The sequence below is a fragment of the Magnolia sinica genome, chromosome 8 (genome assembly GCF_029962835.1).
Source record: "Magnolia sinica isolate HGM2019 chromosome 8, MsV1, whole genome shotgun sequence".
In the NCBI taxonomy this organism is placed as follows: Eukaryota; Viridiplantae; Streptophyta; class Magnoliopsida; order Magnoliales; family Magnoliaceae; genus Magnolia; species Magnolia sinica.
The window spans coordinates 90,783,988-90,928,166 of record NC_080580.1 but is presented as its reverse complement, the minus strand read 5'-3'; the positions used below and the strand labels follow the sequence as shown (position 1 = coordinate 90,928,166).

Genomic DNA, 144,179 nt, shown 5'->3' with positions numbered 1-144,179 from the left:
ATTACGATTGAAGTCATTTTTTTACATATTAATCATGTCACAATCATATGTCTACCTGTCACGCCTCGAAAATCGACACCATATTACGGAGACTCTTATCCCGAGTTCCCAGGTGTAAACCTAGCAAAAATGCATGTGGGCGAGTTTTCGTGTGCCCACATAGTCTGATTAATGTTCACCCATGATTAATAGTTATACTAGTTTTAAATAAACAACATCTAAAGTTAGACAAAGATAACTATACACATAAATATATGACTAATATTCAAAATGTACAATCATGAAAGTGGTGTCCGTCCAAATAAAGATTATACAAGGCATAATATACATACCAAAAATGTTTGAAGTGTAAAGTTTTTAGTTTTGGCCCGATCCTGCAAAACATAACAGCGGTGGTGAAAGTCGATCTAAGCCTACCCGTCTGAAATCTCAATGGTACCCATATCGATAATATTGTCTGGTTGGTGTTTTAAAATACCGTCCTATATGGGAGTGAGTAGCTGACTCTATGATTCCATTAGTTATAAGTTATACATATTATTGACTCAATTAGCGTAACGTATTATTGACTCAGTCAATGTAGGTAATGATAAATAGGAAATCAACTTTCTAATTTCTCTTGATAAATGCATGAATGAGATTATGAAATGGTGTATGCGCCCTACAATCCAACATTCCCTCAATAGCGACTTCAATACCTATTTCATAAATGCCAACACTTTCTCAGTATATGATTCTAATACTAAATCGTAATATCTTATTATAGTGCAATGCGATTGATATGTATGATTAGTCGTGTGATTATTAATTTAAGTTCATATATCAGAGTGAGGAAGCTAGGATACCGATGTTATATCACAAGTCCTTATCCGATATCACGTGGCTTGTTGTGATACGTAGTGGCTCCTCACCAGTATTACTTGATCCAATTTTACGTATCATTCGTTATATCTCACAAATCAATAATTTCAAATGTACGTCATGATGCTCAGAGGTATGAGGATCAATCCGATAAGGATCGTAAGCCAAACACCGAGTATGATTACTCAGTTCAGATGTGCGTGCTTGACACATGAAACCAAATTGCTATAAAGGAAATGACTCATCACCCGATTCCATTCACACCCGGTGTAACGCCCTGAAATTCGGGGGTCGAGCATAACTCAGCTCCCGAGTTCGAACAACAATCTATTACGTTCATCAGTGCTTATTGGTCGCTACAGGGAGGCTCGTTACTCAATATTTTACTAACATGGTGGGCTTGTCACCTGATGTTTTACCTATATGGTAAGTATGTCACCCGAGCGTAGGCCGATAGCTTCGACACGGTGTCTCATACCATCATGTCCGGCTCATGAGTCTTTGTAGGATCGTATTATACTAACGATTATGAATAGACTCATCTATTGAGAACATGGTATCTTAATTCAATTTGATTGAGTCATACATTGTGAACATACATGATTATAACTTGTTAGACTAAATAAATTAGCTTTAGAGAAAATTAGCACAATCAGCATTCGGTGCAAGCATCCGTGTAGTCTGACTACTGTCAGTCATCCGTGTTTAACCCGATTTGATTGAATAAGCCTAAGGTGGCCAGCCTAACTCGGGTCACCCTTGGTTCGGAGGATTTACTGACTAATCCAACATCTTAAGTAATTATAAACATCGTTAATGACTAATAATTCATCCGATAATCATAACAATATTTCATATGAAGCCTAAATTTAGCAACACAACCACCTAAGCATTTCATCGAACTTATGAGCATCGATAACATAACATTATCACTTGAGCATTTCATCGAACATCAATAAAACAACACAATCACTTAGTCATTTCATCGACACATGTGGGCATCAATAATATAACATGATTACTTAGGCATAGAGCTGGGCATCGGACCGAGTCGAATCGGATTCGGTCCAACCCAACTTTGCTCGAGATTTGCAGGGCCTGACCCGAACTTGATCCGATCCGGGGCCAAGTCCGGGTCATCTAACCCGAACAGATCCGAACTCCTGTTGGCCTGAATCGATCTGAGTCCGACTCGGTCAGGAAAATCGAGTCGGATCGGATTGGGTAAGACTCGATTCATTCATTTCTTTCAACGGTGTGGAAATCATTATTCTCAGTCTTCTATGGTGCGATCTACTTGATTATTAAATATACTTAAAATTTAGTATCAACCCCTAACATGATCTGAAAAAACTAATGGACAGTGTGGATAAACTAAAAAGTTTAAGATGGGCCCCACGTAGATAAAAATGTACAGCTGTATAGCTTGTTGAAGAAGCTTTACACCCACTAATAGCTTCTCCAAGAAGCTTCGTAAAGAAATCGGCTCAGTACGCTCTTATCGTATTGAGTAAACTCTGTTGGGCCTATTGTGAATTCATTTGGTTTATCCACACCGTCCATCTGTTTTTTCAGATCATTTTAAGGGTTGAGCCCAAAATTGAATCGTATCCAAAGCTCAAATGGCCCATACCACAGGAAACAGTGGAAATATTGATTTCCACCGTTGAAACCTTTCCAAAGACTCCAGTGATGTTTATTTGTCATCCAACTTGTTAGTAAGATAAAAAAGACATGGATTAAGTGAAAAAAAACATTGGCTTGATCTAAAACTTCTGTGGCCATCAAGAACTTTTCAACGGTAGACGTTAAATTCACACTGTTTCCAGTCGTGTGGTCCACTTGATCTTTGAATATGCTTCGTTTTTGGGCTAACCACTTAAAATTAACTAATAAAATGGATGGATAGAGTGTATAAAATGCATAAATGACGGTGGGCCTCACAGAGGTTACTCACGTACTGAGTTACTCAACACGCAATTAGCTACCCTTTATAAAAGTATAGGCTGTAGCTAGCATAGCTATATTATAGCTGCTATATTACGTGTCATGCGAAGACAGCACGGACGCTCCTTAAGCTCCGAGTTGTGAGAACGGTTCAAAGGAAATCAAAGTTACATGGGCCCCACAGTGATGTATTTATTATATCTGCACCGTTCATCTATTTTTAGAGATCATTTTAGAGCATTATCCAAAAAATAAATCATATCCAACGATCATCTGGACCACACCATAAATAGTGGCAGAGATAATGATTTTCACCGTTAAAAAATTTGTAAGGCCCACCATAACGTTTATTTTACATCCAATCTGTTCATAACGTCACAAGTAGCTGATTGAAAAGGAAAAAAAATCTCATAAATTCACACGTACCTGAATGAAGAGGAAAAACAAATTTGATATTGATCCAAAACTTCGGTGACCCTGAAAAGGGTTTCAATGGTAGACGTTCAATCTCTCACTAGTTTTTGCAGTGTGGTCCAGTTGATGGTTAGATCTATCTTATTTTTTGTCTCAAGCGTTAAAATGAGCTCACCAAATGGATTAACGGTTTGGATATAAAACATACCTCATGATCAGACCCACAAAAACCACTTCATACACCATTCTTCGATCGAGCAGAGCTGCGACTCTCTTTCTCCTTCCATCTTTCTCTCTTCCGTATATAGCTATAGATCATTTCTCAACATATCTCTCCAGCAGAGGAATCCAAGCTCCAAAACCTTCTTCTTGCCTTCTTCTTCAACAGAGATAAAGAGATAGATATTGAGAGAATCACAGATATAGAGATAAAGAGAGAGTTGACGGGCTAAGGTGTCCATTAGGCGGGATTTTATGGGCGCCGAACCTAAATCCTAGGCGGTAAAAGTAAAAAAAATAAAAAAAATATATATATATATATATATGTACTATAATATACGGTCCGGATCAGATCTAATCAGATCGAGTTCCGGATTGGGTCGGTTTGGAGTAGGACCTATCCGGATTCGACCCGAAAATAATTCGGATCTGTATTACGTTACCCGATCCTGACTGTTCTTGACCATCGGTTTTGTTCGAATCGGGTCGGATCGGGTCTGATCGTGCCGGATCCACTGGTTTGAGTATGAAATGCCCAGCTCTACTTAGGCATTTCATCGACACATGTGGGCATCAATAATATAATACGATTACTTAGGCATTTCATCGACACATGTGAGCATTAATAATATAACACAATTACTTAAGTATTTCATCGAACATGTGAGTATCAATAAACAAGTAATAATACATGTTGCAATCAAAATTAAAATATGGACATGTTAGCATACATCAAGCCATCTACAACAACAAATCATTAACTGAGACTATTAAGGGTCGATAAATAGCAACCTGAGAATCATGGTCCTCACATTTGCAATGATTCGCTTAACTTAGTGCCTCCAGGGTTGGAGTTTTAGGAAAAAACACTAGTTCCTAATTAAATCAAATAAAACTTAGGTAAGATTCATAAAATCTAACATGAGATAGTTTAACCGAGATGTAGGAAACATTTCTTACCTTTGACCGCGCGTAGGGTGGATTCGACAGAGGAAAATTGTTGTAGCTTGGGTTTCATCGAATAAATTCTGGTGCAAGAAAACACCAAGGACCTCACTTTCATTCTATCTTCCTCTCTCTCTTTCTCTCTCCCTTTCTCCATTTATTTCTCTCTTTCTCCCCAATTTATAGGGAAAATTCGTATGGGAGGGGGTGTGAAATGAAATGGTATTTATAGTGTCAAATAGTGTAAAATGGCTCTAATATCCATTTATTCTTTATACTAATCCTAGACGGGCTTGTTTCTAACTAGTGGGACCTACCAGGATGTCATGCCCCAAACTCGGAAACTGGGCTCACAAAATTTTCGATCGTCGAATCCAGCGCCGACAGCCTCCTTAGTACCCCATTCTCGGCTGCCAGCGCTCATTCGCCAGGTTCTGATCCTAGGATGTTACGAGGAAGATTGTCAACATCAGTTTAATTCGTAATGAGCATAACCAAAGGCATAACCCACAAACAACAACCAAAAACTCCATCACATTTCCACTACGATCAAAAACTTTACAAGTACAATGAGCATAAAGAGAAATACAATGATAATAGGCAAAAAGCTCCAAGCTGATTTGATATGCGCTCCTGCCTCAGCGCTGCTGCGATCCAATGTCACCGGCACGCAATGGTCTTGCATAAGCTTATGGAAAGCTTAGATGGTGGTGTAAGTGTCTGTGTAAGGTAGTAATACAATTATGCAGTATCAGAGTAATGCGAAATATGCTGATGAATCCATGAATGCCATTAGCCGTACTAAGGCTATGCGATGTGAGGCATGGATAATGTCAGCCATACCAAGGCCATGCGGTGCAAAATGCAACTCAAGCATGCGAATCCTCATCTAAGTCAACATATCAATACAACTCAACTCTGAAAAATCACCGGGGTCTAGTACACTCCAACCAGATTGCTGTCCCATTGCGCGCAATAAGGTGAGTGGAAGAGACCTCACTATCCGCCTACCAATATCGGGCTCGGCTCGTCGATAGCGGACCCATTCCTCGAGCTGGTCAAACTTATCCTAGTTTTGCCCCCTCCTCTCAGGCGGATAAGGCCGCACCCCCTTCCAACCGACCACGACACAGTGAAAAGTGCGGCCATCTGGTAATCACACTCTGCGCTCCTGTACCCACTCGGTCTAGACATTGGAGCAACCTCTTGGTACCATAAGGGTTTAGGGACTTTCACCCAGGGATATTTATAGCACCCCATGTAGAACACGATTTTCGATATCTAATCCTGTCAACCACGATATGCCTGTGGTGGCTACGGCCCTGATGTCGCTAGAGCGTACAGTACCATATCACACAATGCGAATGCATGAATCACACTATCCAGTCATGCAGCAATCCTGCGCATATCGTGCGCTCCTGTAGGACGACACCACCTATTCGGGAGCCCCTAAACAATCTGCCCGAAGGCATATGCTATGATTAGTCACTTCTCATATAAAGCATTCATATGATGCGCATGATCATGAATCATGGAATTATACCAAACATGTAATATGGCAATGAATTCTGTTCACAACGAAGATGGGCCTAAACGGCCTACACATTACATGTACAGGCCTATCAATGGGCCGTAGGGAGAGTCATAATGCGGACATTTAACCAACACTATACTTGCAATGTGGACGTCAAACCATCATTGCTCTCAAGACATAGCCTGTCGTAAACATCATTACATAAACCCATGTTGGGATCACACATTGCAATGGACCTTAGGTACATCCCATTGGGTCTTCAATACATCAAATGGGCCGTATCACATGGGCCGCATTAATGGGCCATACATTCATCAAATGGGTCGCATTAATGGGCCTCGCTAACGGGCCTTATGTACATTGCAATGGGCCATAACCCATGGGCCTTAGAATACATCACAATGGGCCTAATCACATGGGCCTTATGTATATCAAATGGGCCACACCAATTATACGTCACGGGATGTCGAAATTCGACAGGAAGGATCGCGGGACTCGATGGAACAGAACGGACTAGGATACGGGTCTTACAAATCTCCCCTCTTTGAAATCTACAATGAGAGCTTGGATAATCTCTAAAATCCTTCCAATAGTTGCACGTATAACATTTGTGTCACTGGACTATTATTCTATTGGGCACATGGCCCACCAATGATATCTCAAAACAATTAGATTATCAATTACATCACTATAATTACTATAATATGAAGATTAGCACCGTCTAAACATTGTCCATGTAAATCAATGGTTACAAATCGTTGGTTAGTCACTCAAACATTATCTTGTGCTTGTGGCCCATCTGAGACTTGGAATTTCATCATTTTCGGGCAAAGCATATATTTCAGCGGGCTCATTACAACAATTGCGTTAAACATTACATTCGTTCACTAGTTAGAGACATTAAAGTTGATTTAATAATTAAATTTAAACCCTTATAAATATACCATGCATAGCTACTTTTTGGATTAAAGTTGATTCTCAATCCAGGGTGCTAAACACAATAGGATGATTTCAAATCTAGGGGGTTCCAAATCCACGCTCCCAAACAGGCACTTAAGATGTTCATATCCATCATTATAACGATGACAATAATCTTGTATTTATCTTATAACTTGTTATATGGTCATATTATATATCATAACAAATATTGAAACCTGGGGACCATAATACTTTCTTATTAGTGACTAATACTAAAGAAATTCCTCATTCAATGAATGTCTTGCTTGTGTAATTCAATCAAACATGAGGCCACATGTGTTAGCGAGGGATTATATTCGGTTAACGTGTGCAATTAAGATAATGTAGGCATACTAAAGTCGTACTGTACTCAAGTTTGATTGAATGTTGTGCCCCTGCATTGAGATAAACCAATTAATACGGAACTCTTGGGATCGCTCATCTTCTCAAATACTGACAGTTACAATGATCAAATAATTTGAAATTGATAGGGATTAATCATTTTGAATGGAGTAGTCCTTTTCGAATAGATTCTTTTTACATTACATTTAAGAACCTTTTTTCATTAGTGATAATTGACTTTATTTTTCTTAATGGAACAAAAATGAATATATTTAAAACTAAAAGGGCTCAAAATGTTGATTTTATTGATTTATATATGTTGTTAAATACAATTAATAGATAAATATAAAAAAAATAGATACTTACGATCATTTATTGGACAAATAATCGAGGTAAATTGGTCAACAACATGTAACTAATGACGTTATCTTCTAAGTAAGGACTCGATTGATTAGGATCCAGCGACGGAAGGTCGTGGATATTTATATTACTCCTAGGAGTACTGTAGCGATGGCGTTGAACAATAACAATTTATGATAACCTAGGTCTCAGGTGTTTTGTAACTTGGCTTAATAAAAGTAGGGGTTTAAAAACTAACATGAAAGAGCAACGTCACATTAGCTTGAAACTCTTTATTGTGTTATCCATTTATAACTTTGGAAGGCGACAAAACCCTTGGTGGGTTTCCTTGCAGGTACATGATTCTCGACAATCATGACATATAATTGTTTTTTGATCATCCCAACTTGGCTAAAGAGATATTCACAAATCATAAACCATTTTCAAATCTCCTACTAAAATTACCATGTAGATATATATATCTTATAGGATCTGCCCCGCTAGACTCGTATTAATCCCGAATCTATTGATTCCTATCTGCTTCGATATTAATCTGATTCTCAAATCTTCATAATTGTTGCGAGAGCATCGATCGTTTTTGCAATCTCTCATTTTGGATGGACTATAAGAGAAGATATTGTCGAGCATATTTGGATTTGTGATAAAATCTCTATCTTGACGGGTCTTTTATAGCTTCGTCGAGCATGCTACCTCAATCACACATGTTATACAAATTTAAAGTTACATGTCATTAGTTGTTTTATCTTATTTACGGATATGTATTCAACTCTATGCTACTTTGCTTTTGACATGTGATGTGTTTCTAAATGAAGTAGGGTAAAAGATATCCTCAAGTGTAAGATTTCGTCATTATTAAGTGCATAATGCCAATATGTGGCTGCATTTTATTGGTCTATATAAGTGTGCCCAAAATGAGTGTGAATATGTTTGTGTACGATTGAAGTCATTTTTACATATTAATCATGACACAATCACATGTCTACCTGTCATGCCTCGAAAATTGACACCATAGTACGAAGACTCTTATCCCGAGTTTCCTAGTGTGAACCTAGCAAAAATGCATGTGGACGAGTTTCGTGTGCCCGCATAGTTTGATTAACGTTTACCCATGATTAATAGTCATAATAGTTTTAAATAAACAACATCTAAAGTTAGGCAAAGATAACTATACACATAAATATATGACTAATATTCAAAATGTATAATCATGAAAGTGATGTCCGCCCAAATAAAGATTATACAAGCCATAATATGTATACCAAAAATGTTTAAAGTGTAAAGTTTTCAGTTTTGGTCCGATCCTGCAAATCATAACAGCGGTGGTGAAAGTCGATCTAAGCCTACCTGTCTGAAATCTCGATTGTACCTATATCGATAATATTGTCTGGTTGGTGTTTTAAAATACCGTCCTAGGTGGGAGTGAGTAGCTGACTCTATAATTCCATTAGTTATAAGTTATACATATTATTGACTCAATCAGCGTAACGTATTATTAACTCAGTCAACGTAGGTAATGATAAATAGGAAATTAACAACTTCCTAAATTCTCTTGATAAATGCACAAATGAGATTATGAAATGGTGTATGCGCCCCACAATCCAACACTCCCTCACTAGCAACTTCAACACCTATTTCATAAATGCCAACACATTCTCAGTACATGATTTTAACACCAAATCGCAACATCATATTATAGTGCAATGCGATTGATGTGTATGATTAGTCATGTGATTATTAATTTAAGTTCATATAGCAGAGTGACGAAGCTAGGATACCGATGTTATATCAGGAGTCCTTATCCGATATCACGTGACTTGTTGTGATACGTAGTGGCTCCTCACCAGTATTACTTGATCCAAATTTAGGTATTATTCGTTATATCTCACAAATCAATAATTTCAAATGTACGTCATGATACTCAGAGGTATGAGGATCAATCCGATAAGGATCGTCATCCAAGCACCAAGTATGATTACTCAGTTCAGATGTGCGTGCTTGACACATGAAACCAAATTGCTATAAAAGAAATGACTCGTCACCCAATTCCATTCACACCCGGTTCATTCGAACGATAGTTTGGCACGAAACTAACGGTCAGGTATTTGACGGGGGCAGTTCGAACAACAATCTATTACGTCCATCAGTGCTCATTGGTCTCTATAGGGAGGCTCGTCACTCAATATTTTACCAACATGGTGGGCTTGTCACCTGATTTTTTACCTATGTGGTAAGTATGTCACCCGAGCATAGGTCGATAGCTTCAACACGGTGTCCCATACCATCATGCCCGGCTCATGACCCTTTGTAGGATTGTATCATATTAACGATTATGAATAGACTCATCTATTGAGAACATGGTATCCTAATTCAATTTGATTGAGTCATACATCTGAACATACATGATTAATAAGTTGTTAGACTAAATTAATTAACTTTAGAGAAAATTGGCACAATCAGTATTCGGTGCAAGCATCTGTGTAGTCCAACTACTACCAGTCATCCGTGTTTAACCCGGTTTGATTAAATAAGCCCAAGGTGGCCAGCCTAACTCGGGTCACCCTTGGTTCGGAGGATTTACTGACTAACCCAACATCACAAGTAATTATAAACATCGTTAATGACTAATAATTCATCCGATAATCATAACAATATTTCATATGAAGCATAAATTTAGCAACACAACCAACTAAGCATTTCATCGAACTTATGAGCATCGATAACATAAAACTATCACTTGAGCATTTCATCGAACATCAATAAAACAACATAATCACTTAGTCATTTCATCGACACATGTGGGTATCAATAATATAACACGATTACTTAGGCATAGAGCTGGGCATCGGACCGAGTCGGATCGGATTCGGTCCAACCTGACTCTGTTCGAGATTTGCAGGGCCTAACCCGAACCTGATCCGATCCGGGGCCGAGTCTGGGTCATCTAACCCGAACAGATCCGAACTCCTGCTGGCCTAAATCGATCCAAGTCCGACTCGACCAGGAAAACCGAGTTGGATCGGATTGGGTAAGACTCAGTTCGTTCGTTTATTTCAATGGTGGGGAAATCATTATTCTCAGTCTTCTATGGTGCGATCTACTTGATTATTAAATATACTTAAAATTTAATATCAATCCCTAACATGATTGAAAAAACTAATGGACGGTGTGGATAAACTAAAAAGTTCAAGATGGGCCCCACATAGATAAAAATGTACAGTTGTATAACTTGCTGAAGAAGCTTTACACCCGCTAATAGCTTCTCCAAGAAGCTTTGTAAAGAAATTGGCTCAGTACGCTCTTATCATACTAAGTAAACTCTGTTGGGCCTACTATGAATTCATTTGGTTTATCCACGCCGTCCATCCGTTTTTTCAGATCATTTTAGGGGTTAAGCCCAAAATTGAATCATATCCAAAACTCAAATGGCCCATACCACAGGAAACAGTGGAAGTATTGATTTCCACCATTGAAACCTTTCCAAGGACTCTAGTAATGTTTATTCGTCATCCAACCTGTTAGTAAATCAAAAAGACATGGATTAAGTGGGAAAAAAAAAACATCGGCTTGATCTAAGACTTCTGTGGCCATCAAGAACTTTTCAACGGTAGACGTTAAATTCACACTGTTTCCAGTGGTGTGGTCCACTTGATCTTTGAATATGCTTCATTTTGGGCTAACCACTTAAAATTAACTAATAAAATGGATGGACAGAGTGGATAAAATGCATAAATGACGGCAGGCCCCACAGAGTTTACTCGCGTACTGAGTTACTCAGCACGCAATCGGTACCCTTTATAAAAGTACAGGCTATAGCTAGTCTGTAGCTAGCACAACTGTATTATAGCTGCTATATTACGTGTCGTGCGAAGACAGCACGGACGCTCCTCGAGCTCCAAGTTGCGAGAAAGGTTCAAAAGAGATCAAAGTTACATGAGCCCCACAGTGATGTATTTATTATATCTACACCGTTCATCTATTTTTAAAGATCATTTTAGAACATTATCCAAAAAATAAATCATATCCAACGATCATCTTGACCACACCATAAATAGTGGCAGAGATAATGATTTTCACCATTAAAAAATTTGTAAGGCCCACCATAACGTTTATTTTACACCGAATCTGTTCATAAAGTCATAAGTAGCTGATTGAAAAGGAAAAATAAATCTCATAAATTCACACGTACCTGAATGAAGAGGAAAAACAAATTTGATATTGATCTAAAACTTCGGTGACCCTGAAAAGGGTTTCAATCGTAGACATTCAATCTCTCACTAGTTTTTGCAGTGTGGTCCAGTTGATGGTTAGATCTGTCTTATTTTTTGTCTCAAGCGTTAAAATGAGCTCGCCAAATGGATGGACGGTTTGGATATAAAACATACCTCGTGATCAAACCCACAAAAACCACTTCATACACCATTCTTCGATCGAGCAGAGCTGCGACTCTCTTTCTCCTTCCCTCTTTCTCTCTTCTGTATATACCTATAGATCATTTCTCAATATATCTCTCCAGTAGAGGAATCCAAGCTCCAAAGCCTTCTTCTTGCCTTCTTCTTCAACAGAGATAAAGAGATAGATATTGAGAGAATCACAGATATAGAGATAGAGAAAGATAGAGAGAGAGTTGACGGGCTAAGGTGTCCATTGGGCGGGATTTTTTTGGCGCCGAACCTAAATCCTACGCGGTAAAAGTAAAAAATAAAATAATATATATATACACACTAATATATACAGTCCGGATCGGGTCGGTCCGAATCGGATCCAATCGAATCGGGTTCCGGATCGGGTCGGTTCGGAACAGGACCTATCCGGATTCAACCCGAAAATAATTCGGATGTGGATTATGTTACTCGATCCTGACCGATCTTGACCATCGGTTCTGTTCGAATCGGGTCGGATCGGGCCGGATCCATTGGTTCAGGTATGAAATGCCCAGCTCTATTTAGGCATTTCATCGACACATGTGGGCATCAATAATATAATACAATTACTTAGGCATTTCATCGACACATGTGAGTATTAATAATATAACACAATTACTTAAGTATTTCATCGAACGTGTGAGTATCAAAAAACAAGTAATAATACATATTGCAATCAAAATTAAAATATGGACATGTTAACATACATCAAGCCATCTACAACAACAAATCATTAACTGAGACTATTAAGGGTCGATAAATAGCAACCTGAGAATCATGGTCATCATATTTGCAATGATTCGCCTGACTTAGTGCCTCCAGGGTTGGGGTTTTAGGAAAAAACACCAATTCCTAATTAAATCAAAGAAAACTTAGGTAAGATTCGTAAAATCTAACATAAGATAGTTTAACCGAGATGTAGGAAACATTTCTTACCTTCGATCGTGCGTAGGGTGGATTCGACAGAGGAAAATTTTTGTAGCTTGGGTTTCATCAAATAAATTCTGATGCAAGAAAACACCAAGGACCATACTTTCATTCGATCTTCCTCTCTTTCTCTTTCTCTCTCCCTTTCTTCATTTATTTCTCTTTTTCTCCCCAATTTATAGGGAAAATTCGTATGGAAATGGGTGTGAAATGAAATGGTATTTATAGTGTCAAATAGTGCAAAATGGCTCCAATATCCATTTATTCATTATACTAATCCTAGACGGGGTTGTTTCTAACCAGTGAGACCTACCAGGAGGTGTACGGGTCAATATAAGCTATGTGATAAGTTTCTCAATAGGCAATCTATGTTTGGATACAACCATCCAATGATTGGACGAGCCAATCAACTAGAAAGGCCCTAACCTAGATTGACAATCACCGAGCATTGATCGGGTTTATAATTATACGGATGTGGGCAATATAATAATCTCGATTGACGCCTTAAATCTGGTCATCATCTAATGCTCTGAAAGCCACAACTTTGACAAAAACCCGATACAAATAATTAACTTAAGTTTTTACTTAATTTCAGAAATATTAATATATCTCATGCACCGACCTTGTGAGTATAAGTTAAGCGATTCAAGACGTGATCTTAGCTCGATGTCCCGCGAAGGTCGTGAATCTCACTAAGACGAACGTCTTTTTATAGTCTCAGGTTTAGTGGCCTATTAACGACTGGTGTAGAGTGTGTTCAAAAATTCAAGGCATTTATGAAATAAAATTGGATATCGAGATTTTTTGTGCCTGACGATCAAAGTTTAGATTAGTTAAGTTCATAGTGTGATCTATTCACAATTAGCAGAAAACAATGATTCGATCATAATCACCATAAACTGTTGGTTCTTAGGTTAAATGAGTAATTAGGTCAATTTGATTTATTAATTAAGATCTGACTCCTAATCGTTTCGACTTTTGATACATATTTATTTAGTTATTACTATTTTAATTAATTAGTGATAGGTCAATTAAATTTAGACATTATATGAATAAATTAGAAGGTTAGAGTAGATGTTGAAGTGACCGGGCGAATTCATTGATTTTTCACTGTTAATTAATTGAATTTGTGAAGTTCTTTCCTATAACATCCGCATATAACATCGGGTGTTAATAGTCGGGTACAATTTAATCAAATTACATTTAAAAATTTCGAAATTCAAAATAGCAAACAATCCTGGAGTTACACCGGGTGTTAATAGTCGGGTACAATTTAATCAAATTACATTAAAAAATTTCGAAATTCAAAATAGCAAACAATCCTGGAGTTACACCACCCAGTACCTATGATTGCATGATTTATGGCCAGGATCATTGGTGTTGCATCCAGGTCACAAGCGCTGGAAAAAAGCTCTCTTGATAATTTTTCTCGCGCGATTCGCCTTATAAAGCTGTACCTCTGAATGCTGTCAGAGGTAGGGTCGACATTACAGTAAAAAAGAGGGGTAATTACGTAATTGGAGTCGACGCCTATATAGAGGGGCGGAGCCGTACAGAGAATAAAAACAGAGTTCCGTTTTCAGTTCGATTCCGCAGAAACAGAAGCCCCAGCGCAGACGGAAAGGAGAACGAAACTCTGCGAAATCGGAATTCTCCTTCTCGAATTTCTAGGGTTTTGTAGAGAAGTTACAGACAAAGGGAGGGAGGGAGGGAGAGGGAGAGAGGGAGGGAAGGATATTTGCTTTGATTTTTGAAAATGCAAGAGATTTGAGTGGAATTTCGAAGGTTTTGGAGGTACGTTTGGATGATTTTTGAGATTTTTTTCCTGCGTTTCTTGGGATTTTTCGAAGGAATTGGTGGATTATGTGAAGATGTTTTTTGTATTTCTTTGGATTTTCAAAAAAAATACGGATGGTTGATATGATTTTTGAAGAATGCGAGATATTTTTGAGGACGACCGAGATATTTGCATTTTTTGGATGATTTTTGGAGAATTTTATCAACTTTGAGGAGAACTGATTTTTTGTTGATTTAGTGAGTTTATTTTATTTTAGTAGATCATTTTCTGACTTAGAATTTCCTGGGATCTGAGGTTTTGATTAGCGAAGTATGCCAGATATTTGTTCGGATTTCAGAAGGATTTTGAGCTGTTTTGAAGATTTTTTTAGGTTTTGTTGCAGTCATGGAGGAATTTACTGATGAAATGAAAGATATATTAGAGTTTTTTTTAATCGTATTTTTAAAAATTAGATGATCTCTGCGTTATCAGACTTATATTTGTATTTGAATTGCGAAGCATTTTTCTTTAATTTCCAATGTTAGGAGAAATAAAGAGATTTTGATTTCAGGGAATTTCTAGAGTTTTTTTTTTGTTTTTTTTTATTTTATTTTTAATATTCATTATGAGTTCAAGCCTTCAATTCTTCGAAGAAAGTGAGATTTTGCTGCACATTCCTTATGAGTAGAGATTTTTTTTTTCTCCAATGCTCGAGATTCTGTGGAAATTTTTTTTTGGTGGTTTTGGAGAGATTTTGGTGATTTCTGCATATCGAATGCATTTCTTTTCATTGTATTTTCTTCTATTGAATTAATGAGTGGTAGGCTTTTTGGATGCCAGAGCTTTATCTTATTACGAAATTTCCGAATTCTTTGTAAGATCTACTTGATTTCAAAAGAAAATTTCTGCAACTTTTGGCATTCGAAATTTTTATAAAATTGATCTGGATTTTGAAGAAAATCTGGAATTTTTGTGTTCTGTTCTTTCTCTTCTTTAAAAGTGATTTTTATTTGAATTTATGAAGATCTTTCTAGTGAGTGTTGTTCTCTTTCCCATCCTTGGATTATCTAATAATTTTATGTGTTCTGTAGGAATTTGTCAATAGAAAAGGAGCAGCTACGGATCTTCGATTCCTAATGCAGCTACAGACCTCAGAGTTTCTGAAAACGCTGCGGCTTCCGTTTTAGAAAATCTCAAATTGTGGTGCTCCCTTTAATTAGAGATCTCCTTTCTGTCTCAGAAACAGATACCTCAGCAGTTGAGGTGAATGCGTAGAGGTTTCTATTTCCGGGAAATTGGGGTTTCAAGAAAAGATGGAGAGGATTTTGATGGCAGCGAGTCAGGCAGGAGGAGAATCCTTGTTGGCAACAATAAAATACGCAGTTCTACCAATTGCAAAAGTCTTCACAATGTGTTTTATGGGGTTCCTGATGGCATCTAAGTATGTTAACATCTTCCCTGCGAGTGGACGGAAGCTTCTTAATGGGGTAAGAAATCGCTGCCTGGATTATGTGATTCTCAAGTTTCTTTCCTGTCTTTATTGGCTTCAAGAAAAGTAGGAGAGAGTGAACCAAAGGAGAAGTTTCTTGATATTTTCTTATTCCTTTTTAGTATTTTGGCTGAATGTTGTAAATTGCCGGAGCATCGAAATTAATGGGTATAAATTGTCTGGCTGATTGGAAGAAATGGTCACAGTTTGTCTTGGTTATTGGATTACTACCAAGGAGAAGAATCTGATTTTTCCTTTTTTACTCCTACTTTTTATGTAAACCAATTTTTATGATAATCTGGAGTGTTAGATAATACTGAGTGCAAGAAACTTCTTTTCTGAAATTCTCTCTCTGTCCCCCCCTGCTGAATGAATACTATCAATTGTACGGATTAGTTCTCTTTCTCTAGCTTAATAAATGCCTAAAATTGTTTGGGGCTTTCGGATGATTGCTAAGTGTCTTTTTTTTTTTTTTTCATTTTTCTATTTTATTTATTTATGTTTTTGGATGAATGAATGCTTATAATTGTCTGACCTGCTCATAAAAGTTTCTTTTTCATTGGCCTTTGTATTTTTAGTCTTTCTTTTTCTTTTCCTTTGTTTTTTTCCCCTTGGCCAAATAAATGCTTTCACAGCATGGGTCATTGGACAGTAACCAAAGTATCTTTTGTAAGATAGACGATCTCAAAGAGCTTGAATATCTTTCTGTTCATTATCAATCATATTGCGTTTGCAGTATGAGTCATTGGATGCTAGCGAAATATCTTTTTGAAGATGGATGATCTCAAAGAGCTTTAAGACCTTTCAGTTCACTATCAGTCATTCTGTTTTCCATTTTCGGAGCAAACATACTGATACTGTGCGAGTGGCATCTGTGATCGACATCTGTGAAGCATTACTGGGGTATTGACTTCTTGTTGAGAATTGGAAAAATCTTCGCAGAAATTTTAGAACTTCTAGCTTTTCGATGGATTACAGACTTGCAGCCTTAGGGAAAGTGGAGTTTTTATTTTTATTTTTATTTCTGTAGAATGGCTAATGAGGAGTTTAGCTTCTCCATTTCTGTATGTGTGGTACATGACTGAGCTACAGTGGTTGTTGATATTTTTCCATGCACCTTTTCCTCTTATTCCTTTTTTGTTAATTTCAAATTAGTTGAAAATGGAATGCTCAGAGGGAAGGAGCTTGCCCAATACAACAGGCCAGTCCAGACATACTTTCTTTAGCATCAGTGTTGAGTATCTTGTTGTCTTTGCACTTTTATGTGACAACATTCCAGTTTATTTAAATGGGGGATGGGGCAGGAATTTACCCCCATCTAGAAAACTAAACGAAGAAGTTGAAACCACTCTTAGGAATTGTCAGTCAGTTTCAACTAGGTAACTTGCAGTGTGATTGCTTTCTGCTGTATCATAATTTTGGGAAGCTTGTTCCTGAGGTGAACAAGTATTTTGGTGATTTCCTTTTGTTTGTTTCCACTTTATTGGGTTCTGTTTTATGATGTTGATAACTCTTGTTTTCCTGCATCTTGCAGCTGGTCTTTTCTCTTCTTCTTCCATGTTTGATATTCTCTCAACTGGGACGAGCTGTCTCTTTACAGAAAATTGTGGAGTGGTAAGGACAAGAGCTTCTCCTTTTTCTTTTATTTATAGAACAGTAAAGTACCAGCTTGTTTTGTTGAGTCTCTTGTTATTTTTGTCAGTTATGTTGATGCCTCTTGTTCATTTCTTCGGTTAAGTTGTAAATTGCATCCTTAGGTTAAGTTGAAGGGTACAATTGCAATCCCACCAGATTTTCTTGAGTTATGTTGTAAATTGTATTTATTGATTTCCTGGGTCTCTCTCTCTCTCTCTCTGTGTGTGTGTGTGTGTGTGTGTGTAATCTTTTTTCTGAAGGTTCTAACGATGTCTTCCACTTGCAGGTGGTTTATACCGGTCAACGTTGTTATTGCCACTATAACAGGTTCCATAATAGGGTTTGTAGTTGCATCCATTGTTCGACCCCCATATCCATACTTCAAGTTTACCATTATACACATTGGAATTGGTGAGTTAATTCATTCTGAAATTTGAAGCCGCAATATCAGTCTTTTGCATTTCCAAAAAATATGATAGGCTGTTTTGATTGCTAGCCTTAACTTTGTGGTCTATACATGTTTGTTTTTTCCTTTGTTCATTACTGAAAGATCCTTCTTATTGTATACCTGGCTGTTTTTCCAAATGGATGTTTTGTATGTGAAGATCTATAAGATGTACAGCCAAATCAGCATTTGGGAATTTTGGGAAAGAGGCGATGAGTGAACTTGAACTTCTCTCTATACTTTCACCATTAAATACCAAGCTGGTTACTATCAATAGGGAAAATACCTGGAGGTGAATCCCTTGCGGGTGCAACTTTTAGTGAGATGTCCTTCAATTCCATTTTGTGATTCCCTCATTCTTATGAGGAGAATGGGGGTGAGTTCAGTTGACACCATATTTTTTGGCAATGGTTCAATGGACAATGTGCGAGCTTTCCATGACATTCTTGCACAATTTGATATTGTTTCTGGGTTGAAGGACAATCTTGGTAAAAGTAGTATCTTTGTTATCTATCTTGCTAGTGATGATCTCATATCTATTGCTGTGTGTGTTGGCTGCGGGGTGGGGAGTTTCCCATCTAAACATCTCAGTATTCCTTTGGTGCCGGGTAAGGCTGGGTCGGTGCTTGGATGGTGTTATAGAGGTCTCTAGAAGGCACGCTTCTTGGAAAAGAAGGTTTCTATCCCTTGGTGGAAAAATCACCATGGTGAAATAGTTTTGGCTAATTTCCACTCTACCTGTTATCTGCCTCAAGATGTCCAGTGGCGTTCTCAAATAGATTGGAGCTCACTCTGTGTAATGACTTATTTGGAATGACTCTGTGGAGCCCACAAATTCCATTTGCTGGCTTGGGAAAGTGTTTATAAACCAAACAGGTGTTGTGGTTTTGATACAGAGACATTTGTATTGCAAATCTTGTGTTTCTTGCAAAATGGTGGTGGATTCAAGGAGGTCCCTTTCAAGAGAGGTTCTTGTTGAGAAGAATGGGCCGGAGGAAAATGCGTGGGATGTGAGGACTGATGCTACTACTACTGGATCCTGATTTTGGCACTGTGTCTTGGGCCCGTTGTTTCTGCATAGGGCTTTCAAGGTTTAGAGTGGGTGCATGATCAAAAGTTCGTATATGGATAGACTGCCGGTGCAGCGAAGTCCCTCTAAAGATTTGTTCGCCATAGCCACTTCCAAAGATGTGCGTTCATGCTTTCAGCACAATGGTGGCAGTATAGTGTGGGGATGTTTATTTCTGGCACGACCTCAAAGACACGGAGATTGTTAGTGTTGGCCTCTATATCTATCCGTAGAGCCTGTTTTCATTCCTGAGCAGAGATTGGACAGGTGGATCTGAATCTAATTGCCAGCTTTTCTGTGAACTCATGGTGGGTTATTTGTCTGGTGTGAGGGGTTTTTCGTCTTGTCAAGAATGTGGGAAGTGGTGACACTGATGAAGATACGGGTGTTTTCGTGGACATAATGTCTTGAAAATATCTTCACTATAGACAACTTGAAGCATAGATGTATCGTGCTTCCAAATCATTGTTATGTGTTGTGAAAATGAGGAATTAGTGAATCATCACTTAATTCATTGCAAGCCTGCATAAAAAATCTGGTATGTTGTTTTTGGTAAATTTGAGCTGATCAGTTGAGTATGTATTAGGTCCCTAGTGGAGTTATTTAGCAACTGGGTGGCTGTTGGGTGGGGCTGGGTGGGAAAGTTGCTGTAGAAGATGTTGTGGTTATTTTGACGATGTGGAAAGAACATCAAGATCTTCGACAGCAAGAGTTGCCTGGTGTTGGGCTAGATTTAGAGATTTAATTGTTTTCCGTGTTTGTTTTTCATTAGGCTTTTGCCATATGAAGAAAGATTAGATTAGTTTATAATAAATCATGATTGATTCTCTTAGTTGTAGAGATTCAAATTAAGGATTCCTTTAGGATCTATAAAAGGGTGGTGGTGGTGGCGGCGTAGGAGTTAGTAATTCGAATAAATTTCTAAGTGTTGTTCTTTTTTAAGTTTTTATAAGAGAAAATGTCGATATCAATAAAAATTCTTTCCCTCTCTACTCCATTGTTCTTGTGAGCATTCTTTTTTAAATTTCTTTGCAATTTGGGTATTGAGATCTCATTGAATCGATAACCAAGTTGCATCATCTAGCAAAGTATGCAAATCCATATGTATGCGCATCAGCACGTGTTGTAAATGTGTAGTGTACCTTAATCCTTGTGTTCCAAGATGTGGACTTGAATATATGTGGGCATAACCCATAAGTTGTACCGAACAGATGATCCTGACTGATAGAGGCCAGCTAATGGACAGTTTAAATGAAAATTAGTTGACACTCCCAGATTCAACCAATGTCCAGGCATAAGTGGATAGGACCATCCAGTCCACCTCACAAAAAAGAAAATCCTATCATCTTGTTTGATATTACAAATGCACCTCCTTTTTAGTGTGTTGTATAAGAGCAGCATGACATTAAACCCATCCAATTCATTTCAATGAAACTTCCATTGCTTGAGTTTTGTATGAGATTCTATGAATCCACAAATCGGATCCATTCTTCATTGGGGATTGGATTTGCCCATTTATAGTTGCCAAGATAAAGAGGCAAATGCAAGGCATTTCATCCCATTTTTTCTGATTAAAATTGTTTCTAACCAGATTAGAAATGATTTTATACAAATAAAGGTGGAGTCACAGTACAAAGATTCCTAGAATCTCTCCTATGACTAGAACCCGATCTCAGGAAGCGAAAAAGATGTATTTTTGTTCACTCGAATTATGTAGCATACATCCCTTAAAGTTCACACATATTGCCAAGTTACAAAAACCTACTTAAATCGAAATCAGCCAAGACTATAATTAACTTACCTAAATTATCTAACATTTGCAGTAGAGACTAACCAAATACAAGGAACTAAGAGGAAAAATCCAAAGAATTCTAAAACTCTATACATACCAACCGTGGGTGTTTATACACAACAATGTGTGTGTGTGTAGGATTTATAATTTTGTATTCTCTATATGTTTTATATGTGTAAGCCTTTAAAGATATCCAAGTGGACTCGTGGACCCCCCAGTCCTACTTGGTCATGTAAATGGGCCACCTGATTGAATCCGAGGGTCCCTCAGTCCCATCAAACCATTGAATTGGTCCAGATATCTCATTACTCGTTAGACACTATCTGATCCAAATCCTTAATTTGGACAATTTGGAGACGATTCGGTATAGATCTTCAATCTGAATGGTTGGAAGGTGTGCATCTTCATTGTAGACAGTTGGATGGGCCTGATCTAGACCCTTGGATGGGCATGACTTCGGTGTGATCTTCAAACAATCACTAGTAGGATGATTCTTGTTCTCCCATTAAATGATTGGATTGTCCTCATCATTCCTTCGCACTGCCTCAATCCAAATCATTTTAGGAGTCATTTGGATGCAAGGAAGCTCACTTAAGACAGATGTCCATCCATGAGTTTAAATCATAGACAGGGGGACATAAAGATGTTGTGTTGGGACTCATGCACATGAGCAATTATGGATCTTGAGATCTTGTGTTTGGAGGACACCTCATGAGAGTCTGTTTCTTGAAGAGTACTGTAGGAGCATATATTAAGGAGGCGAACGATGGAACATGTGACAACAGCTCACACGCATTAGATCCAACACGGTATAAGTTGGTCCTCAATACGCTCTCTCTCTCATTCATCTCATAAACTGATATCACATCATCTGCAACCACATGCACCAAGGGACCTTTTACTGGACACTAATGGTTAATCTATAACAAATGCAAAATGGTGAAGGGCTTATGGCGAGCCCCTCATTGCAACCAACTGATTCTGGGAATTCATTAATCTCGCCACCAGCTCACTCACTCCTGTAATGTTTGACCTTGCATTTCTTAAATGATGTTGACATAACCTCCTAGGTCCCCTTTCCTTCTCATCACTCATCACTTAACCTCAGTAGGTACCCTATCGCATGCTTTCTTCATATCTATACAAGACATGTCGATTTTCCTCACATATCTATACTACTCCGTCAATTCTATAAAATGAGATCAAGATCTCATATGGTTCATTACTGTTTGCTAAAATGAGATGAACTCATTTTTAGGAAATTAGCACTTCCCGTAAGATTCAAGTTTACTTGTTGAGAATTTTTTAGTCCCCCCATGTTTAATATCTTTGTGTAGGGACTCTTTCTGGTAGACAATTTTACTGCAGAATTGTTTCATTATCATAGGACAATTTATTGCATGATTTGATTATTTGATGCTTTAAACTTCCACATGTCATGCTAAGCATCTATTTACTTAATGTGACTGTTTTCCCATGTAGGAAATGAATTTGTTATTATTTCATGAAAATCCATTGGCATCCTATTGTCCTTTTTTCCCCTTCTTCTCCTCGTTTTCTAATTTTTGGGCAGTTGTATTAATTTAGCTAGCTAATATGCAGTCCTTGTGGATAATTTGCATGTACCTTAAATAAAGATGTTGCGTTATTTTGAGTTTCTTCATCTTCTTTAATACAGGGAATATTGGAAATATACCTCTTGTCCTGATTGCGGCTTTATGTCGAGATAAATCCAACCCTTTCGGCGACTCAAGCAAATGTAGCGAGGATGGGAATGCGTACATCTCATTTGGCCAATGGGTAGGTTCTGAAACATGCTCAATGCAGACACCCAGGCATCCACACAGATTGAAGTTTCTCTTTTCATGTGTTTCTTTTATCTACTGCTTTACTTGTTCTTTATTAAAGGCCTACTCATTAAGATACCCAGTTTATATATTGATACTAATTATTAGGCCTTTCAGGTTTCTAGGCAGGATCATTCTTAGGTTTGAAACACTTGAGTTCTATTCGTTTCATGAACTCCCCTCTCATTCAAAGTCAGAATAACAGATTTGCAGTAGCTTTCCATGGTCTGTTGTAGCTTATTCATACATATTAACAGGGGATGTAACTTGCCATCATCTGTTGATCTCATGAAGCAAAAATTTCAAGGGTTATGATCTAGTGCAAACGTTTTCACTATAATAATAGTACAAACGAGTTTTGTCTGGCCCATTGCGATGTGTTGATGACATTGTTGATTTTAAGAGATTTGAAGAGAGAGAGAGAGAGAGAGAGAGAGAGAGAGAGAGAGAGGGCCACAAGACCTAACACACCTTTATTATATCACTAGAAACAAATATCATGCTCCAAGAGTGCACACAACTCTATGGACTCACACACCCAATACATACAGTAGGTACATAATGTAGCTTTCCTATACTCTCCCTCAAGTTGGAGCGTAGATGTTAATCATACCCAACTTGTCAGTAAGTTGTAGAAGAACATTCCGACTAAGAGACTTGAAAAGCACATTGGCCAACTGTTCCTTGGAACGAACAAACGGAGTGATAATATCCTTGTTATTAACCTTTTTGCGAATGAAGTGGCAATCAATCTCAATGTCCTTCATACGTTCATGAAACATGGGATTGCTGGCTGGCAATGTGAATGACAGCTTGATTGTTGCAGTAAAAGGGAATAAGACTCAGAGGATCATATCCAAGTTCTCGCAATAGAGTTCAAAGCCACACAATTTCACAGGTTGCATGAGCAACTGCCTTGTATTCGGCTTCAGCAGAAGATCGCTCAACAGTTGACTGCTTCCTGCTTTTCCATGTAATAAGATTGCTATCGACAAACATGCAGAAACTTCCAGCACAATCAGCATAAGAGTAGCCAACGAGGCGAAGATAACTATGTTGCTAAAACAACAATCCTTTGTTAGGAGCTGACCTAAGATATTGAAGAATTCGATATATTGTTGTTAAATGCATAGTGCGAGGGGTATGCATGAACTGACTAACAACACCCACGACATAAGATGGATCAGGCCGAGTAATAGTGAGATAAGTTAGTTGACCAACCAACCGACAGTGTCCCTAGATCAGAGAGAAGAGTGCCATCATCAGGACCGGGTTTCATAGTAGTATCTATAGGTGTGGTGGTAGGCTTGCATCCCAACATCCCCGTCTCTGAGAGAAAATCAAGAGCATATTTCCTTTAAGAGAGTTACTTCCAACTTTGATCGAGCAACCTTAATCCCAAGGAACCACGAGGAGTTCCAACATCTTTGATCTCAAATTGAGTTCAAAGGAAGGATTTAACTATCACCATCCCTTCAACATCATCTCTAGATAGCACAATATCATTGACATAGACAATCAGAACCATAATCCTTGCAGGTCGAAGACGAATAAATAGGGAATAATCAGCTTGGCTACGAATAAAACCAAAGTCTAGAAGAGCATCACCGAACTTGTCAAACTAGGCACGTGGAGACTTCACCTCATTCAACTTCTCACTGAAATAAGCAACAGGGTGCCCTTCCTGAGAGAAGTCCTCTTGAAATTTGGCTTCAACGAAGAATGGTTCAACCTGGCCTCAAAGTGTTGGGGCTATTGTTAGTTTTCCGTGCTTATTAATGGGGAAGCGTGCAGATACTTCAAATCGTCTTAGGGTTTGCGTTAGGCGGGATTCACTGTCACCTAGTCTGTTCATCCTCGTTGCCAATGCTTTCAGCCAAGGTTTCAGGCAACTTGTAGAGAGGGTTTTCTGCCAACCATTTAAGGTGCGTCAGGGTTGCCTAATCATCTCCCACCTGTTGTATGTGGATGATAACATGCTTTTCTTAAACGGTAACAATGAGTCGTTAAGGGTCATCAATGATTTTCTGAATAAATTTCAAGCGATTTTTAGCCAGAAAATTAACAAGGAGGAGCATATTTTATTGTTCAAAGAAATTTCCTTTAACATGGGCGAGAGCAAGTGAAAGAGTGCTAGCTCCCTCACGTATCTTGGAATGCCTATTTTGAATGGTAGGCTTAGAAGGGTGAGGTTTTAGCCGTTGTTAGAAAAAGTTCGAAATCGCATTGCAGGATGGAAGGGTAGGTGTCTTTCCCAAGCGAGGAAAACCATCTTGATCAGGCACGTACTTTCTAGTATTCCTATACATGCGATGGCAGCTACCCCGATCCCAGTGCAGATTCTAGAAGCTATGGAAAAAAGATTTTGCGAACTTCTTTTGGGGACAGGATGAGGGGAGAAAGAAATATCATTGGGTCTCCTGGAAGCGGATTGCCCTTGTGATGAGGGTGGGCTGGGAATTAAGAGGCTCAAAGAGGTGATGGAGAGTGTCAGGTTCAAGTTAGCTTCGGTATTGAAGTTTGGAGAAGGGGAGAGCATTTGGGCTTCTTTCATGCGAGCTAAATACAAGTTTCAGATGTATCCCAACAACGCCATCTCCTTTGCTCATGTTGCTTCCCTGCTCTAGAAAAGCATTTCTAAGTTGTTCCCAGCTCTAAAAGATCATGTTAAGTGGTTGGTTGGAAGATGGGAGACTAGCTTTTGGTCGGCGGATTGGACTGGCCTTGGTCAGCTCTCTTCTTGGTGTCTGGCCTAGATTCCACATAATCTGTCTCAACTATAGGTGAAGGATATCCTTGGTCCTGAAGGTATTCGGTCGCTAGATTCTCTCGGAGCCCTGCTGCCTCAGGTGGTTATGTACCATATCAGGGATGAAGGATTTTGCACAGGGCAGAATCAAGATGTTAGTGTGTGGACCCTAGAGCCTTCAGGGATCTTCTCAGTCCGGTCAGCTTGGTGGCTATGCAGGTCAGCGAGAATTAGGAGCTGGTCAAAATGGGTATGACATTTGACATTGCCTTCGAAGATCTCGATTTTTGTTTGGAAGCTATTGTAAGGAGCTGTTCTGGTGGACAACAAGGTGCAAGAAAAAGGTGTGCAACTAGCATCTAAGTGTTGCTGCTGCTTCGCCCAAAGTACGAGTCTGTTCATACGGTCGTACATGCATGATGGTACGGCCAGGGGTGGCCGTATGGTTATGGGGGAGTGGGTCGATGGAGGTTTGGGTCGGGTTATGCTGAGGATGTATGGGTTGGAAGAAAGATGAATACTGATGGAGGTGGGGAATGTTTGTTGATGGAGAAAGACCAGAAGAAAACTAGAAAGAAAGAAAATTGAAAAAATACTTTTTGATAGAAAAAGAATGAAAGAGAAGAATAACTTGGATTCACTCCATAGCATCACACCAAATGACTCCAAAGTCCAATCGCAGGAGGTTTTACTTCATCACAAAGTAAAGAGAAAGAGATTTATTTATTTATTATTTATTATTTCATATGCAAAATTGCTAGGGTGAAGACGTCCAACCCTTATATAGTCTCAGGAAATTATTTTTTGTCCTTGGATTATTATTATTAATTTTTTAACATAAAGATGCTCAATAAAATAAAATTTGTTTCTAACTCCATAAACTCAACAAAAAGATAAGCTAAACAAAAAATAATAAACATATAAACAACGAAATAAACTAAACAATTTCGTAGCCCACGATCAAGATGTCCAATGACGATGATCCAACAGTTAGAATGGTCTAACTAAGTAGCCCACATACATCTTCCAAGTGGACTCGTGGACCCCCCAGTCCTACTTGGTCATGTAAATGGGCCACCTGATTGAATCCGAGGGTCCCTCAGTCCCATCAAACCATTGAATTGGTCCAGATATCTCATTACTCGTTAGACACTATCTGATCCAAATCCTTAATTTGGACAATTTGGAGACGATTCGGTATAGATCTTCAATCTGAATGGTTGGAAGGTGTGCATCTTCATTGTAGACAGTTGGTCATTGTAGACAGTTGGATGGGCCTGATCTAGACCCTTGGATGGGCATGACTTGGGTGTGATCTTCAAACAATCACTAGTAGGATGATTCTTGTTCTCCCATTAAATGATTGGATTGTCCTCATCATTCCTTCGCACTGCCTCAATCCAAATCATTTTAGGAGTCATTTGGATGCAAGGAAGCTCACTTAAGACAGATGTCCATCCATGAGTTTAAATCATAGACAGGGGGACATAAAGATGTTGTGTTGGGACTCATGCACATGAGCAATTATGGATCTTGAGATCTTGTGTTTGGAGGACACCTCATGAGAGTCTGTTTCTTGAAGAGTACTGTAGGAGCATATATTAAGGAGGCGAACGATGGAACATGTGACAACAGCTCACACGCATTAGATCCAACACGGTATAAGTTGGTCCTCAATACGCTCTCTCTCTCATTCATCTCATAAACTGATATCACATCATCTGCAAACCACATGCACCAAGGGACCTTTTACTGGACACTAACGGTTAATCTATAACAAATGCAAAATGGTGAAGGGCTTATGGCGAGCCCCTCATTGCAACCAACTGATTCTGGGAATTCATTAATCTCGCCACCAGCTCACTCACTCCTGTAATGTTTGACCTTGCATTTCTTAAATGATGTTGACATAACCTCCTAGGTCCCCTTTCCTTCTCATCACTCATCACTTAACCTCAGTAGGTACCCTATCGCATGCTTTCTTCATATCTATACAAGACATGTCGATTTTCCTCACATATCTATACTACTCCGTCAATTCTATAAAATGAGATCAAGATCTCATATGGTTCATTACTGTTTGCTAAAATGAGATGAACTCATTTTTAGGAAATTAGGTCTTCCCGTAAGATTCAAGTTTACTTGTTGGGAATTTTTTAGTCCCCCCATGTTTAATATCTTTGTGTAGGGACTCTTTCTGGTAGACAATTTTACTGCAGAATTGTTTCATTATCATAGGACAATTTATTGCATGATTTGATTATTTGATGCTTTAAACTTCCACATGTCATGCTAAGCATCTATTTACTTAATGTGACTGTTTTCCCATGTAGGAAATGAATTTGTTATTATTTCATGAAAATCCATTGGCATCCTATTGTCCTTTTTTCCCCTTGTTCTCCTCGTTTTCTAATTTTTGGGCAGTTGTATTAATTTAGCTAGCTAATATGCAGTCCTTGTGGATAATTTGCATGTACCTTAAATAAAGATGTTGCGTTATTTTGAGTTTCTTCATCTTCTTTAATACAGGGAATATTGGAAATATACCTCTTGTCCTGATTGCGGCTTTATGTCGAGATAAATCCAACCCTTTCGGCGACTCAAGCAAATGTAGCGAGGATGGGAATGCGTACATCTCATTTGGCCAATGGGTAGGTTCTGAAACATGCTCAATGCAGACACCCAGGCATCCACACAGATTGAAGTTTCTCTTTTCATGTGTTTCTTTTATCTACTGCTTTACTTGTTCTTTATTAAAGGCCTACTCATTAAGATACCCAGTTTATATATTGATACTAATTATTAGGCCTTTCAGGTTTCTAGGCAGGATCATTCTTAGGTTTGAAACACTTGAGTTCTATTCGTTTCATGAACTCCCCTCTCATTCAAAGTCAGAATAACAGATTTGCAGTAGCTTTCCATGGTCTGTTGTAGCTTATTCATACATATTAACAGGGGATGTAACTTGCCATCATCTGTTGATCTCATGAAGCAAAAATTTCAAGGGTCATGATCTAGTGCAAACGTTTTCACTATAATAATAGTACAAACGAGTTTTGTCTGGCCCATTGCGATGTGTTGATGACATTGTTGATTTTAAGAGATTTGAAGTGTGAGAGAGAGAGAGAGAGAGAGAGAGAGAGAGGGCCACAAGACCTAACACACCTTTATTATATCACTAGAAACAAATATCATGCTCCAAGAGTGCACACAACTCTATGGACTCACACACCCAATACATACAGTAGGTACATAATGTAGCTTTCCTATACTCTCCCTCAAGTTGGAGCGTAGATGTTAATCATACCCAACTTGTCAGTAAGTTGTAGAAGAACATTCCGACTAAGAGACTTGAAAAGCACATTGGCCAACTGTTCCTCGGAACGAACAAACGGAGTGATAATATCCTTGTTATTAACCTTTTTGCGAATGAAGTGGCAATCAATCTCAATGTCCTTCATACGTTCATGAAACATGGGATTGCTGGCTGGCAATGTGAATGACAGCTTGATTGTTGCAGTAAAAGGGAATAAGACTCAGAGGATCATATCCAAGTTCTCGCAATAGAGTTCGAAGCCACACAATTTCACAGGTTGCATGAGCAACTGCCTTGTATTCGGCTTCAGCAGAAGATCGCTCAACAGTTGACTGCTTCCTGCTTTTCCATGTAATAAGATTGCTATCGACAAACATGCAGAAACTTCCAGCACAATCAGCATAAGAGTAGCCAAAGAGGCGAAGATAACTATGTTGCTAAAACAACAATCCTTTGTTAGGAGCTGACCTAAGATATTGAAGAATTCGATATATTGTTGTTAAATGCATAGTGCGAGGGGTATGCATGAACTGACTAACAACACCCACGACATAAGATGGATCAGGCCGAGTAATAGTGAGATAAGTTAGTTGACCAACCAACCGACAATGTCCCTAGATCAGAGAGAAGAGTGCCATCATCAGGACCGGGTTTCATAGTAGTATCTATAGGTGTGGTGGTAGGCTTGCATCCCAACATCCCCGTCTCTGAGAGAAAATCAAGAGCATATTTCCTTTAAGAGAGTTACTTCCAACTTTGATCGAGCAACCTTAATCCCAAGAAACCACGAGGAGTTCCAAGATCTTTAATCTCAAATTGAGTTCAAAGGAAGGATTTAACTATCACCATCCCTTCAACATCATCTCTAGATAGCACAATATCATTGACATAGACAATCAGAACCATAATCCTTGCAGGTCGAAGACGAATAAATAGGGAATAATCAGCTTGGCTACGAATAAAACCAAAGTCTAGAAGAGCATCACCGAACTTGTCAAACTAGGCACGTGGAGACTTCACCTCATTCAACTTCTCACTGAAATAAGCAACAGGGTGCCCTTCCTGAGAGAAGTCCTCTTGAAATTTGGCTTCAACAAAGAATGGTTCAACCTGGCCTCAAAGTGTTGGGGCTATTGTTAGTTTTCCGTGCTTATTAATGGGGAAGCGTGCAGATACTTCAAATCGTCTTAGGGTTTGCGTTAGGCGGGATTCACTGTCACCTAGTCTGTTCATCCTCGTTGCCAATGCTTTCAGCTAGGGTTTCAGACAACTTGTAGAGAGGGTTTTCTGCCAACCATTTAAGGTGCGTCAGGGTTGCCTAATCATCTCCCACCTGTTGTATGTGGATGATAACATGCTTTTCTTAAACGGTAACAGTGAGTCGTGAAGGGTCATCAATGATTTTCTGAATAAATTTCAAGCGATTTTTAGCCAGAAAATTAACGAGGAGCATATTTTATTGTTCAAAGAAATTTCCTTTATCACGGGCGAGAGCAAGTGAAAGAGTGCTAGCTCCCTCACGTATCTTGGAATGCCTATTTTGAATGGTAGGCTTAGAAGGGTGAGGTTTCAGCCGTTGTTAGAAAAAGTTCGAAATCGCATCGCAGGATGGAAGGGTAGGTGTCTTTCCCAAGCGAGGAAAACCATCTTGATCAGGCACATACTTTCTAGTATTCCTATACATGCGATGGCAGCTACCCCGATCCCAGTGCAGATTCTAGAAGCTATGGAAAAAAGATTTTGCGAACTTCTTTTGGGGACAGGATGAGGGGAGAAAGAAATATCATTGGGTCTCCTGGAAGCGGATTGCCCTTGTGATGAGGGTGGGCTGGGAATTAAGAGGCTCAAAGAGGTGATGGAGAGTGTCAGGTTCAAGTTAGCTTCGGTATTGAAGTTTGGAGAAGGGGAGAGCATTTGGGCTCTTTCATGTGAGCTAAATACAAGTTTCAGATGTATCCCAACAATGCCATCTCCTTTGCTCATGTTGCTTCCCTGCTCTAGAAAAGCATTTCTAAGTTGTTCCCAGCTCTAGAAGATCATGTTAAGTGGTTGGTTGGAAGATGGGAGACTAGCTTTTGGTCGGCGGATTGGACTGGCCTTGGTCAGCTCTCTTCTTGGTGTCTGGCCTAGATTCCACATAATCTGTCTCAACTATAGGTGAAGGATATCCTTGGTCCTGAAGGTATTCGGTCGCTAGATTCTCTCGGAGCCCTGCTGCCTCAGGTGGTTATGGACCATATTAGGGATGAAGGATTTTGCATAGGGCAGAATCAAGATGTTAGTGTGTGGACCCTAGAGCCTTCAGGGATCTTCTCAGTCCGGTCAGCTTGGTGGCTATGCAGGTCAGCGAGAATTAGGAGCTGGTCAAAATGGGTATGACATTTGACATTGCCTTCGAAGATCTCGATTTTTGTTTGGAAGCTATTGTAAGGAGCTGTTCTGGTGGACAACAAGGTGCAAGAAAAAGGTGTGCAACTAGCATCTAAGTGTTGTTGCTGCTTCGCCCAAAGTACGAGTCTGTTCATACGGTCGTACATGCATGATGGTACGGCCAGGGGTGGCCGTATGGTTATGGGGGAGTGGGTCGATGGAGGTTTGGGTCGGGTTATGCTGAGGATGTATGGGTTGGAAGAAAGATGAATACTGATGGAGGTGGGGAATGTTTGTTGATGGAGAAAGACCAGAAGAAAACTAGAAAGAAAGAAAATTGAAAAAATACTTTTTGATAGAAAAAGAATGAAAGAGAAGAATAACTTGGATTCACTCCATAGCATCACACCAAATGACTCCAAAGTCCAATCGCAGGAGGTTTTACTTCATCACTAAGTAAAGAGAAAGAGATTTATTTATTTATTATTTATTATTTCATATGCAATAATTGCTAGGGTGAAGACGTCCAACCCTTATATAGTCTCAGGAAATTATTTTTTGTCCTTGGATTATTATTATTAATTTTTTAACATAAAGATGCTCAATAAAATAAAATTTGTTTCTAACTCCATAAACTCAACAAAAAGATAAGCTAAACAAAAAATAATAAACATATAAACAACGAAATAAACTAAACAATTTCGTAGCCCACGATCAAGATGTCCAATGACGATGATCCAACAGTCAGAATGGTCTAACTAAGTAGCCCACATACATCTTCCCAGTGTGGGGCCTTCAAATATGCATAATCATGCGTGTGGGCTCTTTAACGGGCTAGGCACTTGAATTGGGCCCACAAGACCCCATGTATGCATCATCTAGCCATAAAGAAATGAGAGCTCTCCTCCTCCGGTATACTCTGACTGGTGCTCGGATTTCCTTATCAGTCCATGACAATAATTTATCTTTGAACACCATGGTACACAGGGTTGAGACCAGAAAGGAACTGCATGATTCTGGTCTTATCACTCTACTTCCAGATATGCTCATAGTCCATCGTGCAATGGGAAGGAAGATGATGATAAAGGTCTAACTCATCCCACATTCCGCGAACACCAAAGTAGTATTCCTTTAAGGACTTCAAATCTTGTTGAAATCTCCCAATATATGAAATCATTGTGAATATTCTGGATATATTTTGAGCTTCTGAATACATGTTATAAAGACTATCCCATATCTTTTTTGCAGAAGTTAAAAACATGACGAAGTTGCTCACAGTTGGTTCCATGCTGTTAAGCAACCAAGCCACGACTTGGTAGTTTTCCTTGGTCGAAGCCTTGAAGTTCTCATCTGTTGAATTTGGAGCTTCATCCAAGATATATGAAAGTCTCTGTCTTCCCCCTAAAAATAGTTTTAAAGATTGACCCCACTGCAAGTAGTTGTTGCCATTCAACTCGATAGTTGTAATTAACAAGGGATGAGCTTCCGAAGATCCCACACCGTTTTCGGAAGGAATCTTGTCCTCCTTAAGGGTACATACATACGAAGCCCAAGAATAAACAGCTTAATAAAGGGCCATAGATCAGTGACAACCACAAATCGATGACAACTTAGCATTTGATAATGGTTTAGGAGGTCCAGAGAGTCAAGGACAATTGAAATGAAGGAAGCACACAACGGTGATCACTGAAGGCTTGATCTAGGCATAAATAATGCCTAACGCATGAAAGATAAGCCTCAGGACATACACAAAGGGTTTTAGTGTATTGCCAGACCCCTGAGAACCCAAAAACGATACCACCGCACCTTGATTTGTCTCAAAAACACCTCCAACTCCCCATTTCTTGTAAAAACAACTTTATAGGAAGGTAGATAGAGTAAACCCAACCCAACATATGTGAAAAATCTCAAGGAAAAGCTACCGATTTGAGAAAACTTGACGAAAACAGAGATTGGGAGGCCAAAAATGGAATGTGATCAAACGTACTTTAGATGAGCTCCATAAATCTTGTAAAAATCACCACAAATCTTCTAAAATCTCGATCTATCAAACCATGTTCTTCCCCATCAAAAACAAGACATGCGGTTCATACACTTTTTGATGTCAGTCGTATGGTTGTTGACGTCAGCAGATTTCAGTGTCACCAATCAACACGGGCTTTGATACCAAGCTGATTTTAAGAGATTTAAAGTGAGAAAGAAGGAAAGGAGATGAAGGGAAGAGAGAGAGAGAGAGAGAGAGAGAGAGAGAGAGAGAGAGAGAGTTGCTTGTGTGGCCCTAACACATCTTTATTTTTTAACGACGATAGGGTGTCCCCACCCCCTTTAAGGCGAGACTATTCTCTGCAGATGCACGCAATCACCCGCCAACCACGTGCATCGGGTAATCCAAGGGGAGGGGAATCGAACTTATGTCTATGGGGAGCATACCCATGACTAAAGCCGTTCGCCCTAACACACTTTTATTATATCACTAGAAACATGTATACATGCTCCAAGAGGGCACACAACACCGTGCACTCACACATCCAATACGTATGCTAAGTACACACAATGTAGCTTTCCTATAGACATTTGCTCTGATCATCTTGCATGCCATCCCTTGTTTGGCCATGGGCCCAAAAATCATGCCAATCCATTAATCAGGTGTGCCACATAAGCAGGAATGCTTGGGAGGGGGATGTTCCCCATTGATTTGCAGTGGACCATATCCAGGTTTCAGAATGGCATACTTTTTAGGTGTGTGATCATCTGTTGTAGATGTGTCATATCAATGGATTGGATGGCATACACAATGCAGTGGGCCCTCTACGTGAATCAAGTGTGAGGATTCCCCTCCCAAGTCTTCCTGCTTTTGTGGCCTGCCTGAGTCATATATTGGCCTGATTTTGGGCCCATGGCTGAACGAGGGATGGCATCAAGATGGTTGAAATGGATCTTATCAACACATCATGGCGGGCACCACACAACTACTTTGCACTATAATATAGTGAAAGTGTTTGCACTTGACCATTTCCCCTTTTCAATCCATCTTTCATTTCTGTCAATCTAGCAGTCTTCAAGCACTGCTTCCATCATCTGCAATCTCTGGGGCATATAGACTTCCTTTGCTGTGGATTATATCATGCTGGCCATTATCGTTGTCGTACTGCAATTACATACACCTTCAGTTAAATATAGGCATGCTTTTTATTTTTATTTTAATAATCAGCATCTCTCATATTAAGTTTGTCGAACATCATTTGATCCCCATGAGAAACTGATTTTTGCATTTATCTGCGCTAACATCTCAACTTACTGATTCACTGATATATAGCTTTGTAGTCCACTGAAAATCGTTCATTTTGTTTCCAATCCGAGAGCTAAATTTAAGTAGATCTTCTTCACGTTTCTGTAACATTTCTCAGAACTGACCTTGGTATACTGTGCATTGGACAGGTTGGTGCTATTATACTATATACGTATGTATTTCAAATGCTTGCGCCTCCTCCAGAAGGTTCCTTCGATGTAGCTGAAGAGCAAAAGCTTCCAATCAAATCTACTCCAGTGAATGGTATGCCCGAGCAAGTTCCCTTCCTAACATCAGAAGTGGCTGAAGACAGTGAACCAACAGAAATAACATCCTCAAAGAGAGGAAAGGTGAGAAAGAAGTTTAGCTTTATATGCATTTAGTTGTGTTTCGATCTCGTGAATGTGAAAGATATGGTACATTCTCTTTTTTGCTACTGATATGAAATGTTTCTGTAACATCGTGCATGCTTAAATGAGAATTCTGATGGCCTAGCTTTTTCTTGCATGTTGAAAAAGTTCATTACCTATTAGAAAGTAATCCATAGGTAGTTTCAACCAGTGTTTGTAGTACTGGTATCGTAACATGTATTGCTAACTGAGGATACAGAAATATGTATCGATATCTGTCGATATTATTGCCGATACTAGGAATGTATCGCTGACTAAGGGAAACATGGGAAAACGGTGGAATTTTTCAATGAAACTGTAGGCAAAAATACACATATTTACATATTTAGGCATAAAAAAATTGCATAAAAAAAGAACCATACATAAATTTCTAGTTAATAGGGGCCTAAAACATGTATTGTTGTTAAAAATCAGTGTAATACATCCATCCATCCATCCATGCATCCATGCATACAAATGTACATCCACACACACACACATGATCCATCCATCCATGCATAAATACATACATACCCACACACACGCACAACCCATCCATGCATTGTATGATATTGCCATACATCGATGGAAAAAATGATTTTTGAAATGGAAATATATTTTTTTGAATAAAGATATTTTCATTTATCTTTGAAAATGTAATATTTTTGTCAAGAAATGGACCCCATTGATCATCAACATACAACCATAAATAAGACACCCCAAATAAAAAAAAACAAAATAGATATCTACAAAATAAAAAATAAAAAAAAAACGTTGAAATTATTTTTTCAAATTAAACAGGTTTTTAATTATCTTTTAAAAAATTTAAGAAAAAAAATCTAGAAATTAAAATATCTACATGAATTCGTAGATTGGCCAAATCTCGTCAACAAATTAAAAATTGGGCACTCAATTAATTAATGTAGATGAGAAATTGGGGAAAAATCGGATTTTCCCAAAATTTCCCAATTTCAACTCATAAATCTTTCGATTTTCAACTACAAATCCATGCCAAAAGAATGGAAAAATTTTCTTTTCTTTTTTCTTTTTACTTTTTCCTCCTCTTTTTTTTTTTTTTTTTGGCACTTTTTCTTACCTTCCATGTTTTGGCCCATGGAGCTTTCGAGCGTCGATTTCTCCCCCAAATGATGGATATGTAAAGGTCCAATAAATAAACAAAATTTTCCTATTTTCAAGCATTGAGATTCACCCCCACCACACACATGCATGCATGCACACACACAAAAGATCAATAAATAAATAAAACTTTTTTTTTCTATTTCCTGGGCATTTACACACTTAGGTGCCTGTTTGATAAACTGAAAATTAATTCAAGTGCTGAAAACTTAGTATTATTGGATTGTAATTTTGAAATAATTTTAGGGATATTTTAGTATTGAATCGTAATTTCGAAATAATTTTAGGGATATTTTTGTATTGAATTGTAATTTCGAAATAATTTTAACGATATTTTAAAGTGAAAAGAAACTTTAATGCACCACCATATTCAGCATTTAGCCTTCGGCATTAAGGGAGGGGAGCTGAAAAAAAGACTCATATTCTTAGTGAAAATTAATTTTAGCACTTAATAAGTTGAGTTTGCCAAATGATTTGAATTAGTGAAAATAACTGAAAATATCAAATTTCAGTGATAAGTGTTGAAAGTAAGTTTTATCAAAAGGCCCCTTGTGCATTTCCCGTTTCCCTATATTGAGTATCGCTGATAAACTCAATACAAGGGAGGTTTTAAATAGAACTTCCAGTGATATTGTAGCGAAAATATCGTGTATCGTTATCTCGCTAAATTTCGGTGCTACCTTTTAAAAAACAATAACTTTTATGAGAGTTTCCAGCGATACTGATGGTATTGGCGATATTGTTAATAATATCGCCAATATGTGGAACACTGGTCTCGACAACCTGGACTCCCACCTGCAAGTGTGTGTTTGATGTAGAAAGCAACACTAACGATCTATCTATGGAATTTAGTATTTAAAAAAAAAAACACAATATCTATCTCAAGGACGAGGGAGATGTTCAATTATTTGTTACTCTTGTTTCAATTAATGGACAATCTACTTTAAAAAAAGAAAAGAAGAGAACTCGTTAGGGAAATTGCGGTGAAGACCGCCTTAGTTGAAGTAGGAATATGCCAATATGTCCTAGAGGGGGGTGAATAGGACTTTTTAAAGGTTTTATAGTTTCTTTAAAATCCTATCACTCTAATCCTAACAACAAGCATATATTAGGATTACTCAAAATTAACCCTACCGGCTTCCAAGCCCAGTAGAGGATCCAATCACAAACTTAAGAGATGAATAATATGTAAGCTGGTTTATGATGGTTATGACTGTGTGTGTGAGGTGTGATCTCAGATAATCAAATATGAAGAGTATTTAAGGAAATCACACAAGCAAATATAACATAATAGCAATCCTAAACACAGTCATTTTTATAGTGGTTCGACTACTTGTCTACTCCACTCCTGGTAACCGCACTCAACCCTTGAGTGTACCGGATTTCACTAAGGAGGTTTCCCACAATTCACCCCAAACCCAAGGTTTTAAATCAGGTTCACCTTTAACCTTTACAACCTACACCTAGGCTGACTTGTTTATGCTCTCACGCGCAAGGGACAACACAAGCACCCACTTTTAGACACACTGGCCAAGGATCTTCCACAAGACCCTAACAGAGGTTTCACACGGTTCACCTCTAACACGAGGTTTCACAAGGTTCACCTCTAACACGAGGTTTCACACAGGTTCACCTCTAACCCGAGGTTTCACACGGTTCACCTTTAACCCGAGGTTTCAGACAGGTTCACCTCTAACCCGAGGTTTCACACGGTTCACCTCTAACCCGAGGTTTCAGACAGGTTCACCTCTAACCGGAAGTTTATGCTCTCCATAGAGCAAGGGTCAACACATCGCACTCATTACGTATACTCCCGCCGGAGGCCTCCTAGAGGACTTGCAAGCGTAAGAAACACCTTTGACCCAATCCTACAAAGGAATGATCACAAGGGTCCTCTGGACTCTGATAACTTATAGATAAGCAGATGAGTCCCTTTCATCGCATTGTTGAAGATCTCCTTTGTTGATGAAGAGTCTTCTGCTTCCTTGAACCGCAACTCAAAAGTTGTACCAATACATGACGATGGGTTGGGTCAAGGTTATGATGGAATCTTACTCTCAAATATTTTCCTATAAAGGAGATAGTGATTCCAATCATCTATGCATTCAAGACATCCCAGCTTAATGATTTGCCATGAAGGTGGTAGCTAGAGGATCCTTGAATGCGGAAGCTCATTCCTCAATCCACTCTATTGAATATCAATGATGAGGGTGGATTGGAGGATGAACTCCCTTGAGAGAAAAGGCTTTGGGTAAATGATCTAAGGTAAAACACTCAAAAGCACTCTCTTCTTTCTCCACCAGCAACTAAAGACAAGCTCTCTATATATACGCAAAAAGTTCAAACGGATATAAAACGATCACATTTATGATAGAGTTCGATATCATCGAGCGTATACTCTCGATTGCATCAACTGGCCACTCGATGACACAAACTCAATGTCATACGCTTTTGAAACCTTTTGCCAGCTGGTCGAGTAAATCGAGACAGGTGTTGATATCATCGGATTTCGAACTCCGATAATATCGATACGAGGTTCGATTCCTCAACATTTGAAAATGAGAGACTTGCTTTGAAATATTTCAGGTTAACAGATATGATCGAGGTACACTCGATATCATCAGAATTTGAATGTCGATGATATCGGTAGTCGGGTCGATGCATCGATAAATCCAAAGGATTTTCCAGTCAAGCTTGCTGGACAAGTTATGTCCATTCTCGATGCAATCGACTTGGCCTCGATATCATCGATATTTGAATATCGATTCTATCGAGTGCTCCTCGATCAAAGATAAATTAGCCTGAAATATTTACTGGATATCTGTGAGTCCAAGACCGATATCATCGAAGGCCTTCTGATATCATCGAGATTTGAATTCTGATGATATCGAGGAGTACTTCGATATATCGATGATCTTCTGATTTTTCTTAGTAAAAATAGGGACTCATTTGCTCTGTTGTCGATTTTATCAAGTCAACTTCGATAGACTCGGGATTCGAATATCCATGATATCGGTAGGGGTATCGATACATCGATAATTCCGTCCAGATGAATGTGTGGTTGCTGGACATCTTTGGTCGTCATTTCGATGGTATCGATTGATCATCGAGGACATCGATAGCACTGCTCGATGATATCGAACAGTCTATCGATAAATCGACATGGGTAGAAAACTTAGAGATTTTCTGAATTTGTAAAAAAGTTTTCTAACCCAAAAACCCTATGATATTCTAACCAATTTTAAGGGTTTTATATGCCTGGTGTTTTGGGACATGGGATGTGAGGCTTAGATTTACCTGTGGCGAGTTCGTGCACACATCCAGCTGAGGCAGACGCTTTGATCGATCTTCCTATACGGCTCTGCAATCTAGCTGACTCAACATTCACGCCAATTGACAAACCAAGGCACTTTCAACTAGAGCAAGAACTTCAAAACATAATCACAACAATTAGAGCCAACACTTGTATCCAAGGTGTCCCAAATCAGTTATGCAACGGCCGTTATGTAACGATAATGGTCATAACTGTTACGCTTTACGGGAATTGCAGAAAAAACAGGCTTAACTGCCTTGTAATGGTCGTGTAACAGTTTTTTTTTTTTCAAAAGAAAGAAGGACCATAAAGGCCGAAACGGGGTTGTTACGGCCCATATCATAACGGTAACGGTGGTGGTCGGTATGGCTACCGTTACCGTCATGGTCACCTTGCTTATATCCAAGGGAAAAATATCAACTTCAAAGCATGGTAATTCCAGACATGCTGAGAGTTGCCATAGATTATCTTTTTCAAGTTGATTAAAATATCATATATATTTCAAGTACTTTATTTCTTGAGTTCGTGGTATGAAATAATGCTTTGTTGACCTTTATGGAAGATGCCAGTGTTTAGAAGAATAGGGGATTCAAGCCCTCGTCGATTGAGAGGAATAAGCCCCTTGCCTGACTTGTCAACTGTCATCATGACCCTTTGGTGAAATGTTATTGAATTCCAGTCAGTTTATTGGATCTGTGATACTGTGTTCAGCTTTCACCAATAGACAATGTAAGAAATGATTGCCCTCAAACACATTGGATTGGGACATGAGGTGTCGTACAATTCTCCTGAAAACTTAAAAGCCTGACGTGTTCATACCGTTATATGGGGGCATAAGGAAATCTATAATTGGGGGTTGCAATGGGCCCTGCAACCCTCCCTTTTAGGGCCATGGGCTGGGGCTAGGCTAATGATAATCATCACGTAGGGCACTATTTCACAAAAGGAATGTATGGCATAAAACCTTGTTTGAGCGGTTCTGATTCAACGTGTAGCTTAAAGGCGCTCTTGGATTTGAGGGTTATGTTTCAATGATCATAGCCATTTATACAATGGGGCTCTTTATGGATGGATGTCACAACCCAAAAGAAAAGTTTTAGGTTGGACTATTTTAAACCTGGATCATTTCACTCATTTGTTACAAGGTCAAGCCATTTTAACCCAATTCAGGTCAGGTCCAAGGCTGGGGCTTAGGAAACTAAGTCTGGGCTAGGGTGTGCAAAAACAGTTAATGGCCATTACATAATGGTAACGGTGGACACCACTGTGCATTACAGCGCTATAACGGCTGTTATGAAAAATGGCTCATAGAAGGTAACAGTCCGTTACAGGCTGATATATTTTTTTTTTCCCCAAAAAAAAGGCCATTACGTCTTATATATCGTAACGGTAATGACGGTAGCTGTTATGGCCATCGTTGCTATTACTGTATACCTTGGGCGAGGGCCAACCCCAGACCAGCCCATTATCACCCCTATATATATTAATACATTAATATAATAGTTCTTAAAGGCACAAGTTGCAGAGATTATTTATTTATTTTTTATATATTTTTATAAGAAATAAAAATATACTAAAATCGGATGGATATTGTACAGGTAGTACTAAAATTTGAATTGATAAATAAAATTACAAGATATAAGTAGCATAGCCAGGTTGAGATTCAGATTCCGTGCTTCTCTAACACATGGCATTCAACATGGAATCTCTTTGATAATTCATTTACTCTATACTATCATCAATCAGCCTCACTACCGTTATTCTGGTCAGTGATAGGAAAAGAGCCATTATGTTAGAAATGTAATGCAGGGGCATTTTCACACCGGACTTGAGTGGGGTGACCTGTGGGATGCAGGGGCACACTCGGAGTGGGCGGCCTATGTGAGGCGAGTGGCTTATGTGAGGTAATACCCATGTGATGTGGGGCCAACGAAGGGGGTTTGGCCGAGATCCTAACTCATGGGATGTGGGGCTTGGGCTATGAGATAAATGGATTAATTCGCCATGCTCTATCAATTCGAGCTTTTAAAGCAAGCGGTTAATTGTCTTGCATCAAATTGGTATCAAAGCAGGTGGTCTCGTGTTCGAGACTCCTCACCGAGGGTGATTAATGCATGGCATTATTACACCCAGGTGACTTGTGTGAGGCGATACCCATGTGTTGTGGGGCCCACGAGGGGGGTTCGGCTGAGATCCTAACCCATGTGATGTGGGGCCCACGAGGGGGGTTCGGCCGAGATCCTAACCCATGGGATGTGAGGCCTGGGCTATGAGATAAAGGGATTAATTCGCCATGCTCTAGCAATTCGAGCTTTTAGAGCAAGTGATTAATTGTCCTGCATCAAAATGAATATCTGAGACAGGCTAAACATGTTGCCATGCTATTACAAATGAATATCTGAGACGTGCTAAACATGTTTCCATACTATTGAGATGATTTGGAAAAAAAAAAAGGGGGAATAGGGCGCTAGAAATGTCCGTGATTGGTGAAACAAGGTCGTAAAGATGGCCCCAAATAGCTGGGACAAGGATATGATGCTGATGATGAATTGATGATGATGATGATGATGATGATGATGATGATGATGACTTTCTTGAATGTTCTTTAGCCATTTACATTTTGTTGATATTCACCTTATCAAATTTTGAGTGACCAAATTAATGGAATAGTTACTTTTCAAAATAATAATGATAATAATGGAATTGTTGCTTGCCATAAGCTTTTGTTGGCATAGATAGATTTAGATTTGCTGACTTCTGTTGCTTTCTGATGCAGATACTTGATGCCTTGCACTATATATTTGAAAAGTTGAAGATTAAGCAAATTGTTCAGCCTCCTATCATTGCTTCTGTGAGTTTAACCATGCATGCCTTAGAGATCCTATAGATGTACTTTTTCCCCCCAATCAGAGCTACTATGAATTTCAACCCCCATTTGAAATGCGCTCATCATCATATGTAATGGTAATCCACGAAATAGGATCCAATGATGGGTATGGGTATGGGTATGGATATAGTATCCATTGGCAGGCATGGCTATGGGTATTGTTGCACTCAACCTGAACTCGGCCCAGTGCCACCCCTTCTAAGATGGATGGATCATAACCCAAAATCAAAATTAGAAAAGCTATAAACAATATAAAATAAATAAAAGGAAAAAAAACTAAAAAAACTCCAATTGCACTGGTTGACTTGGAGTGTCCAATTGGTTGATATGAACTGTATATTAAGTCAAGAACACATTTCGTGTGCTTTTATGCACAAAATCACACAGATTGGATGGCCTAATTAATCCTTGATTTGGCATTATTTTCTATAGCCATCCTTTTTCTAAGCCATGGATGGGATAGTTACAATTGCCCAACAAAAGTGATTCTTTAGAACCACAAGCAATCCATGATGGTTCATAAGAAATATATGGATCAATTGCTGATTGGGCCTACTTTTGTGAAATAATGTTGATCAATTTCCTTGGGATGCCTCCATGTTTAGGGTGGCAAGGAAAAAAAAAACCACAATGGATTGGATTCAGTTTTTACGCCTTCTCGGCCCCAAATCCAGATAGGGAACATTTCAACCCCCATTTGAAATGCATCCACTGGGGTTTTGCACCGAAAGCATCCTGCTCGGCCCACTGGGAGTCTGGTACACCCGAAGGTACCTGGGGTTTATATCATATTCTAAATTTCACTTTCAAGTTGATCTTGATAATGATGCTTATATCAAGGTAAATCCTGTATCAGAGAACTTCTTGTCGTTTATCTGTGTAACTTAGACACTGACACATGTTGATGTCCAAAGTGGCAAGAAAAACACTATGATACACGTGTAGTGTGATGATACAGAAAGATGTGTTTATTACATAGAGGAGTTATTTGATACTCTGGGAGAGTGCGATGGTTGATACGCAGGCACTCTGAATCTGCTCACTTGTTGGCATACACCGACTCACATTAGAACCATACAAATTGTGGGGGCCACTGTGATGACTGTTCATCTGTTGCGCTGGCTAATGTTAGAACATCAGCCCAAAACGAGGCAGATCTAAAGCTCGAGTGGGCCACAACACAGGAAAGCTATCTGATTTCTCCTACTGTTTTGCTTTCTGCCATCCTCTGTATGTGCATGGCACATCCCACTTCCCCTTGTAGTATCTAAAGTAAAATAAAAGGAGTGATAAGGAGAGTTTTTTTAAAAAAAACCTAGAAAGAAAATAACCTAAGGAGAGAAATACCCAAAAAAGAAAGTAAACTAAGTATCTCTGCCATTGCATGCCGAACCAGCTAAATTAATTTAGAAGCACCATGGGCTTTCTTGTGAGTATTGTATCTATTCTTTATTCATCTCCACTAATTTTTATCCATGACCTTGTAACAGATACTGGCGATTTTTATTGGTGTTATACCATTTCTAAAGAACTTGATCCTTACAGACGATGCTCCATTCTTCTTTTTCACAGACAGCTGCATTATGCTTGGGTATGTTGCATGCCTGCCTTACTATTCTTCTTTTGGAATTATAGCATGAGTTGGTTTCATTAAATGGAGTATTATTGTTTCAATTTCATATTCGGCATTCATTCTTTTCTTCTTCTTCTTCTTCTCTCTTTTTTTTTTTGAAAGATAGTTTTGTATCTGGTATTTTAGAGGACCAGAATAAAACTGATCAAGATACAATAGGAATATGTGCCTCTATTAATTTACTATGATGCTCTTGAAATTTCTATGCTTTCTTCACATATGCTATTCAAACTTCTCACAAAATTATTAGAACATACCTGGACTTAATTACTACAACCTGGGGCTGTCAATGGGTGTGTGGACCCGTGAGTATCCAATGGACCCGACCTGATTTTAATGGCTCCAGGTGTCATCTTTTGGACCCATTAAGAACTTGGATCGGATTCAGGTCTCTCCTTTTCAACCTGGTAAAGAATCGGGTCTAGCTGGGTTCAGGTCAGGTCCATGTGATGAGCTTGATTAAGTTTGGGTCGTGCTGGTGTCCCGTTAGCTGTTGATAGTCTAATTATGTATATTTAATATTTGATAATTTAGTGCTTGAGTCATTTACATTCCATACACTGTCAAAGTGGCACATGTGTGTGCAATCTAATCCATTGACCCAACCATGTAAATGCTCTTATTTTTCCCAAACCCAACTCGAAACCTAGATCCACAGACCTGATGGGCCCGGGTGTAGGTATTCAAGAATGATACGTAAGACTTGAATCCAGTTGGCTGGGTAAGGTGCTTTAGGACCCGACTCAAACCTGACCTATTGATAGCCCGACTAGAATGCAAATGCATCTCTTTATAGTTTACAAGCTTACTGAATTCCGTTTGCACTTCTACTTATACAAGGCTACAAGCAAAGAATCCGTACTCGACGGTTTTATCTAAGTTTTCAAGCACTATATCCATATACATGGTGCACATGTACAGGATCCAGATTGCTCATTTGTTTGGTCCGACTGTGGATGGGCCACAGCACTCAATTTGTAACAATCGGATGAGTACATCATATTAGTTGAGGACTCTTGCACATTGATTGACAACTGTTGGGTGGACTTCTAACCATCCATTGGTCATAATCAAGATTCGTCCAGATAGCAGTGTCTAGAGTCATCTCAGCAGTTTATTTAAGGGTCCAAATGGCAATGGCTAGAGTCATCTCAGCAGTTTATTTTGGGGTATGGATCAAGAAATGAAAGCAGCGTGGACAGGCACCAACAGACCGCTTCTACAGAGAAGTGATATCACCAACAGACTGCCTTTACAAACTCATGAAATATGTGTGTGTGTGTGCATCGCTTGCTTATTCTTTATTTGTCAAAGAAATCCAGTTTCCATACGCTTGGCTTTCAACGGTCCTCTAACAAAATTTTGCTCACAGGGAGGCCATGATCCCATGCATTTTACTGGCTTTGGGTGGCAATCTTATCGACGGTAAGTCCATGTGTTCTCCAGTTGTTTTACAATCCCTGAATCATGGTTTTCCTCTACTAAATCTCGTTGTACCAATGGGCTAGGTAGCCCGCTGGACCCACTGATCCAGCCCTTTTTTTTTTCCATGTTTGGGCGAGGCCCATGGTTGTTCAGACATGTTTCTTCATAATTAATCTTAACCATGTTTTGTTTCTCCTTCATTTCCTACAGGACCTGGAAGTTCGAAGCTAGGACTAAAGACAACCGCTGCCATTATATTTGCACGGTTGCTGTTGGTTCCTCCAACGGGGCTCGGCGTTGTTATGCTGGCTGATAAGCTCGGCTTCCTTCCAGAAGGTGACAAGATGTTTCGTTTTATCCTCCTCCTGCAGCATACAATGCCCACATCTGTGCTGTCTGGTATACTCCCAATCCCTTCTCTCTCCCTGTAGTTTGACAGTATAACTATTTAAGAAAAATAAAGGTAAATGGTCGGATACAATACACAAGGTCCCCTAGATTCAATAATTTGCCTTGGCCAAATGTGGAGCCCACTGTCCCATGCCAATAGGAATGAGAGGGCCTCTTTAGGGATGGTTACAATAGCACCCTTCACTGATGTTGGTAAGCAGTTCACCTTAATCAAAGATGACGAATCATATGATCCTTCTGAACCCAGTATCAGTCATTGAGTCTCTACAGGTGGGGCCATGTTTCAGCAGGCGTTGCTAGGCGCATGTTTTTTACTTTGAGAAAGAAAAAAAAAATGTTCTAGCAGAGTGTGATGCTTGATACACAGGCAGAAAGAAATAGTACAACGTGGCCCGCAGATAAGTCAAAACTGTCCAAAGCTTGAGCCACTGTTTATATAGATCATAAAGGAAAAATTGGAACTAATTTCAATTTTAACCGGCAGAATGGTGGTACCAATCATTTAATGAACAACAGTTGAAACGAAAAATAGTCAACATCCCAAATTCAGCCAACAAATGTCTCTTATCAGAGGCTAAAAACATTCAATCATTCTGATTTTGGAAGGACGTTTTATCCACAATAGGTGCTGCAATTTTGATAAATTAATCTGAGTTTGCTGCGTAATATCCTGAATGCCTGCGTATCAACCACCGCACTTCCTGAATATTAAATAACTCCCCTGCTGCCTGCCACCCTGGGCAAGAACAAAGCAATCTATCCATTTACCTTTCTTCCTCTTCTTCTTCTTCTTCTTCTTCTTCTTCGTTTCCATTTTAAACATGATTGTGCATGTGTTATAGGTGCTGTTGCCAATTTAAGAGGGTGTGGAAGGGAAGCGGCTGCCATCCTTTTCTGGGTTCACATCTTTGCAATCTTCTCAATGGCGGGATGGATTACTCTCTACCTCAGCATTCTCTTTTAATCAATGCTCCACATTCATCCATTTCAATGTTTATATGAGCATGTATATCATTACTAAATCCAAATGACTTAGCTGTTGCAGGCGGAACATTTTTGGCATGCCCGGCCCGGTGATCACACATGTATCGCAATTTTTGCCTGCATTATTCCCGTAATGGCAAGAGGGGATTGCAGGTGTGCCTACTCTTCCTGGTGATATTCCCATTTATGTTTCTCGTTATGTGTTGGTGAGGCATTTCTCAGGTTGTTGGATTATGGACTTGGTCTGACGGTTGATAATCCAAGTCATTCATCTGATGGGTCCCTAGCCACAAAAGGATTCTCAGCTTGTATGGGGGATGCCCATGTTTCAAATGATCTGGTCCACTGATTTGGTTGGACCCATTCTTGGTGGACCATGCACCAAAAATGTCCCATTGATGTTTTCTAAGCTTTATGTCAAATAACTGAGGATAGCTGAATAAATCTTATTCTATCATTTGGCAAAGTTTCAAGCAGGCTGCTAGCCGCAACCTAAAATGACAGCGCAAAACTTGTGTATCCAGCTTACAAAATCCGACTCCATGGGGCGTTTGGATCGTCAGTTGCTTAAAATAAGCTACTTATGCCTTAAGTAGCTTATCTTAATTTTTACTAATTAAACTGAAGTAACTTTAAATAAAAAAGCTACTTATAATTGATCATAAACCAAACTTACTCTATCTCAAGTGAGTTACTTATCTACTGTTGTAAGTAGAAAATGTAATTTAGTGGTATCCAAAGTGGCCTTACATTTAGTGGCCATAAGATTGACAGTTAATGAAGAGAATGCAGCGCCAATCCTTGTTGAGATGACACACATTCCATGGGCAGCTTCTTCCTGCGATCCACACTGGGAATAAGGGCGTTTTCGATGACTGAACCATGGGCCGTGCTTGTGAAAACTTCCAGAATCCTGACCTTTTAGAAAGGGGAATGGTACGTTGGATTTGTCTGGGGCCCTGTTTCTTTGGGCCAAGGCCGGAGTTTAGTTGATCATGCATTGCTCACTGTGGTGTCCCACCTAAGATTTTGATGGTACTGATCATACATCCGAACGCATGTGATCATTAAAGAAAAGTCGTACCTGCATTCGTTAAATAGTTTTTAAGTTCCTGTGATGGGGGGACCATTTGATTAGTCCCACCCTATCACAGGAACTCCTCATGGCCCAACAACAGCAGGTCCCACGAATGAATATTGCTGCAGATCTGGACTACGAGCCATGGTTATATCACCAATCTTGATCACCAAGAATGATGCTATGGCACATTCCGCAACGTTTGATAGACAAAAATAAAATCACTCAAATTTGATTATTGCAACTGTCTAAAATTTAGTTCTTTTGCTTTGTAAATGAACCGTTACCATGATCTTTGTATGATCCAAGGGTTGAAATATTCAATCTGCAAGATTGGGCATTCCCAATCCAAAAAAGAAAAACGAAAAAACAGGAAGCTCTCTTACATGAATAACCGCGGCATTGTGAATTGTGATATCTTCTTTTTTTTTTCTTCACACTTTCCTCTGTGATCATTGAATATTGGGCTTTCGTGAGCCACGCCAGGGCCTGTGGTCTAATTGAAAGCATGGCCCTTGATAGAGTGGAATAGTGCGAACAGGATTTATGCAACCGACCCCAAGTGATGAGATAAGGCTTAGATGATGATGATGAGTTGGCCGGCCATGGGTCGCTTCCGGCCTAGATTTTGAACTCGCTTGCCCCTGCCAGCCTAGTGATACCAACCGATTGAATCCCAACACCAAAAGCGTCACACAATAGCACCAGCTGCTGGCCTTGATGGCATTATCTAGTGATCAAAGTGCAGGGAAGCTTTTCCATGAACCTGGTAAATTTTGGGATTGTTGGCAATTGGCATCACCCATTTTTGCATGCCACTGAAACTATTATTTTCAATATAGTTCTAAAACTCATTGACTCGACCTGAAACTCATCCGAGTCAACTCGATGAGATTTTGAACCGAGTGGTGGTGAAACTCGCTGGTCGAGACTCATCCAGACTCATCAAGTAGGCTCACCTGGTTCTGTTGACTTGACGTGACTGGGTGTGACTCGGACAAAGTGACCCCGCTAGGTGATTGCTTTTTATGATAAAAATTTAATAGTCCGGTTCCAGCTCATATACCTTGTTACCGTTACTGAATACCTTGGTTCGATATATAGACCCAAAGGTGGATGAAATTTTCTCTAACAGTCACATAGATTGGAAGATCAAAACCATCCAATATTTACCATTCTCTTGATGAATGTGGACCCTCACTGCATCATCTTAACCGTCTAACTCTAGGCTAACCGTCCTATTCCAGGCCACTGTTTCTGGTGTTATGATTGTTCCATTTAAAATAAAAAAAAAAGAACCGGGGAGATCACTCGGGGAATCTGCGTCCTCGCTGGAGCCCATCAGACCAACGGTTCCAGTCACCCAGCCACACTAGGCCTCTTGTACTCCTTGGCTCAAGAATCATTTTTTCATGCGTATAGCTTCTATAACTGAAATAGGTTATTAATACAAGGGATTATATGATCCTTGGTAGTGAGTTACAACAGGTGAGGTTCACTAATAGATGATCCAAACAGCTGATCTGATGGAGCCCATCAACGATGGGCCATACACCAAAGTCATCCGGACTGACGTCAACCGAACAGAGCAGATTGAACTATATACAGGCCCACCTTGGCCCGGCTTGGCCAGGGCTAGGGCCTTTTCAGCCTGATTAGGGCAACGCCAATTCTCCGCGGAGTAGGACCCACCCCTCCCCATTTCCACCCATTAGATAAAGGACTGGCCGGATCAGGTCAGGAGGGGAGCTGATTAGCTGTTACCCGGGTAACACCTTAGTGTGTGTTAACCTAACCGTGTGGGGCCCACCTTGATGTATTTTTTGTATATCCAGGCCGTCCATCTATTTTTATATCTCATTTTAGCATAGGATCTCAAACCTTGAGAGACAAAAATCTCATGTGGACTACTCCGCTTGAAACATCAATGAATGACCACAAAACTTTTTGTAGGCCACAAAATTTTTGGATCCTGATTTTTGTATTTTTCCTTCATCCAGGTCTTTTTAACATTATCAACAGGTTGGATGGCAAATAAACATTACGAAAACCTTATTATGGGCCCTTTGGAATTTTTAATGGTGAGGCACTCAATCACCTCTGTTTCCTGTAGTGTGGTCCACCTGAGATTTGGATCTGCTTTATTTTTTGGAATATGTACTAAAATTGGATGGATGAATGAATGAACGGCGTGGATATAGAACACATCATCAAGGTGGCCCCACCGTATGGATAACACCCGTTACGGTGTTACCCGGGTGACACCTAATCCGCTCCCGTTTAGGAGTACCATTCGCTAGAGTATCACGACAGTCAGTACTCCGTTTCTTCTTCTTCTTCTTCTTCTTCTTTTTAAAAAATGCGGCCTATGTTTCAGAGATCCATACCCTTGGTATTCTGGCCCCTCCCGTAGATGTGCTATGACTCATGTATCTCCTTGATGGAAGATTTGTAACATTTGAATCTAAGCCCTAGAAATGAACGGTCCAAAAAGAAAAAAATCCATCAACAGTCGGCATCCATCTAAAAAAGGTGGATTGTATCGGAATTATTTTGATTTCGATATTATACAAACCATATATCATCATACTAACGGTCCAGATCACCGAATCATAGGGCCATCTCGTACAAAATTGAAACCGGAGGAGACCGAAATTATCCTCTGGTCGAGGATTGTAGGGTCAGCTGAGACGCGAGGAAACGATATGGCGCATTTATGATCTCGCGCGATTTTTTGAGAAGACGTCACCGAAAGCGATTGGAATCCTGGCCTTTCAATATCTCGCGAGATGAAAAGTGAAAATTACATGGCCCACTCAAATTATCAGAGCCCAATTTCTCACCGTTGATATATTAAAGAGCAGTTATGGATGGTAGATACTATGTATTTCCCACGACTTATGTATACCATACATGTATTGCCTTCTATGTTAGTTCTGCACCATTTAGAAAATGGTGGTGACTCAGCCTCCTCACATGCATCACTGATGTAAGGCTATCCAGACCACCCAAATTGTAGGTCCCATTGTGGGGTGGAGTATATTTATAAGATGATATTTATCAAGAAGTCCTGACCATTTAATTGATGGCTATCAAATGGATGATTAACAGTAAAATAATGGGCGGTCCAGATTTGAAGGGGAAAATCAGATGATCAGGACTGTCTTCTGAGTCCATCTTTTCTGTTATGCCCCATCCACAGCTGGGTCAAAGACCTGGATGGTCTGGATCTATGCCACGTGTATTTTGAACAGTCGCTGCAATTTTAGAAATTATGAAAAACTGACATAGGAATCAAGACCATATTGCCCATAACATCACATGGTAGGTGGTCCACTCGCCGTGGAAGGTAGCAAATGGTAGAGTTTTGTTTCCCAAGCTTTGGTAAGCAAATGCGCGTGTACAAGTGAGCTAATGCATATGCTACTCGTATGCCAGCGTGGCATATAGCTGAAAAATCCAAGCCATCCATCATAAGGATACCATTATAATCAAATGGGCCACACTTATTAAGTTGTAAAAAAAACAAAAAAAAAAAACAAATTTATTGGCTAGATTTCTAATCCGTCCACTTATTTCTAGCATCATGGTATTTCTAATTAATGGCCCACCTTTATCTTTCAGCAGTAGTATATTTACATGGGGACTACATGATGGATGGCTTGGATATTTTATGTATATGCCACATTGGCATTTATGGTGGCATGTGCATTAGCTGACTTGTACACGCGTGTAGGCTTAGGAAAGTTTATTATTTTACCATTTTGCCCCTTCTTTTTTAAGGTATGCTGTACTTAGACGATGGGATACGATGGAGAAATGTTCCAGTGCTCTCGGAGCATTATAAGATATTGTGCTCTTAGTTGCATTGGAACCCTTATACAATCCAATCGATCAATCTGAACTGTTCATTAAATCCAAAGTACATTTCATAGGTTACCCTGAAGAAATCGTACTGGTTGGATGATCCAATCCATCCTTGATTTGACCTTGTTTTCTACATCCGTCCATTTTCCAAGACACGGATGTGATTGTTACAATTGCCAAAAAAAAAAATGTGATTTTTTAGAATCTTAAGCCATCCATGATGATCCTTAACAAATAGATGGATCAAATTGTTTATTTGGCTTGTTTTTGTGTAAACAATCATGACCGTCCATATTGAAAACCATTGATCGAATTGTTAATATTTAAAAGTATGTGTGATTTTGGACCATGAAATGTGCGATGGACCTAACCAATAGTCTAGATCAACGGAGTGGATTGTCTTAGATTCACAGTGTAACTAGAGCACTGTAAGGTAGTGCTCCTAGCTTCATTGACACACTTGAATAGTCCAATCAACCGATCACAACTGTCCATTACATACAGAACACAAACTTCAAGCCCTTCCATATGAAAAAATCAGTGATCGAATGGGCCAATCTATCTCTAAGTTGGCCTCCTTTTAATAACCATTCAATTTTCAAGCCATAGATTGGGCGGTTAGGATTGTATGATAAAATTGATCATTTGGCCCGAATGAAACCAATGATGATCCCAACGAATAGATAGATCAAATTGTCGATTGGACCTTTTTTTTAAATAAACAACCTTAACCGTCCATTTTTTAAGATATTGATCTGCTGTTTAAAATTGTTAATCAGTGTGATTTTTGCATAGTAGCTTATGAAATAATTCTCAGAGTCAATGGACGGTCTGATTTGATCAGATGGTTTGTCCAAGGTTCCAATATGTAACTAGGAGCACAATAACTTGTCATGTACTCAAGAGCACTATATCAATTTTTTGATAAGGATGATTTGGTAAGTAATCCATGGTCACCAAGGGGTCGCAATGAGCCAGCTTGGAGCTGGCTGTAGACCCCTGGCCCTAGCTATAGCCACCCATCCTGTAATAAAGGTGTATCTCACATGGGTGCTCAATGACAGCCGTCCATTAGGTGGGTTTCACATTATAAATGCCTTTCCAAAAGAAATCATGCCAAATCACAAAATTAGGTGGGCCACACCTCACAAAACAAGTAGACCACCTAAAAATAATTGACCAACACCATGGCCCATCTGCTAAGTAGATTGGCATGATTTTTGGGACTAGACATCTATCTACCTAGAAGGGGGCCTTAAGTTGTATTGAGTTATATCTCATACATCTTATACAATACATCTGAACTCACACTTGCATGCAACATGCTAACATGGCCCATGTCTCCATGCCTAGCCCAGGCTTAGCCATTCATCAATGGCCTAGGCCTGGCGCTGTCGAGCCAAGTTCATGAGTCCAGGCCTTAGCTTTATAAGGTTGAGCTAGGCTGCTTGGTTCATCGGTGAGATATAAGTTTTGGGTGTGATGAATTGATATTTGCTCTTGGTTAAGGTAAAATCACTTCATAATAACAAAATCAAATTAGTTTTCAATGAAGAAACAACTAGTATTCCAAGGTAGGTTAGAATGTGGAAGATTGGACCTGGAATCTAGGGTTGTGAGTGGTTTGGTTTACTAGGGCATGCGGCTTAACCATTACCTTGAATTACTGGTATAAACATGTTTCTAATATGTGTATGCCAGTGATTACTATAATGCTTACATTGTGATTGGTATTATATAATTTTCAACTCTTGATTTTAATAATGTAAATTTAAAGACCTATTTGATAGTAACAAAAGTTTAGTTATAAATAATTTATTTGGATGAAGTTCATTAAAGTTTTGTTCATCTGAATCATGTTATCAAATGTCATATACAGTTTATGTAGATTACTTAAAGATACATACTACTATATGTAAAAGAGTTTAGCAATGTATAAAAGCATATATGATACATGCATAATATGTATAACTTGAAATGTGGCATATGTAGTACATGAAGTGCACTTAAAGGTTAAATGTAGCATATTTACAACACATGAAGATGAAGAGTGGCATTTGCGGCACATGTGACAAGTATACCATGGTGATAGTTTAACATGTATTATAACAAAGATAAATAAATTTTATCTTTTTTTCGCAATTAATTAAAGATTTTATAAGATTGTAAAATATAAATAATTTAAATTGATTTCTTATATTTGTATAAAGTAGTAGACAAATCATAAATAAACGTTAAAAATAAAAATGTTAACGTTGCTAAATAGATTTCAGTCTAATAACTCACAAATTCTCTATTTTTCATTTGAGCAACTTATTATATTCTATCTCATCGTTCAAATTTACAAAGAGTAAGTTAATTTGATACACTATAAAAGTTGTGACAATCCTTGTAAACTTAAATTTTGGGATAAGCTTGAGCTCATCTCCATTGTTGAAAACTTCATTACTTGGTCTGCACTTGTTTTCTATTATTAATTGCAATTTAAATCCGTGCAGAGAGATTACACCCCGTGCCCTAACTTCCATCGCACAATCATCACAACATTGTGATTAACGGATAGATTCCTGCATATCTCGATTGCAGAAAAATCTATCCTTTTAGCAACACGTCTACACCAAGCAATACACCACGATAGTGCCCAACCTGACAATTTACTATTTTCGACGAAGATTCTCAACTCATCGACCGTACACGTGTCCATGCCAAGCGCTCTGCGTATCGAGCTCTGCAGATTACGTTTATTTCGACATAAATTAGGTCTCAGAAACGTCCCCCGTATCCCCCGAAGATCGCCGAAGGCGCTCCCACGATACAATGCATTGGCCAAAACACCCTGTAAATAGCTCATTTAGAGTTAATGCAACCTTATTAAAGCTGGTTTTAGGGTGGTTTGCCATTTCAAGGGTTGGTACACTCAATTGCAAGAAACTCAAGGAGGTCTTAGCAATTTCATTAGAAGACTAGGGGTATTTTCGTCATTGTAAAAATATCAGGTATCTGTATTTGCTCATCTTATAAATGAGATGACAAGAAGGGGGAAATTCAGTAGAATACTTCATCAGCAAAATCTCTATCTCCTTTACATTATATTCTCTCTCCTTTCAATTGTCTCTTTCCTCCAAAGTCCAAACCCTACCCTACTTTTACTTCCTTTCCATACATACAAAATACATAACTACATACAGCTGCTTGCAGCTTAAAAAAAACCCACATCTTTCTTTCTTTTTCCTGTTTTTAAGTTTTTTATTATTTCAGCACTGTTGCTTTTATTTCCGCTCAACACCCTTTAAACACCCAAAACAGAAAATTAAAAAAAATAAAAATATAAAATCCCATTTCCCTCTCTCTCCCCCTCTCCTTTGTTTTTCTTTCAACAGCTCCAAGAAACAGGTCAAAACCCCCGAGGGCTCCAGGTCACATCACCACCCTTAAAACCCTCTTCAAACCCCCTCACATTCTGACGTGACCGTTGGTTTTCTTGTCCTCGTCTCTGTAAAAAACGAAAAATCGAAGAGAGATAATGAAAACAGAATCTGGGTCTTGTTTTTAATGCGTTTTCCCAAGAATGTTTTCGATTTCTTTGAGGAAAAAAAATAAAAAAAGAGGCACCCAAACGCTTCATTTCTGATGTGACTGTGGGCCCTAGATTCCACAGCCGTTAAACGCCTTCGATCCCTTTTACAAAAAAGAAGAAGAAGAAGAAAATAATCTGGGTTTTATTTTACATGCATTGCTCTGAAAAGGTGCGCTCTACGCACCTCTCTCTCTAATCGCTGTCGAGCAAGAAGGAGCAATGGGTCTTGTAGAACATACATTCTTATAGGTGGGTTTTTTAGTTTATCGGAAATGGTGCGCTCTACGCACCCCTCGATTGCTGAGTCTTGATACCATTCGAAAAAGATGCGCACTGCGCACCCCCTTTTTGGGGTTTTTTTTTTTTTTTGAGAAAATGTGTTTGATGATTTTCGCAAATTTCTAGGTGGGGTTTGTTTTTTCTGCGTTTATGGAGGAGGAGAGCGGGCAGAGGAGGAGTGCGAGGTTGTCTGCGCTCGACACGTGTAAGGTTGGTGGGGCGACACGTGGCGTGGGTCCCGGGAGAGCCCCACGGGGGCGTGGTGGTGCAGCGAGGAGGGGTAGGAAACGGGCAAGGGATGGGGTGGAAACGGGCAGCGGGCAGGGGCTGCCCGGGAAGAAGAGGGGCAGGAAGAAAAAGCGGCTGACGGAAGTGGAAGAGGTGACAGTTATTTCAGTTAAGGAGGAAGCAGAAGAGGTCAGTTTTCCCCCTTTATTACTATTTTTATTAAAAATATCTATATTTCTTTTCTCTCTCTGTTTTTTAATTAGATGAATTTATTTATTCTTTATTATTTTATATTTTACAACATGGGCTGTAATAGTTTTTTTTTTTTTTTTGTCTGATTGGAGGATTTTTTTTCCTTAAACAAAAAAGATTTTTGCTATTTGATTTGAATTGGGTTATTTTATTTTTGAAATTTTGAACATTTGGGTGCTGGGGGTTTAAGTGATTACAATGGTAATATGAAAAAAAGCATTTTATTTTATTTATTTATATTTTCTCTTGTGCTTGCTGTTGCTGGTATTCTTTCGATTTTCAATGGGTCTGAATTTATTTATTTTTTTAATCTAAATTTTCTTAGCATGAGTAGCTGTTGAACATGAAATTCGAATGCAAATGCGCCTTCTTTTGATTCTTTAGTTCTATGGTACAGGAGCTGCATATGTTGCCTATGTTTTTCTGACTCAGGATCACCACCATCTGTTGCTTTATTGGGGCCCACATGGAGAGATGGTCCAACGATCAGAAACGTCCACCGAAGTAAGAAAATTATGATGGATGGATTGTGTAGTTGAATGTGGAGCGTTGAAACAAAAATTTCCTATGTCTTGCATTTCAACTTCATGTATAAAATGGTCAGGATCATTCTCTCAGCACGATTACTGGACCAGAGTCCATCCAAGACAGTGTTCAGAGAATGGACGGCTCCGATTGTTCAGAGCGGCTCTGCATGTAGGCCCCATGTGGCAGCAAATGCTGGTGAGCTGTCGTTATGGCCGAGGTGAATTCATGCTACAGTTGTTTGTTTCTGTTTTTCTATTTTTTCCTTGTTGGGTTTGATTCTATGTGGATTTACAAGGCCTTGCAATGAACTTATACATCGATTTGATTCCGCTCTTAGCCATTGCCTTCAATAGAGGCGGGATTTTCTTATACATTGATTTGATTCTGTTCTTAGCCATTACAAGGCACTACAACATCAGATTCCGCTTTGATCCTCGAATTAACCAGAATCATGGGCTGCCTTTCTCAATGGCTTGCTTCTGCTTTATTAGGCTTTTCTCTGCTGATTTCCTACTGGTGTTTTTGTTCGGCGGAATTGAGACTTCTAAGCAGAACACCATATTCTTGTTTTTTCACATTCTGATTGCTGTTTGGATTTGTATTCTGTTTTACACTAAATTTCACATAAGTTCTATGCAAATGTGAGTCTCTTTCATGTTTTGGTACTTAAGATTGCTCCTCTCTGCAGGCGGTAGAAAATCTGGAACATGATGATTGTTCTTCACACAACATTGGTATTTTATTTTTTTTAATGGTTTTGGTTGCTTAATGCATAGATGTTTATATTGTTTCTCAAGGGTCCTGTTTGTGTAGAAGAAATCCAAAACCTTCTTGAATCCTGATACTGATGGACAACGTGGGATCTGTGGCTCTGTGGTACCAATTTCATGGCCATTTTGCTAGAAAGAGCCCCTCGACTCAAGTGCATCCTGTTCCTGCTTCTTGGTGTTGGAATCCAAAAGGATTTAGGATTTCTCTACCCAAAGGCCCTAAAGTTTCCAAATCATATTTTTGTGGTCTGAGTTGGTTTTATCGCAACAGACAAATCATCAAGTGGTGCATCTCGGTTGCCAGAAAAACAAGTGCTCGAGCGTATCTTGGACATGCTACAAAAGTAAGGGACATGCGGTGTGATTTGATTTGGAGAAGTCTATATCTTGCATACATAAGAGAAGCTAAACTCTTATGGCTTAACCTAAAGAAAGACTCTAGACTTATTGTGCATGAGTTCCCAATACACGTGGTGGAAATGTACGAGTTCCTGACCACTCTCTGGTGGGCCCCAACATGGATTGCCCATGGTCCACTGAGACTGGTCTAACAACCATGAGATTCATAACCACTCAATTTGGGGGCTTGGGCTTCTTTGGTTCACCTGGTTTTTGGACTTTGGCCAGACTGTTTCCAAAGGAACTTGTGTGCAATAAGGGTGCTGTTTGAACAAATTTTATTTTTCTCGACTACTGGATTTTGCTAACATCCCATCGTGAGATTTTAAATGGGACATGGGGTGACCTATCGTTGATTTGAATTGTTCATTCATTCATGCAACAAGGAGCTACACAGGGCAAAAATCACACCAATTGGATGATCCTTAGCAGCCAATCAATAGCATGGAAAATGAACAGTCAAGGTTGAGCGGAGAAACAAAACGTGCTCAATCATCATCTTGAAACATCAACTAGATAGATACCTACTTTGTATTTGCTTATGATTCCAAAGTAGCACTTTGGTTTGATGATTCTAACCATGTGATATGTTGCTCATAAACCATGGACAGTTGTAACAAATTGGCCCCATTCAAAGGGTTAGGATCATATGAGTGTGATTTTTGCACCATGGCTTGCTCCCAATGGTGTTATTGAATGAAGCATGCAGATCAATGATTGGACGCCCATGTAATCAAAAGGTTTGGGGACATTTGCAAAACCCATATTTATTTCTCTTTAATCCATGTATCTCATTTCAGGAAAGATGCGCATGAGATATTTTCTGAGCCAGTTAAGCCAGATGAGGTCTGTATTCGGTGATAGTTCTTTGAAACACTATTTCCAGTATTCTTTTTTGTTTTTTTGAACCACTGTAATATATTGAAATCTTTTTCTTCTTACCAGGTTGAAGGTTACTATGATATTATTGAGAATCCAATGGATTTTGGCACAATGAGGGCAAAACTTCAAGAGCAAATGTACAAGACTCTAGAGCAATTTGAGGTTATCTCCTTTTCGATCTTGTGGTCTCTTTGTTTGGCATCTCCCAAATTTTACTTCTCATTTGCTTGCGGTGTAATGACTAATTAATCGGGTTGCATTAATGTATTGGTCCGCTGATCTTAGATGTCTATCATGAGGAAAAATTGTTTAACGCTGGCCTTTTTATATAAATACGTCGTATATACTGAAATTAGAGAGGAGGAAATGGGTAGTTGGTGATTTTCTGTTTCCATGTAAACGGGGGCTCATATATCCCTTCTGGGTTCATGAAACTTGGTGCAACCAAACGCACCCTTAATTATCGATTATCCTTATAGGATCCAGTTTACCACAAATCAAATGGGAACAAACACAACTTGTTCACATTGATCGACCCCACTTCATTTCGCAATGGGATCCTACTTGGACACATAAGTCTGCCGTCACCAAATTTCAATGCTCTCACACATGCCAATGTGACACGGATACGTGACACACCATTAAGATGCCCTAACCAAAATTCAGGATTTTCTCCTCATTGGATAAGCCATTGGTAATCCTTTTTAACCTTCCTTTTCTTGTAAAGGTGTGGGCCTACCTGCTAAGCAGACCGGCCTCATTTTTGGGCCAGGGCATGCTCATTGTGGGGCATTCTGATGATGGCACATCTGGGTCATCTGGGTCTGGCAACTGCAGATGTGCATCTGCAAGCAGCGTTCTTGTGCCCCAAGAATTCCTGTCAGTCAAGATTTCAGCTGAAGAGTTCAGATCCCTTAAAAGCATTCACTGGAATCACCATCTAGTGTCCCTAACGCTTTCTAGGATGTCTGTAGATCATGTTGCATTCATTCCAATGCATGATTTTTATTTTTATTTTTGGTTAAATAAGCTTATGCATATGAACTTATGGACTCCTACCTGATTTAGTATGAATTTTTTCTTTCATTCTTTTTTCTGAATTCCTGTTTGTAGGAGGATGTCTTTTTGATATGCAACAATGCAATGCATTTTAATTCCTCAAGTACCTTATTTTTCAGACAAGTAAGCTCTCCTTATTTCATGAACACAACAGTTTTAACATTGAAAGGGTTAACTTATCATGAAGATACTGTCTTTCCTCATTGATTGAACAAAATAGAATGATTGGTCTTCTAGGCTCGTTCCATACATGATCTGGCAAAGAAGGTTTTTCATGCTCTGAGAACCAATCCTGAGAATTTCGAATTAGAACTTGCAACAATGAGACGAAGACCTGGGCGAACACCGAAAAATCATGCAAGTGGAAAAGGTCAGGGTGAAGCTACAAGTACGGGGAATCCGACTGTCGATGTCTCATCAAGTGGAAGGCATCGTTCCTTGAATGGTCAATCAGGTGTCAGGAGAAACCTCCGAGAAGGCTTGACGGTGCGTGGTCCAAGTCATAATGTTGACAGGCGAATCACCTATGAGGATCTCTGCGGTATGTAATGAAAGCTGACTTCAAACATGAGATCCTTACAATGCTGATATTGATTTATTGAAATTATGGGCTTCCAAAAGTATTTAGGTTGGCATTGATATGGATTATTGGCTTTGATTCTTGTCTTTCTTCGTATCTTTTCCAGCTAATTACATAGTAATTATCAAACATGCAAAAGAAGTTTTAGATCTAAATCTTGAAACTCGCTGAAATCCGAGTCAACTCGTTTAATTTAAGTCGGTTTCGCTAGAGAACAAACCAAGTCTCCTCCCAGACGCCATCGTGGTTAAATCTCGTTCTTGGCATTTTCTCGGTTTGTGACTGTCTCGGGAATTTTCAGATTTTTGAGGTTTTCTCAGGACTCTGGAAATTTTTTTTTAAAAAAATAGTTATTATAAATTAAGTAAAAATAAAAAATTTAAATATATGTGCAGGTAATGAATTATTTAGAAGGGGCATGTTTGAGTGGTATTGGTACCATCATAAGCTTATAGCGGTAACAGGCAGAAGTGGGGCCCACATGATGTATGAAAGCATCTAGTCCGTCCATTAGATGCGCCACCTCTAGTATGCCTAAAACCATCCTGATCCAACACTCATGTGGGCCACAACACAGGGAACGATGTGAGAGGGGATGCCCACCCTTGATTTAGACAGGGGCCAACCTGGATTCAGAAACAGCCTGATTTTGGCCTGCCTTTCAGTCTGACCTGGTGAAGGGTCTGAATGGCCTGGATTTCAGTAGACAATACAGTGGGACCTTCACCCAAATCAAGGTTTCTCTCCTAACTTGTTCCCTGTAATGTGGCCCACCTGATAAATGGGCCAGCCTGATTTTAGGGCCCTGGTGGTACAGTGGGATGGCACATCTTATGTGTGGGTTGGATTCTATTCACGCATCATGCAGGCCCTATATCTGTCCAGTACCACTGGAGTGCTCTTCTTATGTAAAAATTTAAACAATTCCCTCGATAATATCTGCCCAAACCCAACGAGGTTTGGGCGAATGGTCTTCACTGTAGGTTTGCTCCCTATAGGTGAGGGTTCGATTCCCCTCCTTGGCTTTAACCCGATACACGTGGTTGTGGGTGATTGCGTGTATCCGCAGGGATTAGTCTCACTTCAAAAATGAGGTGGGGACACCCTGTGTTTTCAAAAAGTCTTCAAAAAATAAAAATAAAAATTCCCGCGTTAATATCTTATACTTTCATGATAAAATCACAGGAAATTAAAGCTGCCGATATTAGAAAAATCTCAAGATATTAACGTGATAGTATGGTTTGATTAATTTTTCGCGAAATACCACAAGATTTCAAAATCTCAGTTATATGTGTTACGATGCCCCAAATCATGCATATGTTCCAGCTGAGCCACTGTAAAACTCATTGGCTCTGGCTGAAATTGAATGAGCACATCATGTTCTGCTCTAAGGTGAGTTGGGCTCGAGGGTCAAGCTTTGAAATCTTGCCTGGGGCTTGCCTTGTTGACTTGAGTTGGCATGGGTGAGCATCCATCATTATATATTTTTTTGAAATGTCTATAATCGGAAAATAAATCGAGCTAGTGTATTTTTCTTCTCTGCAGGTTTAAGAGATGGCCGGAAATCTAATTTTTCTGAAGAAGAACGACGTGATACTTATAGGCCGGGTTCTTTCAGCAGCCTCGCTGAGTCGATATTCTCAACACGTAATAGCCCACTTATCTATGTAAGTCCTTTGTACTTTTATGATATCTGTACGTGTGTCCATGCAGATGGTAGATCCATCGTTACACAAAATAAGTAAAATTAATTGAAACATTGAAATATAATGAGGTCTCAAGTCCAACTGGTTGGACCATCCAACAAATAATTTCCAACCTATTATGTCCGTGCAACATCCAACCCTTCCAATAGGTTGGCCTCACAATTAGGATCAGCTTGTGCAAAAATCAGTTCCATCCAATCATCATGTGGGCCACACCAAAGGCAATAATATATAGCCACTGATAAATAAAGTAGTACAAGTATAGTCCATTCGATGAAGTGGAGGTGGCTGATTTGCACTAGGTGAATCTCCTGATGGGGCCAGCCTATCGGACACATGAAAGGTTGGAGAGGTAGTGTACATTAACTTATGGTCCATTGGGTTGAACTTGAGACCACCTCAAATACAATAATGAAACTATCAAGTTCCAGATATATCGGTAAATGAAAAAGTTAAACAGCAAAAAAAAATAAGGTATTCTGTAATGGTAATGGTGGCCGTAATGGCCACCACTGTTACCTTTACGATACGAGCCGTAATGGCCATTATGGCCTCTTTTTTTGTTGGAAAAAAAATCTGAAAAACCTGTATTGGCACCATAACGGACCGTTATGGCCTTTATGGGGGCCGTAATGGGCCACTACGGGGGCTGTAATGGCTGTCACGAGTCATTTTTTTCCGTTATGGCCATTATGACCCCGTAACGTGTAATGGTTGCCCCCTGTTACCTTTACGTAATGGTCTTTACTGCCCCTTAACGGCCATTACGGCACACCACAATTTTCTGTTTCCCTGAACTGTATTTAGTTTCTAGTCTATGCTAATTTTTTTTTCAGAACACTTTCTTTGTTAGAACATAGAAGTTTGAATGTTAAAACATAAAAGATCATCAAAATAAGGGGCATTGTGGAGAAAAATAAATATTTATGGAAACTTAGAACTACAAATCCCCAAAATCTCCTTTTTAATCTCTCTCTCTCTCTCTCTCTCTCTCTCTCTCTCTCTCGAGTTTTACACATGCATTTGTTGCCTCTAACTGAATCAAATTTGTATAATCGATGTAGACTTTTAAAAAAAATAAAAAAATCTTTAAGGTGTTGATGTGAAATACATGCATGTGTAACTCTATAAAAAAAATTCCAAATGCTCTGTGAAATCCTTTTCAAGAACCATCACATACTAGAATGGGAGGGTTCGATATCTAGTTTCCCACTGACCACTGGTCAATTGTAAATGCAACCTTCTGTAGTTGAACCATCAATTGCTAATCTCGTACAAGGTCTGCCCATTCCTGGGCTCGCACCTGCTCTAAAACTGATAAGTCGCACATGTGTCAGATGATGTAAACTATGCATCATCATGTGGCTCGTTTTTTAAATTGACTGTTCTAGTTTCACGTCATTGGTATTCAAGAGGAACATGTGCTGTCACTAGCAAGTTTACCTCGATCGTTGGTCGGTCTGGTACGTGGTACTGGAATGGGTATGTGGGACACTCACTTCCTCCTATGTGTGGTACGCTAGGGGTAGGATCACGTGTGCATACACTAGGTATATATAGTATATTTCTATATGCAGATCGATGTTGTGAAATGATTTAATATTATTAGAGGCTGAATTTCCTACTCGTCATGAACAGGGAACATCTCTGTTGGGGACTTAGTTTGTAGATGTGGGGCCCATGGTTGGTCTATCCAAGCCATTGATCTGACGGTCCCCATCATGGATGGACCATTCCCCTAGTGTCTCCTTAATTTGCCAACTCTAACCTTTGCATTGTGTTTGCATGCAAATTCATGGTTAAACTGAATTACACGAATAAACATATTTAATGGAGGAAAGACCAAAGATTCAATGGCTAGGATCTTCTAATTTGGGAGATTTTGGGGAATGGTCCATGCATGATGGGGGCCATCAAATCACTGGCTTGGATAGACCAACCATGGTCCCCAAATCTCCAAACTAAGTTCTGAACAGAGCAGCTCCTTATTCTGAACACACACACAGAGCCATACTCATGATTGACCGTAGTTGACTCGGGGCATTTTCCAAGAACCCGATTGAGTTCTATACCATGTTTAACCATCCGTGGTCCATGAGTTAGGATCCCTCACTGATTGGTATCTATGTTCTTGTTTTGATCAGATACACCCTTTCTTTTCTTTGTTTCATATTACAAGAGTTTTTTACTGCTATATATGCTAAAAGTAGAAAGAAAGTGTCTATCAATCAATACGTGTGGTTGTAAATAGCGGCTCCCATTTTTCAAACCAACCAAAGCCCATCTTATATTATTTCATGTGCTGAGATTTGGGATCTTGCACCTGAGCTAGTGTGCCTCCTGATGGGTATGGGTATTGACCCATTCTCACACATCAATATCTTCTACCCTTAAAAAAAATAAAATCAATGCCTTTTCTCAGTGTTGTTCTTATTGCAGCAGCTGTCATCTCTAATACTTGTTTTAAAACTATGGTCTGGACTAGGTTCTATATCCTGCTTTGCTAAAGAATCTGAATCTTGTAGTAATGTCAGTGACTAGACTCGAAACTCGGATGAGTCAACTTGACTTAGTGAGATTTTGAGCCGAGTCACCAGAAAACTTGATGGCGACCTCAACTCAGTCGAGACTAAGGTGGACTCGTTGAGTCGGCTCGCTGACTCAGTCAACTCGGTGGGACTCTGCACAACTCTAAGTCACTTGTTCTGGGCGATTGCTATTCATATTAAGATATATGTCCTTTTATAAAATCCATAACCTATTAAATAGCTATTACTACTTAAATATGAGTATTAATTTAATAATTAAATATCAAATCAAGTCGAGCCTTCAAGTCGACCTGACCTGGCTGGATATTGAGTTAAGTTGTCGGGTTCTTTAACTATGGTTACAACCTGCAATGGATTCTGCATTCTAGTCCTTTTCAATGTGTCCCAAATCAGTCTTTGGGATGTTGAGCTTGACACAGACAAGTCTCCAAAAAATTTAGTACGGACTCAGTGAGTGGGACCCAGCAAACCGAGTCATCTTGTCCACGCTCTGAATTGCTTGATGTGCTCTAGAATGTTGCCCAAATTGGTGTAAAAAATCAGCTGATAGAACACGTTTTGCTGAATCAAATGCCATTGACTATTGTAAATATACATCTCATGCAAAGCATGTATGTTTTCTTGCGCATCGGCACGCATACATGTGTTTGTTTTTCTCATCATGCGTGGAATGTTGATTAGACTTCACGTGCTTCTATGTGCTGCACGGGGCATGTCTGTGGGACATCTGAGCCGTGCATCAAGTGGGGCCCATCATATGATTATTTGGTGGCGCCCAAAAGTCCATATGTTGAATGCGGGTCATAGCAACCCTTTCTAAACAATCCATTGTTTTCATAAAAGTGTGGCCAACCTGATGAGCTGACCCACCTATCTTATAAGCAAAATCATCTACAGAGTAGGGTCCAGATGATTCACGGTTCAGATGGAGTTGCATGTGGGCTTAGTGAAACACATTATCATACCATACATAATACTATCATTTTCCACTCTCTGCGAGCTAATTAGCTCTGTAAGCTAATCTACTTCGCTTTTGCAGATAACAGCGATTAGTTTCTGATCAGATCCTCTTGATTATGCAGGTTAATCAGGGCAATTTTAATTACTCTGATAGTTTGATGCGATTCGCTGCAGATCTGGGGCCCACTGCAAAAGTGGTTGCCCAGCGGAAGTTACAGAGATGTCAGACTCCGGCAATGCCAGCCCTCCCGGGACCCACTCCTGCTACTGGCATAGACAACATTCCAGCTCATCAGATTCTCCTCAATGCGATCGCAGGCCATCCTGGCCCACTTGCCGGTGCTGCCAATAGGAATGATATGCACAAGAATTTCACGGAGATGTGCCGCTGGAATCAGAGGTCTCGTGTTCCACCATCCTGTTATATACCCCCCGCTCATTTTGGAAGTTCAAATGATGCACGTGATGCGATCATAGAAATGGGCCAATGGAATCAGAGGTCCGATGTTCCGTCATGTTCTTACCTACCGGCAGTCCATACTGGAAATTCAAATGATACACGTGATGCAATCATAGAAACGGGCCGCTGGAGTCAGAGGTCCGATATTCCTTCATGTTCTTACCTATCGGCTGCCCATACCAGGAATTTGAATGATACTAATGATGCTATCAGAGAAACGGGCCACTGGAATTCGAATGATACTCGTGATTCTATCAGAGAAACGGGCCGCTGGAGTCCAAGCTCAGACATTCCGTCATGTTCGTATCTACCGGCCGCCCATACTGGAAATTCAAATGATACACGGGATGCTGTCAGAGAAACAGGCCGCTGGAATCCAAGTTCTGATGTTCTGTCATGTTCTTACCTACAAATCACCCACGCCGGAAATTTGAATGATACAAGCACTGCTGTCGGAGAAACAGGCCACCAGAATCCAAGCTTGGATGTTCCATCATGTTCGTATCTACCTGCCGGTGCCTCCGCTGACATCGACATTGGGAATTTGAATTTTCCAGCTGCTGGGATCGAAATTACTGGCAACAACTACATGGCTACCCATATTGGGAATTCAAATTTTCCCGCCACTGAGGTCCCAAGTTCCCACACCAGTTATGGGGGCCCCCATGTCGGGAATTCGGATTTTCCAGCTGCGATGGTCCCAAATCCCACCACTGATTACATGGCCACTCATATTGGGAGCTCGAAATTTCTGGCTGCTGTGATCCCAAATGCCAGTAACGAGTACATGGCAATGATGGCTGCTTCGGGCATGCTGGATGCTCCGGTCCCGCCTAGCAAGCTGGCATCAGATCTCTCTCAGTCAAGGCTGCTTGAACTGGTGTCGAGAAATAACAACAGTCCAGCATTGCCGCCGTCGTTGTCGTGGGCTTTTCAAGAAGCCATGAAGATGCCAGTTCCAAGCCAAGCTGCTGATCCCATGCAGGCCTTGAACTTATTTTCTTTAGAGCAGGAGAATCAAGCTGTGGCGGCGCTGGCTCATGGCTATGGAGAGAATCAAGCTGTGGTGGTACCGGATCAGGGCTATGGAGAGAATCAAGCTGTGGTGGCACCAGGGCTGAGCCACGATGGGCTCGGTTCAGCTCCAACGGCAGACCAGTGTTCCACGTGGGTCCAGCCGGAATCATGGGGCGCCCCGCAGACCGTCCTTGACATCCCGTTCTTGCAGTCGCGGCTCGGGGAGATGAGTTTGTGGGGCCGGAATGGGCTATTGAGGCCAGAATTGCCTCCGGCTTCGACGGCTCAAGAGACGCCGTTTTTCGATGCCATGGGCGACTGTGAAAGAGGCTCGGGCTCACATGGCGGCCATCGACCTGAGCCAAGCTCTGTAGCTATGTTGGATAATCAGCATCCTGATCTGGCTCTTCAATTATAATTCTATATGGTTGAAAATTTCAGAGAAAGAAAAGAAGAAATAAAAAGAAAGAAAGAAAGGTTATAGATGAAATCTCTCCCTCTATTGCATTAGCTCCCTTAATCTGCTAGTCCTGGCCCACCACATGATGATGATGATGATGATCTAGACCGTTCATCTTGATGCTTCTGTACTATGTGATCAACATGCAAGAATCTCACTGATCGAATCAGGCATAAGTTAGAGACTGGATATCTGGACCTTGTTTCTAAATCACTTTATGGATGATGAGAAATCACAATGAATGGGATTTTACTTCCAAGAACCATCTAATGTGGGAACTGATAGATGAACGGTTTGGATCAGAAAGACTCGGTCGCTAGGATCCTGAGCGAGTTGTGACTCAGCCAAGTTGGGGTGAATCATCAAACTGGATCGGGTCCGAGTCAACTCGTCCACTTCAACTTGCCCATAACGTCCCTACGGCTAATGAACTAGACTCCTGTGTTTGTTTTACACCATTTAAAAACTATTTAGGCACTGGGGTATAGCTCTTCAAACCATCCAACTCGTGGGTCCCATTCTGCATGGAGCATATTTCTAAAATCACACTGATTGAGCAATCCTAACCGTCTAATAAATTATACCTGTACCCGTTGCCTTACAGGTGGTGCCAGATTAAGTCACATACATATCAGTACTCATATGTGGGGCCCACCACAATGTCCATTTGATATCCACTCCATCCATCTGTTGCTGGCTTACGTTTCGGATATGAGGTGCAGAAAAAGTAAACGGAGATACATCCGAAGACTCAAGTGGGGCGATCCCACAAGAAACAATAGGATTTAATGGCTACCCCTTGAGGGTCAATTTTAAAATTAAATGATATCAAGAAAATGAGCAATTATTATAAATTACTTAGTTTTTTAAAATCAATGATATTTAATCAACAATTCCTATATTCGATTTATGCATGAGTAAACTATAATAATGACATTTCTATATTATTTAAATGTTAAATCATCCTGAAAATATATGAATGTTGCTATTGGATTAGAAATTTTTTATAATGAACCATGAAAATCTTGTTATTATTATTTTTACATACGCACCCAAACCCCTCACACACCCATGTACTTATGCCACATTGGTTTTTCAGTACAATAGGTTCTTGAACTCATGACCTTGTGTTGAAACTGTTGTGAGTCTGCCATTGAGGCATGGTCATAAATTTCTTTACCTCCCTTCTAAATGCATCTATATTGGATTGGTTTTACAGTAGTAAAATAGTAATGATGGCTCATTCCTTCTACATTATCAGAGTTATATTGGCAAAACAAACATGTCAAAATCAAGGCTATCCATGTACTACTCATCTATACCATGTACCCTGTGGGTAGATTTTAGACATTTTCCTCTCAAAAATTAGTTTTCCTTAAAGTTGAGAAAACATTTTAGATAAATGTAAGAGCATTCGGGAACATGAAAATGAAGCTGGTGCTTGGTGTATGCTTGAGATTTTACTTACAAAAATCCACCCTGTGGCTTAGATTTAACCACATAAAGCACTTTCTCACCCTTTCTCTCTGTGTGTAATCCTTTCCTTTCTCCTACTCTCTCTCCACATTACATCCCAGGTTTGCTTGAATACACATTTATACGTTGGGACTTCAACTCTTGAATTTTGGTCTTGGCCAATGATTCAAATAGTTTATATGACTAATCCCACTTTGTAGTGTAGAAAGTCAACAAATAAAATCTCTGAAATGAGTTATTTCTTCAGTCATAGTCCATCTAAGGCAGCTCTATAAGGGCCTGTTTGGCCAAGCAGATTAAGAAGGATTAGGAGGGATGGGATGGTAAAATCCCGGGATATGCCAAACGAGCCAAACAGACCTGAAGAACTTGTCCCAAGATATGGCAAACCCATGGATCTTAAACCAATTCACTGACATCACCATCATTACCTTAAAATTGATCCCATCCCTCCTAATCTTGTTCAATCATGCCGGGGCGTGTTTGATTGGATGGATTGGAAGGGATTGGAAGGTAAAATCCCAAGATATGGCCGGCGTGCCAAACAAACTTGGTGAGCTTGTCCTGCGATATAGCAATCCCATTGATCTTAATCCACTGACACCACCATCATTACCTTAAAATCCGTCCCATCTCTCCTAATCCCTTGGGATCCGTCCGGTAAATAAATAGTTTTAGTCATGTGAGTATGGCCAACTGTTAGACTGATTCAATGCAAGAATTTCTTTTATAAGCATGACCCATCCCAAGGGAGCCTTATAAAATAAACAGATTAGGTCATGGAAGAACACGCAAATACTAGAGTATCTCCATTGACATCCTCAACATATATCTGAATTGATTTTCTAGTACATTCATTTCAGGCGTTATTTATTCTTGATTATGTCGCAAGGTTTTATAGTGTAGCTTATAAGTCTGACCTTGCGATCTTTAATTCAGTACTATACATCTCATTTATTCTTATAAATAGGTGTTATTGTACTTTTATTATACTCGTCTACTTTAAATATATATTTGTATCATATGGTATCATCTCGTAAATCCTTTATTGATAAAATCAAAAAAGGAAAAAGCTAGAATTAAAATATTGAATAATTACTTACATTTCGTTGAGGGTGTGATCCCGAATTTACAGATGAGGAATGTTTCCAATATAGAATAATACAATAAATACAAAATCTAATCTAATTTGATTATATCCTAATAAATTGTAGAAAAAAGAGGAAAATATATGGATATATTTAAAATTATTTATTAATTTATAATAAGTAATTTTAAATTTATTGTAGTGAAATAAAGGAGATATTTTCGTCAACAAGAAGCAGCATAGACAGTAGGGAAGAGATGTGCAAATACAATAAAATTTCAAGGGATTTTAGTAATTTTTAATTATTTCTCAAACATATCTCAAACTCTCTTGTTAAAAACCAAGCACTGGAAAATCACTTGGCTTCTTGGTTCAAGAACTTCTTAGGAAATTTTTTTTTTTCATTTTAGCTTTTCTTGGAGTATTATTGGAAACTTTTTGTTAAAATAAATTTAAAAATATTTATCTATAAATTAATATATGATTGTAATACACCTTTTTTTCCTACATAAAAATGAATGGATAGACTAAAAAAGGGTCCGCTCTATGACTCAGTGGTGAATAAACTCTATTTCAACATTGAGATCATGGATCAAGTACCCACGTGGATGACTGTGTGGGGTGTGAGTGCGTGTTAAAAAACAAGAAGCCAAAGTAGAAAGAGAATATCTTTCAAATTGTCAATCTCTTTGGAAAGAACATAATAGACAACATTCTAAAAGCAGACATACCCAAAACTCAGGTGGATCACACCAACAAAAAAATAGGAACAGCAATGTCCACTGTAGAAAGATTCCTGAGCTGACTAAATATAATCTTGATACAATACTTCTGTTTCGCTGGGCGTTCAATCACTGCTGTTTTATATGGTATGGCTAGAACTGGGCATGGGACACCTTGACTCGGCAAACTCATTCATCTAACTCGTCTAGACCCAACCTGATCTGAACGGAATGGGTGAGTCAATTTGAATTGAGTATACTTCGTCCCATCCAAACTCAATCGAGTCGAGTTCATGTCACCTAGTAACTTGACTCAACTTGAAATCCAACTTGGTATTGACTCGACTCGATTCAAACTCATATATATATATATATATATATATATATATGGAAATGGTTCTTTGCCGTCGAGCTCATGGGAACTTCCCATGAGGTTGAGCTGTGTGGGCCCCACCATGATGTGTGTTGAACATCTACCCCATCAGTAAGATGCATCATTTCATGGTGGGCCACAATCTTAAAAATAAATTCAATCCATGTCTTGAGTGGGCTACACCACATACGACAGTTGAAAGGGGTTACCCTTCCATTAAAACATTCATAATCATTTATTTGGCTCAAAGAGTTGTGGTTCAAAAATCCAAACCATCCATTGTGTGTGTCCCACTTGGATGAGGGGTCAGACCAAGTTTCATCTGCATCCAAAACTAAGGTGGGTCCCACCAAGTACTTTTATATGTTTTAGTCATGCCTTCACATGGTTTTAGATGGTATGGCCCACCTGAGTTCTGTATATTGTTGATTTTTGAGATATCCCATAATGTAAATGGGATCCATCAAATGCAAGGTGTTGATGTTCGACACACATCATAGTGGGGCCCACACAACTCGACCTCATGGGAAGTTCCCATGAGGTTGCCTATATATATGTATGGGAAAAGGTACTATGCGCTCGACCTCATGAGTCCGTCCCATGAGGTCGAGCTGTGTGGGCCCCACCGTGATGCGTTTCGAACATCTACCCCATCAGTCAGATGCACCATTCCATCGTGGGCCTAGGTCTCAAAAATCAAGTCAATCCGTGACTTGTGTGGGCCACACCACATACAGAAGTGGGGAGGGGCCGTGCACCATTAAAACATTCATAATCATTTTTTAGGCCCACCGAGATGTGGTTTGCAAATCCAGCCCATCCATTATGTGTGTCCCACTTGGTGTTGATGGGCGACATGCATCACGGTGGGGCCCACACAGCTCGACCTCATGGGACGATCCCATCAACTCGAGCGCATAGTACCTTTTCCCATATATATATATATATATATATATATATATATATATATATATATAAAGGGTTTGTTTGACAGCATAAACTAACTGGGGGTTTCAAATCCAAGAGGGTTTCCATTACCCTTTTTGAGGGGGGTTTGCAGTCCACGATGAGAGCCTGGATTACACCTAAAATCATTTCAATAGTTGCAGGTGTAACATGTGTGTCACTATATATTATCATTCTATTAGGCACATGGCTCACTAATGATGATCAGCACCGTCCAAACATTGTCCATGTAAATCAATGATTAAAAATCGTTGGTTAGTCACTGAGACATGATCTTCCGCTTGTGGCTCGTCTGAGACTTAGAATTTCATCATTTTCAGCTAAAGCACATATTTCAACGGGCTTATCACAACCATTGTATCAAAATTTACATATCTCACTAATTAGACATATTAAAATTGATTTAGTAATTAAATTCAAATTCATGTAAACATACCATAGATAAGTACTTTTGCATTAAAGTTGATTCACACTCAAGGGTGCCAAACACACCAGGCGGATTGCAAATCCAGGGGGTTGCTAATCCTGGCGTTCCGAATCCAGGGGCTTACAAATCCACGCTCTCAAATAGGCCAGGTTTTGAGTTATGAATTTAGCCCCTGGATACCCGCTACGCTCGACCAAACTCTGTGCCCACTCAGCCCAACTTGATACTTGTCACTGGTCAGACCTGGTCTAGATTCCAAGCCAAAACCCGGACTCGGATCGGGTCAGGCATGCTGGACTCTTACCAAGTCGGGTTGAGTTTGGGTCATATCTATTTCAAAACTGAGTCGAGTTGGGTCAACCCTAGCTTGGTCTACTCGATCCCCTCCATTAGGTATAGCCAACGAAACAGATGGACAGAGTAGATTTATCTCTATGACCCCACACAGCTCCGAGCGCAGAGATATCTCTGTGCGCGGGGTCACAGGAAACGGATTGGCTACTCCCCCTGCCACCAGTAGAGCTGGGCATCGGACCGAGTCTGATCGGATTTGGTCCAACCCGATCAGGTTCGAAATTTGTAGGTCTTGACCCGAACCCGATCAGATTCGGGATCGGATCCGAGTCATTTAACTCGAACAGATCCTAACCATTGCTGGCTTGAATCGATCCGACTCCAACTCGGTCAAGAAAACCGAGTCGGATCGGATTGAGTAATGTTTGGATAAAAAATTGATGGATGGTGTGGATAAACCAAAAAAAGCTCACAATGGGCCCCACATAATTAACTTAGTAGGATAAAACAGATGCTTAGCTTCTTGAAGAAGCTTTACCTCACAGAGGCTTCTTGGAGAAGTTTTGTAACTCCAAAGTATATTGTTTGATGTTCTATGAGGCCCAACATGATGTATGTGTGTCATCCATGCCGTCCATCTATTTTTATATATCATTTTATGATATGAGAAAAAAAAAAATGAACTATATCTCAATCTTAAGCGGACCACATTACAGGAAACAGTGTTGAATAAATTTTGACCATTAAAAACTTTTTAGGGGCAATAAAAGTTTTGGATCAAGCTTATATTTATTGTTTCCCTTCATCTGGGTCTTTATGACCAAATCAACCGATTGGATTTCAAATAAACAGTACAGTGGGCCTTCGGAGGATTTTAATGGTGAATATCCATTCATTATTGTTTTGCTGTGGTGTGGCCCACGTAAGATTTATATCCCTATACTTTTTTTTATCAAGCCCTAAAATGATCTGTAAAAATGGATGAACGGAATGGATGAAACACATACATCATGGTGGGCCCACAGAGCACCGACCATTAGCTACGTGGCGGGTGAGTAGCCAATCCGTCTCGGACGTAGCCTACCTAGCTAATGTAGGTACGTGTCGTGCGAAACGAGCACTGACGTGCCTCGAGCTCCGAGTTGTACGAATGGTTCAGAGGAGATCTACGTTACATGGCCCACAGTGACGTGTTTACTATATCTTCACCGTTCATCTATTTTTAGAGATCATTCCGGAGCATTATCCAAAAAATGAATCATATCCAAAGATCACCTGGACCACACTATAAATAGCAGCAGATATCATGATTCTCACCGTTAAAAAATTTGTAAGGCCCACCATAACGTTTATTTTACATCCAATCTGTTCATAAAGTCGCAAGTACCTTAAAAAACATATTTCATAAGGCCACAAGTATAGGATTGAAGAGAAAAAACAAATTTCATATTCCTATGACCCTAAAAAGGGTTTCAATGGTAGACGTTCAATCTCCCTCTAGTTTTTACAGGGTGGTCTAGTTGATGGTTAGATCTGCCTTATTTTTTGTCTCAAGCATTAAAATGAGCTCGCCAACTGGATGGACGGTTTGGATATAACACATACCTCGTGATCAAATCCACAAAACTTGCTAACGTCACCTGAGTCCGTCCGCTTCTTGCCTTCTTCTTGCTAACTTTCTCAGTATATCTCTCTCCAGCAGCAAAGTCCAGGTTCCGAAACCTCCTTCTCGCCTTCTTCTTCAACCGAAATAGAGAAGCAAATATAGAGAGAGAATCTGATGGAGAGAGATAGAGTGATAGGGACGAGCTCAAGTGTACATTGGGCAGGATTTTTTGGCGCCGAGGCAAAAGTAAAAACGAAATACACACACACACACACATGCGGTCCGGATCGGGTCAATCCGAATTGGATCCAATCAGATTAGGTTTCGAATCGGGTCGGTTCGGAACAGGAACTATCTGAATTCGACCTGAAAATAATTCGGATCTGGATTATACTACCCGATCCTGACCGATCTTGATCATCGGTTCTGTTCGAATTAAGTCGGATCGGGCTGGATCCACCGGTTCGGGTATGAAATGCCCAGCTCTAGCCACCGGCTAATGGCTGATGGTCGGTGCTATGTGGGCCCCACATAATGTATTTGTTTCATCCATGCCGTCAATATATTTTTAGAAATCATTTTATGGTACGAGACCAAGAATAAGATATATCCCAATCTCAAGTGGACCACATTACAGGAAAAAGTGTTGAATGAAGGTCGACCATTAAAAACTTTCTGGGGGCCATTAAAGTTTTGGATCAAGCTGATCTCTGTTTTTTCCCTTCATCTAGGTCTGTATGACCTAATCAACAGATTGGATTTCTAATAAACAGTACAGTGGGCCTTAGGAGGATTTTAACGGTGGATATCCAATCAATATTGTTTTCCTGTGGTGTGGTCCACCTGAGATTTATATCCCTCTCATTTTCGGGATCAAGCCCTAAAACAATCTGTAAAAATGGATGACGGAATGTATGAAACACATACATCATGGTGGGCCCCACAGTGCACCGACCATCAGCCACCGGGCTAGTGGCAGGGGGAGTAGCCAAACCGTTTCTGTCAGTCTAATGAAGGACAAATTACTCACGTGCCTGATAGCTTCGCAGGTGTGTGGCACACATGTGGAAGATCGAGGGCATTCACTAGGTAGGCCCCGACGGATACTGACCGGAAGAAAATACCAGGCTTTTCCACTTCTCTAGTGGGCCATACACCGCTGTCGAATACGAATCGTTGATTTTGCTTATCAACCGTTCGATTTCTGATAAAGGTATCGCCTACCTGACAGGTTAATGTTCATGATGACTAACGTAGATCATTCTAGAAATTCTCATGTCCTTTTGAATCGATCCCATATCACACGTGTATACTTTATGTTCTCACACGTGCCGCGAAGCCCCCTCTGACAATCTCAAGCGAGAGAGTATACTTAATTTGTATTGTCTTTACTAGATGGGTGTTAGAAGATACTCAGGCAGCGTATGACGCTTCATACACAGGTACCTAAAAATTTACAACTTGCATATATCATCTCAAGATAAGCCGTCTAAATTGTGGGAAAGTATTCTTATAAGTGTAATTCCAAGAATCATATTATTTTTTTAAATCCTAGACATTGATCATTAGAGGCTTGTTTGTTGAAATTGGACCATCGAATATGTTTCATTATAACCGTCCAATAAATTTCCAACAATCTGATGGTTAGATTACTACATATTCTTAATTTTTGGTTAAAAATAAATCTAAACTGGAAAAAATAATTTCAGAATTTTAATTATACTTATTTATATGCCACATATGCAATTTCTAAATGCCTGTGTATCATACATCCCACCCGGCCAGAGTATCGAAATGTGGCTAACTTCCAACGCTCCCCCGCCGCAACGCATTCCCTCCCATCTCTCTCTTCCCTCTTATCTGCAAATCCCAAAAAATTCCAAAAGACAGAAAGGCCCCCGAAAGAAGAAGGAAAAAGACCATCTTACCCTTTCCCCTCCATCAATGGCTGCAATCTCGTCTCACTCCCTCCCCTCCATATCTTCCCACCTCTACCCCTCACAACCCCAGAAATTTCGAAAAACCCTACCACCCATCTTCATCTCCACTAACCCATCCCACCTCAACCTCCATCAGCTGGCCCACCTCTTCGCCTCCACTAATTTCTCCTGCCACAGATTCCCGAATCCCGACGCACAGACGGGCCGCGTCGAGCCCGTCGATCCCGGCAAGCTCCGGACGGCCGTCGACCACAGCTCGGTAGTTGTCTCGGTGTTCTGCCGGGAGGAGTTCTGCGAGGGAGGCGGTGGGAAGGAGGACTTGGGATTTGGAGGGTTGTTGATGGAGCGGGCCGTTCCGGTGTCGGAGAAGAATGGACGGTTGGTGGGATTCGGAAGGGCAGTCTCTGATGGCGGATTGACGGCAGCGATCTATGATGTCGTGGTAAGGAAGAATTATTACTACTGTTTTGTTAGGAAAACTTAAATACTCTGGTAGAGTGTGATGAATGATACACACGCACTTTGAAATTACTTAGAAATTGCATACATGGCATGCAACTAATTCAAATTAAAAAACTGCCCAAGTTATGGTATCCCAGTTTAGATGTATCATGAACCAAAATTTATGCTTATTTGGTTGACTATCAGATTGGGGGACATTTATTGGACGGTTAAAAATGAAAAGTCTCTGATGGTATTATTTTAACAAACAAGTGTTCGTGACTTCTATGTGCCGCTTCTGATTGCAAGGCAAGTCCCCGTTTGGATTGCATACACGCGCTCCTTTCAAATGGAATGGACCATATACTCACGCTCCTTCCCGTGGACTGCGCACTTGCGCTCCTTAAGCAATGCATTGCGTGTCGCCCCACTATTGGGCTGCAATGTTTGTGTGCTTCTTTCTTATATCACTTAAAAGAATAGGAGGTGAGAAAAAGAAGAGAAGAGACAAATAGAGTAGGGTCCATCCACTTGTATTTGACAAGGATTGTGTTGTTTGCATACTATATCTGTTGTTGGATTGGGGAGGTTAATTGGCTTGTCTTCCCACATGTGGTTGATTTAAGCACGCCATTGAGTTCCATATTTCAGCTCCCCAATACTCACACGTGTGACCGTGTCAATCGATTCAGAACAATAACACTGAAAATGTAACATGCCACATATTATACGCCCGACAATGGTATTAGAGCATTCATCGATGCGATTTCGACAAGAGAAAACGGCTAATAGGTTGCCAACGCACTACTTCATCATCCTGTACAAAAGTTTATACTGCATGGTAATATACAACAAAGGCTATATTCATAGTTTTTGTGGTTTGTCATTGCATTACACTAGCATATAAGCGGCACTACGCTAGTATGTTGAGAAGCTATTAAGATTTATTATGTATAACATATGTTCATTGTGGGCATCACCTCACCATTTCCAAGGGACTCGTTTATTCTCTTTCTTGACTTTGATTGTTTCTGCTATGTCCAAATGGGTGAGTAGAACTTTGGGGCTGGATTAACAATGATCTCGTTGCCCTTGTGCCAATAGGTTTAAGTGATGCCACCACTGATGGTGATTGTGCATGAAAAGTTTGAAATGAATTGTCTCGGATGTGTTTTCCAGAAGACTAGCATGGGACCCTTTCTCATCTAATGTAGTAACAAGCAATGGCCTCTAAATTTATTGTCGTCAATCTCGTGAAAGGGGGGAAGTTCAACGGGAACAACTTTAATGATTGGCGTCAGTCTATTAGGATTGTACTAGCCGAAGAGAATATTGTACACACTAAAAACTGTTACAAGAAAACCAAAGATAGAGAATGAGAATGTTTTGATAAGTAGGTTGGAGCTTGCATAACAAAAATATGGGAAGTGGAAGAAGAATAATAGGGCAGCTAGAAACATTCTTTTGAGCTCCATGCATAAAGAATTAATTTCCTCATTCAAAATATATAAGAGTGCTAAAGAAATGTGGGATGCTCTAATCGAATCATACTCTAAAATCTCAAATGCCAAAATCAGAACAACACAAATGGGATTTAATGCGTATTGAATGCCAATCGGATGATCCATTAAGGATGCCATTAGGAAAATGGAACAGATGATGACAAATATGCAAAATGTTGGTTGTGTCCTGACTAAGAACCGGAATATTATAGCTATGTTCCAATCTTTGCCGGACTACATTAAGGATGTCTTGAATCAAAATGAGGCAATCAAGACCTTTTAAGAACTTGGGTCATCATCCCGAACACAATGTTGAAACAAAAGGCTGTTGCACTTTGGAAATAGTGTGGCTTTTCCTGTTGAAAACAGAATGAGGAATATTCGATTGAGGAGAAAGTATGGGAGAATAGAAAAGTGGAATGCTCTCATCAATCAATCCAATCTACACTTTCCTCCACGTTTTTGTCCATATCAACCTTGTTACCAACAACTACCACTCGATACCAGCTATATCCACATCAAAATCTACCATACCCACCTCAACACCATCCCATGAGATATCTACAACCACCACTGCCTCGTGACATATTAAAGGATACTAAGCAAAGATCCAGAGGACAAGGTGATGGTTCCTACTTTGCATGTGGTTGGTAGGGTCCTTGGGCTAGGACTTGCCCTGAGCATAAAACGATAACCTTTCTTCCATTTATTAGTTGTGTCTGCACAGAAGTATTGGTAACTGATTTAAATTTTACTGACATTGTGGATTTAAGGGAAACATGGTATTTGATGAAAAACTGAAGGTTCTGTGGATTTTCGGAGTATCACATTCAGAAGCCACAAACTATACATGGGAAACAATGCATTGGAGAATGTGATCGGAGTTGGTACTTATTATCTCGAGTCAAAGATAGAATACTTTGTTAATAAAGACACATTTTTGCCCTCAAGATGAGAATAATCTAATATCGTCACATGTCTAATTAGAGGGAATTTTTAATGTAAGGTTTTGTAAAGACAACTACTCACTCAGGAAAGACAATGTAATATTTGCTTGGGAAGAATTGTCAGGAAACCTTTTTAAGCTAGATATTGTAAATAGTTTCTCATCAAATACCAAGCAACTTTTTTTTATGGTGGTATAACTGATTTTAGTGTTAAATCCAAATCTATTTAAGTAGCATGCCAGATTGGGACACATGGGAAAAGATTGAATGATGAGATTACCACGTGATGGATTGCTAGGCACATTGACTAGAGTAGGTTTGCCCTTTTGTGAATATTGTGTGTGTTAGGAAAGGTAACCAGGATATCATTTCTGAAAGTAATAATATGATGAGAACTTTTACATATACACAATGATATATGTGGACCATCGAATGTATAAGCTTGAAATGGGTGCTAGTATTTTATAACTTTTATTGATGATTACTCACGGTATGGTACAATATATTTGATTTATAAAAAACCTGAAGCACTTGATTAGTTTAAAAAATACAGATAAGAAGTGGAAACTCAATTGGATAAGAGGATCAAAGCATTGAATACAGACAGATGTGGAGAATGCAGTTCAGATGTTGTCAAGTCCTATTGTGAGAATGCTAGCATTGCTCGATAGTATACCATGATCTACAACCCTTGACAAAATGGTATAGTTGAAAGGAGAAATAGAATTATGTTAGATGTGATCGTATCTATGATGGCCCATGCAAATTTGCTAACTACTTTCTAGAGAGATGCACTGCTTACACTTATTTTTGTATTAAACAAGGTTCCCTTAAACTCACTTTCCAAAATACCATATGAATTATGGACTAGCAGGGGACTGTCATTGGGAGAGTTACTTTCATGGAGTTCATTGGGTTACGTATTGATTTCTACTTCGTATAGAAGCAAGCCAAACAAAAGATCAGTTGAGTGTACATGTTGTTCAATATCCCATCCATTTTAAAGGTTATTTATTATTATACGAAGACTATGACAGATGGATTGAAATTGAATCCCGAGATATGACATTTGTGGAAGACATGTATCGCAGTAAAAAGAAGCCAAGGATAGAGATATAACTTTATGAGATGCCGGAAGCAATTCAAGAAAGTGGGAGTGGTAGTTTAAACCAAAGTAATCAAGGCAGTCCATGATTTGTAGAGACAGTGGGAGCACATCGTCCAATATCCTTGAGCTATGACGAAGTTTACGACATAGAATCTCTAAGAGGCATTTTGAAATAGAAGGTGAATCATATTCATGTGTTGCAGTAGATGAAGATGAATCTGATTCGTATTAAAATGTTTATATCTCCAAATTCTAAAGACCGGATTACTATAATGAAGAAAGAAATGGACAACCATGTTTGGGAATTAGTTGATCTTCCGATTGGCTGTAAAGTAATTGTAGATAAATGAGTGTCTAAAATTAAAAGGAAGAAAGATGGTTTAATTGATATAAAGCTCATTTAGTGGGAAAGGGTTTTACGCAGGTGGAAGGTGTTTATTATGAAGAAACTTTCTCACATGTAACTAGGTTCGCATCAATTCACAAACTTGGCTATTGTGGCATGCCACGACTTGGAGTTATATCAAATGGTTGTAAATTTATTTTATTTTTTGATATGGATTTAGAGGAAGAATCTACATGGAGCAACTTGTTGGATATGTTGACAGAAATCAGGTGGGTAAGGTCTACAAGCTCCTAAAGATTATCTATGGGCTGAGACAACCATTGAGGTAGTAGTACATAAGGTTTCATAATGTCATCACCTCCTTCGGACTTGGCATGAGTGAAAAAGGCCACTGCGTATATGTGAAGCAATTTGGGAAACACTTTCTAATATTGTCATTGTATGTTGATGTAATTTTGTTAGCAGGCAATGACATATGAATGCTACTTTAAGGAATGACTTTTGTTATGGGTAAAAATGGACCGACCATATGTATGAGATAGATGAGCCGAGCAGCCAGACTTGATGACTATGGATTGCTTCGACCTCAACCTCGGTTACCGACCTTGGAAGTCGGCCTCGGATACCAACCTCGGCCTCGAGTACCAACTTCGACCTTGGCCTCGGGTACCAACTTCGGCCTCGGATACCAACCTCAGCCTCAAAGAAGAGCCTCGATCACGATCAACACTTCAACTCGGTTTGTACCATTCTTGATCATGGCTAATAGTTCAGTTCGGTCTGTAAGATCTTGACCTAGCTGTCCTAGAGGTCGACCTCAGCCATCTACCCAGACCTCCTCGGATCCCGACTACTCAGAGATCTTATCTGAAGAAGATCTTCCCGAGATCTTCGCCGTGTATCTTGGGGAAATAACCACAATGCATTCGGAAAAAGATCCCTTCCGCAATTCGCATCCATCATAGAGAGTCATTGCCACACATGCCATCGCCCCCAAAAGCCTATAAATGCACTCGCTACCATGAGTAAAGCTACACACAACAAATATCCCGATTCCTCTACTCCTCTTGCGAAACTACCTGACTAAGGCATCAGAGGGTCCCGGGCCTTAACCGGCGCCCCTAGTGTCTTCTTTTGTTCTTCAGTAAATTGCAAATACTCCGGTTAGCAAGAGGTAAGGCAGGATCGACCAGATTTTAGCATCAACAACTTTTATTAAATTTTGAAATAAAGGACCTTAGTAAAGCGGACTTTATTTTAGGAATGAAAATCACAAAAAAATAAAAATAAAAATAAAAATAAATAAACAAAATTTTGGGACTATTACAAATATATTATATTGAGAAGATCTTGAAGCAATTTAGAATGCACAATTCCAAGCCAGTTGAAACTCCAATTGATAAATACTATCGAGTAGGAGTATGTGTCCCAAGTCTAATCTAGAGAGGCAATATATCTCTTTTGTGCCCTATAACAGTGTGATAGGTAATCTCATCTGTGGATGCTATACATTAAGCCCATATATGTTATGTTGTGGGTCTCATGAGTCAATATCAAAGTAATCTAGGGCAGGCACATTGGCAGGCAGTTAAGAGGATTTTTTGCTATTTCGAGGCACGAATGACTATATGTTATGTTATCAAGACACTGAGTTAATAGTGCGAGCTTATTCTGTTGCCTATTCAAGAGATGATCAGGATGAAAGCAAGTCCTCTTCAGGTTATGTATTTATTAAACAACTACATGGTGCTAATCTTGAGGGCCTAGGAGAAGTTACAGTGAGAAGAAGGAGAAAGATAAAAGAGAAACAATACATAACACATTCTGCCCTGGCCGTTCCTCTCCCTCTCTCCTTTCTTCTTAAGTTCTCTTTTTATTTTATATTTCTACTTGGTATCAGAGCGTCCGATCCGAGACCTGCGGTAGTGGGGCCCACTGTTGACGTCGTCCATACACATGGATGGTGTCAGCAGTGTACGACCATGAAGTCTTTTTGAAGCAGAAGTTTGGAATCTGGTAGATTGGGATTTTAGAAGAATAATGATGATTTTTTCACATTTTTTGGAGGTTTTTTAGCAAAAATGAAGAACAAGTCGGAAAAATCAAGATTTTAGTCCTTTTGTTGTGATGCTTTTTGAAGGTGTTTTAAGCAGATTTTCTCAAAGGGGTAGGTGCGATTGATCAAGAGCAATAACCAAGAACAAGATTCATGAAGTTTTGTCAAGGTTTGGGAGTACTACAACGTCTTTTGTGAGAGATGGGTGCCATAGGCTCTTATTTTGTGGGTTTTGTTGCTGGATTTCCTTTCTTCTTTATAATTTGATGTTGTAAGGCTGTAAAATGCTGTGTAAAATCGTGTTGATGGTGATTGCGGTATTGATGCTCTCGTCATAATGCTTAGAAGGTTTAGTGCACATAAGGTGTTCGACGTTATGCTCCACTCAACTTTACATGAGAGTTTTCTTATAAATGGTGGATCTTTCCTTCTCAGTTGTTCTTCTCTTCCTTTATTAGGCCCTATTGTTTGTTGTGAGTGTAGTTGCACGTGATGCACACAAGCCACCACATGCTATTGTGTGTTTTCTCTCGAGTGTTGCACGTGATGCACACTCAGTTATTGTGCAAGTAACACTTGTCTGTGAGAGAATTTGCATGTGGATGACAAGTTTGTGACTTGATGTTTGTTGAGTTTAGTTATGGCCATGTACTTGAATAGAAGATTCAATGGATGAAGGAAGTGCAAGCTACAATTTATGTCCATGTTGTGTTTGAGGGTGAGCAATGATCCACGCTCATTATCTTCATTATCTTTGTATGTAATCCAAGCTGGGCATGACCAATATACATGCTCCAGCTTGAGGGGGAAGAATGGAAATATGTGTAATTGTGTGTGTGTGTGTGTGTGTGTGTGTGTGTGTGTGTGTGTGTGTCAGTCTTTAGACCAAGCGACACATCACACATTTTTCCCTAGCCATTCCTCTCCCTCTCTTCTCTTCCTCTCCTCTCTTCTCAAGTTTTCTTTTTCTTTATATTTCTACTTTAACCGCCCTTGACATTTGCGTAGAATGCATGTTCAGGATGAGGAAACACATTGGGATGCAACTACTAATATAATAGATGACAAAGCATGAGTTAAGGTGCAAGCGCCTCTAGTCTCAACTTATTGGATTCCTATCGTGTTGAACATATTCACATGAAATTTACACATGTTAGTGCTTATAGCCCTTTACTATGGACAACTTTAAGTGATTGGAGATGTGACTGAGAGTTGAATGACATTCAGAGGGGGTAGTGGGTTAGGAGTTACTGTGTTGAGTCTGCAGTCAGGCGCTTTAGGCGAGATTTCTGTTTGATGAGATTAGGAGTCGTTGAGCTAGCGCTCACGCACTTTAGGCGGGACTTTAATCTCCTAATAATGTCACAAGCCTGTATAGAGCCGGGTTATGAGTTTTACTGAACTGTGTCGATACTCACGCACTTTAGGTGAAACTTGCACATTGTAGACCCGACATAGTTCTTAGTAATGTCTACTTTGCTGCGTGGCTGGGCGATCACATGCTTGGAGTGTTGAGTTGGACTCTACTCTAGGACTGATTATTTATTAGTGCCTTGTTCAATCTGATCAATGCATTTTGCGAGCATGTTGGTCCTGTGGGTAACCCTTATGCTCATCTACCAACTTTTGTGTATAGGAGGGTGAGATTGAGTGTTGCTACTTAACATACGGTATGAAGCTCATGATTGATTTTGCCGGATATACTGCTAGGAAAGTGGCTTAGTCGATTCCAAATTGCGTAGTTGCATGGGAAGACCCCTTGACATCAACACCGGGTTCCTAATATCATGATTACATACTTTGAGACTTATCCACTATAGGATTATTGAGTTTTGTTGGACAATGGTTTGGAGACCGTTTCTTAAATTTTTATACACAACAGCACTCGATTCATAACAATAACAGTCAAAATGTAATATGCCATGTATTCTGTACCTAACAGGTTTGACAAGTTAGTCAGTTTAGTTTGAGTGAATGTATGCCACGTGTATAATTTCTTATTGCTTGCCTTCAGGCTTCATACATAGTCAAAGTATGAAATAAATCCATGTTGTTGGGGAACTGAGTGTGTGTGTCTATTCTATGCTTTTGATAGATGGTACCTGTTTTTTGAATTTGATGTGGATGGAGTACTGCCATTTGGCTGTGTGGAAGGATGATTTTTTGGAAATGCTTTTCCATGGAAAGCTAAATTTATCGTGCGCGGCACTGCCCAAGAGCTCCAGAACTGCTTGTTTGTGGATTCTCTCATCTGGACCACACCTGATGAATATCTCAGGTCTTACACATGTATGCCATGTTGGCACAGGGGTGCGAATGCCTCTTTTTTGAGAAGTGTTCCGGGGACTTCTCATCCAAACACTAACTCATCTTTCCATGGAAATCCAAACTTATCACCAAACGTGACAGAGAATTTCTTTCTAGGGATCATCTTTCTAAGAAAATGCTCTCTTTCTGTGGACCTGGAGGTGTATTTATCTATAGCATAGGGTGTAGATAGCAATTCTCTTGCTATTATTGTTGCTATTGGGGAACCATAATGATGCAGGACATGGAAAATTAAATATGATATGCAAGATTGCAGGCTTAGATCACACCAATTCAGAAACAATCACACAAATTCCACATCCCACATGAAAATCCAAGCATTCAATTAAAGGGGAATCTATGCGGGTCCAAGCCGACACAGGCTAGGACTGGACCAATAAAATTATAAACCAAACAATGTCAAAGGGAAATAAAATTAACTACTCATGCATAAAAATCAGTCCCTAATCCAAGGGATTCCCTAATTTCAATTCAAGGAACCCTAAGGTGATAAAAATGGGCAAATCAATTAGGGATCATGTAATATAGGGTTAGGATTCATGAAAAAATGGCTATGAGAGGATAAAAGAGGATAAAAACCTGAGCCAAAAGATGATCCCGCGTGTGGACAACAACAATGGCCCAGACGGACGTGTGTGTGATCCGGCCGCACGTGTGTGGGGCCCACTATTCAGAAAAAGGCCACCTTGGCCCTAGTCGGCCAGGGATGGACTCCAAAACCTCCAAATTTCAGCTCGATCCGATGTACGGTTTGTGCGTGGTGCTCCGCTGAAGTTTCAGCTTGCCTGCGGGCCGAAATCTGGAAACCTGCTTCAATGAAGAAATCTGATGCAACAAAAGGACAAATTCGAGGTACGGATGGTGGGGGAAGATGGAAAAAAAAGATGATGGAAGATGGGGGTGAATTGGGATCGATGTGGCTTCGCACCACGGTAGTTAGCCCTTCGAAAAGGGAGGGCTTCGCACCCACTTTTGAATTCTTCCACAACTCACGAAGAGAGCAGAAAAATAAAACAGGAATTTTTTATTAATTTCAATGAATGAAAAGAACTACAAAGGGTGCCTATTTATAGGGAGAACCCTATACCCAAAAACTCGCACCATGTGCGACACCTATTACTTGGCGATGAAGTAAACTAAAATAAAAATCAAACAAGGAAATCTAAAGCGTTTACGATGTTCTAAATAATAACAATAAGCAAAACCTAAAATATAAAACCAATCCGACGAATGGGCCACGATCATGAGATCCCATGGTGAGCTTTTCTTGACTATCGGGCCACTTTTCTGAACCAAAACTTGTCTTCTAGTTAGGAGGCCCTCCCTGGACGTCGTCATCGAGCCAGATCGATGGTGAGGTCCTCCTTCTGCGTACGTACGTGCGTAGGGGTGGTGGTGTGCGGGCGTGCATGTGCACGATGTCCTCATCACATAAGGCACTGATTCCCATGTCTGCTGTGCTGCAAAAAAATTGTACATGCGACACAGAGGTCGTTGATCTGCATTGTTCATCGGGTGGTTGGCCACTATGGAAGATCTCTACTGATCGGACAATCTTTACCATCCATTTCAGTGACTGTAAATGTATGGGAGGAGATTATAATGGCAAATCATACTTGAACGAGAAAGCACCTAGTTATTTGGGTTGGTTGGATAGCCCAATCTATGCATTTTGTGGATAGTGATCTATTCATTGCTGGGCCCACCCAGTGAGCGATTTGGATCATGGAGTTTGTGCTTATGCCCCCTATTTGAGTTTTATCATTTGTGTATGATGGATCTTGTTTATTGTGTTTTTAAGAGAGGAAATTTAACTTTTGCACAATATGTGGTGCACCAAAATTTGACTCAGGTTTGTTATTCTACCACTTGTTGGATATGTCCCTTGTGAATGGCCCACTGTCTATAAATTTCATGGACTGGACTAACCTACCCACACAAATGGTGAAACTATCCACAGTCAATGATGACCTTTGTCCATACTCCTTGTCCTTGCCTTCAATTTTTAGGTTGTTGATTGGATGGTTAAGATTGTCTGATCCGTTAGTTGATGAATAAGTATGCATCTTTCATTCTTGAACTTCTTGTATCTCTACTAAATGAAAATACCAGTTGAAATTTCTATGAGTTTTCTCATTTGAAGAGGTACTATACAATGCTTAACCTGAGAATATCTACAGGAGGCATCAGTCTTCATTTTGTAAGAGTGGGGCCCATGTTCAGACATACAAACAGCTGATATGAGGTTCTCACTGTGTATGGACTGTACACAAAAGATCTCTCGTATGGAGAAATCCTAACCTTTTGTAGGATGTAGGAGGCGGCCAGCAAATAGACAGTTAAGAAGAAGATACAGAAAATCGGAAACGGTCTTCAATTCAACTGAAGAAAAGCTGAAGAGTTGATAGATGTGATCTTCCAATCCAGGAGTTTCTTAGTGCAGGAGATAATCTGCTATGGGGCCTGTGATATCAACAGTTTGGATCACTGAACCATAGGCTGCACTTGTACAAACCAAAAATTGAGTTGTACTTTAGATATTCTCAGGTCGAGAGTTCTATTATCCCTCTTCTAGTAATCTAAACATTGCCTATCTAGTATGCCTCATACCATTTATGTTCAGCGCCTTTCAGGTTATTCCTTCACTGCAGAGATTGGGAATTGGCCGCAGGATAGTTAAAAGAATCATAAGGTATGTGCAGAATATATTACCTAGTAATATGGTCTGAAAATCAGTCCAGGAAATGCGATCACTAGAGGTAAGAGTGCGAGTGTGCGACATCTGGGCCATTCATCTAGAATGCCTCAATGTGTGTGGTATGGTCTGAAAGCCAGTCATTGTTATCATGTGGGGTTCTTCATCTGCATGAAAAAAAAAAAGAAAAAGAAACGAAAAAAGAGGCTCCATCCACCTGATGACAGGACTAATTTGGCCACAGCAACATACATGGAGGAGCCCATGTGGCAAATGCACATGATCCTTTGTGATCCTTCTCTCAGAGTAGCAATACGAGGATTCTTCATTCTTACTATTCCATTGGGGTCTAATGTTTCTCCAGTTCATACCAGGGTTCTTACCAGTAGAGGCATATATGACATAGCAGCCCTCTGCTCTGAAGAAGAGAGGTATGTGAATCCAAACCAATGGTTTACATCTCTCGAGCTCAACATGAGCTTGAGTCTGAGTCAATTCAAAAGAATGATAGCTCCTTGAGTCCGAGTCAATTCGATTTGTTTGTTCAAGTTTCTGCATTTCGCTAGGCCTAGTTACTTATGACTGATGACTTGGAACTTGGCTGAAATGATACGAGTCTGCTGAGGTTTTGGAGGAAGCTGATATGGGACTATTCTCATTCATGAAACCTCAGATGAGTTGAATGGAGTTTGTTGATTGGCTGAGTGCATGAGGTTGACAATCTAAAGAATGTAACTCTAGCTACTGTTGGCTTGTGGGGATTAAAAAAAATCGATTCGTCTCATCTGTGACCATGTACTGCAGTACTAAGATTGGGCATTGTTTGAGTCAGTTATCCTCAAGACTCTCCTTGTCAAATGTGCTGATCTTGATAGTAATTGCCTGCTCAAGTTCATCATTTGGTCTGCTGTCACATTGAGCAATTTGATCGCCTTTATCAACCTTTCTCTAGCACGTGCATGTGCACATTTATTTGTGAAGCATGCAAGTTCCTCCGTCGGTGTACCAACCCAAGCATGGCTGACAAGTACACATGTATGCAAAGGAATTATTAGGTCCTAGCGATGAGGATTCTAGTACCCCGATCTGTCTGGTATGTTCATGTGGGGCCCATGGTTCGGCGACCCAGGCTGTTTATCTGATGACCCAGATGGGAGATGCTGTGGAAATCTGTACCTTTGGCCGCCTTCTTTCCAGATGAATGCTGTACATTTCTTTCTCAACTGTCTATTTGTAGGCCACAGGTTGAAGACTTCGGATCTCCCAATCTGAAAAAGGGGATGGGTCCCACTTATTGATGATATACACTATCACATCATGATGATCAGGATCAGACAATTCCTCCATGGATATGTGTATATGTATGTCTTCATGCATGTATTGTGTAAGCATGCATCCATATGTAGATAATTGCAGCTTCCTTGTGTAATGCTTCCAAAACTTCTGCAGGTTGTTTTTTGAAGCATGTGGATTTGGAGAGGACGCTCTGGGGTCCACCACAATGATGTATACCCGGTCTGCATCAAACTATGCAGAAGGCAATCCTTCAGTTAGACGCGTTGGCCGGATGCTGCTGTTAGTCCCACCACTGCGAAAGTCCTCATCAGAGAATGCAGCCAGCGGCTAGAACAATCTGCATCTCTTCCATCTGTTCATATCCAACTAAAAGAATCCACATCCGACCTCCACACAACCACACACGACTAATCTATTGGAGAAGCTTCCGTCGAGCTTTTACAAAAGTTCCTCTCAAATGGGATTTTGATAGGAGAATTGCTGATAGACAAACATCACTTGTTTCAGCCCTCCGCAGCATCTATGCAGCGATTGAGGTTTTGGGAACTTGGGCAGTTGCATCTCTTATATATCGGATGATTCTCTCCTTTGCGATGGGAATTTCAGGTATTGATGGAGATATTTCGGTTTTTACTTACCATGAGCTTAACATCATCTGAAAATAAGAGAAGGGAATGAGAGAAGAATCTCTCAATGGCTTTGTCTGTGAATTTGGATGTTTTGAGCTCTCCCTTGATAATATCTGTACAGAGCTGTTATAACCTTGTGACTTTTTTTAAAATTTGTTTTGGTAATTTTTCTAGTGTTTTTTTTAATTATTATTATTATTATTTTATTGATGACATTATCGGGCCATAGCAAGATCTGTGCTTCAATGGTAGGTGTTCAATCCCCACTGTTTCCTGTGGTGTGTGCCATTTGATTTTTGATCTTCATCATTTTTGGAGGCATTCACTAACCTGAGCTGGTGAAACCGATGGACAGAGTGGATATGACATGGACGTCATGGTGGGACATGCGAGATCCCAGCTGCTCATCATGTGGGCCCCACTGTGCATAGGTCCATGCGTGAACTCCGAATTTGGGGGATGCCATTTGGTAGTTGACCCCTCCAATGCCCTGGAAAAGCTATGGGCTCCACCATGATGAATTTGTCCATCCATTTTGCCAGCTCATTTCAGGGCATGAGCCCAAAAATGAGGCAGATCCAAATCTCAGGTGGACCACACCACAGGAAACAGTGGTGATTAAAAGCCTACCATCGAAAACTTCATAGGGTCCGTTGATTTATTCGCCACCCAAAAATGAGGCAGATCAAAATCTCAGGTGGACCACACCACAGGAAACAGTGGTGATCGAACGCCTGCCATTGAAAACTCCATAGGTCCGTTGTAATATTTATTTGCCACCCAAAAATGAGGCAGATCCAAATCTCAGGTGGACCACACCACAAGAAACAGTGGTGATTTAACGCCTACCATGGAAAACTAAATAGGGCCCATTGTAATGTTTATTAGCCATCCAACCTGGTGATTAGGTCAGACAGACCTGGATGAAGGGAAAAGATAATTATCAGCAGGATCCAAAACTCTTGTGGCCTCTAAGAAGCTTTTAATGGTGGGCATTCAGTCACCACTTCTTCCTATGGTGTGGTCCACGTAAGATTTGGATCAGTCTCATTTTTCGGTCCATGCCCTAAAATGAGCTGGCAAAATGAATGGACGGCGTGGATAAAACACATACATCATAGTGGGGCCCACAGGGCTTTTCCAGCGCCAACTTGGTACTGAAGGGGTCACTCCCGAATCCGAGTCCGAATGGGGGCTGCTAGCAGTTCTTTTCGACTGTCAGTTCGCAACTGGTCCCCTAATGCCCTAACGGGCCTCAACTTTGGGCCAAGGTATGCCCGTGGCGTGACCCACCTGATGAATGGCCCAGATGTTGCACGGATAAAGGTACCAACCCCATTAAAATGGGAAACGGATTGGCTATTCCCACTGCTACCAGCCAATGGCTGGTGCTCGGTGCTGTGTGGGCCCCACCATGATATGTGTTTCATCCATGCCGTCCATCTATTTTTATATATCATTTTAGGGTATGAGAACCAAAATTGAGGTATATCCGAATCTCAAGTGGACCACATTACATGAAACAGTTTTGAATGAGCGTCGACCATTAAAAACTTTTTGGGGGCCATAAAAGTTTTGGATCAAGCTGATCTTTGTTTTTTCCCTTCATCTAGGTCTGTATGTCCTAATCAACAGATTGGATGTCAAATTAACAGTACAGTGGGCCTTAGGAGGATTTTAATGCTAGATATTCAATCACTATTGTTTTCCTGTGGTGTGGTCCACCTGAGATTTATATCCCTCTAATTTTTGGGATCAAGACATAAAATGATCTTTAAAAGTGGATGAACGGCATGGATGAAACACATACATCAAGGTGAGCCCCACAGAGTACCGATCACCCCCCACGGGGCTGGTGGCAGGGGTAGTAGCCAATCCGTTTCCATTAAAATGCCTCACAATCGAAGGCAAAAGGTCCATTAACTGGAAGGCTATGATTGCGAACATGGAATACAAATCATTCAAATCAAACGGTCCAAAATGTGGGTTCCATTTTATATGTATTGTGAGAAAAAAATTACAAATATTTGAGATTAAAAAAAATTACAAACATTTGAGTTAAAATGTTTACCACATCTACAATTTCAAGAGTCAAAGACTCTATGTCTAGAGAAATGATTGCTAATAGACGTGAACCATACGTACCCCTGTTTTTACAAAAAATTACGTATATGACCTGAAAACGGATAAATAATCACCAACAGCACTGTACCTGAATCTCCACCTACATCCCTCTTTCCTGCCAAACGCAATATACCTATAGAAAATCTGATCCGTTCAATAAGTGAGACCCAGTATAAATATCTCCTATTATGAAAATCAAGCTGATCCACCCATTAGACAGACCACATATAATTTTGAGCCATCAGTGGCATGGCCCACCTGATGGTTGCTCCATCTTAGCTGTCTTCCTCCATTTTGGGTTACATTGACCCTCAAGAAAAGCCAACAGATTACCCTTGAAATGTGATTAAGCTGTCAAAGAATCTCCTTATTATCAAGTAAAGCATTCCCCTCTCTCTCTCTAAAAAATTACGTATATGACCTGAAAACGGATAAATAATCACCAACAGCACTGTACCTGAATCTCCACCTACATCCCTCTTTCCTGCCAAACGCAATATACCTATAGAAAATCTGATCCGTTCAATAAGTGAGACCCAGTATAAATATCTCCTATTATGAAAATCAAGCTGATCCACCCATTAGACAGACCACATATAATTTTGAGCCATCAGTGGCATGGCCCACCTGATGGTTGCTCCATCTTAGCTGTCTTCCTCCATTTTGGGTTACATTGACCCTCAAGAAAAGCCAACAGATTACCCTTGAAATGTGATTAAGCTGTCAAAGAATCTCCTTATTATCAAGTAAAGCATTCCTCTCTCTCTCTCTCTCTCTCTCTCTCTCTCTATACATCTTTACCAAAAGAAAGAACCTTTCACACATACAAAAGTTCTCTATTCCCTTCCCATCTCTTCTTTTCACCAAATCATCCAAAAAAATGCCGAAAATTCGCGTTGAAATCTGCCTGATCTCAGCCCGCGGCCTCCGCCGTTCATCATCGCTCTGGAAACTCCAATGGTTTGCTGTTGGATGGATCGATTCCGATCAGAAATACTGTTCCAAGATCGACAGCTCAGGAAGCTCCAACCCCACATGGAAAACCAAGTTCGCTGCTTTGATCGATGAATCTCATCCGAATTTGCATGGTTTGTCACTTCACGTGGAAGTTTATAGTAGAGAGCCGATTTTCCTAAGAGAAAAGCTTCATGGGATCGCAACCGTCAGTTTGAAAGAGTTCTTTGTGAAGTTCGCCACGATTTCAGATGGCCCACGATCGGACGTTGAAGAGGTAGGTAGCTTCCAGCTACGAAAGAAGAAATCCGGCAAGCCTCGGGGATTTGTCGATGTCTCTGTTCGGGTGTTGGAAGAGGGAGATGGTGTTTCTTCATACTCAGGTACATTTGATGGATAGTGCTTGTAGAATGTGAGTAGATGATCATCGGTTCAAGCGCTTCACCCCGAACCTATTTACAATGATGATATTGGCCTGAATCACTCAATCTGAATAATCCAACGGTCAGATCTAGACCGATGATCATGTGTGGCTCACCTGAGTCTTTCCATTTCCATGTCTGGTTTGGCTGAGTTAATAGAAAAACAACTGAGTTTGTGGAAAATGATCGAGTCAGACACTGACTCAGCTGGTTTTTATGAAATCAAGAGTTTAGACTCAGTGAGTCGACTCAGGACTCGGCTTGATAAACGAGTTTTTGAAATTGAACAAGTGGGCAAGACCTAGGCCGTCCAACAGCTGGGTCTTACTTTGTATGTGCTGTGGCTCATAAATCAGGTGGGCCACTTGATGGGAGGCTCTTAATTTTGGACCACCTGATCTACGCGGTGGGTCCCACCGGATGAATGGCTTGGATCTCTTATGCACATTGGTAAACCAGGCTGTAGGATCCAAAGCACCATTCCCAGCTTTGGATGTTATGTGCATTTGGCAGTCTAGTGTATTTAGATTGATCCGAACCGTAGGATCGGATCTATTCATTGTCTTCATGGATTTGGGGCCCATTATTTCAGCAGCATCATGATTAATGGTCTTAATCTGCTTCACTAATGATAGGTCTTGATTTCCTTTGCAGGTAAGGAGGAAGGAGGATTTCAGCTCTCAGATCATAAAACTAACTTTTCTGTACCTATAGAAAGTGGGCCACTTCCATCCTATCCAACAGCCCGACCATATCAACCGTCCAATAGTGGGCCACTTCCATCCTACCCAACAGCCCAACCATATCGACCGTCCATCGGTCGGATAGAAAATTACCCACCAAATAGTTTTCCCTATGCTCAACCAACACCTTATGCTCAACCGACACCATTTCCGGCGAACTACTCGAATCCAACCACTCCCGGAACAAGTTATCGACCGCCTCGCACTCCGCCGCCGCCGCCGCCTCCTTCAAATGTCGGCTTTCTACCTACATTTCTTCCAGGAACAGGCCAATTGCCGCCGGATCACTACATGAACATGCCATCATCTAATGCTGCCGGACGCGCTGGCGGGCCCGGTTTCGGAATGGGAGTCGGCGCCGGAGCACTGGCAGCTGGTGCAGTGATCTTCGGCGATGATTTTATGTCAGGTTTCGATTTCCCGGCGGGCCTCCAAGGTGGTAGTCTTACTATATCGACTGATCCTCCATTTTAGTATTATGTAATTATCCACTCTAATGCCATCCAGATATTGTCTAATCATTACAAGATTATGGTTGTGATTATTGTAATACCATGGCATTAATAAGTACAATGGAAGTTTGTTTCGATTGGATATCTAATGCTGAGGCATTTTCACACCGGGCTCGAGTGGGGTCGCATGTAGGATGCAAGGACACAACGGGTGGTTAGCTTGTAGAACTCATAAATTTGGAGCCGTGTGAGGTGGAAGGCTTGTTTGAGATGGAGTCTATGGATTTGGGGCCCATGAAGGGGCGAAAGCCGTGGAACCCATAGATTTGGACCCACGAAGAGGGTTCGGACGAGGACCTAACCCATGAATTTTGAGCATAGGCTATGAGATAAAGAGATTAATTTGTCATGCTCTATCAATTTGAGCTTTTAGAGCAAATGGTTAATTGTCCTGCATCAATCTCTTGATGGCATGGTTGACATGCAAGGCCGGCCTGCTAAGTACATCCCTCGGTAGAAATAGATATGGTGGGCCATATATCCTGCACTGAGATTAAGAGAGAAAACAGCCTGAATTAGAGTATCCCTTGTCTTTGGTCACTGGTCAGTGAGGGTCAGTATTTTAGGTAGTATTTGAGGATGTGCATAGCAAATAGGTTTTCAGATTGGATAATGCTTCTGTGATCTAGACCGTTGATCATATGCCATCATAGACTGTCCAAAAGTCTCTAAGATTGGAAGATTCTCTGTCAATCTAGGGCCTTTTTTTTCCGGGTGAATGTGGTAAGTTGTATTTCTCATCCTAACCATGTATTTCAAGGCCAGGAACTCATAGGAAAGCTTGAGGTGTGATCCATTCATCGCAAGACAGCATGCCAATGGCCTTGATCACTGAAGTGAGGGCCCCACTTGTCGAATGTGCTTCAAAAATTTAAGCTCTGGTCCTGAATTTTGAATTGTTAGGATCTTCCTAAATGCTTGTTTTAAGGCTGATTGCAGCCTAATTTCTTTGGAATTCCATGCATTCCTGCTGTATCAATCCCCTTGTAGTCCACAACATACCTTTGTAGGATGAGGTGTACGGCACAATGCAATATCGAGCTTTTGTTTCTCCTGGAAAAAAAAATAAAATCAATATGTGGGGTCCATCTTCTGGTGGTCCCCGAATTGTTCGTATGGAAGGTCCCACGGTTGTAGCTGTTCATTTTTCATTCAATGGTTCAGATCATCAGATGGGGGAGCTACTGGGCCATCAACCTAGGAACTTTTCTCGGTCATGTACAATGTAAAGCGATCAAAGAAAGACAACCTAGGGACTTTTCGTGGTGGTGAACAATGTAAAGCGACCAAAGAAAGCCCCTCGCCCAGGGAGATTTTCTTCTAGGGGCCAGGCACAATCATGAAACAAGGGTCAAAAGTCTAATAGGATAAATAGGGCACCTCCCTAATAAACAAAATACTATACAAAAAGTAACAAGTTATATTAATATAAATAATTACACATAAAAGAGAATTCTCAAAAATAAAATAAAAAAGTTATTTCCCGATTCTAATAGAAGATTTTTCACAATTATCCACGACGAGTTCTTATATTCTAAAAGCGTTGCATGATCGCATCATTATCAATGCTATTAAAAATGTCTTTTTCAATGTATGTGACCAAGCAATTATTGAAGCTATGACTTAGTTGGACGAGAGAAAAAACAGAAATGCTATGCTATCATAGATTGAAGCCATTCAAGTATTAAGGATTCTTCAAACTTTCTTCTTTGGGGCTTTTGGTGATTGTTTTTTTTTTAAATAAAAAATAAAAATTGAGATTTCATCAATTTGGGCCTCAATTGAAGCTTTAGATTTAGTGAGAAAAACAATGCAAGTTGTTTAGTGTTTACTTAGTTTTCAGAGGACTAGCAATTACTAGTATTTCATTTTCAGCTTCTTATCTTAATTATTGATATTTGGTTTATATCCAACATGGCAACACTTGGGATTAGTTGTAGGGTTCATGTTTAGTATAAAAACTATATCGAGTATAAAACTATAACCAAATTCAGGACTAGGCAGTAAGGCACAATCCGAATTTTGTGGGACCAGCTACCCAAACAGCCCATTAATTATTGTATCAGCATCTACATTTCTATGCATAATTGCATATTCGTACCAGAAACATGGATTATCGAAACAAACAGATATAAAGAAAGCACCTTCATGCAAGCAATGAGTAGCTGCAAACATTCCATTGAAGAAATCTTTTTATAATCAAATCAGCAACTTTATAAAAAAAAAAAAATTTAAAATTTTTAAAAAAATTAAAAAAAAGAGAGAGAGATATTGAAAACCCATTACCAACTTCATCTATGAAAAGAAAACCCCGCGTGGCTGTGTGATTCCTTCAAGTTTAAGAGAAAACCCTAGAAGCGCAAAATTGAAGCTTAAAATGGCATTTGAAAGAGTTTAGGGTAGGGAGAGAACTTGAAATGGCGTTTGAAGAAAAGGAAATGGCATTTGATTTTGAAAACCCGAGCAGTAAAAGGTTATGAAAATGGAGGGTGGGATTTAGGGATTAGAAAGGGAGAAAAGAGATGGAGAGGGGATTTAAGGATTTGAAAGGGGATTACACGGTTTTAACTTTTGGGCCTTTTGGCTTTCGTGGACATGTCCAGTAGCTCTTACGCTATTGGACAAGCTCTGTGAGGCCCTGCCATGATGTATGTGTTTCGTCCACATTGTCCATCCATTTTTCCAGCTCATTTTAGGGCATGATCCCAAAACTCATGCAGATTGAAAGCTCTAGTGGACCAATCCTCATGAAACAGTGGGGATTTAATTCCTACTTCCTACTGTTTAAAAAAAATAAAATAAATCTAAATCTAAAAATTTGGGGGCTCACACAGCAAAGCGGGCTCACTTGCCATGCGTTGTTGTTGACACATGTATGTCACCCCAAGACATGATGGTATTTGTCCACATCCCATCCCCAAATGAAGGCAAGCCCTGAACTGAGGCCCACCAAACTCTAACCAGCAGACTATTAGCCCAAGACCAAATCCACACATACACCCAAGCCCAAGCTCAAACTTAGCCTTGGCCAAAATCCAAGCCCAGTTGCAGACCACTTTAGGTGGCCCACCTACAAAAACTCATGGACCATCACATTCAGATCAAAACTCAGTCACACGTTGGCATGCATGGCCATTGGCATGCATGGCCATTCAAAGGCCCGTATAGCCAATCATGCCTCAAGTGATTGGGATTTTCAATAAGGTTTTTGTTTTTCTATCACTTTTGGTATCTCATGAATATAGAGGAAGGTGAATCACAATCAATGTCTTAAAACCCAGATCAGAACCAGTCACCAAAATGGGCAGGATCACCATAAAACCAGTCATTTCTATCTAAGGACTTCTTTGGAAATCAAATGCTCTAACCAGGGAACTAACAGCATCTTGATTGAGCAAATTTCCGGGCTAAAACAGGTCTGATTGTTGAACCGGTTGGATTGGACTGTCTACAAAAATAGGTCGTGTAGTCTGGATTTTAATACAGATCACAACGGTTATAGTTTTTCTCATAAATGCTAATGTAGTGGGGCGTGTAGAAAGAGAAGAAATCACAATCTTCTTCTCAAGCATAACCCCTAAATCTTACAAATCCATGACTTATATAGGTCATAATCTTTAAATTTGTAACTTTCCAAAATAATAAACTTTCTTAAAATAGTAAATTTACAAAAAATCATAAATGACTTGTTAGCAGACACAAACTCTTTGCCATGAATCAAAACAGGGACTTTAAGCACAAGTAGACTTCTTTAAGCTCTAAAGTAACTTAAAATAGCAAGACTGTAACTTATTAAAAAATAATAGAACTCGGAACTAACCCTTAAAATGACCTATTTTTGGAAAACCATTCACAAGCAATGGCGCCAATATATAGGACTCGTCAATAGCTTTCCAATGATATTATTATACAAAACGTAAAACCAGTCGCAAAGTTATGGCTGTCGGAAGTTATAGTGCACGCCCGACCCTTGATCAAATTCTTTCAATACTAACCAACCATGTGATTGTCCTTGACTTTGCGCTACATAAAATTCTAAGCAATCAACAATTTCTATAATATTGAATTGACTTCCTAATATGTTTGATTCATAGTTAAAAGCTATTGCATGTAGCTCATGGCTAAATGACATCAATCACTGAAAGATAGTGGACCCCACATTTAGAGAGAGAGAGAGAGAGTCAAATCCAGCCATTGACGCCTGTTGGGACAAAAATGCATTAAAAGTCATTACTCAAGGTACCAAAAGGTCCTCTAAGCTGGTTAATCAATTCTATTTCGCCCACTTCATTTCATGATTCATTTCAATGAATTTATTAAAAATACAAGTTTTTGAGCTTAGTGAAGATACATGTTTTGTTCCCAAATTATCTGTGCCTTTTCAACTCTTAAGCCCGAATGCTTAAATTTCTAAACTTGGGTATATTTGGAAATCTAGGCTATGTTGCCGATTTCTGTTTGGAATTCAATGATTAACAGCAAATCTCATATCAATGTGAGATATCGCATATTACATTGTGCTAGGACAAGAGTTTCTATGGCATGCATACGTCTTCAGTTAGTACAAGCGGGGCCCCATGCTTCAGTTATCCAAACCATTCATATGACCGAATCCACTTTGGATGGCCCATCCACCAAAAATCTCGCAAAACTATTCAGTACATGTTCAAATACATGGAAAAGAAAATACAACAATGATCTACATTCAACAAAAGGCACCGAAGATTCAATTACCTGTCAATGGGCCATTAACGGTGGGGCCCATCATGTCAATGGTTTGGATCATTGCATGGGCTAGATTTTTACAAACTAAAGACCAAGGCATGCTAGAGAAATTCTAGGTCTAGCATTCTGTAATAGCTCTATTGATAATCCTAGAACACACCTGTGCAGAATGCTATTTTTCCTTCAAGCTGTTGCTTGCAGAAGCTGCTCCTCTGGAGCTCCAAAAACTCTCTGGAGGAACCTGTCCACAACTGAAAGGAACTCTTCCACCCTTTCTTCATGCGGTAAGTGGCCGCAGTTCTTGATAACTTCGAAACATGAGCCGGGTATAGCTTGTGATAGACGCTTAGCATTCCAAGAGGGGACGATCCGGTCATAGTCGCCAGTAATGATCAATACTGGATTAGATTAGAAAACTAAGAAAAATCAATATAAGAATGAAATTGTATAACTCCATTGTTGTAACCATGGTGTGCCGTAAAGGCTATTATAGGGCTGTAAAGGCCGTTACGTAAAGGTAACAGTAGCAACCGTTGCACGTTATGGGGTTGTAACGGCCATTATGGATTTTTAAAAAATGACCCGTAACCGCCATTAACAGCCTGTTACGCCTCCTGTAAAAGGCCGTAACAGCCCCATAATGGTCTGTTACAGGATAGATACAAAATTTTCGGATTTTTTTTTCAACATTATGTGGCAGATATAGGTTTTTCTGGTTCTTTTTTCAATAATATAAAAAAGAAAATGTAACGGCTGTTACGGGGGCGTAACAACGGTTACGACCCATATCATAAAGGTAATGGTGGTAGCTGTTATGGCCACCATTACCGTTACGGAATACCTTGGTTGTAACATTTATAAACACAGTGAGCAGATCCAGTCCAACTTGATCATCCAAACCCTTCATTCCTTGGGACAGACATGAATGAGCCATTGAACAAAAATTACCGTGATTGGGGCAATCCTGATCATTTGAAAATTGTTACACCAGTGTTTTTCCATTTATTAATGTAAAGCAGCCAACTTAGATGACTGTTTTCTTCAGTGAGCCCCACCATGAAGATCACCTGGGACAAAAATCAGGCCAGTTGAAAAGATTTAAGCCATTCATTGTTTTTAGTACAGGGCAGCCCCCCTTAGGCACCACTTTGATGAGTGCACATGTGATGTTTTGGCATGTTTGATAGCATGCATTGTATGCTAACCTACAACCAAGTTTAGGTTACCATTTCTCTTGGGAAAAATGAATAGGACTTAGTGACTCCTAGAAATGCTTCATTTGTTTCTTAGTGCTGTGTAGAAAGCAGGTACAAGAAATGAGGATACATGATCATTACCTGGACATGAGATCTCAGCTAGTCTTTTTGATAGTGGCGATTTTGATTTGGATGAAGAATCTGTAAGCATGGCTAGTGTGTACTCTAACAGAGCCTTGTCCCAATGCTTGACCCTCAATGGCTGTACAGACAACAATAGCACTGGGTTAAGCATGAAATTGCACGTGGAGGTTGTTAAACGCATATACATATGAGAGACACGGGGGCAATTTTATATTTTCATGTTTCCATCTCTCCCTCCCTCTCCACTTTTTTTCCTTCTACATCACCATGTACAGTATACTCAGGTTTTCAGTTTGTACAATTGGGGCCCATGCTTCAGCAACCCAAAAGACCATTGGCCTGTCGGGCTCGGCTCCAATGCAGATGGACCATGTCCCTAAAAATCTCCACAATAGGACAATCCCATTCAAATAGATGGTTGAGAAATATAGCAACTATCTGCATTCAAATATCTAAACTCAAATTACAAAAGAACCAAGATTAGTTGCTCGTACGCTCCATTCTTATTTCACAACCACGACCAAGTTTCCCAGTGACTTGGCTTGAAATCTCACCAAGTCCAGTTGACTCAGCAGAGTTTCGATTAAGTTTTAGAACTATACTCTCTGCTCCAAATGATCCCATGGAATGAGTAGTGATACATCTGAAAATGAGAAGCCTATCAATACAAAATATAAAGAATTCACCTTTGTATAACCATGAAGGACATGATCGGTAGCTCGATTGACATCATAAAATGCGTTACGCACAGCAAGTCTCCCAAACTTATCCATTATCGTTCTAACCTGTAAAACACCAACAGGTAGTCCACTTAGGGCATCATGTAACATCACCGCTACAATTTTTCTTAAGAAAGCCCACCTAACATACAAATTTGACTGTACATGTGGCATACATGTACATCGATCCAGATCATCCAGACTGTGGGGCCCATTGTAGATGAGGCATCACCTTCTATAACCGGCAACAACAAAATAACATTTAATTTAGAGAGAGAAAAAATGCAGAGGCATCAATCAATGCAATGGATAATGGAAACCCACAATGATATATAGCCCAACAATCGCACCTACTAAATGATCATAACCATCCAATTGATGGCTGTAAAATTGACCAGGTGTCCTATAAAAATTCAGACGATTGAGATCATCTGACCAGTGTGATTTTTGGGCTATGCTCCATCCACAATGGAACCCACAATTTTGGACCGCATGGATATCGATTGCTATACATGTGTGCAATGCATGAAGTCACCACCATTGGCAAACGCAAATTCATACTACAGGCCTAAATTCTGATCGGGTTTTCATTTCAAAGGAAGTTACACCATCTAACTTCATGAAAACCCAAAGAAGAGGAGAAGAAATTGTGTCTTGGGTTGAGCAATGATACTGTTAAAGTAAATAAGAGCATGGACCGTACAATTGTATGGTCCACCTGGGTGATTGCAATCTGGAGCATACACTTGTAAGGCCACTCTTCTCTCTTTTCTCTAGCATTGTCGCCCCAAATCATATTCTGTAGTCAAAGGAAGAATTCTCTCTTACCAACATTACAGCAAAGGCCGACCGTAGAATTGCAGACAAGGCTTTCTGATACAGAGAGCTGACCATATCCATCATCGTCTTCATCATTTGCATTGTCGCCCGCACAATGTACATGAAAAACTTTGATATTGTCTTCACGATTCTAACAAATGGGTTCTCTTGAACATCCGAAATTGAGCTTCCATCCACTATCTGGTCTTCTCTTGTTGTTTGGTTTTCTCTACTGACTGTACGTGAAACACGTGGGGCCAAAATTGCTGGCGCCACGAGGATCAGAGCAGCGACGCGCTCGGGAGCTTCAAAGTATGCATCAACGGCTACAAGGCAACCAGCTGAGTGCCTGGGATCCCATTTTTTTGGTTAAGGTTTGGATAGATTTCAGCTGTCAGCAGACAGGGAAATTTGCAGGAAACAGAAGACTGAGTTCTGCTGTGGTTATCATAAAAAGGAAAAAAAGAAAAAGAAAAAAGGAGGAGATTTAACTTGAAACTAACCAAAATACAGTTGATTTTCATGAGTATTTTTTAAATGGAAAACTGATTTTTTCAAGGATAACCAACGATCCACAAATCAAATTGGACTGTCAAATCTCAAGAGAGGTGAAGTGGATTGAAGCACAAAAATTATGCAAATTGAAAAATTATAAATGTTTTCAATAATAATGTAGAAAAAGTAATAAACATATAAGCAATACTTGAAGAAAACAAAAATAGAATAGATATGTTCAAAACAATCATATTCCAACATTCTTATCAACTTTAGTTAGTTTGTAGCATTCTTTCATCATACTAATAAACTATATACAAAATGTAGACAGTTCATGAAATTTGCTACGCGTGTTGGAGTCTGCCCATCCACATGCAGGTGCAGGTGCCAATATGGAACACCTGTGCGAGATCTGAGCTTTCCATCAGGCGGACTACACTGTTTAGATATTCTGGCCTAAGATCATGCCATTTCACACCTCAAGTGGGTCACAGCATAAAAGACAAATGGACGGCTGGAAATTTTTGTTTTAAGCATCAGTTTACTTTGTACAGTGTGGCCTACGTGAGGTCTGAAATGGCCTGATTTTCATACCAGAAGATCTGAGCAGTTTTTCCAACCAGATGGAAAGCTCAGATCAAGCTCAAGTGTGGCACACAGGTGCCTGCATGGGGAATTAGCAAACCTCACAAGTTCATGCAAGGGAAAGAAGTCAGGCTCAGCAAATCCCATTTCAGTTATAACTCACTTCAAAATTAAGGGTGTGTTTGAACGCACCATTAAATTGAAATTGCACTTGCTCATCTAAGAAAGTCGAATTTCCTTAGCATTCAAGTCAGACTCCAAAGAAACAACTATGAGTTGAAGGCTACTTCTCATTTTGAATACGAGGAAACTACATCAGATTTTGTCATCTTTTTTTCTTTTCTTTTCTTTTCTTCTTGACAATGCTGCCTAAGATGAAACATAGCTCTAAGAGACCATCTTGAAACTCAAAATTGGCCAGTTATCAGATGAAGTACACGATTCTTGTAATATATGTCAAATGTGAATTTACTTGAATTGTGAATGGTTTTCAACGGGAATCAAATCAGCTAATACAACAAAAAGACTACTAATAGAATTCAACAAAAACCATTTTGACACGAGCTTTGCAAGCACAGGTAGCCCCCTGGAGGCTCACCCAAGTGTTTATCCCTTTTGCCTGTCCACATGATCCAAACTATATACAATGTCCTACCATATATGGCTGATATAGAAAAAAATTCCCACCATCCATGCAAAGCTTGGAAACTTGGTTTTCTGGATTATTGTCTCTAATTCACATTGTATGGATAGTGTGATCTATTCTCTGATGAGTAAGATTTTTTTATGTGGCCCACTTATGGTTGGGCCTTTTGGATGAATGGTCTGGATAATCACGTGGTGGGGGGCAGAAGGGGCAGGCAACTTTAATGGGCCTCAGCATTTCTCTATTGTCATAAACCAATGTACAACACTTCAAGATGAAATATTCTGCATACCCCATTAGAATCGCCTTCTTGGCAGCTAAGAAGTCAATGAAGAACAGAGTGGCAAGCGCAGAAAATGCCATTGAGTACGGATTTAAAGCCACAGCATCCTCACCATCAGAGCTTCGATGTTCAAAAGAACTCACCCGTGACGTCAGCCCAAAAGCAGGTCGATCGAAAGCAAGAACTTTCGTACCAGCTATCTGAGCAAGTGGCTTCATTACTTGATTCCATGAGAACACAGAGGCTCCAAAACCATGTAGTAGAATTATGGGAAACCCGATCTTTAGAATTCTGTTGGAAAGTTGAGAAGATGTCTGATTTTGGAACGAGTAGTCCATTGGCTCTTCTTCATTACATATTTTGTGGTGTATTTGGACTCCTTTAAATTCACAAAAGAAACTGTCAGGATCGGCTAGTGATACTGGATCTAGCAGCTCATCCTGATCTACGCCAGCCACACTTGGTGTTTTCCGCTTCCTTTCAGTTCCCAACAACTGTTCTGAAAGAATTTGAAAGAACCAGCAAATTACTCAACCAAGTACTTGCTAAAGCTTAGAAGCTTGAAATTTCATAGATGGTTTTTCAAAGAGAAGTAAATCCTGCCAAAGTTGATATTGCAAGTAAACAAATCAGATGTTTATGAATAGTCGATCAATCTCTATGGAATGATGGCCCTAACAAGCATTGGGAAGTATACAATACTCCACCGGTTCTAATAGCATTTTGGTATAAGCCAGCAATATGTACAGGCATGGCCCACCTTTGAGCAATCCAGATCATTTGTTCAGTGAGCTCCTCTGTGGATGGGCGATGCCCAAAAAAAATAAATTATAATAAAGATCTCCCATAAGACAATCCTAATCCCAACCATCTGGTTTTGGACCTGAAAATGGATGTGTGAAAGTAAATGTGGCAAATGGCCCATATGCAACAGATATGAGTCCAATCAGAAGGCTGGGATTGTTCAGTGGAGGCAATCAAGGTTCAAAATACCGTGTGGACATATTGTATTGCAGTATGAATGTTTATCATGACAAATCTGTGATATGATATGATAAGTTCCGATGTTATTGGCGATGGTATGATATTGGATTTCATTGACATTTTCTTGATGATATGTTCAAATAAAAAGCATACAAACCCACACAAACTATTTTTCGAAGCATTTCTTCTATCCTGATAAGCCATTTTTACTGTATCATGGGATACATCCCCAGTATGATATCATATGTTCCAATGTTTTGAACCTTGAAGGTGGTTCTGGTCCACTGTCCCTCTACTATAGGGTCCACCAGATGAATGATCATGATAACTGAAAAGTGGGCATCACTTCCACAAATGCTGACCTGAAGGAGCTGGTAAGTTCATGGCAAAAGTTGTATAATTCCTCAATAATTGAAAAATCATGATCTAGACAGTGAATTCCATTGACCTGTCTGTCGATCTGCGTCTCACCAAGTCTCAGATTGCCATAGAAGCTAGGGAGTACTTACATGGGCTGTATATGTAGTCCAATTCAGCCAAAGAGTATCAGTTGGAAATTTATGTTTGGACTACTCGACTGGAGGATTGTATAGTTCAGGAGTTCTATTTAGTTATGACTCATTTTTAGGATCATTTGACCTTGACGGAGACAGTTCTATTACCTTTCATCTTTATAGAGAGCAAAGAAAAGCTTCATCCATTTTTATGACTCGATGGTTAATGCTGCTTTGGCCGAGTTGATTCCTAAGGAGACTCGACTTCATTCACTCATCTGCTTCAGATCGGTGACAGCCATGATTCCTCGCTCATACTCATTTAGGCTCTGCCATATGGCCCAATCTCGCCTTGTCAGGTCATGTCTTCAGTCCTTTGCAATAATTGCAATCAGTAGGACATGTGAAGTAAAATTGTCCCCAAGAATCACAATAATCAGAATAGAGGTGCACCTAGCATACTACCACCCCTAATAAGACTGGCGCTTCTTTCTGCAACTCCTACTTTTGAGAAGTCTACTAATGGCTTTCCTCTTGTAGAGCTAGCAACTTCTGGTTATGATGCCTGTGGTCATTTAACAGCCATTATACATAGCCATGCCCCAAAGGATGTCTAGCTTTACTCTTGCATTGACTTCTACTGCACTTTTTTCCCTCTTCATGATATTTTTTTATTCTAGTGCTTCAAAACATATGACTTCAGATACCGCTATTTAGGTCCATTGCACCTCTATATCGCCTCTTTCTCTATTTAATTATCGATAATTCCCGCTTAGTTGTCACTCAGGTTGGTTCCATTTCTACTACCGATACATGAGGTCGCTTGTCAATTTCTAGTGTTCATCATGTTTATTAGATATCTGATTCTCTAAATTTACTTTCTGTTAGTCAACTTGCAAATCTTGGCTATGATGTCATTTTTCATCCTCTGTTTATGTTAAGTGGGATCAGCATTGAGGTAAACAAATTGGGATTGACTTTAGGATTGAAATGCTTCACTTTGTGGATTGCCTTCCGCAAGACATGCTTGGGCATGGGCCAGTATGTTTCATCCCGAGGCCTACTTGGGCCTATGTTTTTATTTCAATGGCCAGGCTCAGACCAAGGTATCCCATATCGGTAACGGTCACCACCATTACCGACACGGGTATCAGCCGTAACGGCCGATACGGGGGTGTAACGAACATTATGACCTTCATAATGGTCGGAAAAAAAATTTTGCCCAAAAAAATTCTGAAAAAAAAACCTAGAAAATCCAAAATAATGTAAATATTCCATGTGGGCGTGTGTGTGTGTATTATTTTTTTTTAACATGTTTATGGTAGTGTAACGGTCTACTCTTTAGTGAGAGTGTTGCATTGGGCTGTCTAGTGAATTTGTCAACATGATTATGTTTCTAATGTTTACACATCACAATCAAGCACTATAACTATAAATCAGAAAAAGGCATAAATACTTCTTTTTCAATTTATTTATTTTTTTAAAATCATCCTTGGAGCTTCTATTCGCTCAAATCACTTCAATCTACGGTTTTAATATTAAAAACTATAGTAAGAGTAGTTGAAATTTGTTGTAAAATGACCTAAGAGAGTTTTTGGAATGAGAAAAGTGAAAAAAATGAGAAGAAAATTTGATTTAAATTGAAAAAAAAAAAGTGGCCGTTTTTCAATCGTTATGGGAGTAATGATCCTTATGCCCCATAACGGCCTTTACGGCCATCGTAACGGCCGATACAATCCTAAAAAACCAACTGCCCCATTTCACCCCCATATCGCGTAACGGTCATGGCCGTTACCTATACGTATCAGCCTTTATGGGTGTATCGTAACAGATACGGAACACCTTGGCTCATCCAGAACCTAGCCCGGCTCACGCCCAGCTAATTGATTGCCATATTAAATTCGACAAATAACTAAACTACCTTTGAATACACAAATGACTTAGCAAGCGTTACAAAAAACATTATGTAACTGACCCCTTAGCTAACCAATCCGAGTCAACCGGCTTAAAAGATTGGTTTGGGTTGACTATTATTGGGTTTCAGGTTGGGCTTGGATTTTTAAAAAAATGTGGAATATCTTAAGTACTGAGCTGCGCTTGAGCTGACTGTAGCCCGACTTAACTCATGCATATACCACATCGGCCCCACAACTTTGGACTTCAACTATATTTTTTTAAAAAGTACTTTCTCGTAATTTTAAATAATAGAGTGATTGTTTGGTAAAATCATAAAACTTGAGGTAAAAATCCAAGAAAGGAATCTGACCGGAATATTCCGCACCGGATCCGCCAACGGAGGCAGCCCGCGGCCGAGTTTCCAGCATCCTCTTTGGATCGGCACCCGATTTATTCGCGAACTTAGGGAAAACCAGCGATTTGTTGCAAGATCGGGGAATTTGCAGAGAGGAGCAGGCAAGCTGATGCAGCGGTAAGCTCATTTCCTACGCCGATTCGAAAGAATCGGATGTCTGGTTGGCGGGAAATTCCAGACGAAGAATTGGCGGGAAAAAGACGAACTTGCCAGCAGTTGGAGAAGAGGGTAGGAGAGGACAGCGTGAACGCTCCGAACTTTTGAGATGGTTGAGATAACAAAAAAAAAAAAAAACATAGGTGAAATTACTGGTTTGCCCTTGTTGCTGTCGACGCTCATCGTTGCTATCGATTGTTGTGTCGGCGGATTGCGTACTGAGTAAAGTCTTTGGAGACGCCGTGGATGCGTGCGTTTTATCCACGCCGTCTATCCGTTTTTCCAGCTTTTTTTTTTTACGAGCTCAAGTGACCACACCACAGGAAACGGGGGTAATGAGATCCACCGTTGAAACATTTTTTGGGGCCCACATTGAGGTTTATGTGTTCTTGATGGCACACATGCATACGATGGAAAAACACAAATATCAGTTTTGATCCAAAACTTTCGTGTCTCCAAGTTTTCAAGAGTAGGCGTTCATTTCACAGTATTTCATGTAGTGTGGTCCACTTGAGCTGTGGATATGCTTAGCTTATGTATTGAAATGAGTTAATAAAATGGATGAACACCGTGGATAAGACACATAACATTATGGTAATGCAATTTGATTTCCTTGATTGTGGTCCATCCATGGTGAGGCCCACTTGGATTGCATGAAGTAGGTCCCATGGCAGACACACTCAGGCCCATACTCTAGTGTGTTGACATTACCATGTTCTGTGGGCCCCACCTTGATGTATGTGTTCACACCCTCTCTCTCTCTCCCTCTCTATCTTCTCCCTTTGGGTCTCCCACCACCTCTCCCTCTCCCTCTCCCTCTCCCTCTCCCTCTTCTCCCTTTCAATCTCCCCCTCTCTCTCTCTCTTTCTTGCCATCCATCACTTGACCATAGCATCAAGAGAGAGAGAGAGAGAGCAACGCTACCACCACCGGCGTCAATTGGAAGGTATTCTTTTCCTCTTCTCTTTCCAATGGTTATGGGATTTCTAGCCATGAAGCCCATTTTAATGGGCCATGTGACCCGTTAAATGAGAATCTAATTAGATGTGTAATTCTTGCTCTGTTAACAGGATGTTATTATTTAGTTAATGTAAGCATATGAATTTTAATTATAGTTATATAAGCAAATTTTAATTCTAGTTATTTAAGTGTATAAATTTTAATTCTAGTTATATTCATAAGGAGTATACTCTCTTCACAATCTTTTGAATCTTGATATGTGAACTAGGGAAGGATGTCTTGAGGTCGAGCATCGTCTTCCTCAAGGAATAATTACTCTGAATCAATGGACTTTCTCTAGACTCTTCACAGAGATATCTCAAATTCACAAGAAAAAATAACAAAACTTAAATAAATTTTAGAAAAATTGAAATTTCACTAGTATATAAAAAAAAAAAAAATGAATTTACAATCATCTAAATAGTGATACTAGAAACTCAAACTCCATAAAATTTTGTAACTTACTATAAATATTAAATTTACTATTTATAGTAAGTATCATATTTATCTTAACCACATTATTCTCCTAATTTTTCTATGAACTTTTCATGTTTGACACAACTCCTTAAACTCAAAGGATGAAGAGTTATAATCAAACTAAAACTATAAATAGTAAAAAAAATGAAAAAAAATATATTTTTGACCGTCGATATGATGGAATCTCACAAATTCGGCATTGGTCAGCTAAATTAGCTTCTCCTACCCCAAAATCATATATGATGCATTAAGTAACTCATTTTAGTTTGCGAGATACGCTTGTTGTAAGGTTCTGACAGTCTGGATCACCTCCATCTCCAATCGGGCCTTCTCTAATACATCTTGGACATGAAAGTATTCATGACCCGCTCTACATCACATGGGAACAAAAAGTCACTGCATCCGTGTGCTCTAGAAAACAAGTCATATATTTAACATGATTAATGTGTATATAAGTTTCAAGCATTATGTAATTTCTCATTATGAAGAAAGCTTAGCTACGAAGAGCTTTCCAATTTTCTCTAACATGACTAATGCATATTTAAGTTTCATATGGCATGTAACTCCTCACAACAGAGAAAGCTTAGCTATGAAGAACTTTCTAATTTTTCAAAGGTAACCAATTTTATTTATTATTGTTCAGTCTTGAAACCAAGAGTATTGGAGAGTTCTTGGGTAGAGTACTAGCTAATGTGTCCAAAATTTGAGTCCAATGGTTTCATCTTGGAAAAGAAATGAATGTGTTCCTGTTGAAGTCAAGAGTGCATTTGGAGGGTTCTAAGCCAAATTGTCTCTTTTCCATTATGTACAAAATTTGAGTATGTTGGTTTCATCTTTGGAAAAGAAATGAATGTCCTCTTTTGTTTTATTTATTATTATTTATTATTATTTTGTGGAAATCAATTTCACTTCTTTTTTTTTTTTTTTTTACATTTTAAAATATCTTTTTTAATTGAATAGTGCATATCAACTCGAAGAGAATGGTATATTGGAGGAAATTGAAAACAAAAGGTAAATCATAATTCCATAAAACTAATATTAGTTTAGCTATTATGTGCAAGTATAAAACAATAAATATCTGAAGTGCATCATAAGTAAAAGAAATGCACTCCAAATCAAGTCTTTTGTCTCTATTTTACTAATATTTATTAAATGTGCTTGAGTATAATAACTACTTATGCAAATCAATAATCTCACCTTTAGTTAACAAATTCAAATGTCATATATGTTTGTCTAATTCAGGCACTTTGCTATTATTCTTTTGAATTATTCATAAAATGTGCATGAATCAAGTATTTATTGGATTAAATTAAAATTTTATTTATGATCCAATCTAAATGTGGGGCTCACCATTTGTACGGGTTAATTAGTATAATCCTTAATTCATCGTCTTCACCATTTGCATTGTTGCCCGTATAATGCACATGAAAAACTTTGATAATGTCTTCACGATCCTAACAAATGGGTTCTCTTGAACATCCGAAATTGAGCTTCCATGCACTATCTGGTCTTCTCTTGTTGTTTGGTTTTCTCTACTGACTGTACGTGAAACATGTGGGGCCATGAGGATCAGAGCAGCGACGTGCTTGGGAACTTTTCATGGCCATTCAAATGCCCATATAGCCAGTCAGGCCTCAACTGATTGGGATTTTCAATAAGGTTTCATCTTGGAAAATAAATGAATGTCTTCCTGTTGAAGTCAAGAGTGCATTTGGAGGGTTCTTGGCCAGATTATCTCTTTTCCATTATGTACAAAATTTGAGTATGTTGGTTTCATCTTTGGAAAAGAAATGAATGTTCTCTTTTATTTTATTTTATTTATTTATTTATTTATTTTTGTGGAAATCAATTTCACTTTTTTTTTCCTACATTTTAAACAATATATATATATTTTTAATTGAATAGTGCAAATCAACTCAAAGATAATGGTATATTGGAGGAAATTGAAAGCAAAAGGTAAATCATAATTCCATAAAACTAATATTAGTTTAGCTATTATGTGCAAGTATAGAACAATAAATATCCAAAGCGCATCATAAGTAAAAAAAATGCACTCCAAATCAAGTATTTTGTTTCTATTTTACTAATATTTATTAAATGTGCTTGAATATAATAAACACTTATGCAAATCAATAATCTCACCTTTAGTTAACAAATTCAAATGTCATATATGTTTGTCTAATTCAGGCACTTTGCTATTATTCTTTTGAATTATTCATAAAACGTGCATGAATCAAGTATTTATTAGATTAAATTAATTTTTTATTTATGATCCAATTTAAATGTGGGGCTCACCATTTGTACAGGTTAATTAGTATAATCCTTAATTCATGTTCCATCTAAAGTTACGCTCACCATTTGGACAATTTTTATCGAGATAGAAATCATTAAAGGATCACACCATTTGGGCTATTCAAATTGAGTCAAATATCATTTAAATTGTATCTCATCTAATTACCAATATAACACAATGTGGCACATAAAAATAGCTTGAGAATTATACAGTACTAAGGTTTGCTAATTATACAGTACTGGATGTCATAGAAATGTGTACATCAGGTGTGTTGCTCCTCTTCGATTTTAGGTCTTGAGAATAAAAAACAACTTGATACATAGCTCAGGTGAGACAAGTCACAAGGAATAATTGGGTGACACACCAACCATAATTTTTCTCAAGACACGGTTAAGTTTATTTTTCATTAAACACATTCATCAAGTGTGAATCAGACGTGCAAAGGAAAGATATAAACAAAGCTTAATCCACCCATAAAATCAAGGCCCGCTATTTCAACGGTATGTATTCACTTATATAGTTATTATGTTATTTAGATCAAGTTGAAAGTATGATTAATTTTGAAAATCTAATTTGCATCTCAGATCATCACCATTATTCATATGTATTTAGTTGTTCCATCACTGAGGACTACTAGGTCAACACTCCAACGTCTGCATACAACACTAGTGTCAAACTTGAATGTGTATGGGACATTTGATTTGCTTTGAAGATAAGTCTCACCTTAAGATGTCCTGTCACAAAAATCAGATAGTCAACTCATCAGTTGGGCCGCACTGGGCATTTGAGCATTGACAATGGTAAGTTTAAAACTGTTTGTTACTATCATACAAGGGTGGGCCCTCTAATGAATCTCGACTGGTCCAATGGGTTGTATTTGTTTATGTGAGAGATAAGATCTTTAATATGTATATTTCCCACTTCTATTAGCTGAGAGAGAATTGCTTGGACCCCATATGGTCTGCATATATATGTCCTAATGGGTGGGCTTACATTTACATGTGAAATCAGTTGTAATTTTGTTTTTCATATGGTAATAGGAACAAATGCACTGAAATTTGATGCGAACAGGCAATGTTTTGATGCGAAATCCCGCGGAGATGCGAACAGGCAAATCCTGTCTGCCCGTCCAAACATCCCAACAGGTGACTCGCTGGATATAGCAATCCATTGACACAGTTATTAATTTCTCGAAAAGGGTGCAGTCCACCGTAATACAATCCAATCCCATGGGGTTTCCCTGTCCAAACACGCCCTAAAATGAGTTGGATAGACTAGGTGGATTTCTCACAGACATCGAGGTGTGCCCTACTTAGGCAATCTGCATCCATAAACAACATGTAATCGAGGGCTGTACATGACTTTCTTCCTATATAATCTATCATCAGTGAGAAAATATTGAGAAATATGGAATAGCCGTGTTGGGCCAGCACTGATCTGACAATTCTCTGGATGTGGCGGGCTCATATTTACCAATTAATCTCATTAATTTCTTACTCTTCAGCATCAAATCTTGCATCTCTTGTATCTAATGCATTGCATATGAGGCTACTTAGGCAATCTGCATCCATAAACAACATGTAATCGAGGGCTGTACATGACTTTCTTCCTATATAATCTATCATCAGTGAGAAAATATTGAGAAATATGGAATAGCCGTGTTGGGCCAGCACTGATCTGACAATTCTCTGGATGTGGCGGCCTCATATGTACCAATTAATCTCGCTAATTTCTTACTCTTCAGCATCAAATCTTGCATCTCTTGTATCTAATGCAGTACATATGAGGCTTCCTTGTATCCCGTCAGTCAACACATGTCATCTTCTCCAAATTTTGAAGATCAACCCTAGTTGCTCCCACATCATTTTTAAATCTTGAATTCTAAGCATGTTGTTTCCCCAGGTGTCGAAATGAAGGAGGGTTACTTGTTGATTAGTCATATAAATTAATGTTTGTGGTTTGTGATTTTATGCTGGTGACCTACATTAAGGTCCCAATCTGATATTTTCTAGAGATGGATTGCTGGCATTGAGCTCATGAGCCTGCATGTTGTTTGTAAGAAATTCACCAATTTCATTCATTTTACCAACTCAGAGATTACTTCCATTGAAACATCTGTATAAGCATACAAGTTTTATATTAGATTAATTTTTTTTTATATATATTTTTTTAATTTCCAGTTCATTTCAAGGGAATGAAAATGGTCTGGATGGCATATAATATTAAGTAGACCCAAGGAGGTTTTAACGGTATCCATTTCTTTTACCACCCTTTTTTACCTGGAATGTTCTATTTTTTATTTTTATTTTTTTAATCTCATGTATTAAAATGAGCCAGCAAAATAGATGACGGTTGATTTATAACAAAATGATGGTGGGATCATTTAGCTTATCATAGACTTTTGGCGAAAGCATTGAATTGTGTGCGTTTTGCAAAGCTGACAAACGTAACTAAAGCCTCTAGAAGCCATTATATTTCAAATTAAAGCTCGAAAGGGGCTTAAAAACTTGGAAAAGCATGTGAAAGATCGCCAAGTAGTTGCGTTGTCTTAAAAATCAGGAAGCTTTGAACGTTACTCAGACTCCAAATTTGAAAATTAAATATCGACCGTCAGTCAGTCATTTCTAATAAATCATAGCTATTTTCCGTGTATTAGATCTAAAAATAATATTTTATTTATTAAAAATATATTTTCACGGTAGGGCTCCTTTTATGAGCGGATTGGATCTTCTAAACGTATGACATGTTGTCTCGTGTGAAAGGCAACAACAATAAAGTGTAGTCGCGCGAATCACTGATTTTAAGTAGTTACTCTCCACCGAACAGAGTTCAATTTGCCTCGCGAATCACCATCCAGCGTGTATCTCCGCTCTCTGGGTCCCACATACTGAATAGACCCATGATCGGAACCGTTCATATTTTGGAATCTATGCTATACTCGAGAAAGAACATATATCTCTGACCGTATCTATTGCATATGAATCTTAGGATGATGAAAGAAAATTTCTTAAAAATCAACGGCTCTGAGTATCACCAAAGCGTGATTACCGCTAATTCGTTTATCTGTAGTAATAAAGAAAACATAAAATGTTGAAATCTTATCACGTGGGCTCCACTGGTTTGCGACACATGCTCTATTCTGTGTGTCGCGACAGAGGCAAAGGAAAACGTCTCTCTCCAGTCGCCAGTCTCTCTCTCTGCAATAGACGCTCTCCTTCTCTCGAAACCCTGGAAATCTCTCTCTCTCTCTAAACCTCGAAATCTCCGACCTCTCTCCTCTCAGAGCTCTACCATGGAAGCTCTCGTCTGCAAAACCCTAGGCGATCCGACCGGCCCTCTCTCCTCAAACTCCCCAATCTTCATCTCCACTTCCCATCCCATCCCTCCCTTGAACTCTTCCACAGCTGTCAGGGTTCGGATCAAAGCAACGAGCCTCAACTACGCCAATTTCCTACAGATCCTAGGAAAATATCAGGAAAAGCCACCGCTCCCTTTCATTCCCGGCTCCGACTACTCTGGTGTCGTCGAATCCGTCGGAGATGGCGTCTCTAGGTTCAAGGTCGGCGATCGGGTCTGCTCGTTCGCTCCTCTCGGAACTTTCGCGGGGATGATCGTCGCTGACGAGAAGGAACTGTAAGAGGTCGTTTGGATGCCCTAAATCGGGGTAGTTTAGATGATTGTAAGTTGGGTAAGTGGTGACTTACAGGTGGTGTTTGGGTGAGGAAATTCACCTGTAATAAGTCACTTTCAAGCTGTCATTTACAGGCAAAACTACCAGGAAACCTCATGGGACTGGGATGAGAAGTCACTTTTGCAAGTGACTTACAGGCCCAACGTTCTGATTTTTGAAAAGGGGGACAGCATCTGTAACCACCATTACAGCACCTGCAATCATCTTTCTCTCTCTACAATCAGCTGGGTGGTAGCGTTATGAAATGTTTTTTTTTTTGTTCTTGCATCAACAGCGGCGCGCCCGATTTGGCGAGGCTGTGACAGTGGGGCCGACCTTAAGGGCCTGTTTGGATGCCTGTAAGTTCTTTTAAGTTGTAAGTGACTTACCTGTAAGTCACTTACAGGTGAAAGTTACTTACAGGTAACCTGTTTGGATGTAAGCTGTAAGTCACTTACAGGTAAGTTAGTTTTTCTGTTTGGATGACCTGTAAGTTACTTACAGGTAGAAAGCTGAATATTCACATCGAGCAGAGCTTAGATTGGGGAATCATTCTAAAATGTTATAATCATATAAAAAAAAGTGGGATCAAATATGTTATTTTGTTAAGCCCATCAAGATGAATATTTGAGATAATTATTAAGCTAAACCAATCATCAAGTGGGCTATAAAAGTGGGCCCACGAATTCAAAATATCTATAATATGGAGTAATAACTCAATTTAAGCATTGAGAATAAACTTAAAAACATTAATAGAAGATCTACTAATTAAATTACATTACCAATGTCTTCTTTAATTATATAAATTATATTTAAAACTTTTTACTTGAAAATCATCCTGTCCAACCATTCATTCCTTTGAATATGGCTTATTTCAAAGTGTACATCAATGACCCACATTAAACTGAAGAAATGCTATCCATGGTTAGCCCTACTGAGGCATATTATTCTGGATTGCTGAACCATGGCTCCAGTTATAGAAATCAAGAATCAAATGTACCGTGGATATTTGCAGATGCATTGCATATGAGGCTTCCTTGTATCCAGTCAGTCAACACATGTCATCTTCTCCAAATTTTGAAGATCAACCCTAGTGACATGCTCCTGCTTTGCTCCCACATCATTTTTAAATCTTGAATTCTAAGCATGTTGTTTCCCCAGGTGTCGAAATGAAGGAGGGTTACTTGTTGATTAGTCATATAAATTAATGTTTGTGGTTTGTGATTTTATGCTGGTGACCTACATTAAGGTCCCAATCTGATATTTTCTAGAGATGGATTGCTGGCATTGAGCTCATGAGCCTGCATGTTGTTAGTAAGAAATTCACCAATTTCATTCATTTTACCAACTCAGAGATTACTTCCATTGAAACATCTGTATAAGCATATAAGTTTTATATTAGATTAATTTTATTTTTTATTTTTTTATTTTTTTAATTTCCAGTTCATTTCAAGGGAATGAAAATGGTCTGGATGGCATGTAATATTAAGTAGACCCAAGGAGGTTTTAACGGTAGCGATTTCTTTTACCACCCTTTTTTACCTGGAATGTTCTATTTTTTTTTTTTTTTTTTTTCATCTCATGTATTAAAATGAGCCAGCAAAATAGATGGACGGTTGATTTATAACAAAATGATGGTGGGACCATTTAGCTTATCATAGACTTTTTGCGAAAGCATTGAATTGTGTGCGTTTTGCAAAGCTGACAAACGTAACTAAAGCCTCTAGAAGCCATTATATTTCAAATTAAAGCACGAAAGGGGCTTAAAAACTTGGAAAAGCATGTGAAAGATCGCCAAGTAGTTGCGTTGTCTTAAAAATCAGGAAGCTTTGAACGTTACTCAGACTCCAAATTTGAAAATTAAATATCGACCGTCAGTCAGTCATTTCTAATGAAATCATAGCTATTTTCCGTGTATTAGATCTAAAAATAATATTTTATTTATTAAAAATATATTTTCACGGTAGGGCTCCTTTTATGAGCGGATTGGATCCTCTAAACGTATGACATGTTGTCTCGTGTGAAAGGCAACAACAATAAAGTGTAGTCGCGCGAATCACTGATTTTAATCCGTTACTCCCCACCGGCCAGAGTTCAATTTGCCTCGCGAATCACCATCCAGCGTGTATCTCCGCTCTCTGGGTCCCACATACTGAATAGACCCATGATCGGAACCGTTCATATTTTGGAATCTATGCTATACTCGTGAAAGAACATATATCCCTACCGTATCTATTGCATATGAATCTTAGGATGATGAAAGAAAATTTCTTAAAAATCAACGGATCTGAGTATCACCAAAGCGTGATTACCGCTAATTCGTTTATCTGTAGTAATAAAGAAAACATAAAATGTTGAAATCTTATCACGTGGGCTCCACTGGTTTGCGACACATGCTCTATTCTGTGTGTCGCGACAGAGGCAAAGGAAAACGTCTCTCTCCAGTCGCCTGTCTCTCTCTCTGCAATAGACGCTCTCCTTCTCTCGAAACCCTGGAAATCTCTCTCTCTCTCTAAACCTCGAAATCTCCGACCTCTCTCCTCTCAGAGCTCTACCATGGAAGCTCTCGTCTGCAAAACCCTAGGCGATCCGACCGGCCCTCTCTCCTCAAACTCCCCAATCTTCATCTCCACTTCCCATCCCATCCCTCCCTTGAACTCTTCCACAGCTGTCAGGGTTCGGATCAAAGCAACGAGCCTCAACTACGCCAATTTCCTACAGATCCTAGGAAAATATCAGGAAAAGCCACCGCTCCCTTTCATTCCCGGCTCCGACTACTCTGGTGTCGTCGAATCCGTCGGAGATGGCGTCTCCAGGTTCAAGGTCGGCGATCGGGTCTGCTCGTTCGCTCCTCTCGGAACTTTCGCGGGGATGATCGTCGCTGACGAGAAGGAACTGTAAGAGGTCGTTTGGATGCCCTAAATCGGGGTAGTTTAGATGATTGTAAGTTGGGTAAGTGGTGACTTACAGGTGGTGTTTGGGTGAGGAAATTCACCTGTAATAAGTCACTTTCAAGCTGTCATTTACAGGCAAAACTACCTGGAAACCTCATGGGACTGGGATGAGAAGTCACTTTTGCAAGTGACTTACAGGCCCAACGTTCTGATTTTTGAAAAGGGGGACAGCATCTGTAACCACCATTACAGCACCTGCAATCATCTTTCTCTCTCTACAATCAGCTGGGTGGTAGCGTTATGAAATGTTTTTTTTTTTGTTCTTGCATCAACAGCGCGCGCCCGATTTGGCGAGGCTGTGACAGTGGGGCCGACCTTAATGTATGTTGTATATCCATGCTGTCCATCAGTTTTGCCAGCTCATTATTGTGCATGAGCAAAAAATGAAGCAGATCCAAATCTCAGGTGGGCCACAGTGATTAAACGCTCATCATTAAAAACTTATTAGGGCCCATGGTTATGTTTATTTTCCATCCAACCTGTTGATAAGGTCGCATAGACTTGGATGAAGGGAAAGCACAAATATCAGCTTGATCCGAAACGTTTGTGGCCCACAAGAAGTTTTTGTTGGTGAGCGTTGAGTCATCACTGTTTTGTGTGGTGTGGACCACCTGAGACTTGGATTTTCTTCATTTTTGGGCCTGTGCCCTAAAATGAACTGGCAAAACTGATGGATGGCATGGATATACAAAACACATGTCAAGGTGGGCCCATGGTCATGGCCTCATTGAATCCTAAATGATGATTTGAACGGTTCATGATTTCTCTCTTTCCCAGTCCATATGCATCATGTGATATGATTAGTGTAGTCTTATCTATGGACTTTCACTAGTTGAGTGTGAACCATTGGTCTTTCTATTATTATTATTATTATTATTTTCTTTACACCCATCAATTTGTTGAAAATGTGGGCCCCACTATGGATGAGTGGTAGGCCATGAGCAATCAAATGCATGGTTCTTTTGATGGTTGGTATAGACCGATGGTTGAGGACATTTTGTGATTAATGTGTTGGGTCAATTCGATGTGTGTGTGTGTGTGTGTGTAAATGAATGGTTAAGAGAAGTTGATCATTGGTCCAAATTCTTTGTGTATATATGATGGACCGCCTGATGATCAGATCGTCCTGAATTTAACACTTGGTATCTTCACATTCTTGTGACTTGGGATCTTGCACATGTGCCCTACTTCCAATGCTTATATTAAGTTGCTGCTCCAAATTATAGGTATTTTGAATCCCTTTGCAAACGTTATGGCTCTCTTGGTGATTGATTTAACCTAAGAATCGGTTCAATTATTCATCTAGATAAATGACATATTTCATGTCAAGCTTTCTTATGTAATTATAAGATCTTGGAACCGTTCCCTACTCCAAGATGTGCTTGGTGTGAATACATAGCTACTTACCTATAATTGACTTGTAGCTTACCCAAACACAAAAACAACTTACGTGTAAGTGATTTACAACTTACATCTAAACAGGCAGCATGTAAGTGACTTTCACCTGAAAGTCACTTAGAGAGCAACTTCCCTCTTTACAGAGTTGGTGCCTCTCCTCCCCATTATTGGGATTTAAAAAAAATATGACTGTTGCATCTTCCCTCTTTATATAACTGTGTATTGTAACTCCCCTCTTAATAAAGCTGGTGCATCTCCTCCCCACCCTATTGTTGGGATTTAAAAAATGTGACTGTTGTACAGGTAAGTCACAAGTAAGTGAAAACATGGGTCTTTGCCATGTTTTCAAATGTACCTTTCAGCTGTAAGGGTGCTAAAATCCTTTAGTAGTTGTTTGGATGCCTATAAGTTTTCGAATTGTAAGTGACTTTTACCTGAAAGTGACTTTCAGGTATAAGCTACTTACATGTTGTCTGTTTGGAAGCGACTTACAAATTGTAAGTATCTTATCTGTAAGTGAAAACATGTCTCTTCCTCATGTTTTCAAATGCAAGTTTTACTTGAGATTTCAGACGTAAACACTACCAGTGACGTACAGGTCGTTTGGATGCTATTAAAATGTTAATTAAATTGTAAACACTTTACACTTGAAACTCTTTTGAGGTATAAAGTGTTTACTATCTATCTTGTTTGGGTTTAAGTTGTATAGTGTTTATAGGTGGTTACAAGCTAGGGTTTTGGGGGTGGGGGGAAGCAAGAGAGCGGTTCAAGCCTCTTTTGAAGAGAGAGAGAGAGAGAGAGAGAGAGAGAGAGAGAGAGAGAGAGAGATTGTTGGGTGTATAATCGGATTACTTGTAATAAGAAACATAACAAAATGCTAGGATTCTGAGAGCCTCTATAACGTGTAAAGTGTTTACAATCTCTAAAGGGTTTACGTGTAATTAGTGGCATTAATACAATCCCCTTAATGTCTTTGCTTTTAAACTCTTTACAATTAAAGGATTTTACAAGCACAAAAAAAACCTAGTAATTGTAAAGGGTTTACAGGTAAAGACATTACAGGGGTTGTTTCGATGCTTTTAATTGTTTGTACACCCTTTACAACTTGTAAAGGCTTTACGAGTTGCAAGTGTAAAGAGAAACTTGGCAAAAGGCATGTTTCAAATTATGGATAATCTCTTATAACCTGACGACTAGTTTTTGTAAAGAGGATTATAAATGATCATTTGGATGCTTGTAAAATTTTAAGTTGTAAATACTTTATACTTAAAACTCTTTTCAAGTGTAAAGAATTTATATTTTGTCATGTTTGGCTTTAAGCAGTAAAGTATTTACGGGCAAACACTTGTTTATGTTTGTATAACCTGTAAAGTATTTGTAGCCCATTATGAGGTATTTACACCAGATAGACCTTGGAGCGATAAATCCTTATAAAATCTTTAAATGACATGTAGAGGTTTCATTTAAGATGGATCATTGAGTTGAACCCATTTTAATAAATCTTAATGTTGATCCTTATGATAACCAAGCATTAAGTGGGTCACAAAAGTGAACTTGCTGATTTAGATCATTTTATGAGAAGTTTTTACATATAAAGAGTTAATCATAAATTGTAATCGAATTAGTATAAATAAAAAGATTTAAACATAGGTCCTTAATAGTTATTATACGAAAAAAGTCCAAAAAGTTTCACGTAGAAATTTTTTATATAGAATGTTCTTCTCCAGCGATATATATTTAAGCTCAAGCTGATTTTTTTTATTTTTATTTTTTAAAAAGCTTGACTAAATTTGGTCTTCTCGCAAAGTAGTTGAAGAGGCCTTTCACATCATATTGTTATTGATGATTGAGAGATTCTACAACTCTTCGACACGTTTTTTCGCCAATTCTGATTTCTTTTCAGCATATCTGTCTATTGTATTGCAAATGCAGTTCAATCTTTGAATCACACCCAATGTAGAGTTAGGTTATTCTTTGTCGGCCTCACAACTGATGTTTTCACATTTAGAGGAGTGCTTCTCTTAAATTATTAAGCTTGCAGATGTCTCCTTCGAAAACTCATCATTCAGTGGTGTGTATGATCCAAATCCTCCACATAACAATGAGAATATTGGAATGTTATTCATTGGGTGATGTGCTTGGGCATCCTCTTCTGCAATTTTGGTAAAAGTGCTTGATATGTTTCGCGTAACATTGTCCTCTTTGCATATAATATGCATTTCCTTGTAGGGTGGAAATTTTATATATATATATATATATATATATATATATATATATATATATATATATATATATATATATATATATATATATATATATATAGCATCGGGGTTTGACTGTGAAAAAAGAGTTTACATATTAGATACTTTTCCCAAATTACAATGAATGTAAAGGATATGGGATTCTTTGTTAATGTTGATTGATAAATTCTTTCCAAACATCTTCGTAATTACACATTTACTTCCTCATCCAAGCAAATCCACTTTTATTTAATGCTTCTTTTGCCAGGTTGATATGTTTGCACAACGTTTGTAGACGGTTTCTATAAATGTCCACGTTTATAGGACATGGAACCTTTCTTTCACTACCATTGCTACTGCCTACTGCAATCATTGTAAACAGTGTTCAAAATATCGATATCGCACTATGTATCGCACCCTTGGGATACAGATACGCATCGGTTATCGCACGGGATATATCGTTTGTATCGCATAATTTATTGCACTTTTTGGGAAACATGGGGAAACATTGGGAAAATGATTGAATTTTTTAATGAAACTTTGGAGATTGTTAAAAAAGCCCCCTTAATACACGCTTTTAAATCATAACATCTAAAAAAAAAAGATGCACATAATAAATTTCCTTTGTATAGGGTCTTAAGCTATGCGATGTTTAACTAAACTAATGCAACTATGTTTAAATTGAATGCATGATATTTATAAACATATCATTGTCATGTATGAAAACATAACCAATTCATTGAAAAGCAAAAGAAGAACTGAAGAAGTAAAATTTGAGAAATATACATATCAATGATGAGGAGTAGTTGTGGTCTAGACCCTGAAGTGACGCACCAAGTTCTGTGGGGTCCACCATGATGTATGTGTTGTGTCCACACCGTTCATCCATTTAGAGATGATCAGTAAAAATGGATGGACAGCGTGGATAAACCACTTGCAATCACGGTGGGCCCAACAGAGTTTACTCAGTACGATAAGAGCGTACTGAGTAACTTAGTACGCAATCCGATCAACCACGTCTGTATGATCGGCCCCTCATTGACGGGGCACAAGCGACGTCACCAAGTTATGTGGGTCCCACCATGATGTATTTTTTGTATCCACACTGTCCATACATTTGAAGATTATTTTATGGCATGAGCCAAAAAATGGGTCAGATCCAGAGCTCGAGTGGACCCCACCACAAAAAATAGTGGAGAGAGTGATGCCCACCATTACAAACTTATTGAGGGCCACAAGAGTTTTTGATCAAGATGATATTTGCGTAAATGTTTGTGTCATGTCCTAAAATAATATTTCCAAATGAATGTACAGTGTGGATACGACACATACATTACCGTGGGACCCACAGAACTTGGTGACGTCACTTAAAAGTAACTCACTACGCTTATCGTACTGATTTAGTTAATTACGGTCCACCATGATTTATGTATTTTATCTGATCCGTCCATCTATTTTACCAGATAATTTCAGGGCTTTAGCCCAAAAATAAAGCATATACAGTGTTCAAATGGGCCACACCGTAGAAAACAGTTGAATTGAACATCTACCGTTGAAAATTTCTTGAGGGCCACAAAAATCTTGGATGATTGGATTAAGCTTATATTCGTATTTTCCCTTCATCCACGTCTGTATGATCTTAAACGGTTTGGATGATCAATAAACATCACTGCAGGGCCGAGAAAGGTTTCAATGTTGGAAATCAGTATCACCACTGTTTCCTGTGGTATGATCTTTTAAAATTCCTAAATTTTGGGATCAACCCTTAAATTAGAAGGGAAAACGGATGGACGACGTGGATAGACCACATACATTAAAGGTGGGCCCAACTAAGTTTATTGAGTATGATAAGAGCGTATTGAGTAACCCACCACACAATCCGATCCCATTTTCACCCTATCTGTGCCCCTCTCCTTCACTTCCATCTCCTTTACGCATGCAAGGGTTCCGGACCGACGTTCGCGGCGATGATTCTTGTTCTGAAAGGAAGGGTTCCTCAATCCGGCCTGATTTCTCACCGGAATGTTCGAGAAATCCCCACAGATACGCTCCAATCAGCGAAGAAAGAGGGAAATTGAAGAAAATAGTGAGAAAAATCGTTGAAGAAAGAGGGAAATCGTACTTATCTGTCGAATGACTCACCTCTGATCACCAATCTTCGCTACAGCCTACAGGTACTCTCCGATTTCTCTTTTTTTTTTTTAAATTCAATTTTTTTTTAAAAAATTCTCCACAACCCCGCATTGGCTTTTTATGGTCGTTGTGGGTTGTTGGCTACAATGGGACTCTTGAGTCCCCTGCAATCAACCCGTGAGTGTCTGTGAGTGCGTCTGTCGATATCCGAAAATAATGGAGGAGGAAATCGTGCGACATCGATGACATCGTTCGATATTGACGATATATCGTGCGATATCTGGATTTTGGTTTTTTTTTTTTTAAAATCTTTCGGGGGTTAGCGTGTTGGTTTTGTCTCGCTAGGGGGCGATAACGATAATATCGGCCAATAGTATCGATATTACGAACACTGATTGTAACAACCCAAAAACCATATTGCACTTAACTTCTAAACTTGCTTAGTAAGATGTTAGCTATGCATTGGTTCATAAATGGAGTCCAAATGATTACTACTTTTTAGCTATTGCTACTTGCTTTTGATTGTTGTAACCAATGTTCGTAATATCGATACTATCGACCGATCGTTATCGCCCCCTAGCGAGACGAAACCCACGCGATAACCCCTGGAAGATTATAAAAAAAAAAAAAAGAAGCAAAATCCAGATATAGCACAAATTCCTCCATTATTTTCGAATGTCGACAGACGCACTCACGGACACTCATGGGTTGATTGCAGGGGACTCACGAGTCCCACTGTAGCCAAAAACCCACAACGACCATAAAAAAGCCGATGCGGGGTTGTGGAGAATTAAAAAAAAAATGAATTAGAAAAGGAAAGAAGAGAAATCGGAGAGTACCTGTAGGCTGTAGCGAAGATTGGTGATCGGAGGTAGGCCATTTGACAGGTAAGTACAATTTTCCTCTTCTTTGAATGATTTTTCTCGCTATTTTCTTCAATTTTTCCTCTTTCTTCGCTGATTGGAGCGTGTCTATGGGGATTTCTCGGAGATTCCGGCGAGAAATCAGGCCGGATTGAGGAACCCTTCCCTCCGGAACAAGAATCATCACCGCGAACATCAGTCCGGAACCCTTGTGTGCGTGAAAGAGAGGGAAAGTGAAGGAGAGGGGCGCGGATGGGTGAAAATGAGATTGGATTGCGTGGTGGGTTACTTAGTACAATATTATCGTACTCAGTAAACTCACTTGGGCCCACCTTTAATGTATGTGGTCTATCCACGTCGTCCATCCATTTTCCCATCTAATTTAAGGGGTAGATCCCAAAATATAGGCATTTTAAAAGATCATACCACAGGAAACAGTGGTGATACTGATTTCCACCGTTGAAACCTTTCTCGGCCATGCAGTGATGTTTATTGATCATCCAAACCGTTAATAAGATCATACAGACGTAGATGAAGGGAAAATACGAATATAAGCTTGATCCAATCATCCAAGACTTCTGTGGCCCTCAAGAAATTTTCAACGGTAGATGTTCAATTCAACTGTTTTCTACAGTGTGGCCCATTTGAACATTGTATATGCTTTATTTTTGGGCTAAAGCCCTGAAATTATCTGGTAAAATGGATGGACGGATCAGATAAAATACATAAATCATGGTGGACCGTAATTAGCTTAATCAGTACGATAAGCGTAGTGAGTTACTTTTAAGTGACATCACCAAGTTCTGTGGGTCCCACAGTAATGTATGTGTCGTATCCACACTATCAATTCATTTGGAAATATTATTTTAGGGCCTGACACAAACATTTAGGCAAATATCATCTTGATCAAAAACTCTTGTGGCCCTCAATAAGTTTGTAATGGTGGGCGTCACTCTCTCCACTGTTTTTTGTGGTGGGGTCCACTCGAGCTCTGGATCTGACCCATTTTTTGGCTCATGCCATAAAATGATCTCTTCAAATGTATGGACGGTGTGGATACAAAAAATACATCATGGTGGGACCCACATAACTTGGTGACGTCGCTTGTGCCCCGTCAATGAGGGGCCGATCATACAGACGTGGTTGATCGGATTGCGTACTGAGTTACTCAGTACGCTCTTATCGTACTGAGTAAACTCTGTTGGGCCCACCGTGATTGCACGTGGTTTATCCACGCCGTCCATCCATTTTTATTGATCATTTTAGATGTTTAGCCCAAAATTGAAGCATATCCACGACTCAAGTGGACCAACTCAAGTGGAGCCACCGCGCAACTCTATGTGGGTCTAGACCACAACTACTCCCCATCATTGATATATATATATTTCTCAAATTTTACTTCTTCAGTTCTTCTTTTGCTTTTTCAATGATTGGTTGTGTTTTCATACATGACTATAATATATTTATAAATATCATGCATTCAATTTAAATATAGTTACATTAGTTCAGTTAAACATCGCATAACTTAGGACCCTATACAATGGAAATTTATTAGGTGCATCTTTTTTTTTTTTTTTTTTGAGATGTTATGATTTAAAAGTGTGTATTAAGGGCTTTTTTAACAATCTCCAAAGTTTCATTAAAAAATTCAATCATATTCCCAATGTTTCCCCATGTTTCCCCAAAAGTGTGATAAATTATGCGATACAAACGATATATCCCGTGCGATAACCGATATGTATCTGTATCCCAAGGGTGCAATACATAGTGCGATATCGATATTTCGAACAATGGTTGCAACATTCCTTAAAAAGTAACATATGAAGGCAAGATAAGACATAAGAAAGAATCATTTACAAACAAAACAAGATGACATTCGTTTTGAATATTTGAGACATTTATAAAATAAAATAAAAAAACAATGCAGTCGTATTTCAAACAATGATCGTTTAGTGCAATGGAGTCAACATTCCACAAATAATAAAAATTTATCTTAATACAATCAATCCCGTGTTGTTTTTCTGATGCTTAATCGAAACTTGGTCTCTCTCTCTCTCTCTCTCTCTCTCTCTCTCTCTCTCTTTCGGCTTACACATTTTGCTCTCAACACCAACTTCGTTTGGCCCTTCTTTAACACCTTTTATTTATGTTGACATTACCACCTTCATTTTCCTCATCGCTATAGACATGTTCATCCTTGCCACCTTTGTTTTCCTCGTTGTCTTCATTTATTATTTCTTAATCAGGGTCAATATGAAGATTATCGTTCACAATATGATTATGCAAGATACAATATCCGAATACTATCTTCACTTGTGTATGTAAAAGACAACCCCAATATATCCAGGAGAGACTAAGTATTACATTATTTTTTCAGAGAAATTATGTTACTACCCTCATTTATTTTTTCTTTACAAATGAAGAATTGAGATTTGCGGAGCCCATGTGGCATGTGTCTGACATTCGACTTATTCAACGGATGCACACAAACATGATTATTAGAAAAACTAAAAATATGCTAGATCCAATTGTAAGGTGGGCCAATCCTATCAGGAATAGAGAGTTGCAGAATCTCCAGTTAAGCCTAGGTTCCTACTTGGGACCTTCAGAAGGTTCCATCCGTGGCGGTCGAAGGGGAAGCTCGGTGCCTAGATGAAAATTCTGTCCTGGAACGTTCGAGGTGTGGGGTCCAAGAAGAAACGCTGCCTGATAAGAGATATCACGGGAAGAAGCAAAGCCGATATCATTTGTCTTTAGGAAACTAAGGCCCAGATTTTTACGAGTCAGCTCTTGCACTCGCTTTGGAACGTTAAGAATGTAAAGTGGGAGGTTTCCAACGCGGCTGGCAGCGCGGGTGGAATTCTTCTTGCCTGGAACTCGGACATCTGGTCGATGGAGCGTAGTCGGATTGGCGAGTTTTTGGTTTCCGTCGTCTTAAAGCGGATTGGGTCCAACTCTTCTTTCCTCATCTCTTCGGTCTATGGACCCTACCAAGCCGATAGGAGAGCTGATTTCTGGAAGGACCTCCATGCTGCTAGGGAGATCTTCAACGGCCCATGGTGTATCGGTGGTGATTTTAATATTACGCGTTATGCGGAGGAGCGCTCCCAGCCTGGTAGAGTTTCTGCTGCTATGAGATCTTTCTCTGGTTGGATCGATGAGCATGAATTAATAGAAATCCCGCTGTCCGGATCCAGATTTACTTGGTCAAATTTACGCTCTCCACCCACTCTTGCTAGGCTCGATCGATTCCTGATTTCGGTTGATTGGTCTGATACTTATCCAAATATTATGCAGACGTCTCTTCCTCGGCCTACGTCTGACCACTCGCCGATTTTGCTTTCTATGGAAGATGAAAATTGGGGCCCTAAGCCGTTTCAGTTCGATATCTCATGGCTGAAGATCGAGGGCTTCGATAACCTAATCTGGGATTGGTGGAAGGAAAAGCACATCGATGGTTTTGCCGTTACAGGTTATGTAAAAAACTGAGCCTTCTAAAGATTAAGCTCAAAGCGTGGAAATCGGATTTCCTGCTCAAGCGGCAAGCCGAAACCAAAGACATTTTGGCGCAGACCCACTCCATTGATGTCGCAAACGAAGATGCTGCTTTAGACAGTAATTCATGGTCCAGACGTGCTGATCTTGTTAATACGTATTCATCTAGAATTCTAGAGGAGGAGATCTCTTGGAGGCAAAAGGCTAGATGCAGATGGATAAAGGAAGGTGATAAAAACACTCGCTACTTTCATGCTATTGCAAGTGCTCGGGCAAGAGCTAATAATATTCACTGTCTGCGGATAAACGACGAGCTTACTGAGGACAAGAAGCTGATATCAGATGAGGCCATCTCTTTTTTCTCCAATCTCCTTAGGTCCGACCCCTATCATAGGCCCAATCTCGACCTTCTGCCTATAAACCGGATCTTAGAGCTGGACGCTGCTACCCTGGAAGCTGCATTTTTCCTTGATGAGGTCAAAATCGCTATTCAGTCGCTGGCAGGAGACAAAGCCCCGGGGGCCAGATTTTCCTATCTTATTCTTTCAGCATTTTTGGGAATTGTTACAGGGGGACATTCTTGATTTCGTTAACGAATTTCATGAAAGAGGGCACTTGTTGAATGCTCTTGGGGCTACATTCATCGCCCTCATTCCGAAGGTGCAGGGGGCCGATGGTCTGCATAATTTCAGGCCTATCAGTCTTCTCGGGAGTCCATACAAAATCATCTCTAAAGTTCTTGCCAACCGACTCCAGGGGGTAATGGATAAAATTATATCTCATCACCAAAGTGTATTCATTCAAGGCAGGCAAATTATTGACAGTGCTCTTATAGCAGCTGAAATTCTGCACTCCAGTCATATATCTGGGTCACAAGGAATCTTATGCAAACTTGATCTGGAGAAGGCCTGCGACCACGTTGATTGGAATTTCCTTATGTATATGTTAACGCGGATGGGTTTCGGCACCAGATGGTTAAAGTGGATAAAAGCTTGTGTTGGTTCAGCTACTTTTTCGGTTCTCATCAACGGATCTCCAAAAGGTTTTTCCAAAAGTTCTAGAGGGCTAAGGCGGGGAGACCCCCTCTCCCCTTTCCTTTTCCTTATCGTCGTTGAGGCTTTCTCGCGTATGCCATGTAAAGGGCAGGCGGAGGGTATTATTGGGGGTCTTCAGATCAAAGGTATGGAACACCCCATTTCTCATATCCAATATGCTGATGACACTCTCCTGTTTTTCCAAGCTGAAGGGGATAAAGTGGGCAATCTTCGTACCGCTATCCGCTGCTTTGAAGCGGTGTCAAGTCTTAAAGTTAATCTTTCCAAGTCGACAATGATTGGCGTCAATATTTCCGACTTTGAGACTTTTCGTTTTGCTGATTTCTTCGGATGTAACCCTGGGACCCTCCCTTCAACATTCGTAGGTCTTCCTTTATGCTTAGGGAAGCCCCCGATGGCGTTCTGGGATAAAATTATTGATCGATTCAAAGTTTATCTCGTCAGGTGGAAATGCAACTATCTCTCGCTTGGGGGTCGGCTCACCCTGATTAAAGCGGCACTCTCAAACCTCCTCTTATACTCCATTTCCCTCTATAGATGCCCAGCAAAGATATTAAAGGTTCTTGAGAAGCTCAGACGGAATTTCCTATGGAATGGCAGTGATGATAAAAAGAGATTTCATTTGGTTGCTTGGAAAGATGTTTGTAATCATTTTAAAGACGGGGGAGCGGGAATTAGAGATCTCAAAGATATGAATCGTGCCCTCCTTGGTAAGTGGTGGCGGCGGCTTGGAGTAGATGAAGCGTCTCTATGGAATAGATTGATCAAATGCAAATACGGGAAGGGGGCTGAAGGCTGGTGGACTAAAGGCGTGCCAAACAACAACGTCTCTACTGTTTGGAAAGGTATTATCTCTTGCCACGCAGAGGTGCAGAATCAATGCCGCTTCTCCTTGGGGAAAGGGAACAAAATCCGTTTTTGGGAGGATATTTGGGTGGGTTCCTGAGCGTTGAAGGAGGACTTTCCCGACATCTATAGGCTTGCCCCATACCCATCCCTCTCTGTGGCTGATTGCTACTCCCTCCAAGGAAACGTCGCTGTCTGGACTCCTCCATGCAGGAGAAATCTGTTTGATTGGGAAGTCGACTCGTATATAAACCTTCTACACCAGCTAGGAAACTGCCACCCTAATCCGGATCAGCAAGATAAGCTTGTGTGGTCCCTTGATAACAAGGGTCTGTTCTTGGTTAAATCTTTATACAATTTTCTTCATAAGAAAATAGAAAGTCCTCCGGAGGCGATTTCTGCAAAGGTCTAGAAGTACAAGGTGCCTCCAAAGATAACGGTTTTTGGATAGCTGGTTGGTAAGAGGAAAGTGCTCACTATAGATAATTTGAGGAAAAGAGGTATGCTCTTAATGAATATCTGCATCTGTTGCCTATCAAACGAGGAAACGACGGACCATCACTTTATTCATTGTCCTTACTTCAAAACGGTCAAGTCGACTATTCTGTCCAATTTCAACATATCCGGGTCTTTCCCTAATACTACAAACAACATCCTTGCGGCGTGGCATGGCGTCTCCCTGGGAAAGAGCAGAACGGTAGCCTGGAGATGCTCTATTCTTGCTGCCTGGTGGGCTATTTGGGAAGAAAGAAACTGCCGCTGTTTTAGAGACGTGTCCCATTCTGTCGTCCATGTCATCAAGCGAATTCAACATTTCCTATCTAAGTGGGCCTGCTCTTCTCCAATCTTCAGCTACTCTCATCTTCTCACCGGCACCCATCTCAGCGACACGTAGAAGCGTTTTAATTATTCCTTTTATGCTAGGCTTCCTCCTGTTTTGTGTTTTGTTTTTCTTTTCTGTGTTTTGCTTTGTTTCCTCTTTTGTGCTTCCTTCTGTTTCTTTTGTTTTTGTTCTCAGTCCGCTACCTCAGCGGTCTGTTTTTCTTCCTTTTAATGAATTGCGTTACCTTTCAAAAAAAAAAGAAAAAAGAAGGTGGGCCAATCCATAAAAAATTAATTACACTACTTAAAATATCCAAATTCAAGCGTAGTTCTTCTGATGATTTGATCAGCCTAATCTTTTGTTCGTGTTATCATCATCTTGAGGTGCATAGGGTGGATAGGTGGATGTTATACATATACCATGTGGGCCCCACAAGTCTTGGCTTTCATTACTTTTAAAAAATAATTAGATGAGGGTTTTAATAATTTAATCTTTCAAAAAGAACTCCACATAATTTCAAATTGTTTAGGCACTAGTTAAAATTGAAATTTTATTGTAAAAATGCCTTAAATAAAAGTGGTGGCTTTGCTTAGGATAAGGAGCGTAAATGTAAACAAAGAAGTTTGGAATGATTTATCAAAGTGAATGAAAAGAAAATTGTATACTTCACATTCGTTTTTATTTCTAATATAATGCATGTGAAGATTATCTAATATCTAAACTTTTTCCTTTCTCGGTTAAACTCTGAGGCTCAAAAATAAGAAAACAAACCATTCCCACTTTACAAGGAGGGGATTATGTGCGAAAAGGGCAATGTTATGAAAAATATATTAAGCACTCCCGACGAAACTGCAAAAGAGGAGGCCCAACCACATTGCCCAATATATAACATTCTAGTAACCTTCTTTCAGTTTAGAGGATTTGGATCATATATATTATTGGATGAGCTTTCAGATGAGGCATATACACATGCTCAACAATTCAATGGAGGTGCTCTTTAAAATGGGGGAACATCAGTTTCGAGGCCAAGCTAGAGCCCCATGTGGGTGTGCTGCAAAGATTGGACGGCTTCTGCAACACAATAGACAGATATGCGAAAAAGGGAATCATAATTGCTAGGAAATGTATGGGAGGTGTTGCGTAATTTTTTAATCTTTAATCATCACTAAGAAAATGATGTGGAGTGCCTTCATCTACCTTGCAAGACGATCAAATTGAGCCAAGCTATTTTCGTAAAATTCAGCTTGAGATTAAATATATATGTCTAGAGAAAAACATTCCGTTATAAAAAAAATAATTTACTTGTGTTTTTTTTCTTTTTAAATTTATTTTGTATGAAGATATTTCTCTCTTTCGAGGATTGTTTTAGAAGATAACAAAAGACTTATGTTTAAACAATTTTAATTGTCATTACTTTGATGATAGTTTATGGTTTACTCTTTATATTCAGTAGTTTCTCCTTATAAAAGGGCATTTGAATCATTGGGTCTACTTTTATGGTCCTACCTAATGCTTGGTTTAGCATAAGGATTGGATTTGGGCTTTGTTGACATGGGGCTTAACATAATGATCTATCTTAATGAAATCCTTATGTGTCATTTGGAGATTTTATAGAGATTTACCGCTCCAAGCTCCGTTTTGTATAAATACCTTATTATAGGATGTAAACACTTTACAGGTTATCCAAACATAGACAAGTATTTACAGGTAAACACTTTACCACTTTAAACCAAACGTTACAAATTGTAAACACTTTACATTTATAAAGAGTTTTAAGTGTAAAGTGTTTACAACTTAAAATTTCACAAACATCTAAATGACCTCTTAAGTGATGCTTGAATTGAGTGTAGTAACTGTCGTTTTGAGATTTTTGCCTCAAAAATGAAAATTTGGAAATTGTTTTGGAAATGTTGAAGAAATGTCCTCAGGGGTCATTTAGCAACATGGATTCTAAGGGATATGCGGGGATTTCAATTTGTTAGGATATTTGTTAGCAAGGATTTTGAAGGATTTGGATATTGATTCCTCCAAAATCCCTTAAAAGAGCCCTTTTGCATTCCCATCTCAAAGTTGATTCGCAAAATTCACTTGATTCCATAGGTTTCAAAAGCCATTGGATTCCAAAGGATTTAAAATTTACACTGCCAAACGACCTCTTAATGATGGTTTAATGTGAATTGGGTCTTTTGAACCAAAAAGGTGAGAGATCTAGAAATAAAAAAATAAAAATTTAAAAAAAAAGTGAAAAATTACCTTTTAGTGATAGTTTGGCAAGAATTATTGTAGTTTTTCAGGGTGGAGAGAGTGGAGAGCTAAAAGATCTCGAAATAATTGCTAAAGATTCTGCTTCTTATTTTATTTTCTTTTGTTAATGGTCAAGTTCCTTACAAGCCACTCATATTGTCCAAAAGTGTTGCCCCACCATTAAAGTTGAAGCCCTAATAATCAGGACAATCCAACTATCATGTGGGTCACCGCATGACTTTGGAGATTTTTGGGTGGTTGTCAGTTGTTTCCTATGGTGTGCCCATCTGATGATTGGATTTGCCTGATTTTTGGGGCATCCCATCATTATGGTGGGGCTCACTTAATGTGCGGGTTGGATGGCATACACAAAACGAGGAGGGTTGCACACAGGCATAAGCAAACTTTTACATGCAGGTGAATCACTTGTAGAATACACTCATTATACGAGGTTTTTTAGAGGAACCAGCCTCTTCTTTTGGTGATAATTCGGTGTAGATTATCTCTCAAAAAAATGGAAAGTAATAATGATAATTTGGTGTAGATTGAGCATAGTATTGATTTTTTTTTCACCTGGAATGATGAAAGGTTTGAAATAGCTGTAGATATGTGAAAAATGCTTTTCGTGGATGTATATTCACAAGAACTGAGTGAATTTCTTGGGATTCTTGACTGGCCAAAGTGAAATTCCTGCTTAGGTTTGGAATTGTTAAAATTTTTCTTTTTACTGATAGGATGAGAATCAATTGTAGTTTTGGATTTTTCTCCAGATGGTTGGTGGCCGGGAGGAATAATCTGTAAGAAATTGCGGAAATGTCAAAAAAAGAAAAAAATTAACGATCATTCAATGATATATGAATGTCAAAAATACTTAAGCTTTTACTTGTAATTCCTGAGTTGTTTGGTAGTATCTGCATGTTGTTATGTGAGCTCTTTATCTTATATTATATGTAACTCCTATTTTGGGAGGTAATTAATGAATTCATTTGATTTATTATGCTTATAAACCGTAAATTTCTGTGTTGAGGACTTGAAGATTTCTAGTGCCTGATGGATGTGACTTGGTTGACGCTGGTGCACTTCCTGTTGCATTCGGAACTTCACATGTAGCACTTGTTCATAGAGCATGTTTGAGCTCTGGTCAGGTATATTCTTTTTTTTTTTTTTTAACGATCACTTGATCCGATGATTGAAACATTGAAGTTTTTACCTTTAGTTGTGAACAACAAGAAGTGGCTGATTTTGCCTTTCTTTGGAAGGTAGTAAGTTTTATTGAAAAAAAGCAGCAGCAAAAGAGCATCTGAAGATGGGCACAGAAGTGTTGACACTGAATCACCATCTCATTGCTTCTTTGTTTGCAAAGGAATTAGCTAAATTGTTTTCTTCCCTAGGAACACTGGAGAGCAGTACCGTCCTATTAACCAAAAACTTATTTCGCCTTTTTTTTTTGTTTGTTTCGTTTATCTTAATTTCTAGAGAGGTCAACTCCTTGTCAGACTGTTCAGCTGAGGATGGAGTTGTGAGAGGCAGTCTTTGTACTTATCCATCACCTTAACTGATAGTACTTCCCTCCTTTTAATCCAATATGGTACCAGTCAAACTCAAACATGAAAGTTGGGAAGAACAACACCCACTTTTTTTTCCCTGTGTTTTAGTTTGTCCCTTGGTGAAGCAGTTATCGCTCGACCAAGTTGGATTGGTAGATGAGATTTTGAACCTTGCATTATCTGTATTCCAAATTGACTGTGAATAAATAAACTATGCCTGCTGAAGAAATGCGTGAATATCTGAATTCAGGAAGATATTGTATCAAAGTGTACTTGGAATATGCCTCCATGAATCTACTTCAGTGACTCATGCTGAAGTGTATAATCCACAAACATCCTCTATTATTTATCCTGGAACCATGGGTTTTTTCTTACTTTGTTTTATAGTCTATAATCCATGCATGAGGGTAATCATTTCACAATTACCTTATGCTTCCATGTATATATCATGATATCTCTTGTAACTATTCACTTCGTGGACATTTTTCTTATTTGATAACCATGACTAAGAGCCTATCAAAAAATTTAAAAAAAATAAAATAAATAAAAAGATAACCAAAAGTCATGACAGAGAGTTATCCAGGTGCATGTAACCAGTTCTGATCACTAGCTGCCAGGATTTAATACCAACACATTAGATCTTTAATGGAATACTATTGATGTCGTATTTGTCACCCATTTCTCATCATAATCAATTGAGATTGTTTAGATGTTTTTTGTGGGTATTTGGGACATGAATATGGATTGATGTTGATAGAAATGCAGGTGTTGCTTGTTCTTGGTGCAGCTGGTGGTGTGGGGCTTTCAGCAGTTCAGATAGGCAAGGTTTGCGGTGCCATTGTCATTGCTGTTGCTAGGTATTCGGTCACGTGCCAGATAAGCAACTGTATAAACTTGATTAATGTCTTTCATAGTCTCCTTTTCGTCATGCAATACTTGAACATTGATTGGTAATTGCAAGAGGATAAGTAATTCAGGCTTGGAGCATATTTGTGTTTCAGGGGTGAGGAAAAAGTTCAGTTTCTCAAGTCGTTGGGGGTTGATCATATCATAGACTCGAGTAAGGAAAACATTATAGAAAGTTGCAAAGGGTTCTTGAAAGCAAGAAATTGCAAAGGGGTTGACGTTCTATATGACCCGGTTGGGGGCAAGCTTGCGAAGGATAGCTTGAAGCTGCTAAAGTGGGGAGCAAATATTTTGGTGATAGGATTCGCAAGTGGAGAAGTCCCAGTCATCCCAGCAAATATTACTCTGGTTAAGGTATGCTCAATGATCTTGTAATTGCATACTTGCACAGTATTTTCTGATTTGTTCCTATGCCAGATGGCATGTTTTTTGGGGTGTAAACATTGGAAACGAGAAAGTTGTATATGTAGAATCACAAATTACATTTTCACCCAAAAGTAGTGATATGCCAAAATTTGTGATTTGGGGGAAAATAGGCCATGTTTTGGTTCAAATTTGGATGACCCTATTCCAAACACCACCCTATTCCAAACACCCCCCCTTTTTTGCCCCGGAAAAGAAGCAATTGAAGGTTGTCATTAAAAAAAAAAAAAAAACTGAGACAGACGGAAGCTGGATTTATTACTTGAACTCCATTGAATATTTGAATTTCTATAGATCTAATATCATAATCTTTATGTAGAAAATCAGGTTTTCAAGTTCACTCGCACCCATCATTACCAAACTTGATTTTTTTATTTTTTTATTTTTCTTTCGAGTTTTTAGTTCCACCTTAAATAACGTTCTCGTTGTGTGAGTCGGACTCGGACTCTGTATTTCATAATACAATAGCTTATCTATTTCATTAATTTCTTACTATGGATTTAATATTGCTTATTGGATTATATGCCTCTGGTGCTGATTTCCCAAGCATGTCTGCTGCACTTTAGAACTGGACAGTCCATGGACTTTTCTGGGGGAGCTATAAAATAAATCAGCCGAAGGTTCTTGAAGACTCTCTTAAGGAGTTGCTTTCATGGCTAGCAAAGGGCTTGATAACCATTCATATCTCTCATACTTATAGTCTAAAAGAGGTCAGGGACTTTCTTCTCTTAATTGGTTGTATTTAGTTACTGTTTTAATTTTGCCTCCACATGTAAATATCTTGTAGGACGTGATCTTGTATTTAGCGTCTAACCCTTAACATAACAAGAACCAACCGATAATCTATCCACGTCACATTCCGTAAAGTGGAAAAGGTCTAAGAGCATTTGCAAAATGGATGGGCTAAGAATTGAGATCTATTGTGGTATCTATTTTATCCGTTTAATATCCGATACATGGCCCACCCGGGGCCAAATTATTTCTTATGGGGAAGGGCCCATCACCGATAGCTTGTTATTCATACAGCCTGGTGCACTGTTAACTAAAATTTCAAAAAAGAAAGAGAGAAAAGGCTCAAGGCAATTAGAAAGACTCCAGATCTGGTAAGGTGCTAACTTGGTTTTGCCCTAGTCCAGTGAGATTCTATTGAGCACTTGAGAATGAAGAATGGGTCATCCAAAGCTTTAAGCAGTTGACTGAGTTTCATCAGACCCAGACTTTCTTGGGTTTGTAATTGAGTTTTGAATTTATAGACCTTGGACACCATATTTCCCATTGAACCTGTGCTTCAGATGCATACTGGCCTCTTCTGCTCCTCAATACAAATTTGTTATGGTTTGAGGCTAGGTGAAGAGAGAGGAGAATGAATAGAACCTAGGGATCAATTTCATAAAAACTAATCTCCCTCCCTCCGTTCATGGACAATTATATATTTAGAATGAACTACTTATTAATTTGTAATGAATATGGTTAATTTTTAGTGAGATTTTCCTAATAATATGATGCAGGACAATTAACCACTTGCTCTAAAAGTTCGAAATGATAGAGCATGGCGAATTAATCCCATTATCTCATAGCCCCACTCAAGTCCGGTGTGAAAATGTCCCTGCATTAATCACCCCCGGTGAGGAGTCTCGAACACGAGACCTCCTGCTTTGATACCAATTTGATGCAGGACAATTAACCACTAGCTCTAAAAGCTCGAATTGATAGAGCATGGCGAATTAATCCCTTTATCTCATAGCCCAGGCCCCAAATCCATAGGTTAGGTCCTTGGCCGAACCCTCCTTGTGAGCCCCAAATACATGGGTTCCGCCCCCTCGTGGGCCTCAAATCCATGGGCTATGCCTCACGAGTCACCCGCCTCACACGGGCCCCAAATCCATGGGTTATGTGGGCCGCCCACCCCGAGTCCGCCCCTGCATCCCACAGGCCATCCCGCTCGAGTTCGGTGTGAAAATGCCCCCACATTATAATATCCCAAGAAAAATCTCAAATTTTGAAAATCTACCGAGAAGTTCCCAAGAAGGAAATTTGTCATTATGGTCTTGGGTTCCACTCCTTGGTGATTGAAACCGCTCAGACGAATGAGCCCTGTCATGTATAGCAAGGTGCATACATTTTATTTTATTTATTATTATTATTATTATTTTTATGTTAGCTTGTTAGTACACCCACTGTCAGTTCACACTTCACTGTTAGCCACCCCCACTAGGGAATCGATGCCAAGACCTCGGTGTTGAAACGAGGTATCTTTCACTCAGTCTACCACTTGAGCTATGGATCTGGGTGTAGGTGCATACATTTTATTGATCACACCTGGTTGCCAACATGGTTAAAGGACCAACCAGACACAATGTGAATTGTCGGCCTCAGTTTCATCTGTTGTTTGGTGGGCCTCCATGGGTCCAATGGATCATCCAATCAGTGTGATCTCTGCACCATGGGGCATCCATAGTGAACTTGGTATGAACAGTTTTGGTCATGGAGTGCGGGCCCATTTACATTGGAGAACTTGATGACAAGTGGCCCTATTCCTATAGACAATGATTCTTTTGTAGTTCCAACAATCCTTATCTTGTTTGGTGCTCTTTGACAGGCAAACCTCGCATTCTCAGCCATCAAAGAAAGGAAAGCCATTGGGAAAGTCATGATCACTTTGGGTGATCACAGTGCAACGAGATCTAAGCTTTGAACTTGTCATCAGGAAAATCATATTCAATATAAAGGTTCTCATTTTCTCACTTGAATTTGCCCATGATAACCCTTCCACCATGAGTAGAAAGAATAGCTGCCGCTATCAATTAGGGTGGGTGTGTAGGTGTTGATTCTTTTCTTTTGTATGTTTCTATGTGCAACAGCTGTGACAGTCATATAACAGCAAATAATCATATCAGAATCTATCCATGAAATAAGGAATTTCAGGATCAAGAGTCGCAATAGTATATTTCAATAATGCAAAGCATTAAAAAAAAAAAAAAAAGGAGGCTATTTCCGGAATTACCTTTAACATCTCTTTTTGTGGTTCCAATCATTCAAACCCCTTTTGGCCCTGGAATGTGTTTCATGTAAATTAATAATCAGAAGGGAAAATGACACCTAAGCAGATGTTGGCATGATGGTTAATGTTGTCGATGGATTAAGTTACCTTCTTTTTATTTTTTATTTTCACTTTTCTCTGCAAAACAGATATCCCGGCATAGTTGTAAAACTCACTGACCCAAAACTCAGCCGATTCAACTTGTAAGTCTGTAGGAAACTCATTTTTGGTCCTGACTTGGAAAGAGTCGTTGAGTCGACTCGATAACTTTCTCGACTCGACACATGTCATGGTGATTCGAGTCGAGTCAATCCGTATGAAGATTGTTTTTAATAAACATCCCAACTAGCAAGGTAGGCATGGTTTTGCTGTTTTGTTTCCTATGTTTTGTGAATGTAATTATTTTTGAGCATCCAGTCGAGTTTTCGGGTTTTTGAAATGTGATACCACAACTGACCAGGCATTTTAGGGTGGACCCGACACTTTTGGCTGCAGGCTCCAGTCCGGGTTTCCAAACATGGGTTTAAAACGTTCAAATGGCCATGTTCTTGAATAAAATCTTATTTTTTTTTTTTGGTTGGAGGCATGCAAAAGCCGGTATGCTTGCCTAGCTCACACGTGTGCATGATTTGGACTGTTCATTAGGTGAGCCCCACCAAAGAAATGAGCTCTCTTGATCTAGAGGTTGGCTAGCGCACCTGACCTCTCTCTACATGCTGTGAATCTGGCAACATGGCATGTGGACAATTTGAGTGGATCCTACTAAAAGATAAAGGCAATATGCTGAACTGGTGGGCCACCCCTTCGTGTTAGGGACATGTAAAGAACCAACAGTCCACATTCAATGAACATGTGGATTTTCAATTTTCTGTAAGTGGGCTGTTTGAGGCCCACCTTTAACGGATCATGGACTCTACTCGACAAATTTGTAGGATCTCATTAGTGAGATGAGCTTATGAACAGCTACATGTGAATTTCTGAATGCATTGGCCCTCATAAATAGAGGTTAGCCCATTGGAAAATGAACAGGCACCATGGGAGAATGGGCTCCACCACTAATGGTCTAGGTTTATATGGCTAATTTTCCAAGCTCATTTGGCAATCCAAGAGGTCCATCTCTCCCTTGTGCATTCCTGCTATCACTTGGATGGACTCGGTCCTGATAGGGGCTGTGGGGCCCACCTTAATATATGGAATTATATCCACGCTGCACATCCATTTTTCATATCATTTTAGGGTATGATCCCAAAAGTGAGGCAGATCGAGGGCTAAGTGGACCACACCACAGGAAGTGCTGGTGATAATGATACCCACTGTTCAAACCTTCCTCGGGCCCGCCATGATGTTTATTTGCCATCCAACCTGTTCATAAGGTCCTGTAGATGTGGATGGAGGGAAAACACAAATATAAGCTTGATCAGAACTTCTGTTCCAATAAGTTTTAATGGTGGACGGTCAATCCCCACAGGGTGGTCCACTTGAGCCTTTGATCTACCTCATTATTTTTTTTGATGCAATCCGTTTTCATATCTACTGTTAACTTTGGAATCAGAGGGTGAACTAATTGTGATTGCAGACTACCCTTTTGATTCCACTGTTTTGGCCCGATTAAGGTCCACTTATTGTATTAGCTATGTAGATCAATCTCGACCATTGATCATGTAGTCTAATTCAGCCACTCATTGACCAACTTGGATGGGCCACACATTGTTGCAAATTAGCAGCTGTACTCAGGATAAAAGTTTCCAGGAAATTGGGAGTCTCGATCATAACACGTGGATTCAGTGCAAATACTAGTTCGGCTCATTATTGCCAAGATCATCAACATCAAAGCATGATCCCAACTAATAGGGTTTGGATATACAAATCCTTTTCCACCATTCTAAGTTGGCAAAGGGTCCGTTTGGATACACTTCTGAATTGAATTGCAATCTAATTAAATGAAATAACCAAGTTATAATTTGTTTCAACCATATGATCAATCTCATTAGCATCATGCCAAAACCCATTGCCATTGATCCAAGTATAAAATGCAAATGAAATATTTAACTATTTTTTTGTCAATTCAAGGAAAAGTTGCTCCATTATATATATATATAGATTTATTTATATTTTATATATATATATATATATATATATATATATATATATATATATATGGGGAAAAGGTACCATGCGCTCCACCTCACGAGTCCGTCCCATGAGGTTGAGCTCTGTGGGCCCCACCGTGATGCGTTTCGAACATCTACCCCATCAGTCTGATGCACTGTTCCATCGTGGGCCTAGGTCTCAAAAATCAAGTCAATCCGTGACTTGTGTGGGCCACACCACATACAGAAGTGGGGAGGGGCCGTGCACCATTAAAACATTCATAATCATTTTTTGGGCCTACCGAGTTGTGATTTTCAAATCCAGCCCATCCATTATGTGTGTTCCACTTAGATGAGGGTTCAGACCAAGTTTCAGCAGCATTCAAAACTCAGGTAGGCCCCACCAAGTGCTTTTATATGTTTTAACGGTGTCTTCACATGATTTTAGATGGTATGGCCCACTTGAGTTCCGTATATGGCTGATTTTTGGGATATCCCATAATTTAGAGGGGACCCATCAAATGCACGGTGTTGATGGTCGACACGCATCACGGTGGGGCCCACACAGCTCGACCTCACGGGAGCTTATCGTGAGGTCGAGTGCATATTACCTTTTTCCATATATATATATATTCTTTCAATGAAATATTTCCTAAAAAAATACCATTTACACATTAATCCAGTTGTTGCACTAGGTGCTAAAGCATGGGTGTTTTGTACCCATTTTAGTAAAGATGGGTTGTCGTTGTATAGACATCCTAGAGGGTATTGTTGCGAATATACACACCAAAACTGAAAAAGCATGAGCCCAATTCCTACGGTGATGCATATAAGCACAGTTGAAATTCCTGAAGAGTTATACATTTGTTTCTTCACAAGTCTATTCACCATTTCTTAAAGCTCAATCTCTACCCGGATGAACCATAGTTGAGAGAAACCCAGAATAGAAGAGCTTGCCCCACTCATGAGTAAATATTTTCTAGTAGCCTTATTAGACTGTACATTTCTCATTGTTTTCAATTGGAAAATACAAAAACAAAAACAAAAACAAAAAAAGAAAAAAAGAAAAAAGAGAAAAAAGAGAGGCCAACTTACGCGTTATAATCATCATTATCTGATGATAATAGACTTAATGGCCAATATACTAGGATTTATTTCTTTCTTTTTCCAAATATTTTTCCCATTTTATGACCTTAAAATGGCTAAGTGGGCAGTTACAAAATGATACAACAATTAGTTTTAAAAGTAATACGAAAACAAAACAGTCATTTCTAATAGCTAGCGGGGCGCCATGCAGCCCTAACCTGTATCAAAGCTTCTTTTTTTTTTTAACACACTCACACACACCGCGTGGGCACTCGAACCCATGACTGCAATGTTGAAACTCAAGGAGTCTATCATTGAGCCGTGAGTAGGGACCCAACTCTATCAAAGCCTTGTCTAGAAATGGTATTCCATTCTAGGTATCCATGTTTTTATAGTTATTATTTTTTGTTTTAAGAAAAATAACCTTAATGTATGTTGGGATAAACGTGCCTAACCTCTGGTGAGTACCCATATTCGTATAGTTGCCCAATTAACATATGTAATTGAGTGTAAATGTGGTCTGATTGTTGGTGGGCCCGATCTCCGGTCACAAATACATGCACTCCTGTGTTTAGCTCAAATCCAACTACACCCCGGCGTCTTCCTCACATTCCGGAGCCTCATCGTCTGCCTAACCTCTGACACATCTTTGTACCGCCCAGTGTCTCCATAGACATTTGCAAGCAACACGTAGCTTCCACAGCGCCCTGGTTCAAGCTCAAAGATCCGGCTTGCTGCAATCTCAGCAAGTGATGCGTCCCCATGGAGCCGGCAGGCTGCCAAGAGCGCTCGCCAGACTATTGGGTTGGGCTCAATTGGCATGTTTCGAGCCAATTCGTAGGACTCGCTAAGTCGTCTAGCCCGACCAGGCATGTCTACTGCACAAGCATAGTGTTCGACTGTGGGTACGACCCCATGGTCTGGCTCCATGCTGGCGAGGATCGCCATGGATTTTGCGGTCAATTCCCTTCACTTCATGGTCATTTTCATTCATTTTACAGTCAATTCCCTTCATTTCATGATCAATTCCATGCATTTCACGGTCAATCCCGGTGATTCTCATCTTCTGGGATTGACCGTGAAGTGAAGGGAATTGACCATGACTTGCATGAAATTGACCGTGAAGTGAAGGGGGATCACTGGGAATGACTGTGAAGTGAAGGGAATTGACCGTAAAATGAATGGAAATGACCGTGAAGTGAAGGGAATTGACTGTGAAATGCATGGAATTGACCATGAAATGAATGTCTTAGTGACTGAAAATGGCCTTATTGAAGAATTTGAACTTGTGACATGGATCAGGTTATGCTAACAAGGATATCAAATAAGAGTTCCAGATTTATTATAACTGAAATGCACGCAATCCTACTCACACCACCAAAATCTACTTTTCATAACTCGGATTCTAAGTATAATAGTAGCAGGTTCCTAGATTCCTTCTAGGACATGGTTTTTGAAAAAGTATCTGACCAATCATTAATATTTCTTCAAAGTTTGAACCATGGTAGTAA

The 144,179-nt window shown here is 39.5% G+C and overlaps 7 protein-coding genes and 1 long non-coding RNA gene across 13 annotated transcripts; 7 read left to right on the top strand and 1 right to left on the bottom strand.

The window, feature by feature from the left end:
- Positions 1–15,966: 15,966 nt before the first annotated feature.
- LOC131253690 (protein PIN-LIKES 6) lies at positions 15,967–47,083 on the top strand. Its single transcript, XM_058254809.1, has 10 exons — positions 15,967–16,191; positions 17,728–17,807; positions 18,115–18,239; positions 22,813–22,934; positions 34,855–35,055; positions 42,321–42,395; positions 43,922–44,022; positions 45,437–45,489; positions 45,700–45,888; positions 46,743–47,083. Exons 1-10 carry the CDS (start codon positions 16,018–16,020, stop codon positions 46,862–46,864), a joined length of 1,242 nt encoding a protein of 413 aa, XP_058110792.1. The 5' UTR covers positions 15,967–16,017; the 3' UTR covers positions 46,865–47,083.
- Positions 47,084–54,928: 7,845 nt separating this feature from the next.
- LOC131253689 (uncharacterized) lies at positions 54,929–67,565 on the top strand. 2 transcript variants are annotated; one of them, XM_058254807.1, is made up of 10 exons: positions 55,146–55,655; positions 55,812–56,102; positions 57,382–57,427; positions 57,735–57,807; positions 58,663–58,708; positions 58,808–58,906; positions 59,858–59,926; positions 60,041–60,344; positions 61,929–62,050; positions 65,721–67,565. In XM_058254807.1, exons 2-10 carry the CDS (start codon positions 55,836–55,838, stop codon positions 67,491–67,493), a joined length of 2,799 nt encoding a protein of 932 aa, XP_058110790.1. In that variant the 5' UTR covers positions 55,146–55,655; positions 55,812–55,835; the 3' UTR covers positions 67,494–67,565. The 2 variants fall into 2 exon arrangements, with proteins under 2 accessions (XP_058110791.1, XP_058110790.1); XM_058254808.1 differs by lacking the exon at positions 59,858–59,926 and having other exon boundaries at positions 54,929–55,655.
- Positions 67,566–76,312: 8,747 nt separating this feature from the next.
- LOC131253688 (GCN5-related N-acetyltransferase 3, chloroplastic) lies at positions 76,313–89,934 on the top strand. Of its 2 annotated transcripts, XM_058254805.1 has the most exons (4): positions 76,313–76,868; positions 87,788–87,846; positions 88,224–88,280; positions 89,299–89,934. In XM_058254805.1, exons 1-4 carry the CDS (start codon positions 76,431–76,433, stop codon positions 89,474–89,476), a joined length of 732 nt encoding a protein of 243 aa, XP_058110788.1. In that variant the 5' UTR covers positions 76,313–76,430; the 3' UTR covers positions 89,477–89,934. The 2 variants fall into 2 exon arrangements, with proteins under 2 accessions (XP_058110788.1, XP_058110789.1); XM_058254806.1 differs by lacking the exon at positions 88,224–88,280.
- Positions 89,935–92,331: 2,397 nt separating this feature from the next.
- LOC131253687 (uncharacterized) lies at positions 92,332–94,609 on the top strand. The gene is made up of 2 exons (XM_058254804.1): positions 92,332–93,235; positions 93,929–94,609. The coding sequence occupies exons 1-2, from the start codon at positions 92,779–92,781 to the stop codon at positions 94,489–94,491; spliced, it is 1,020 nt and encodes a 339-aa protein (XP_058110787.1). The 5' UTR covers positions 92,332–92,778; the 3' UTR covers positions 94,492–94,609.
- A 3,880-nt stretch (positions 94,610–98,489) lies between these two features.
- LOC131253686 (uncharacterized) lies at positions 98,490–108,208 on the bottom strand. 2 transcript variants are annotated; one of them, XM_058254803.1, is made up of 7 exons: positions 107,886–108,208; positions 104,151–104,640; positions 102,142–102,481; positions 101,281–101,379; positions 100,592–100,712; positions 99,415–99,652; positions 98,490–98,730 (listed from the first exon to the last, which is right to left on the bottom strand). In XM_058254803.1, the coding sequence occupies exons 1-6, from the start codon at positions 108,055–108,057 to the stop codon at positions 99,438–99,440; spliced, it is 1,437 nt and encodes a 478-aa protein (XP_058110786.1). In that variant the 5' UTR covers positions 108,058–108,208; the 3' UTR covers positions 98,490–98,730; positions 99,415–99,437. The 2 variants fall into 2 exon arrangements, with proteins under 2 accessions (XP_058110786.1, XP_058110785.1); XM_058254802.1 differs by lacking the exon at positions 98,490–98,730 and having other exon boundaries at positions 99,015–99,652; positions 107,886–108,207.
- Positions 108,209–115,058: 6,850 nt separating this feature from the next.
- Positions 115,059–115,808, top strand: LOC131254114 (uncharacterized). The gene has a single exon (XM_058255123.1). The coding sequence runs from the start codon at positions 115,148–115,150 to the stop codon at positions 115,490–115,492; it is 345 nt and encodes a 114-aa protein (XP_058111106.1). The 5' UTR covers positions 115,059–115,147; the 3' UTR covers positions 115,493–115,808.
- A 2,193-nt stretch (positions 115,809–118,001) lies between these two features.
- On the top strand, positions 118,002–139,383 carry LOC131253683 (uncharacterized). 3 transcript variants are annotated; one of them, XR_009175280.1, is made up of 6 exons: positions 118,003–118,422; positions 134,613–134,721; positions 135,889–135,980; positions 136,125–136,383; positions 137,000–137,162; positions 139,052–139,383. XR_009175280.1 is itself a non-coding variant. In XM_058254799.1 (6 exons), exons 1-6 carry the CDS (start codon positions 118,082–118,084, stop codon positions 139,145–139,147), a joined length of 1,041 nt encoding a protein of 346 aa, XP_058110782.1. In that variant the 5' UTR covers positions 118,006–118,081; the 3' UTR covers positions 139,148–139,383. The 3 variants fall into 3 exon arrangements, 2 of the variants coding, with proteins under 2 accessions (XP_058110783.1, XP_058110782.1); XM_058254799.1 differs by having other exon boundaries at positions 118,006–118,422; positions 137,019–137,162; XM_058254800.1 differs by lacking the exon at positions 137,000–137,162 and having other exon boundaries at positions 118,002–118,422.
- Positions 126,027–133,561, top strand: LOC131253685 (uncharacterized). Its single transcript, XR_009175287.1, has 2 exons — positions 126,027–127,648; positions 131,603–133,561. It is a non-coding gene; the product is annotated as an uncharacterized LOC131253685 (long non-coding RNA).
- Positions 139,384–144,179: the final 4,796 nt, after the last annotated feature.

Bases quoted from the DNA above. Each gene is read 5' to 3' on its own strand.
- LOC131253690 (XM_058254809.1), top strand. From the start codon at position 16,018: ATGGAGAGGATTTTGATGGCAGCGAGTCAGGCAGGAGGAGAATCCTTG. The intron at 35,056-42,320 runs GTGAGAAAGAAG...TTTCTGATGCAG, and splicing joins CATCCTCAAAGAGAGGAAAG to ATACTTGATGCCTTGCACTA. The intron at 44,023-45,436 runs GTATGTTGCATG...TTTTGCTCACAG, and splicing joins GACAGCTGCATTATGCTTGG to GGAGGCCATGATCCCATGCA.
- LOC131253689 (XM_058254807.1), top strand. From the start codon at position 55,836: ATGGAGGAGGAGAGCGGGCAGAGGAGGAGTGCGAGGTTGTCTGCGCTC. The intron at 56,103-57,381 runs GTCAGTTTTCCC...TCCTCTCTGCAG, and splicing joins TTAAGGAGGAAGCAGAAGAG to GCGGTAGAAAATCTGGAACA. The intron at 58,907-59,857 runs GTTATCTCCTTT...TCCTGTTTGTAG, and splicing joins AGACTCTAGAGCAATTTGAG to GAGGATGTCTTTTTGATATG.
- LOC131253688 (XM_058254805.1), top strand. From the start codon at position 76,431: ATGGCTGCAATCTCGTCTCACTCCCTCCCCTCCATATCTTCCCACCTC. The intron at 87,847-88,223 runs GTATGTGCAGAA...AGTTCATACCAG, and splicing joins ATAGTTAAAAGAATCATAAG to GGTTCTTACCAGTAGAGGCA. The intron at 88,281-89,298 runs GTATGTGAATCC...AAACTTCTGCAG, and splicing joins CTCTGCTCTGAAGAAGAGAG to GTTGTTTTTTGAAGCATGTG.
- LOC131253687 (XM_058254804.1), top strand. From the start codon at position 92,779: ATGCCGAAAATTCGCGTTGAAATCTGCCTGATCTCAGCCCGCGGCCTC. The intron at 93,236-93,928 runs GTACATTTGATG...TTTCCTTTGCAG, and splicing joins TGGTGTTTCTTCATACTCAG to GTAAGGAGGAAGGAGGATTT.
- LOC131253686 (XM_058254803.1), bottom strand. From the start codon at position 108,057: ATGAGCTTACCGCTGCATCAGCTTGCCTGCTCCTCTCTGCAAATTCCC. The intron at 104,641-107,885 runs GTCAGATTCCTT...AAATTCTTTCAG, and splicing joins ATCCGGTGCGGAATATTCCG to AACAGTTGTTGGGAACTGAA. The intron at 102,482-104,150 runs GTATGCAGAATA...ATGGGATCCCAG, and splicing joins AAGAAGGCGATTCTAATGGG to GCACTCAGCTGGTTGCCTTG.
- LOC131254114 (XM_058255123.1), top strand. From the start codon at position 115,148: ATGGAAGCTCTCGTCTGCAAAACCCTAGGCGATCCGACCGGCCCTCTC.
- LOC131253683 (XM_058254799.1), top strand. From the start codon at position 118,082: ATGGAAGCTCTCGTCTGCAAAACCCTAGGCGATCCGACCGGCCCTCTC. The intron at 118,423-134,612 runs GTAAGAGGTCGT...GAGGACTTGAAG, and splicing joins GTCGCTGACGAGAAGGAACT to ATTTCTAGTGCCTGATGGAT. The intron at 135,981-136,124 runs GTATTCGGTCAC...TTTGTGTTTCAG, and splicing joins ATTGTCATTGCTGTTGCTAG to GGGTGAGGAAAAAGTTCAGT.